A 144,179-nucleotide genomic window follows, 5' to 3' on the forward strand; every position below is an offset into this window, starting at 1 on the left:
GGAGGAATGTTTTTAGTCTCTCTCCATTGAGTTTGATGCTGGCTATTGGTGTTTTCATATATTCCCTTTATCACATTGAGGTAGTTACCTTTGATTCCTATCTTTTGAAGTGCTTTCATTAGAAAAGGATGCTGAATTTTCTCAAATGCTTTTTCATCATCAGTTGAGATGATCATGTGATTTTTCCCTTTCAATGTGTTAATGTGGCATATTACATTAATTTATTTTCTTGGGTAGAACCAACCTTGCATTCTGGGTATAAACCCCACTTGGGTTGTGGTATGTAATTCGTTTAATGTGTTGTTCGATTCAATTTGCTAATATCTGTTGAGAATGTTTGCATCTGCGTTCATTAGGTAGATTGGTCTATAGTTCTCCTTTTTTATACCATTTTTACCCAGTTTTGGTATTAAAATGGTATTAGCTTCATAAAATGAGTTAGGTAAAGTGCCTTTTCCTTTTCGTGTGTGTGTGTGTGTGTGTGTGTGTGTGTGTGTGTGTGTGTGTGGGCAGGTACCAGAAATTGAACCCGGGTCTCTGGCATGGCAGGCAAGAATTCTGTGGGCATTGTTGTCTCCTTCCTTCTCAGAATTTTACTGGAAAAGTTTGAGCAGGATTGGTGTTAGTGTTTTTTGGAATGCTTGATAAAATTCTCCTGTGAAGCCATCTGGCCCTGGGCTTTTCTTTCTAGCAAGATTTTTGATGAGTGATTAAATCTCTTTACTTGTGATTGGTTTGTTGAGATTGGCTATTTCTGCCTGAGTCAGTGTAGCTTGTTTGGTTGCTTCCAGGAATTTGTCCATTTTATCTAGTTTTTTGGCATATCATTGTTCATAGTATCCTCTTGTGATTTCTTTTATTTCTTCAGGGTCTGTGATAACACAACGGTTCTCATTTTTTATTTTTTTTTTGTTTCCTCTCTCTTTTTTTTCTTTGTCTTTTTTCTTTTCTTTGCTGGTGGCCCATCAATTTTATTGATTTTCTCAAAGAACCAGCTTTTGGTTTGATTGATTCTTTCTATTACTCTTTTGTTCTCCCATTCATTTAACTCTTTTAATCTTTGTCGTTTCTCTTCTTCTATTTGCTTTTGGATTTATTTGCTCTTTTTTTTTTTCAAGTTCCTCTAGATGACTAGTTAACTCCTCATTTTTTGCTCTTTCTTGTTTTTTAATATAAGCATTTGGGGCAATAAATTTCCCTCTCAGCACAGCCTTTGCCACATCCCATAAGTTCTGATATGTTGTATTCTCATTTTCATTCATCTCCAGACAGCTAATGATTTCTCTAGCAATTTCTTCTATAACACTGGTTGTTTAAGATTGTGTTATTTAATCTCCATATATTTCTGAATGTTCTCATTCTTTGGTGGTTATTGAGATCCAGCTGCATTCCATTGTGATTAGATAAATTGCTTTGAATAATTTCAGTGTTTTTAAATTTATTAAGACCTATTTTGTGCCCAAGCATGTGATCTATCTTGGAGAATGTTTCATGAGCACTGGAGAAGAATATATATCCTTGTGTTTTTGGGGGTGCAATGAGCTACAGATGTCAGGCTAATTCATTTGTCAAGTTGTTTAACTTCTCTGTTTCTATGTTGATCTTCTGTCTGGTTGTTTTATCAATAGAGGAGAGTGGTGTAATTGAAATCTCCTACTATAATTGTTAAAAGATCTATTGCTCCCCTTCAGTTTTGCCAATGTCTGTCTCACGTACTTTGGAGCTCATTGATAGGGAGGATATGTGTTTATGATTGTCATATCTTCTTGGTAATTGTCCCTTTAATTAATATATAGTGTCCTTCTTTGCCTCTTATGATGTCTTTACATTTAAAGTCTATTTTGCCTGATATTTGTATATCTACTCCTGCTTTCTTTTGGTTACAACTTGCATGGAAAATCTTTTTTCCATCCTTTGACTTTCAATCGATTTGTATTCTTGTGTCTAAGATGAGTCTCTTAGTACCAGCATATACCTGGATTAATTTCTTAATTCATTCTGCCAATCTGTATCTTTTAAGTTGTATGTTAATCTGTTGACATTTAAAGTTATTACTGAAAATGCATTTCTTGAATCGGCCAACTTCTCTTTTTTATTTTATTTGTCAGATCTATATATTCATTTCCCTCTTTCTCTTTTTATCCTTTAAGTTACCCTTACTGGTACTCTTCAGTTCTCTGTCCTCCTTCAGATGTTCTCTCCTGTTTTTTTTTTTTTTTTTTTTTTGCAACTGGCTGAACATCCTTTAGTATTTCTTGTAGGGTCAGTCTCTTGATGACAAATTCTTTCAGGATTTGTTTGTCTGTGAGCATTTTGATCTCTCCCTTAGTTTTGAAGGACAATTGGACTGGATACAGAATTCTTAGCTGGAAGTCTTTCTCTTTCAGGATCTTAAATATATCATAACACTGCCTTCTTGCCTCCATGGTGCCAGTTGAATAGTCTGAACTCAATCTTGTGTGGTTTTCCTTTTATGTAATATGTTGTTTATCTCTTGTGCTTTCAGAATTTTCTGCTTCACTTCAACATTTGACAGACTGATTACTATATGTCTTGGGGAAGGTGTATTTGGATTTATTCTGTTTGGAGTTCATTGGGCTTCTTTGACTTGTATATTTATGTCTTTTATAAGGGTTGGGAAGTTTTCTCCCATTACATCCTCGACTACTCTTCCTAGCTCTTTACTTCTCTTTTCTCCTTCTGGAACACCATTGAATCTTATATTTATGCACTTTGTTTTGTCTATCATTTCCCTGAGATTCAAATCAAATTTTTCCATCTATTTTACCATTTACTATTTTGAGTTTCAAAATCAGTTATTGTGTCCTTTATATCACTTATTCTTGCTTCTGTCTCTTCAAATCTGCTGTTGCGTGCCTTTCATATGTTCTTTATTTGGTCAATAGAGTCTTTATTCTCTGTGATAGCTGCCATTTTTCAATTTATTCTTTCAAATTCTTCTTTATCCTCTTCTACTGTCTCCCTGGTCCCCTTTATGTCATTAGCCATCCCACTTATTTTATTAACTAGGGTTATATGAACATCTTTGATTAGTTGTTCCAGTGTCTGTGTCTCCTTTGGTGTTTCAATTTGGTTGTCAGGCTGAGCTTTATCAGTCTGCATTGTGATATGCTTAGTGATCTGTTGTTTTCATTGCATGTAAACATCTTGATTGATTTACTTTGGGAGTTGATTTCCTTCAGTAGCTTAAAGCCTTGTGTTTTCAGGGTGAATGTGTAGCAGGATGCAGGGTATGGGTCAGGGCACAACAGTGAAGTGATGCATTGCAGCACAGGTATAGGTACAGGTCAGGGATGTTACACTAGTGCTCATGAATGTGGGTGTCCAGTGGCAAGGTAGGATATAGCTGTGTGGGTGCGTGGGTCTGGAGTGCGTAACTCTGCTGTGCACTGGTTTAGGGCACCAGGTCCTTTTAGCACATGCACAGAGGTATGGCAGAGGGTCAGCATTTTGCCTTCATGGGCCAAGGTAAGACCTCTCCTGTATTTCCATGTCTGGGTGCTCCTTCCTCCTCCCTCAGACTGGAGGCACCATTTCTCCAGGATGCTCTGGCTTTCCACAAGCCTAGTGACTGGGGTCTTCTGGCAAAAAAAAAAAGCCCCCACTCACTCCCTTCTTCCTCACTAACCTCTGCCACAAGGCCAAAGAGACCATGTTGTTTTGATTACTGCAGTTCTTTAATAAGTTTTAAGGTGAGCAAGTGAATTTCCAAAGATAACACTATTAATTTTAACCCAATTATGGAGAGAAACTAGCTATTGGAGTTGAGTTTTGGTGATGGTGGTGATGATCTTCTTTATTCAATATTGTGACTTAATCAGGAGCACTAACACACTTTTTATTTGAATTCACAACTCTTCCAAAGAGAAAACAACTTCATGTCATTGGAATAACATTTATAAATAGAATAAAAACATTTCCTGTTTTATCCAAAGCCTCATCATTTAGATGAGTACAAATATATATTATAGGTGTTAGGAGATTATACATGAAAGTATATTTCACAGGATTTTTCTTCTGAAATCAGGGACAAACCGTGGTCATAGGTTTTTATCTATTGATGCGATCTTGTATTAGTATCATCTTAATAATGGAAAGTTCTGTGATATTCTGGTCTCCTTTTTTCTTATCATTATGACTCCAGTGATAATTAAAGTGGCTGACATGGAGTGACCATTCAATGTTTATTTTACAAGTTAATGACCAGAATTCTTGATCACTATTTTGGAATACTGATTCAGTTATGGTAATAATACTCCAAATTTCTACAAAAAAAGGCTTGCGTTTCTCAAAAAAAAGGGCATTTTTATATTTTAAAAATGATTCTTTCTAATTTATTGAGGTTCTACTAGCAGAAAATTCTGCAGCTATTGTGAAAAATGTACACAGTTTTTCAGTTTTTATTAGAAAAAGAAAAGTTTGTAAAGAAATCTTGATTAAACTCATTTATAATTAATGACACAACACTGTATGTCAAAATGTTTCAAATTCGTTTAAAATTGTAGTAGGCGGTTATCCTCTCCTATGATGGTTTTACATATTGAAAATATCAAGTAAAAAGAAGACAAATGCCATGGCCAATGTACTAAGCATGTAGTAAAGAGCAGAGAGCCTGATTTGAATTTTAAGCATTTATTTACTTAACTACATTGTTCAGTTTTATAAGAACCTTTTTAGCTCAAAAACTGAAATAAAGTATAGTGTATTCTGCCAGAGCAAAAATTTGAGGTTGTCTTTTTCTTTCAAACATTTTATTAACAGAACATATTTTAAAACGTTTGGTAAAATAAATAACTTCAGACAAATCTGAAAAAATATTAATTCTATAAACATTTTCTCATTGTACTTTTATTCTAAAAAGAAATTGAAAACTCATAAAAAGGATTATTTGAATTAGCTAAACATACTGAATTAGCAAACACAGGAGATAATTTCCAAGGTTATTTTTACTCCTGCTGCTTGTATGCTCTTATCTAAACGCATACAGCTTTCAGCCTAAACAAGCATTTGAATTCACTCTTCAGATCATGTGTGTACACTTGATTTAGCTCCAGTGCAGTAACGTAACATAAATAAGAAAATCTATACAACAAACTAAATCAGAAAAATCCTTTTTGGTTCCCTATATGTTCTACAAAAGGACATAAAATTAAAACAGTGATATATATTGAAAATCTTGCTTTTTAAAATACATTAAGAGCATTTGTTTCTTCTAAAAAATTTTGCATTTATTACAAATAGATTATATGATTTAAGTAAGCAATGATATCAATAAGACAGAGTCTAGAAACTCAAAATACAAGAACAAAAGTAAAGTCCCCATAACTAAATTTGCTGCAACAGAAGTCAGAGAAATCATTCAATTAGAAATCTATTTATGTGGAGTTATTTTACAGTAACAGGTATTTATGAAATTATTTTGAAATAATTTTCCATAGGAAATCACTAGCGTGATGATTTAATTGGTAAATAATGTATGTAAAGGTCATGAAGATATTGTTGATCATATAATTTCTAAACATCCTTTGACTGCTCATCTGTTCACTCAAATCTGTTAAAGGCATTTCTCCAGATCCAGATTGGCAATACATCTGTTACAGTTCATCAGGTTGAAATAGAACATAAATAAATAGCATATATTTGCCCAAAGCAAGTTATTTTGGGGAGGGGTGGTCATTTTGTGAAGCTCTACAAACAAACAATAATTTGATTTGCTTACTGAAATGTAGTTAATGTTTAGGACCAAATTGTTTCCTAACCAAAAGTAAAAAAAAAAAAAAGCAAGAGGGAAATGAAATATGTAAAAACCACTCTACCATTAATAGTAAAGGCACTCTTACTGTAACAAAAATATCAGTAAAACAATAAAATAACCTTCATCATCATAATGATCTTATTAATAACTTGCTTTACATAGAGTATTTTATTTTTTTCATCAGCAAAATAATAACTGTAAGGAAATGAACATGGTTGGGAAATTGATATGCAGCTAAATGTATATATTTTCACAGAACCTAAACCCACCATAATCTGGGCCATATGCACTTACATTGTAAATGTAAAAAGGTCACAAGCTGTCTTGGAGCTTGCCTTGAAAATGAATGGACTGAGTAGAACTGCATAGGAAACTCACTTTATCTGTGTTTTAAGTTCAAGCTTAGTATAATAAAATTGCAAAGATAGCTAAAGAACATATGAAGAATAATCCTACTTGTGGCAAAACCAGAAATCAGCTCTATTATCAGGCACAGAATATCATATCACTATTTCTCTGCCTTCTTCCTCCATCTGGCCCATCTCAAACCCTACATCACAGGTTGTAGTGGAATCTATTGAGCACTCAAAATGCTCCATTGTGGTGCTAAAAATATGAAAATTCCTATATAAGCTAATTTTTATCTTAAAAATGAAAGCAAAGTCTCTTGCCTTTTTGACCTCTACCTTTACGAGAGTGCCCGCATGTTCTCTCTCATGTGTACCTAATAAATTTTCTGCCTGCTTACTCTTAAAAAAAATGAAACAAATAACCTTGTTTATATTTAGTATACTGATTGACATTGAAACCCTCCAAGCAGTCAGTTACATATGCTGACAATATTAAATTATTTATGGAGAACGAAATTTCCTGAGAAAAAAAGCATGATAGCCCCAGCCCTGGGATAAAGGCTTTTGAGACTAGGAAAAAAACTGATAAAGATAGAACAGGGGTCTGAGGAGACATTTAATTTATAGTCAGAATCAGGATTTCTGAGAGCGAAATGAGGCTCATTTAATAGTGAACTGAGACACGTATAAACTGAGACAGTCATAGAAAATTAAGAAGTGCTTATCAGAAATCTCTCAGTAAAGATGTCTTGAGAAATTAAGAATGTTCAGATTTTATAAAATTGAGGAAAACTGTAAATTAAATGCATCATTATATATTCAACAATACATACACATAATCACAGTGAAATAAATAAAGACCACGAATACCTTCTACAATTCACATCATTTTATCACTAATGGGCTATATTATTTCATTTGCTTCTAGAGCTTTTGAGACTAAGAGTTGTGAGAAAGTTATTGTGGATACGTAATAAATATTGAAAAGATCTTTCTAGGTATGCCTTTGCATAACTGGTTTGCTCCTTTGTTGCCAATTAGATCTTGGCAGAGATTTTGTTTTGCTTCACCACATGATTAAAAATTAATTTTATTTTCCCCTAGTCTAAATAGTTCAGACTGTAAGTTATTTAACACGACTATCACCCTTCTTTCAGATTACCTCTTAACAAAATGGCCTACTTTCTAATAACCATTGTCAATCACAAATAATTTCTAATATAGATTATATATTTATTTCCATCACATAAAATTAGTATCAAATACTGACTTAATCAATAACAAAGATTAAAGTTTGACCCCTACTTTAAGTGCACATAATAGCCACAATGATCAGTATGCTTTTTTCCTTCTATCTACGGTATTATTCAAGACATTTTCCAAACATTTGTTGTCAGTCATGATGTACAGTGTAATTAAATACTCATAAATAGCAATCACATATGCAGATGACTCAGTAGAATGATAGATGACTCTTCTTTTACTCCTTTACTGAAATGGTAAAATTGAATAGTTACTCTAGTCATTATAATGACATACCTTTAGGTAGAAAAATTACTTAAGTGGTTTCAAGTAGAGCTGTATAATGACTTATAATTTCCTACTTGTAGTGAAGACAGAACAAATGGAATTACTTGAAACATAAGGGAAATAGGAAAAATATCAAAATAATTTAATTAGAGGCAGTTAAATCCTAGAATACATGTATAATCATTCAAATCAATCAATGAAAGAATCATGATTTTCTTCTATAAAATATCTTTAAAAGTTTATGGCTTTCATTCTGAATGAGCTGACTTTAAGTGTGTTTTAAAACTTTGAAATATGCTCTAATGTTAAATTTTCTTAATTAATTTTGCAAGGAGAAATAGCCTTCATTAAATTTCTGTACCATATTGCAGAAATTTCCATATTTTAATTACACATTATAATTTTGCATTAACCAATGTGTGATATTTGATATGAGTCTTCAATTTGAACTACAAAGTGGTTAGATCGAGGTATAATAAGAAGTTTATTTACAATGTGACTACTAGCAATATGATAATGATTAAACATAAAGGGCTTTTCTGGTTTAAGATCTTATTGGATTAAGACAATTGCAAATTCTTATAGATTTACACATGAAAACATACTAAAACATGTAATATTATGTTAACAGTAGAAACTATTTATAATAATTAGCCATTTGTTAGACTCGACAAGGATTGTGAAATAAGCATATGGAATGATAGGCAGGATTAAGAAGACATTATGGGATAGTGTGTGCCATAGAACAGCAGGCCCTTGTGTAGTGAGACTTGGGAAGGATCTTCACAATGTAATTACTGAGATGAAATGAAAGAGGGTTACTTTGTAAATAGGAGATATTCCTAAATGCTTATGGCTTGTGTCTTAGGGTCTAGTATTGAAGGAAACATTGAAGTGAGAGGAGAAATAGAAAATATACAATTTATCATGGTCTCAAATGAGAAAAGGAGGAATTGGATAAGGAACACAAATTTAGCCTTAAATGGGGAAGGATTAGTTTTTGTTCTGAAACTGGCTCAGTGGTGACAAGGAAGAATGGTAGTATCATAACGGTCACATCGTTTGAAATATAAAATCAAATATGACTCTTCCCTACAAGCTAATAGAGATTATAAAAAATATATAATATCTATCATTTTCTCATGCTTTTCTCTTCTGAAGTATATGCGGTGCCAATAAATGGAGATGTGAGAAGACTCCATCACTATTGCTTCCCACACAACTTAACTCTCCATCATGAGTTTTTCATGTGTGTGTGTGCACTGAATGGTGATGTCACATTTCATTATTTTTCCATGTGAGTATCCTGTTATTGCAGCACTATTTGTTGAATTTTTGTTTTTGTTTGTTTGTTTTGCTTGTTTGTTTGGGAAGTGCATGCATCAGGAATCGAACTCTGGTCTCCCGCATGGCAGGTGAAAATTCTACCACTGACCTACCCTCTCACCCCAATCACCAGTTTTTGGTCATCTCTTAGGCACTGCTGCTCTAAACAGGCCATCACGATAGCTGGGCACAGTGGTCGGTTACTTGATAGCGGAGAACCTTTACAGCAATTTCCAAGCCAATAGCCCTTGTTCAGCCTCCAAAGGCTTCAAAAATGTTCACACTTGTGAGGTCTTACCACACATGGTGAACATATTCTGTGCCTTTTCCAGAGTACCAAAAGCTATTTATCTTTCATGAATTTTGAGAAAAACAAAACAAAACAAAACTTGCAGTTGTAACTTTTTTCAATCCATTGATATCTCTCTCTATGCTCCCGTTATCTGGGATTACTTAAACTGATAACTTCAAAATCTTGTTAAATATCCCTGAACAGAAGAAGGACATATTAGAAGGACTCTAATGACTGACTAAGCTCTTCATAAATGGATTTAAATACTACTACTAAACTATTCCTTCTTTACTTATAATACCATGGTATCAGTACATACAAACATGACATTCCCCACCCCTACCACAAGGTCATATCTAACTTTATCTACCCATCTATCTATCTGAGAATGGGGTCAAATGGTATATGGGTATCCATTTGGATGTAAAAATCTTCCTGTGATATATTTTGGTTTTGAGACTCAAGTTATTTTCATTAACCTACAACAACATTATTTATTATATTCAAGCTCAAATTAATCTTATGCTTAATGGATTTACCACACATAACCTGAAATTCACTAAATCAAAATGATTATGACAATAAAATAATTATTGTTAATTCGACATCTCTTATTGCAACTTCTGATGCTGTATATTTATAATCTCTAGCATGAATAGATTACTCAGTTGGAATTGAAAATTGTGTAGGACTTCTTAAAATAACAGAAAGTTGAGAAAATGGTAAATTCAGTAAAGCCAATGGTATTCTAAAGCACTAGAAAAATAAAAATTTAATGTAGGTAATTAACCTTATTTTGTGGCTGATCAGAAGATTTAGGAAGAGCTTTTATTTTTCATACTCAGGAGATAAGGAAAAAATAGAGTTAATACATAGCATGAATGACATTTTATAATTCACAGAAAAATATCTGAGTTTACATGACAAACATGCAGTGAGAACTTGATTGGCATGTTTTCCAGGCATTATTGAGAAAGTTCAGTATTATTTCTATGTTCTTAAAATTTAGTGTTAAGGAAATGTCTGTTTTCAATTGCATTACCTTTATGTAAGGAAATTCAATCCAAGGTATTGGCGTAATGCAGTGATAGACCTTATTTCTCTATGAAGTTACATATGATAATAATAATGATTATGTATCATTTGTTCTGATATAAACAGGTAAAAATGTAATGTTCATTTTATGAAATCAAAAAGGCATTAAATATAACAATCCACACTCTTAAAAAGATGCCCAAAGGCAGAAGTGCCATTTTCTGTCAAGCAGGATTCAATTGATAGTTCACCTTCCATTCTGCACAAATGCCTCTTTTAGAATGATTCAATTCGTCTACTACCTCATCTTTTCTGGTCAGGCAGGAGTCATCTGGAAAGGATTGGGCTATTATCTTCCCACTCTGTCAGAAATAGCAGCCTAACAGTCCTGATTCCCTCATAAGCTACCAGTTCAACACACCATAAAACATATAAACTATACCATCTAGACTTAATTATGCCTAGAGTAAAATAAAATGAACTGAGGTGGGTAGTTAAATAACATGTTGCTATATATGTTAATATCTCTCTATGTGCATATGTTAATCCTTTAAAAACTAAATCAAACTATGAATTGGTTGTCTTAGACATTCATATATTTAAAGACTACACTTGCAGTGTGCCTGAATTGTGAGTTAGTTTAGATATTTTTATTATCGACAAGAGCACTTAGAAAATACATTCAGTTCTCTTTGTGAGCCCCCTTATAAATGAAGAAAAGTTTAAGTTCCCAGGTATTATTTGTCTCAGACCAATTAAGTTTTTAACGTATGGACAAAGCCTTGAGGATAATTGAATGCAGTACCCCCCTCCTTTTTTTTTTCTTCCTTTAGCTTCTTGGGATGCGAGTATATGTGTGCATGTGTATGAATACTTATTGGCATGAGTTCAGAATCTAGCTGAAATAGAACATATACCATGAGGCTGTCTACTCCTCATGGCATTTCTGATCTTGCCAGTTAGAGAGTGAAAAAAAATGTGAAAGTTTATTCCTGTCAGATTTCCAGACTGCTAAACAAATCAAACTTTTAGAGAAGTATGGATGAACTACAGAGAAGTTTTTTAAAAATCACATATAAAAATAAGTATTTAGAATTCCAAGGACCTATTAAAACTCTCACTTCTGTGTTTTAACGATTACTAATTTACAATATTAACCCCTTAAAGCAAATTTTGCCAATAACTTGTACTGATCCAAAACTCCAGACATGGATATGAGTATGACTATTAGATGGATATGACTGAGTGTAAGGAGGGGCATATATCTGGTGTAGGGAAGAACCACCAAACACAGCACCAGGGCGATGTCAACCGAAGAGAGCAGAGCGGCAGTGATGAGATGAATAGATGCGCCACTATGCCAGATTGCTTGTTTTCCAATTTTTTTTATTGGTGAATATAATCAGGGGCTGAGGACCTAGGAGAAGAACAGTTCCTGGGAAAATGTTGAGAGCTTCTAGGTCGTGGCAAGTTCAGCAAATGTGGGTGTTAAAGAGTCATCGCGCTGAAGGGGGATTTGGTTTCCTGGAGTAAGTCACCTGAAATCCTCATCCACCAGAGCAGTCACTGGTTAAAGCATCAGCTTCGGTCCTTCCTCCCAGGGCCGTTCAGACTGGAAGTTGCTGAATTTCTTAAGGGAGTATGAATAATAGAGAAATAATTAAATCTGAATGCAGTTAATACCTTCCTAACCAAAAAAAGTGAGTGAAATTTCAAGGAACAGATAATACATTTGAAGATATATGAGAAACATATAATGAAGAAAGTTTGCTCAACTCAATTCTAGAAGCATAATTATGATTATAAAACTCGATCAAGATGGCACAACAAAATGTTATTGAAAAATGGCACCTATGAGCATTCATGTGAAATCCTAAATAAAATATTAGGCAATATCCTTTAATACTACATTAATAGAAATAAATATTTCTATTCTGGAAATATGAAAGACTATTTTCTAGAATACATGGGAGTCAAACTAAAAGTAATGTAGAAATCTGTGTGGAAAAAATAACCATCTTAAATGAGCAGTTTTTGTTCTCAAGAAACTTAGGAATATTACTAAAGGCTGAAAGATAATGGGAGCTAAAATGATAGCATAAACTGTGGTTGCCTTGAGGTCACTGGCTGATGTGTGTGGGAAAAGGCTTGCTGTTAACAACCCCTGCATGGACAGCATCAGGAGAGGTGATAGCGACTGTAGCCCTGGATCTGAGTTCAGGGAAATTCAGATTAGAACAAATGTGCAACCCCCAAACCCCAACACACATACACACACACACACACACACACACACACACACACATATATCTGCCTCCAAACACATACACAGGGGATTTCCATGCTGAATGATGTCTATTTTGGGGCTATGAGTTTAAAAACACAATAAAACAATTAAGTTTCCCTGAAAATGCTACACAAATTGAGATAGGATGCAACATGAATCTGTATTAGCTTTTCGTGTAAACATAAACCAGGAAAAAAATGCCATGAAGTAGCTGGCAGAAGAAATGTCAACAATCTAAAATTTGCTCTTTTAACCACTTTCAAATGAATAATTGTGGAGTTAATTATATTCATAATGTTGTGCTACCATCACCAGCATCCATTACCAGAACTTTTCCATCTTCCAAATAGAAATTATATATATATATATATATATATATATATATATATATATATTGCTAGAATAAAAACTTAAAACAAAATCATAGGACTGTACTACATACACAGCGAGCCCTAAGTAAACCATGAAGTATAGTTAATAGTATAATATTTCATCAACCATAATAAATATAAAATACTAATGGAAGGGATTAATAATAGGGGGATTATGGTAATGTTGGACAGTCAATATGATTTTTCTTTAAACTTGTAACTTCTATCACTTAAAAAAAGAACCTCAAAAGAAAAAAAGAAAGAAATGTAATAAAAGGTGATTCCTGGCAAATCACATCTGAACAAAATATCCAAAATTTAGATTAATACTTATTACAGTTATAAATCAATTTGAAATTACAGTTATAAATCAATTTGAAATAGTTGTAATAACTTCCCCTTGGTCCATTAAAGCAAAAAATATTTTCAGGGTCATATGCCTTCTTGGATGAACTCAATCAGATATTTAAGAAAGAAATATTTTCAATCTTATGCAAACTTTTCCAAAGACTAGAAAGTAAAAAAATATACTCCATCTGATCCCATTACATGAAGTTATTATAACATTTAATAAAATCTTGAGAATGGAGAATTACAAGCTAATCTCACTCACTAAAATAGATGCAAACTCCTAAACAAAATATTAGGAAAAATAAGCATAGCAATATAGAGAAAATAAAACATGACCATGTAAAATTGAATTTGTCTCATAAGTCTATTAAACATTGCTTTGCAAAAGTAGAAACATCAAATGTTTATGTTAAAAAAGTAAATGTAATTCTCTGATTAAAATAAGTGAGAAAATCTTACTATCGTCTCAGTAGATGCAAATTAAAAAGGTTTTTAATACAACTTAAGATTCCATTATGATAAAAACAATTAGTAACACAGGAATAGAATAAAATAATTTAACTGTTGCAACAACAATGTCTTTCTCTGTTTTCTTTTCTCCCTCTCTTCCTTTGTTTCCTTCCTGCTTCTTTTCTTTCTTCCTTCCTTTCTTCCTTCCCTCCTTTGTTTCTAGTTCAGAAGCAAGACAGAAATTCTCACTATCACTATTTCTACTCAACCATGATGATATATATAAACAAGATATTTTTTCAGGAAATAAAATTTCCCTGAATAGTCCAAACAAATTGAAATAGGTTTCAATATATACCCAATATATATATATATATAAAAGATTAGACAAGAAGGGACAGAATACATTACTTGCATATGGCAAACGTTCACATAGAGAAAAGGTATTTTACTCAACATGCCAGCATTGTTTCTTCATGTTTGCCTTGTATAATTGGACAAGCTAATTCAAAAATTATGTGACTCATTGAGAGAAAATATTTGAAATAAAAATCCAAGAAAAGCCAATATCTTGAATATATAAAATAGGTCAAAGCTTAACCTACAACCCAGAATTTAAGCTACTGAATATATCACATAGTTCCTTAAGTGCACACATACAGAGATGTTTATTGAAGCTGTGCTATTTGCAGTGGCAAAGTGCTGGAGGTAATCTGAAATGCCCCACACAAGGAAGCGCATGTTTAAAATGGGCTGGGAATAAATCAAAGTACATTATAGGAGAGTTGGAAGCAATAACCTAGATGTACATATAACAACACTCATTGAGTTTGAAAATGCTGCTGAGTGACCAAAAAATAAGATGCAAAATCTTTTATGAAACAAATAAATACCTTTATCAAAATTAAACACACATACACAGCTACACATTTTATGAGAAATTAAATAATCACAAATATTCACATAACGTATATTAGAATGGCTGCTTGATAGAGCATAGTATGAAAATGGGAAATATGGATAAAATGCAATAAACAAGTAAAATAAGAGAAAGGGAAATTGGATTTAATCAAACATATAAATGCAACATAGTCTTATTTTCATCTTTAACACATTTCAGAATAATAGCAAAACATTTTTGAAATATATCAAGTAATAAATATCCACAAAAGCTAAGCTAATTTTTAAAAGTAAAAATCAATGAAAGGCAAATTTAACTTAGCAGAAATGAATGATACTATGAATTCACAGGAGGGAGAAAGAAAGGATAGAGAGAAGATATTATGGTGCAGTGTAGGATTAAGTAAGAGAGAATGGAACTAAAAAGTGTTCATAAATAAATCCCTGTAAATATAGATATCATATTTATTGATATGTGGCAACTGTGGCAATGCAAATCAACAGAGCTTTAAGGGATTGTTTTAGCAGCTGATGTATGAAAACTGGCTTCTTTCATGGAGAAAAATACTGGATACCTATCTTATGCTATATGATAAGTAGATATCTGCTGCATAAAGTACTAATATAAAACAAAATTATATAACTAGTAGAAGAAAACATCGAAAAGGTTTTTAGTAAGGCGAGATTGTAAATCTTAAGACACAAATGTGATTTTTTTGATTATATATTTTTGTGTTTATTATGTTCAAAAAAAGATGAGATAAAGATTTCACAGAGATGATCAAGATAAAATATAATGTATAAATCTGTCAAACATTAATATCTAGAATATCCAAGGAGCACATTGTATATTTGCATGTGTTGTGGGAATGTAGAGGGTGGCAGATTAAAGAACTAGAGAATATGATTTTATTTTTTACATTGTCCTTGGTATTTGTAATTCTTTCTTGGATATTGAATGTCTTATGCATTATCAGGCAACTAAATAAACACTTGTTCATATTATTTTGTGTTAATCCTATAAACTCACATATACTTCCACCTAGAAGGCATTCCCCTCTAGTGACATCATGGCATGCCTTCCATCTAGTAGCAACTCAGGATTTATCTAACATTAGCACAAACTTCTGAACGCATATGCTTAACTGAATTCCTGATTTTTTTGAGAGGTTCTCCTGGATCTCCTGTTACTAGTATGATAGAATGAATTGTATCCCCCAAAAGACATATTCAAGCCCTCACCCTTACTACTGTAAATGTGAATCTATGAATAAATGGGATCTTTGAAGGTTTTATTAGCTAAAATGAGGCTAAACTGGATAAGGAAATTCTTCATCTAATATGGCCGGTGTCCTTAGAAGGAGAGGGAAGTTGGTCAGTCAGGCAGAGACAGAACTAATGGCTGTCTAGAAGGCAGAGGAGAGGTATGGATGTTTCCCGTTAAATGCAAGCACAGTCCTACTGTCACCTTGATTTCAGACTTATAGTCTCCAGAACTGTGAGATAACAAATTTCTGTTATCTAAACCAAATAGACTGTGGTGTTTTTTTATAGTAGCCATGGGGGATTAAGACACAGCTTGACCTGATGCTGTACCCCATTCTTCTTCGTAAGTAGTGTTTAAGGGGAAAATATCAATAAACAGAACAATTCAGGAAAGGTGATATTTAGCTGCACCTTGATGACCAAGTAGGTACAATATTTGCTTTATGCTTTTTTTAGTTACTTAATTCTGACTTATCTTTTAATTGCAGAATTTTTTATGAAATAATTATCATGAAATAATTTATGATAATGTTAGGTCTAAGATTCTTAATATTGTGTTTAAAAATTGTAATTGGTCTCTATGCCATAATGATTAATATGTGGTTATGCAAGCATATGTAAATAGAATTTTCAAATAGCATTTATCTATTTCTCTAAAATTTTTGCAGCTCTTTTCAATATCTCCCTTTTAATTTCACATTTATAGTTATAGGATTGATAAAGTCATAAAAGTAAACACACAAATATAAGGAAGTGTTGGAGTTTTTTTCATTCAAGCACTTTGGAATATTTTGATTAAAACACAAATTTAGTTTTTGTAAGCTTAATCTTATCTTTGATATTATATCAATGAATTAGCTGTCCAAAGATTATAATGTTATGGTTGCTGATAACCATGTGAATTATCACTTCCACTTTAAAAATTAGATTACAATTTTATTTGTAGTACAAGCCTTCTTTTCAAAAGAATAAGGAGCAATGAAACAAAATGGCATTAAGAAAAGGTCAATATCTTCAAAATAATCAGTATAAGATTACTATCGTTGTTCATGGAAAATGTATTTAATATTAATATAATATTAGCATTCTTAAACAGATAATGCATATGAATTATAATCTGAAATGGGAAGTCATTTCATAAGCTATTATTCAGTCATATGTGTGGAATTCCAGATTTTGTACTTAAACCATTTTTTTAAAGGAATAGAGCAAAAAGAATAGAAATGTTTTTCACTCAACCTACCTTTGAAATTTAAGGAGTGTCATATCAAAGAAAGACAAGAACTTGTTTCACAAAAAGCAAGTGAAATATCTTAAGCAGTAAGTTACAAACAGATAGGCAACATGTTTTTAAGGACTGGCATTGTTCTGTTCCACACCCACAAATTTTTTGATCACTATTGAGATAAAGTTATTAAGACTTTCTATCATCATAGAAAGTGCAAAGATGCACTTCAAAATTTATTACATGCTACATGGTGAAAATCTTGAGAGTGCAAGCGTTCTTTACAAATAATAGAAAAGACTTAAAGGATCTAGTGGCTCATAGATAAATTAAGGGGGATTGAAGTGGGCTTCTCAATAAGATTGAAAAGGTAAGGCAAAATTTCTAGATCTTATTGTGTAAAGTAAGGTAAATGCTTGTACTTAATGGTAGTTGCTACCAGATAGTAATATGGTTTTTGATAAAAGAGAAGTAAATTTAATATTATTGCACATTCTTAGGCATTTTAAAATAAAAATATAAGTATCATAAAATAATGAATCTATTATTAAGTAGCTATTGTTACATAAAGATGACCATTGATGTAAAAAAAGATAAAGAATTAGACTGCATTTGACTGAATAAAAAACTTACACAATTAAGCTTATGTACCCATCATTTCATAGTACTAAAGTATTTAGAGGACAAATTTCACAAAAAAATTATAGCCTTTATAGAATAAGAAGTAATAACCTTTGCAATATTTTGAAACTTTTATTATATGGAGTAGTAAATTGATATGTCTGTCAAATACAATACAAGTATAAAAGTGCACAATTCAACAAATATTGAGTGAACACCACATACAAAACTTAATATTTAAAATGTTGGTACATAACAAAAATAGTATTTGAAATGAATAAATTATTCACCAAATGGTGCTAGAATAATTATACATTAGAAACTTTGTTTTAATTGAGCATAAAATTATAAACAAACTTATTTCTAGATGAATTAATATGCACTTCTAAACAATATTGAGGAAAAAAAAGAAGAAAGTTTAAATTATCAGATATCAGATTTTTTCAAACTTTCCAAACAAGAGAGATAAAAACAATACTAAACTATACTAAAGCTAAAGCTAACTAAACTTTAAAAATATTATAAAGATATATAGGCCAGAAAAGATTATATTGACTACATAAAAACTTAACGTTTCTTCATAGGAAACATATCATTACAAAATCAAAAGGCAAGCAATAGGGCAGGCCACGGTGGCTCAGCAGGCAAGAATGCTTGCCTGCCATGCCAGAGGACCCGGGCTCGATTCCTGATGCCTGCCTATGTTTTTTTAAAAAAAAAAAAAAGGCAAGCAATATTGGCCTCAATCAAGATAGCAGAATGAAAATCTTTAGGGCTCCATTTCCCCAAGAGAAGTTTTGAACAACCAGTGAGAGTTAGCAGAAAAATCTTTCTCAAAGCTCAAAAAAATTATTTCATGGAGTGCAGTAAAAGTAAGCCCTGAATTAAGAAAAAGCTACTTAAAGCAGTAGGATTTGATGGCACCCTGGCTGGCACCTCTTCCACCCACCTGCTGGGGGTGGTGCTTGCCCATGCTACCAGTGTGCATTTCTGGTCCCAGTTCCAGATGGAGAACTGTGGCTCTCATATTCATCCTGGGAGCATGATTGTCTGGCCCAGTATGCCTGGTGGTGACCTGAGAGACACACTTCCCCAGAACTTGCCCTGCATGTAGAAGGCAGCTCATAGAACCCGTCTTCAGAATGTTATGAAACAACAGTTAAGTAGATGCCTGAGGCAAAGGACTTCTGGCTGTAGGACATACAGTGCAGTGCAGAGGATTGTGAGAAAACTGTTTCTTAAAGAAAAGGGGGCATTTAGATGAGGGATATCCTAGGGACAATCATGCATGCCCAAGACAAGACATGCACAGTAAAATCCCTAAACTCGAGACTGGAGGTCTTCTTTATATTTGTTGTATGGGTAAACTTTGAAGGACAGCACTCATACAAGTCAATCTACTGATACTGGGAAAGGTATTTTTGTTCTTTCTTTCTTCCTTCCTAACTTTTCTTTCTTCTTCTTTTGCCCACCCTTCTTTCCTTCCTTCCTTCCTTCCTTCCTTCCTTCCTTCCTTCCTTCCTTCCTTCCTTCCTTCCTTCCTTCCTTCCTCCCTCCCTCCCTCCCTCCCTCCCTCACTCACTCACTCACTCCCTCACTCCCTCCCTCACTCCCTCTCCCCCTTCTCTCCCTTTCGTTTTATCGTTAGCTCCTGGCATTCAAGGAAAGTTTTGTCATAACACCAGTTGGATATCAGCTTAAGGAAGAGATGTCTGAGGCTAACTTCCCATCATAATTCATTATAATATAAAAATGCCCAGGATTCGGCAAAAGATTATAAAACCTACAAAGAAATAAGAAGCAATGGTGCAGCAAAGAAAAAATAAAAGCATTATAACCATCAATGAGGAGGATCAGAACTAGGACATTCCAGACAAGACGTATTACTAGAGTCCTTTATAAGTGGAGTGAAATTCAGACAAGAGTAGAGAAAGCCACAAGAATCAGCCAGAAGCTGAAAACAGTGGAACTCAGAAGAGAAGGGGGAGACTAGGAGATGCTGCCATGTGCCTCACCACGTGGCAAGCTAAGGACCAAGGATCACCGGCAGTAACATGCAAAACACCACAGTCTTGGAGAAAAAAGCATTGCCTTGATGACTCCTTGGTTTTGACTTTCTCTTAATCATAAGCAAGTAAATCCCCATTGTTTAAGCCAACCCATATTATGGTGTTTCTTTAAGCAGGTTAGGAAACAAAACAGACAGGATGGGAAAATTGGGATGTTTAGCCATGCCCAGCTCTGCTTCAGCAGAGTGGGCAATGAAACTTTCTGAGTACTAATTTTTTAAACTTTTTTTAATAATATAACATATATGCAAAGCAAAGAAAAAATACAATAATTTTCAAAGCGCTCTTCAACAAGTAGTTACAGAACAGATCCCAGAGTTTGTCATGGGTTACCATGCCCTCATCTCATATTTTTCCTTCTAGCTGCTCCAGAACACTGGAATCTAGAAGGAATATATATATTTTTTATCACTATTGACTTTATTTTTCCTATTTTGTGAAAAATAACACATGCAAAAAAGGAATAAGTTTCAAAACACAGTGCAACAATTAGTTGTAGAACAGATTTCAGAGTTTGGTATGGGTTATAACTCCACAATTCTAGGTTTTTGCATTGAGCTGCTCTAAGGTACTGGAGACTAAAAGAAATATCAATATAATGCTTGAGCACTCATACTCATTTGCTAAACTCCACCATCTCTGTATGACTCCATCATTACCTTTCGTCATTCTTTCACTCTTTAGGGGTATTTGGGCTATGCCCATTCTAAATTTTTCATGTTGGAAGGGGCTATTGATAATATAAAGTAGGGAAATGGAACGAGTTGATGTTCTGGAAAAGGCTGGCCCCTCGGCATTTCAGGACTTATTTGGTCCAGGGACCCATCTGGAGGTTATAGGTTTTTGAACAGTTACCCTAGTGCGTGGGACTTTGTAGAATCTTATATATCATCCTAGATATTCTTTAGGATTGGCTGGAATGGTTTTGGTTGGGGGTTGGCAAGTTATGATAAGTAGCAATGTCTAACTGAAGCTTGCCTAAGAGTGACCTCCAGAGTAGTCTCTTGACTTTATTTGAACTCTCCCAGCCACTGATACCTTATTTGTTACACTTCTTTCCCCTTTCGGTGTGAATGGCATTATTGATCCCATGGTGCCAAGGCCAGTCTCATCCCCAGGAGTCATCTCCCATGCAACCAGGGAGATTTTCACCCCTGGATGTAAGGTCCCATGTAGCTCGGAGGGCAATCATTTCACTTGCGGGGTTGGGCTTAGAGAGAGTGAGGCCACATCTGACCAACAAAAAAGGTCCTCTGGAAGGAACTCTCAGGCATACCTGTAAGCAAGCTAAGCTTCTCCACTATAGACATACGCTCCACAAGAGAAAGCCTCGAGATCAAGGGCATGGCCTATTGATTTGGGTGTCCCTAATGTTTGACACAGTATCAGGGGGTTCTCCAGTGGTAAATTTTAATAGTTCGATATTTTTTCTCCCATCCCACAAGGGGCTTTACCAATACTTTTTGATTATCTGCTTAATATACTCTGGGATATATATAGGCATTTCATTAAGCTAAACAGTATTAATGGCCTTCATTCTTATTCTGCTCTTCTTTGTTTGGGTTGTTTAAATAATCTATTCACACAGGTTGAGTTAGATAATGTGCTACAGACAGTTCAGCTTCTGGACAAAATAAACCTTTCTTCCTTTGGTCTCAAAGAGTAGATGAGGTTCTGAAATAGAGATAATGTCTTCCTTACTCCTGTTTTCTGAGTTACCTTACTCTCGACCTGTTCATCTTTGTTCTTATCACTAAATATCAGATTATACATATATAAAACAGCCCCTATCCAGAAATAATAATTACCGCTCTGGGCTAAATGTGACTGCTATAAGAGTTTACAATCTAGGCCCTTGTATTCTTTTCTTTATTTTTAAAATATTTTTATTCAAGAAAATAAACAATTCACTTAGAACCACCAAAAGTGGCTATCTTAATTAGCTTATCCATAGACATATTTAAATAAAGTATTTAATAATTGTTGTAAAACCTATGTTTACCCAGTAAGTTCATAAACTAATTTAAAATTAAAGCAACCAGGAAAAAATTTACAAATTCAGATATCAGAGTCTCTTAAATTCTAAATATTAACCTTAACTTAAATACCATTGATCAGGTATCAAAACTGAATGTTCTCAAAATATCAAGTAGAAAGTTATTTCAAATATCAGTGTTGCTATAGTAATGATCTACGTTACTGAACATTTTCCTGATTTCAGGAAGATAGAAAGATACAAATGTTTCTACAATTAACATATGAGAATCTTTTTTTTTCTAACTTTTTAAATTGTATAACGTATCTACACAGCAAAGAAAGAAAAAAGCAATGGTTTTCAAAGCACTCTTCAACAAGTAGTTACAGGACAGATCCCAGAGTTTGTCATGGGCTACATACCATCATCTCAGATTTTTTCTTCTAGCTGCTCAAAAATATAGGAGGTTAAAAGGAATAAATATTTTTTGTCATCAAAATAGACTTTTTTTCTTTTTTATGAAAAATAACATATACACAAAAAAGCAATATAAATTTAAACGCATAGTACAGCAATTAGTTGTAGAACAGATTTCAGAGTTTGGTATGTTACAATTTCACAATTTAGGTTTTTACTTCTAGCTGTTCTAAGATACTGGAGACTAAAAAAAAACATCAATTTAATGATTCAGCAATCATATTCATTTGTTAAACCCTACCTTCTCTGTATAACAGCTTGATCTCTCTATCCCACTCTTTAGGGGAATTTGGACTATGGCATTCTAACTTTTTCACATCAGAAGGGGCTGACAATAATATGGGGTAGGGAGATGGCACTAGCTGATGTCCTGGAGAGGCTGGGCCCTCTACATTTTAGGACTTATCTGGTCCAGGGACCCATCTGTAGGTTGTAGGTTTCTAGGAAAGCTACTGTAGTGCATGGAAAGTTTGTAGAATCTTATATATTGCCCTAGGTGTTCTTTACGATTGGCTGGAATGGCTTTGGTTGGGGTTTGACAAGTTATGATAGATAGCAATATCTAACTGAAGCTTGCTTAAGAGTGACCTTCGGAGTAGCCTCTCGACTCTATTTGAACTCTCTCGGCCACTGATTCTTTATTATGTAAACTTCTTTCCCCCCTTTTGGTCAGGATGGAATTGCTGATCCCATGGTGCCAGGCCTGGACTCATCCCTGGGAGTCATCTCCCACCCCACGAGGGAGACTTTCACCCATGAATGTCAGGTCCCATAGATGGGAAGGCAATGATTTCACTTAACAGATTTGAACTTAGAGAGATTGATGCCACATCTGAGCAACAAAAGAGGTCCTCCAGAAGTAACTCTTAGGCATATCTATAGGTAGGCTAAGCTTCTCTGCTACATTCACAAGCTTCACAAGAGTAAACCTCAAGATCAAGGGCTTGGCCTACTGATTTGGGTGTCCCTAATGCTTGATACAATATCAGGGGATTCCCTGACAGTAAAGTTTAATAGTTCCTATTTTCTCTCCCATCCCTCAAGGGACTTTGCCAATACTTTTTGATTATTTTCTTAATATATTCTGGATGTATCCAGGCATTACATTAAGCTATAGGCCCTTGTATTCTTATAAGTATTTTCTAAATGAGACCATAAAATAATTGCTCTTTGGCTTCTTGCTTATTTTGCCCCACCAAATATCACACAAGTTCATGTGGCATGCCTCACCACTTGTTACTTTTTGTAGCAGCACAGTATTCAATCATACCTAAACACCATCCTTCATCAATCTACTTCTCATTCAGTGCATCCTTCAGCCACCACCATTAATTAGGCATTATGTATTATGTCCAAAGTCAACCATCCATTAATACTCTCAATTTTAGTTAATTTCTTTGTTCTCAAGAGAAAGATAACCAATAAGCACATCCTCACCAAATAGAAAATCTAAACCTCCCCTTAATTCTGGTCCCTCCCCCCATTATTTACCCCTGGTATTGCTGTGGTGCTGTTGATGTTTCCTGTAAAACATTTTCCGTAGCATGCAATAGCAGTTTTCCCCCTATACCCTACACTTATATACTCTTTGTACAAGATTCATGCCTTTGAAGTATTTCATGCAAGAACTTGTTTATATTTGTAGTGTTAATCAGTGGGACATATAGATCACAATGGGACATATGCGAGCTTTGTCAAAAGTCAGTTGACCATAGATTTGGTGCTCTATTTATGTGCTCTTGATTCAATTCCAATGGTCAATACATCTTTCTTTGTGCTAGTACCATGTTGTTTTGACCACTGTGGCTTTATAACAATCAGTGGGACATATGGGTCAATCACGTTCACCTTCAATAAGGTAATTTTACTTACAGACTCACTAGTGAACTGCCTTCACTTCTATCTACTCCCTTACATTTGAGTTCAAAGTCATTAACTAAGCATTCACCCATCTCTAGCTTCCACGGAGCTCTAGGTCCCCTATATTCTGTATTATAAGCCTCTGATTTTACCTTTACCATGGTCATAAAATTGGAATCACACAGTATCTATACTTTTGTGCCTGGCTTATTTCATTCATCATTATAGCCTCAAGGCTCATCCATCTTGTCACGTGCTTCAGGACATCATTTCATCTTATGCTGCATAATATTCCATCGCATGTATATACCATATTTTGTTAATCCATTAATCACTTGATGGACACTTGGATTGTTTCAGTCTTTTGGTGATTGTGAATAATGATGCTATGAACATTGGTGTGCAAATGTCTGTGTCACTGCTTTCAGCTCTTCTGGTTATATACCTATTAGTGCTATTGCTGGGTCATAGGGCAACTCGATATTTAGTTTCCTAAAGAACTGCAAGCAGTCTACCATAGGGGTTGCACCATTATTCATTCTCAACAGCACTGCATAAGCATCCTACTTTCTCCACATCCTCTCTAACATTTGTAGTTTCCTGTTTATTTAATAGCAGCCATTCTATGGCTGTGGGGTGGTGTCTGATTTTAGTTTTGATCTGCATTTCCCTTATAACTAATGAGAATGAACATCTCTTCATGTGTTTTTTAGCCATCTGTATTTGTTTTTCAGAAAAATGCCTATTCATACCTTTAGCCCATTTTATAATTGGGCTGTTTGCTGTTTTGTTCTTGAGATGTATGATTTCTTTATGTATGCAAGATGTCAAACCTTTGTCTGATGTGTGAGTTACAAATATTTTCTCCCATTGAGTTGGCTGCCTCTTCACCTTTTTGAAAAAGTCTTTTGAGGCACAAAGGCACTTGATTTTTAGAAGTTCTCATTATCTATTTTTTCCTTTGTTGCTTGTGCTTTGGTGTGAACTTTAGGAAGCCACCTCTAAAGGTCTTGAAGATGTTTCACTACATTTTCTTCTAGGAGCTTTAAAGTACTAGTCCTTATATTTAGGTGTTTGATCCATTTGAATTAATTTTTTGTATAAGGTGTAAGTTAAGGGTCCTTTTTCATTCTTTTGGCTATTGATAACCAGTTCTCACATGCCCATTTATTGAAAACTCTATTTTGTTCCAGTTCAGTCAGTGGACTTGCGAGCTTTGTTAAAAATCAGTTGACCATAGATTTGGTGCTCTATTTATGTGCTCTTGATTCAATTCCATTGGTCAATACATCTATCTTTGTGCTAGCACCATGCTGTTTTGACCACTGTGGCTTTATAACAAGTTTTAAAATCGGGAAGTGATAATTCCCTCAATTTGTTCTTCTTTTTTAAGATGTTTTTAGCTATTTGGGATCTCTTTCCCTTCCAGATAAATTTGGCAACTAGCTTTTCAAAATTTTAAAGTAGGTTGTTAGAAATTTGATTGGTACTGCAATGAATCTGTATTTCAACTTGGGTAGAATTGACATCTTAACTGTATTAAACCTTCCTATCCATGAGCAAGGAATGTCTTTCCACCTATTTAGATCTTTGATTTCTTTTTCCAATGCTATGTAGTTTTCTGTGTACAAGTCACTTACGTCCCAATTAAGTTCATCCTAGGTTTTTGATTCTTTTAGTTCCTATTTTGATTGGGGTCTTTTCCTTAATTGACTCCTCAGGGCATTGCTTGTGTATAGAAGTTTTACAGATATTTTCACATTACTTTTATATCACACCACCTTACTGAATTTGTTTTTTCAGTTCAAGTAACTTTGTTGTAGATTTCTTAGGATTTTCAAAGTATAGTACATGTCATCCATGATGCCTAGCAAATAGTTAGCACTTAGTCTTATGTGGCTTCCCTTGTATGTGATGAATTGCTTTTCTCTTTCTGTTCTCAGGACCCTCTCCTTCTGTTCAAAATTTGCAGTCTGATTAATATGTCTCAGAATGGGTCTATTTGGATTTATTCTATCTGGAGTTAATTATCTTTTTTGATTCACATATTTATATATTTAATAAAGGTTGGAGAATTTTCCCCAATTATCTCCTCAAACAATCTTCCCAGCCCTTTACTTTTCTCTTCTGGGACATCAATCTAATATTTGCATGCTTCATGTTTTCAATCATTTCCCTGAGATCCAATTCAAAATTTTCCATCTTTTTCACCATTTGTTCTGTGTATTTGAAATCAGTTGCTCTATCCTCTAATTCACTTATTCTTTCATCTGCATCTTCCCATTTGCTGTTGTGTGTCTAGTATTTTTAATTTGATCTAGAACTATCTTTCATTTTCATAAGTTCTGCTATTATTTTGTGTATTCTTTCAGATTCTTCTTTATGTTCTTTCAGTGTCTTCTTGATATCCTTCATGTCTTTAGACAATCCATCAATGTTATTTAAGAGACTTTTATGTACATCTTTGATCAGTTTTTCCAAATTCTGTGTCTCCTCCAGACTTTTAATTTGGTCCTTTGGCTTGGCCATATCTTCCTGCATCTCAATATGCATTGTGATTTTTGGGTTGGGTTCTAGACATTTGAATATCTTCCTAGGATTATCTTAAAATTTGGTTTCCCTCACTTGCCTAAGATTTTATAGTTGCTTAGGTTTGTGCTGAAGTTTAGAAAAGCAGTTTGCCAGAAAGTATTTTCCCTGTCTTCCCAGCATGTAGTGCTCTTGGGCCACCCCTTCTCCATAGTCCTGCCTCTCATCAACTGTGGCAGAGCGCTGGGCCAGGCTCCAATCAGGCAACAACCCAAGGCCACCATTCTTCATGGGCACTGGAAGCCACGACTTGGGGGTTGGGTGTGGGCATTGTGTGCCTTGAGGAATACCCCGCCTCTGAGTACAATGCCTCTGGTGATTCCAAGGCTCCAGTGTGGAAAGACCTTGAACTGCAGAATTCAGAAGTACTATTTCTCCAGCCAGTAGCCAGCCCAGGAATTCTCTGTTTTTCACCTTCCAGAAAGAACTGGGTTTGTATTAGGGCACTGCTTTGAAAGTTAGGTTGTCCATGTTTCTCAGCCAGAATAGGGCGAAGTTCTTGCACAGGGGTTGTAGACCAGGAGCTCCAATGCACCTGGGATAGGGCATACTGAGGCTCTGGAAAAAAACAGCAATTTCCCTGCACTTTCCAGCCTGCCCAACAGATGTCACTGTTTGGTGACCTTCCCACCATCTGACTGATGGGCTGAAACCGTGGAGTTCATGTGTACTCACTTAGCCAGCCAAAATACTGCTCAGTATGGGGCTGTGTCCTCCACTTTACTTCCAAATGAAGATTCCTCCAGCTGCCCCAGTCTACAGCCATCCTCCAGGCAAGGATCAAGCGGCCCACTGTTATTTCCCTAACAGGTAGGGGAGGGGACCAGGACGCAGGACTGGAAACACAGTCTCTGTCCAGGTTTTCTCAGACTTGTCAACCCTCACTGACCTGGGCCTTGAAATATCTTCCACTGTCTCCCCAGTCCCCAAGCAGTTGATTTTCAGTAGTCTCTCTGCCTAGGGAAGATTTTGTGGGACCCTCCCTAATCCTCTGTTTTACAAAATCTTCCTCGCTGACCATTTGCATTCCACCCTCAGCAGCTTAACTGCTGCCATGGGTCCCATTACAGAACCTGGTAATTCTAGTGTATTGCACTGAAATTAATGGGCTTGGTTCTCTGTGTCTGGATATAGGTGGGGATCTGTCCCACTGCTGTGAGAGGTTTTATAGTCTGGGTCCCCAGTGGGAGGTGGGAGGGATCCCCACTGCTGCCTTCTGCCTTCCGGCACTTCGCATGCTGTGTGAGGGGCTGGGGAGAGGACTAGCCAGTCTGGAATGGAGGTTTCCTAACTGATATTTTTCTCCTTCTTTGATTCAGCATTTGCTGGATCCTTTTCCAATACGTACCTTTCTCCAGAGTTCTGTTTTTCCACTGAATCTCTGGGGAGAGGTTTTCAGTAGCTGTTTATGTCACCATGTTGATGACATCACTCCCACATTGTTGTTTTTTGATAAATTTACATGCATATAATTAGTTTTGCAAAAAGTACTCTATTTCCTGTGTCCAAGTTCTGTTATCACTTTTTTATTGTTGTTTCTTACACAATATCCTTGTAATTTCCTCTTTTTTATTTTGCACTTCTCTTGGTATTATCTTTCTAAATGTTATAAATTAACTTTGATTATTGATTTATATTATTCTGTATAGAATTTTTTTTAGTTTTTACCTTATATATTGTGGAGTTATATATTTTTTCATTATCCATCAATTTTACTTTAAAACAGTCCCTAGCTACCAAATGTAATTGAGTTTTTATTTTATTTTACTTTAATTCTTTTTCTTCCACCTGAGTCTCTTTTCATTTTACAAACAGGAAATTTTTCTTTTCCCCTTATGATTTATTTTGACATTCTAATTTTAACTTTGAATACTGTTTTCTTTGGTAATAAAATTAACTAGGCTTTCCTTAGTTTGGATTTTTTATTTTTATTTATATTGTTGGTTTGTTTTATTTTTCATTCTTTTATATTCAACATGATCATATTTTTTAGATCATTACATCTACACTACACTTCACTACATACAATACCTTAATACATCTTTTTTGTTTTGATCCAATCTGAAGGGATCAGTTTTTGGACTGGTGAGTTTAAAGTAGTTATTTTACGACATATATTTAATCAGTATCCCCAGGCCTAGGATTTATTAAATAGTTATTTTAATATTAATTATGTATTCTGTGATATATGTAATGTATTTACTATCCTGGTATTGCCAGGCTCTTCTACATTCTTTACTTCCCTTCTATTTCCACCCCCCCACACACACACAGTTTAAGAAATAATATATTAAACTTCTTATAATTATCAATATTCTTATATTGTCTTGAACAAAAAAAAAATTCTATACTGTATCATCTTCATTTGGGGTCTCCAACATAGTTTCCTAGTCAATATTGTAATTTTGTTTTGTTTTGAATGCACTTTTTATGATATTTATTTTTTACCAAATAGTAAAATTTTAGGTTATTCTTTAACCTACCTTTTCATTTTTCTTGGGATATTTATGACCGCTTTTAATGGACTATTTCTTCAATATATTTTCAATATATCTATGTAATAAAATGTATGAGCCTTGAGAATATCTTTAGAGTGCATTCAATTTAACGAGATGTCAGAATAAATACAAACTTTCAAGTTTGAATTTATTTCTTTCAATCTTAGAAAATATTATTGCATTTTCTTCTTGCTTACTGTACTGCTTTTAAAAAGTCTGAAATCAATGCTATGAAGGGGGATTGTATCAACAGTATAATTTATTGTCTATACTCAGTACTTAGGTATTTAGTCCCTAGAACCAGTCTGTCTGGGTCTTCTAATCTGTATCTGGAAATAATGATAACATCTTAGAATTATTGGAGGTATTACTTAAGTTACGCTAATCACTTAACACTGAACCATTCATAGCACGTTTTAGAACTCAATTATACATTTGTTTTTTTATTATGAAAATATTTAAAATGTACGGAAGTCAGTGCAGAAAGCATACAAATTATTCTCCACTATTGATTTTGATTTAATCAAAGAAAAGCTACAAATTTAGTATATATTCTGAACAAAAGATTTCATTCAATATTTTGAAAACTACTTATCCATCTGGAAGAAAGAGAAGTTGGACTTCTACTTCCTAGCATATAGATAAAATGTTAGAAGACAGGTATAAGTCAAAGTCAGGGAGGTCTCTGTGAAAAACATAAGAATCACAGATTCTGAAAAATAATTACCACCTACCACACACATACCGTATCAAACTATTTAGAACTATATAAAAAATAATCAAACTATATAGAAACTTGTAAATCACTTATGGCAAAAGATACCAAATAGAAAGGAAAAAAGTGTTCACAATGTGATAAGGAGTGATACATGTAATAAAAAATGTAATTAAAACCAATTCAGAAAATTAATTATCAATTAGGAAACTATCCAAAAGATATCCAAAGGTTTTTATGTACATAAACAAATAAATAATGAACATATAAAAGGATCTAAAACTTAACTAATAGTCAAGGAAATGAAAATCAAAGGCCAAATCAATATAACTTTATATCCACCAAATAATAAAAAGTGTAAGAAACCATGATAACTATTGTTAGCAAAATACATAAAACATATATAGCATCATATTATTTTTAATGACCAATGAATGTATAGTTTTTTAGGCAATTTAGAAACTGTCCTGGGAAAGGTTTTCTCCATTTCTCTCTCTTATTCTCTCTCAGCATGCCACTGAGATTATTATGTTGATATGTTCAAAAACATTATTACTGAAGGATCATAGTGATATGTGACACTAAACTATAATGACACATTGTTTTAATATTAATAAATTGAAAAGAAGTGCCGGCATTTCCAGCAAGATAGACCATCTCCTGAGCCATTAAAGCAAGAATCAATACAGTTAAATAAATTGAAGTTATCTTGAATATGCCATTTGACCATATGGTATTGAATTAGGAACCAATAACAGCAAGATGCATGGAAAATAAAAATATTTGAAAATTAAATGACTCACTTTAAAGTACATATGAGTCAAAGAAGAAAATGCAAAGAAAATTAGGAAATATTTTGAAACTGTAGTAATAAAAACATCAAAATTTGTGGAAGACAGTGAAAATAGTGATACAGGTAAATCTTTAACATTCCATGCTTATATTGGGAAAAAAAAAAGAGAAAAATCTAAATTCAGTAATGAAGCTAGAAAATGGAAATTAAACCCAAAGCCAATAGGAGGAATAAAATAATTAGATGAAAGTGGAAGTCAATGAAACATAAAACAGACAAATGATACAGAAAATCAATTATATTATTAAAAGCTGATTTTTTGGAAAATTTGAAAAAAATTTAAATATACAAATAGAGTGATCAAGAAAAACAGATAAATAATGTGAAGTACCAATATCAGAGAAAGAAGATACTACCGATAATAAAAATATTAAAAGAGCATATTATCACAATCTTATTGTCTAGTCAACAAACTAGATAGTGGACAGATCCCTTGAAAGGTACATATTACCAATTTAACCTGGGAGAAATGTAATACCTAAAGATCCTTATTATTATTTTTCTAAAACCTTTTGAAAATAATTTAAAATCTTTCAAAAAGAAAACTCCAGGCCAAGTGAATTCAATATGACATTTAGTGGAAATTTTCAGTAATTCTACAGAAATGCTTTCAGAAAACAAAGCTGTGAAAAAATCCCCACTTATTTTACCAAAGTCAGATAAACAAATGAAATTTATTTTTAACACTCTAAGCAAATAGAAATTTAAAAAAAGAAGAAAGAAGACAACTACACCAAATGTGCTGGTTTGAATCTGTTATGTACCCCAGAAAAGACTGTGTTCTTTTAATCCATTCTGTGGGTGCAGACCATTGTGGGTGGGACATTTTGATTAGATTGTTTCTATCCAGATGTGACACATCTGTTCAAGGTAAGTCTTAATCTGTTATTAGAGTTTTTTTAAGAGAGCTCATGGAGAGAGAAAGCGTAGATAGAAATGCCCCCAAGAGAGACAAACAAGGAAGCCCTGAGACATTCTGGAGAGAAGGACCAGCAGATGTTGCCGTGTTCCTTCCCAAATGACAGAGGAACCCTGGATGCCAGTAACTTTGCCTTCAGAGGGTATCTCCCTTTTGATGTCTTAATTTGGGCATTTTCATGGCCTTAGAATGACAAATTCAGAACTTAATAAATCCCCATTGTTAAAAGCCAACCCAATTCTGGTATATTGCATTTCAGAAACTTAAGTAAACTGAATTACCATAATTCAGTGTAAATTTTGAAAAGATGAATCTTTTTCTCTTAAGATCATAAACAAAAAAAAGTCTGCCCAGTTTAAAACTTCTATTCAACATTTGACTGAAAGTCCTAAGGAGTTCAAAAAGGAAAAAAACATAAAATAAGAAATCTATTAAAAATCTTCCTGAGCTAATAGTTTATGTTTAAGAAGATAATAGGATATAGACATCAATTGTATGTGTATGTTCTAAGAAGTGAAAATTTGAAAAATGAAAATAAAAATCAATGAAATTTATAAGAGCATAAAAAGACATGAAATGCTTTGAGACAACTAAAAGAAATCATGTGAAAAAATACAAAACATGGCTTAAGGTACATGGAAAACACATAAATAGACCAACAGTCTATGTCATGGATTGGAAAACAATACTGTTCAAGTAGTAAGTCTCTTCAAATTGATCTATAACAGGACCTTCACATATTGAAATCACACTGCCTGATATATTCTTTACCAGCTTCATCAGAAAGCTAATTCCTACTACTCCTAGTGCTACTTTCAATGTCATTTTGACTTTCTATTCCCTAAAAGTAGGGTTAGTTTGCCTGACATAAGCTCTGATAATACCTTGTAATTCTTTATATTAGTCTTCAAACATTAATTACTTTCCACATGGCTGTCTTCCTTGAAGAATGAAAGCCCTAGGACCGAGGGATCATACCTCTCATCCATCATGGAATTCCTGATATCACAGCATGGTTCCTGGAATACAGGTGCTTTAAGTATTTTCTGGATAAATCAGTTGTCAGATGGGAAAAAAAGAGGAAAATATCTGAGAAAGTACGCAAGTGACGAAAATGAATTTAACCTACTTCAACATTCTGACAGGCATCAAAACTCTTGAAGTATAGGAAGAAATAAGAGAAACCAATTTGTGCTTTTAATAAAGCTAATAGATTATTTTGCCTGTATGAGTGTGAGATTCTTCCAATTTGCAAGAAATAGACCATCATCAGATTCCTTCATAAGATAGCAGATTCCCTGACTGGATACACAGGTAAGAAAGGTTGAGACACCAGGAAGAAATATATTATCTTTCACTGATTTTCTGGATGTCCCCAAAGCTCTTGAGAGTTATCAGTCTGGCATACACTGCTTAGAGTTTAGCAGAGTTGTAATGCAACTTCACCATGTCTGCTACTTTATCTTCCTTCTCCCAGTTTCCCTTCTAACTTATTAACTCTCCTTTTTCAAGCACACACAAAACATCCTCCCCACACCCCTTCACCTCCCACCCCAAACATTTTGCTTTGTGTCTACCTAAGTCAGCCAATTGCAATTTATTCTCAGACATCTGCTGTTCTAGTTTGCTAGCTGCTGGAATGCAATATACCAGAAACGGAATGGCTTTTAAAAAGGGGAATTTAATGAGTTGCTAGTTTACAGTTCTAAGGCCGAGAAAATGTCCCAATTACAACAAGTCAAAAGAAATGTCCAATCAAAGGCATCTAGGGAAAGATACCTCGGTTCAAGAAGGTCAATGAAGTTCAGGGTTCCTCTCTCATCTGGAAAGGCACATGGTGAACACAGTCACAGTTTCTCTCTTAGCTGGAAGGGCACATGGCAGACACAGCGTCATCTGCTAGCTTGGCCTCCTGGCTTCCTGTTTCATGAAGCTCCCTGGGAGGCGTTTTCCTTCTTCATCTCCGAAGGTCGCTGGCTGGTGGACTCTCTGCTTCATGGTGCTGCAGCATTCTCTGCTCTCTCTGAGTCTCTCTGAATCTCCAAAATGTTTCCTCTTTTATAGGACTTCAGAAACTAATCAGGACCCACTCAAATGGGTGGAGACATGTCATCCCCTAATCCAGTTTAACAACCATTCTTAACTAAATCATGTCAACCACGGAGATGATCTCATTACAGTTTCAAACATACAGTTGAATAGAGACTATTCTACCTTTAAGAAATAGGATTTATATTAAAACACGGCTTTTCTTAGGGGGCATGCTTCCTTTCACACCAGCACATCTGCTTTTGAGTGGATTTTTAGAAGTGGGGTACCTCATGTGCTTCAGGATGACTAAGAGAAAGCTGTGTTTCGTTTCAGTCATGCCCTTGGTCAGACAGTTGTGAAAAGAGTATCATAGTGAAATGAAGTATAAGCTGATTTTTTTTTTTTATTAACGGAAAGAAAAAAAAAGAAATTCACACAACATTTAGAAATCATACCATTCTACATATGCAATCAGTAATTCTTAACATCATCACATAGATGCATGATCATCGTTTCTTAGTACATTTGCATCGGTTTAGAGGAACTAGCAACACAACATAAAAAGATATAAAATGTTAATATAGAGAAAAGAAATAAAAGTAGTAATAATAGTAAAAAAAAAAAGAAAAAAAAACCTATAGCTCAGATGCAGCTTCATTCAGTGTTTTAACATGATTACTTTACAATTAGGTATTATTGTGCTGTCCATTTTTGAGTTTTTGTATCTAGTTCTGTTGTACAGTCTGTATTCCTTCAGCTTCAATTACCCATTGTCTTACCCTGTTTCTAACTCCTGCTGGACTCTGTTACCAATGACATATTTCAAGTTTATTCTCGAATGTCCAGGATCTCATCACCGTTTACTCTTCTACTGTAATTATCTACTCTTTTCCATTTATACCAGATCATTTTTTAAAATTTTTATTGATAAAACAATGTACAAGGACATGTATTCTTAGCAAACATCCCATACATGGTGTACAATAAATGAGTTACGATATCATCACATAGTTGAATATTCATCACCATGATCATATTTACGAACATTTGCATCACTCTAGAAAAAGACATAAAAAGAAAAAAGAAAAAAAGTCACACATGCCATACCCCTTACCCCTCACTCTCATTGATCAATAGTATTTCCATCTACCCAATATATATATATTTTTTATTTTAACATTTGTTCCCCCTATTATTTATTTATTTTTAACCCATATGTTTTACTTATCTGTCCATACCGTAGATAAAAGGAGCATCAGACACAAGGTTTTCACAATCACACAGTCACATTGAGAAAGCTGTATCATTATACAATCATCTTCAAGAAACATGGCTACTGGAACACAGCTCTACAGTTTCAGGCACTTCCCTCTAGCCTCTCTAATATACCTTAAACTAAAAAGGGGATATCTATACAATGCATAAGAATAACCTCCAGGATAACTTCTTGACTCTGTTTGTAATCTCTCAGCTGCTGACACTTTATTTTGTCTCATTTTTGTCTTTAAAAAGCGCCTTAATAACATATCACACTCCAGACACCCCATTCTATAATACTCAATATAGTTGTCTACATGCACTTTGATTCCTCTCTTTCAATTATCTCTTGAACTCACTCATATTTGAGGGTTTTTTCTAATATTTTATGTGAAACCTATCTTACTGAGATCACTAATTATCTACCTAGTGAAATATCTGAGCTTGGGTTTTCAGTTTTCATGTTATCCAATCTAACAGCAGCATTTAACAGTCTGTTCTTTTCCATGACTCGTTTTCTTACCTTGGCTTCAGATATCATATTTACAATACTGTCCATGCCTCCTCATTCTCCTTATTGATTCTTCCTTACCTTTGAAATTTGAAGGTTGGGATGCCCTGGGTACAAATTCTTGAACCTCTTATTTCTACCTTTACTCACTCTGTCCCAATCACTTTTATAACAATACTTTACAGCAATGTATATGTCTGTGGTTCTTAAATTTGCATCCTTACACCCTGAGCAATAGCTGTAGCCAAAACTGGTCAAGTCTTCTATGAGTGTATCTATATATGCATAAATATTAGATATACCATACATTGTATCAAAAATACAATTCTTGGTTCATGCACATATATGTAAATTCCTCAATCGGTTCTAGTCTCTAGTTTCTCCCAATTTAGCAAACAGATTTGCTATTAGTCTACATATATTTAACTATTCAGTTTCTCCTACATCACACAACAAATTCATAGGCTTATCTCTGAAAACTTAGCAGAAATAGTATTACTTTTCTCCATTTCTACCTTCATTGTTGCCATAGTACAATGTAGAGTTTAAAATTCAAATCCCAGGCTAATGCTGACTAATTTGGTTAATTTGGGAATGTGCTTTGACTACAGAGCTACAAACCTCAAATATGGGGAGAACAATGATTTTGTAAACTCAATGTGATCTATCAGTTACTTTTTACAGAAGTAAATTCCTAAATAGTTTCCCTGTTTTCACACTTGCCTTTCGTCCCCATGTGTATTCTCCAAGCTAAAGCCAGAACAATTATTTAAAACCTACACTTGTCATTTCTTTTAATCAAAACTCTCCTATCATTGAAATCACTCATAGAATAAAATCCAAGGTGCATACTGTTGTTAACGGAGCTTTGTATAATCTGATTGCTGGCTCCCTCTCAGAATCTTATCTCTGCCACTCTCTTCTCTCTCTCTCCCCAGACACACTTTTCATATGTCTTGACCACTCCAAGTACAACCTTGACTCAGGACTTATGTTCTTCCAGTTCTTCACTATTGGACAATTTCTGCTCTTTCGTTTCACTCAGGATTGTCTTTGAGTATCATGTACTAAGTCAAGCCTTCCCTGACTTCTGGGACTCTCAACCCACCTTACTTTTATTCTTAGAAGTCTTTTTCACTAAATGGCAAATATCTTCTTTGTTTTTCTGTTTGTTTATAGCCTGTCATATATACTGAAAGCAAAGAAATGTGTTGTTTCTCTTAATGCATTGTTAGTGTAATAGTAACAACAAGTAAGCAATAACTATTCATTAAACAGATTACTGAAGCTTATAGCTAAAGATACTGCCAGAGGGCCATGGGCATGCTTGCCACTCAGTATTCTTAGAATGGAGCAATTAACTGTGTGCCCTGGTTCTTTTGGAGTCAAAGAACTTTGTACACAAACTCCTTTATGTGTGAAGATCTTACTAACAAATCATGCGATTTCATTAAATATATTCCATATATAATATGTGTATATATTGCGTGTATAAGCAAATGTTTATGCTGTGTGTATATATATGTGTGTATATTTATATGCCTATATGAACACACACATTTAAGTGTTGTACAGGTAATCTTCTTCTACTGTTTAATTTTTTTTCCATGTCAACTTTACTGTAACTAACGTGGCTGGCACAGTAGTGTGGATGTTCATCATTTGATTCAAGGTTAATCTAATTAGGAAGAGAAATTCCAGCAGAGTGGTGAGTTTAAAATTCAACACTAAGCTCAAAAGCGATTAAAGCGATATGCATTATTTTATATGCATGAACTTAAGCTATTTTTTCATAGTGAAATCTGAATGTAGATGCAGAAATAGGGGTATTGAATATGACATAGCCTATATTTAAAGAGGTGGTTCATTCCCATGGGAACATTTTGGCAATAGGTTTTGCAAAAGAAAATGACTAAACATTTTATATGTGAGTACTACCCTGTTTAATTATCTTTAAAATGTTCAAGAGTCTTGAGCTATTTAAATGATTGGATTTCAATTGTTTAATTGGAATACCTTACAAATGATATTTCTGCTTGAAAAACAATGCAAAGAAAAAAGACTGTCTGATTCATTCCAGTTTCATTTTTAGCCAGCTTGAAAGAAAGATGATGAAATTTCTCTCTGTGTGGGTTTCTGTAGATTTTCTAATATAATTTATATTTTGCTCAGTTTCTGGGTGTTTGTATTTATGAATGATATATTTTATAATGTTATGATTAGTTTGTCTATTTTAGGTTTTCACAATTTGAAAAAAGAATATTTAAACTTAGTTACTGGATTGATATTATCTGAAATCATTTCTGCCAAAAGACTTTTCAATGAAAAATTTTCAATTTCTCATGTTTCCTTGGAAATGAAATTTTCTATTTTAAATGAAATAACAAAGAATATTAATTTGTGAACAACATGGACAATTTCCTTATTGCTTCTTATATCTTTATTGAAATGCTAAACTTTATAAGTCCTAGAAATGCTTACGAGTGTTGTAATTAAGTTCTAATTTAAAGAAATTCAAGCAACTATTTTGCTCGAAGAGATCAAAGGAAACTGTCTTTGCATTCACAATGATGAATAAGAATTTTATTATACACACACATGTACATCTTGGTCTCCATTTCTCTGCTAGCCTAGTGCCTACATATATCAGAAATAAGTATTTCCTGAAAATCCATAATTTTCTCCTGGAAAGTATCACTATTTCAAGGGAAATAATCCCCCTTGCAATTTTTTTTCTCTTCTTTAATACTCACTCCCCTCACCAGTAATAAATACATACGGACACATACACACCCACTGTTATACACACACACACACACACAACTTCAAATCATTAGTAAATCTGGGAATTACTGTTTATAGATAGGAAAGGATTTACATATTTCTCTTCTTTAATCATTTTCATTCTCACTGCCATCATTTTCGAAACAAATGATTCTTGATTATGCTGGTCGGCACTCTTTGCCTCTCCTCTCCTTTCCCTTCTACATATTTTAAGAGTTCTCCAGAAAAAAAATGTCTGGGATTCATTGATTGTTTATGTGGTTGGGAAGATACCAACAAAAAAGTAGAGGAGACAGCAAAATATTTGGAAGAACCAAAACAAAAGAAACTAAAAAAATAAAAAAAAGATAATATGAAATGGCAATTAGGAATAACTAGCTTCTAAACAAGTGAGCCAAATAAGTGGGAAGCTGCAGAGTTGACAGGGGAGTCAGTCTTTCACACTGTTTCACTGAGGATGTCATTTCTCTTTATAAAGGCAGGATTGTTGGCCCTAATATACCAAGCAGAAACTGTGACAGATGGAAGTTAGAAATCACTGTGTATCTGCCTCTTCTCTGATGTGCAAGAGAGTAAAGCTCCCAATAAGGAGTAGAAGATAAGATTTTGATGTTATTTCCTTTTGATGAAACCTCAAAAAAAAGATCAGATTTTGAAGCTGCTCAGTTCAATAGACTGAGTTAGAAATGAGACACTGTGAAGACTGTGAGAAAATGAACTTTGATAACTTCTCTAAAATGATTTTGAACACAAAGTGGCCTGAAACTCAGGTGGGCATGAAGGTTTTGCATTGCTATTTTATTTTACTTGAAAACTCACTTTTTTGGTGAATTATAAATATATATTACAATAAGAAGTAATGTGTTTAGATCAAGAAATCCATTTTTGGTTAGTGAAGACTAGTTAAGGACTGAAATATAACGATAATCTAGGCACTAATTGTTTTTAATTTAATCCTGGGGTTATAATTTAATTTTTCTAAAATTTTATAAAGCAGTAGAAGAATAAAATACTTTTTCAGTAGTATGAACAGTTGCTCAAAAATATTAAATATTTATTATAGTTAATATTTCAAAACAATTGTTTATCTTTCCACTTTATATATATTATAATTGTGGCTCTGCATTTTGAATTAAAATACAATTCATATTTAATGTTCCCTAGTATTCTTATATTTGCTGAATAGTAGTGAGTGATATCATTTCATTTTCTATCACAAAGAGGTAAAATAAAGAGGTAAAATATTTCTTTTGAAAATTGACTTAATATGTGCCATGTATAAATAAATATGAATTACAGTCATCTCTTAATATACAAAATAAACACGATTGAAGACCATGGCAAAAATACAAATATACACATAGTATTAAGGTACCAATATTTTCCATGATAATTTCTAAGAAAATGTATTCAAGTTATTAAATAATAACTTGAAAAATTCTAAGTTTCAGACTTATAAATAGCTTAAGAATTATCTGAAATGTACTTTAATTCATTCCAAAAAAAGCAAAGAGGAAAGAAAGGCAATATATGAGTAGTATATTAGAAATCAATTCACCAAAAAGAGGATGTTTTTTCTTTAATATTTTTCTCAGTGTGTCTAATCCAGGTATAACTCTAAGGCAAAAAAAACATTGGAACACAAGATCCTTTTATCTTCAACCAATAAATATGTCAAATCATTCTATATTATAATTATACATATCTAAATATGTATAATATTATGTATACATGTCAATATGTATACATGTTAATATGTACTTGGAAATATCTTCTTAATGTTATATTTGCAACGATCAGAAAATGTTTAGAAATAGACTACATTGGAATTTAAGTCAGACCAATTTACACAAAAGCTTACTCTCCATTTCAAAGATAATGGAACAGACTGGAGACATTTTAACATAATTATAATGTTGGCTAAGGTTTAGCATCCCATTTCCACTACTTCCCAGTTGCAAGGCCCAGAACAATTAACTGACACTCTCAAAACTGCAGCTTTCTAACCTGTCAAATGCATGCTACTAGAACCCTCCTCACAGAAATGTTAAGAATACATGAAACAGTACAAAAGAGCTTAGCAACTTTTCCTTGTATACAGTTGTTATTCAATTAATGTAAGCTACTATTTATCAAGAGCTGAGCAGAACTGAGAAAACTGAGTTAAAATGAGTTGAACTGAGAAAGCTGAGTCGAATTAAGCTGCCAAGTGCCAACATTAGCTGATTAAAAAAATAGGCCAAAATTAAAGTAGTCTAAACAAGAGACTTACCTGGAGATGAAACACCAGCTCTCCCTCTTCCATTTCCCCCCATGGAACAGCACCACTGGGGAAGGATCAGATCGATCAGTACAGATGTGGGGTCCTCTCACTGCTGAGGGAGTCCCAAACAAAAGGCGCCTGAAGATTTATGGACCTGGGACCTGGGAGGTTGAGGGTGGGGGGTGGGGGGGTGGGATGGAAAGTGGAAATGGTCGTAGGGCTAGAAGTGGAAATCGACTGGATACGGAGTCAGAGTGGGGAAAAGCACCTTCAGGTTCTCTTCTTCCTCTTTCAGGTAAGGAAATCTCAGCAGAGGCACCTGAGGAAGGCCTAGGCTTAGGAATGTGAATATGTGTAAGAGAATGGCCTGCCAGGAAAGCTGAGTCCTTGACTGCCACTCACTTTAGGGACTGGTGCACTGGCTGTATGGGGGAGGCAGCTTTCTCCTGTAAGGCCGATCAGGTAATTGCCTGTGCAATTGCCCAGGGTTGGGTCTGAAAAACTCAACAGGCTTAGCATGCCTTCCTGGAGAATTACCATAACCACAAGCCCCAACCATTGGGAAGCCAAGCAAAAATGTCCCATACTCCACTCGGTCTAATTTAGAAAGCCAGGAGACTTCCCTCTTAAGATTTTTGTGTGAACCTTTTTATTTATATGGCCTGAGGCACCAATTCAGAGGCAAAGCAGCTCTGGCCAGTAACCTGAAGTAGACCTGCTTGCCTTCCTGGGCTGTGGCAGGGTCATGATAGTCAGAGTATATGCTCAAGCAGTGCTGCTGAAATGGCACAGATGGTCCCCTGGGAAAAAAAAAAATTAAAATATTACAGCATCCCACATAGGACATTTTTAAATTAGGCATCCAAGTGATTAGGGCTCCCAATGTGTCCTCCCACTGTGGAACATGCTGCTTTAGATTTCCAGTCTAGTCTAAATGATTTTGCTCAGTTCTTGGTTTAGGGGGATTGTCTAAGGGAGTCAGTTTTAAACAGTTTTATTTGTCCAGGACATCGGTTCTTCAGCTTCACAAGTGTGGACAGTGTTTGGAGGTGTTCTGCATGGAAGGTGTAGGACTCGAGGTCATCTCCTGCTGTCCCGTAGTCAGCGTTTGCCAGGTGCAGTCATATGTCAGCAGTCAATCTGAGCTCTAAGCAACTTTCAGAAGAAGGGAAGTGTTTTCAGGGAGAGAGCTGAAAAATAAAGAGCGTTGATGCCCTTCTTCCCTTCTCTACACCTCCCCAGGTGCTGCTATTTTGATCAGTTTCGGTATCAGTGTGACCCATTCACTAGCAGCCATCTCTCATTCCTCTCCTCTCCTCACCTCCTTTTCTATTGTGTGCAGATGTTTCAGTGTATTTCCATTCCACAGCAGGGGAAGACATTAGGTCTAATGAAAAGGCCTAACTGTACCTTAACCCCTGAAGGGGAACAAGCAACCCCAGCTGCTTATGGGGAAGGAATTCTATGTGGCAGAGCCCTCTCTCCCTGGGTTGTATTAAAGCATAGGTTCAGGCAGCACAAATTTGTCTCTCTCCGAAGACAACTGAACACCACAAAGTGGTTCCAAAGTGAACACCACAAAGTGGGGTGTGTAGTGCTGCAGTTCACTGCCTCCAGCAATTGGCCTTCTTTGAAGATTGTCCATGATGGAGTTTCTTCCCCTGTTCTTTTGGGCCCTTTGTGTTGTGTAACAAATAAAACATTTGCTGAAAGTTTCTGTTGGGCCTGTGTTCACATGAGACACACTACAGCAACTCACTCTACAGGTGTTATTGACTGTAAAAGAGGAGTGTATAGTATTATTAACCCACAGTCAGGTTAATAAGTCTAAGCCATGAGTCAGTGAAAATATTGCCAAGTAGATACATAGTCTCTATATGCTCTAGTAAAATGCCCTCATGACAACATTTCCCACTGGGACTTAGGCACAAACCAGTAGGTCCACAAATGAAATATCAGTGCTAATAATATGTTAGTATTAGTGGGGACCATAACAATGAAGGTTTATAGGAACTGGAAATGACTAACCTATAGTTTGGTTCAAGGGTACCAGATTTGATGGCTTCACACTCCTAGTCAGAGAGCATTACTTGTTTTCTCCATTTTTTGATTCCAGGAGTTGCAGGAAACATAGTGTGCCAGTTTGAAGCTATTATGTACCCAAGAAAAGCCATGTTCTTTAATCTTCATTCAATATTGCTGGATGGAATATGTCTGATTGTTTACATGGAGATGTGACCCACTTACTTGTGGGCCGTAACTTTTGATTACGTGGTTTCCATGAAGATGTGTCTCCACCCATTCAAGGTGGTGTTGTTTACTGGAGCCCTTTAAGAGGGAACCATTTTGGAAAAGCTTTAGAGCCACCAGAGCCAAAAGAGCCCACACAGCCAGAGACCTCTGGAGATAGAGGCAAATGCCCCCAGGGAAGCTGTTGAAGAAGCCTAGAGAGAAAGCTAGCAGATATCAACATGTGCCTTCCCAGCTGAGAGAGAAACTTTGAACATCATTGGTCATCTTGAACCAAAGTACACTTTCCTGGATGCCTTAATTGGAACATGTTTATAACCTTGTCTTAATCTGGACATTTTCACTGCCTTAGAACTATAAACTTGTGACATAATACATTTCATTTATAAAAAGATTTTGGTATATTGCATTCTGGCAGCTTTTACAAACTAAAACATATACTAACTTGTGTACTGGAATTTTAAATCCAAGAAGTTCATTTTTTTCCCCATCTTCCCATTGAACTCTAGTCTTGGCACAGGGCCTTCAGTCTTAGGAACAGAGGGACCTCAGAGGAATAGTCTGGATAGAAAACCAGCAGGCCTCTGAGCTATTCCAGGGCATGTCAGTCATAGGGGCAGTTACCATGCAGAACCCAGTGGTATCACCCACCAGGATTTGGCCATGGGTTTCCAAGGGAGGGGGAAGAAGTTGAGCAGTAATTGTTGGAGAATGCTCAGTCTGGGTCTCCCTGGAGGAGGGGTGGGTGGCTGCTTGAAAAGCTGTGAGGCATTGACATTCATTCTGCATCAAGGCAATGGCAGCACAGTGACTTGTGGAGTAGGGATTTTGATTGCTACCCTTAAGATGTTCCCCCTGATGTCCAGTCTTGGAGGCAGGAGTCACCTGGTGACTATGGGCACACAAATGCGGGAGGAACCATGTCTCAGCCATCAATTTATGAAGCCACAGAGCCAGAGTATGCAGGTACATGAGACCTCCAGCAACCTGACGATGCTGAGGCTGGCTGCCCCTGCTGCCCCTACCACCGCACAGCTTGGGTGAGTGTGATGTGAGTCAGCTCAGTGGCTGGATGACATGGAATTAGGGACTGGGAGATGGAGGGAAGGATGTTGTTAGGAGTGGAAAAAGTACTAAGTACTGGGTCAGAATAAAGGAAAGTATCTTCAAGTTCTCCCCTTCCTCTCCCTGATAGGAAGGTCTCAGCAGATGCACCCAGGAAGGCCTTGGCTTAGGAATGTGGATACATTTAAGAATATGAGTGGCCAGGGGAGCCTGAGTCCTTCACTGCAACATCCTTTAGGAACTGCACTGGCTGTGCCCCAAGGCTATGTGAAAAAGACAACTTTCCCCCATGTGGCCTATCAGGTGTAATTGGCTATGTTTGGACCTAAAAATTCATGCAAATTTTTTTTCCAGTAGCCAGACTGCTCACTATTTTATTCTTTCAAAAAGCACTGAATGATGTTGCATATTGCTGTTCATCTTTCATCCCAGTGTGCTGCATGGGTCCTGGCAAATACTAGATATCAAATAATTATTTATGAACACATGAAAAATACCTTGAATCATGTAAATCACATTTTATATGTATTTCTGAAAAATGGCATTTCTAAGAAATAATCTGTATCCAGTGGAAAGAAAGAAAATTTTAACCGTGAGTATTTTTTATAATCTCTTACAAAAGATCAACAAATAAAATAAGTGATATTTCATATTAAAGAAGGAAAAGGCATTCTAAATTTAGTAGATTACAAGGTGATATAATTTTGGGGGGCTCTAGAGGTATCATTATCGAATATTTTCTTGAAGTCAAACACCTTTTATATTATTTTTATATTCATTATACCATTCAATGCTCAAACCAGCTCTGTTGGAGAGGTGTTATTATTATCTCTATTTTATAGTGGAGGGACCTTAATGAGGTTTTTTTCTTAAGTTTACCTGTAAATATTTAGCAATTTGAATTTTCAAAGTCTGACAGTTGTGTGCCTATGTATATGAGTGTGTGTGTGCATATAAAAGAAATTCAGTTTTATTGGGTTTATATCAAATTAAATTTATTAACACTACTAATTTGAAATTTTAGATTTTTTAAGGTTATAACTTCATATTTTATTTCACTTGTGACTTAATTACTACTCAATTAAGAACCATAAGCTTGTAAGTTAATAAATCCCCATTGTAAAATAAACAACCCGTTTCTGATATATTATATTCCGTCACCTTTAGCAAACTAAAACACTTGTACTCTTTTACAAAAGAAATGAAATTTCTGAATTTCATCCTGATATATTGCTCCTGGGTGTAAAAACACCTGGTATGCAAAATAAAGTGTCAATTAGAGTTATTGATTTTTTGTGAATGTCCCTTCTTGATTTATTATATCATAAAACATCCCTGCCTTGTTTCATATATATCTTTTTTGAGCTAATGAGGATTAAGAGTAGAATATTATGGAACTTGTTGTGATATTATAGATTCAAGTATATTATAGAGGATTTGGTGGAAGTGAATTTTGCTTTTCCGTCCCTCAAATTCATTGTCAAATAATGCTTGTCTCCTCAGTAAGAGAGTTTTAAAAATAAATTTGAGAAAACACTAAATGCCAAAATGATTGAACAGTATTTACAGGTAATCAATATTTGTAAGCTTTTTTCAGAACACATTATAAGAATGCATTAAGTAACTGGAAAGTTGTGCATCAAAACCTAAATTTGTATATGATGCTGAATCTTTTAACTGCCACTGGAATGCTTTCCAGGACAATCAAATATTATAGGGTACTATAAATGAAAAAAAAAAGATTTCTTTCTCATAAACTGTTCATAATTCAATGAAGTAGCTAAAATATAATGTTGTACAAATGATTTCATCAAATATCTGTTCCCATTACTTATTTTTTCTTAATTCTTTTTTTTTTGGTATGTTCTATTTACTATTCCCATGGTAACTGTTACTTCATTCAATTTTAGCAGTATAAAATATTAACTACAAAGGAAATGTGACAGTGAGAACTAGCAAAATAAATGGATTGATTTATTTTTTATGTTCTTATTTATTTATTACCTATATCTTGACATCAGACTTCTACATAACCATACATACATATATATTGATAATAATTTGTTATTTCCTTTCATATACTCTTTTCATAAATAGCATAATTTCAACTGCATATTAGACTACTTTATCACAACTTAGAAAATGAGAGACAGATTCATCATCTTCCTTCATATTAACATGAACATGGAAAATTAATTACATTACCTATAAATAATGTTGATCATGACTTTACTGCTGTTAGTAATCCATCTTATAAATTGTTTCATAATTTATACCTGCCTTGTTTTGAAAAAAAATTTTAATGCATTTTTATATATTATTTGAATTGAAATATGAAAATGTACATTTTCTAGAGAGTTAAATCTTATTTGGCAGATTGATTAGATAATGAATGCTAATTTTACTAAATTGTCAAATTATGTGAAACTTCAATGACAAAATTAGATATAAAATTCAAATTAGCATGTTGACAAGAAGTATCTAAACACGTGAGAGATAAAAACATTTTATTTAATAAATCATTACAATTTTTACTTTCTCAAACATGTTTCAGTAAATCTGATAAAATAAAGGGCCTCTGTGTGAGAGTAATGGATATAATTACTGGTCATATGACATGACTTGTGGGAGACTTTTTGGTAAAATTCCAAGTCGAAAATCTCTAATTTTCTAATTTCTAAATTTTCAGTATTTAAATTTTTCTAATAACAGAGAAACAACTCCTATTATATATCATATGTTCTTTTTTTTTTTCAATTTCAACAAAATTGAAAAGGTGTTTAACTTAGTGGACAGTTGATAGATCATTATACATATTTTGTGATGTCATATAGTTATTTAAATTTTGGCCTACTAATTGAAAGTTCAAATAATTGAACATTATAGTAATATTAAAACTCTTCCCATTTCCATCTACTATTTTATGTAACCAAATTTTCTCAGATGTTACATCTGTACAAACAAAACACTATAGTTCCAATATAAAGCTGTCATCCTCAGGGATAAAAATTATGTGGAAGCACAGCAAAATAATGCGGCTCTACTTATCTCAATTTTCCAAAAGAACTTTGACTTTTAATTATTAATCACCAGGGTAAAATATTCATGTTGACTTGATTAATTTTATACTAAAAGGGTGTAATAAAAATTTTTCTTTTTGATAATTAGAGCCTTTGGTGCCATATTTTGTTGGTGAGAAGTATGCCATGGTGATTAATAAAATACATGTAATTGTAGATATATAAAATATTAGGATATAATTTTGTCATGAATGGAATGGAAGTACAATTCAGTAAAAATAAAATAGCCATGTAAAATTTCTGACCAATAAAGAGATTTGTTTTGATATATCTTACATCAATGATGTGAATGCCAAATTGATAGGTTGTTTAAATTCCAATAGAAAGTGAACTAGCTATATTTTAAGATGTCAACATTTGAATAAACTGGAAATTACATCTTTGTATTTAGATAACGAAATTTTTTTTTATCAGCCCCACAAAATACAAAGTTGTTCCTAGTTTTTAAAATTAACTTTAGGGGATTTGGAGGCAAAGTTTTTGAAAGCCTCTACTCTAGCAAGTACCATCTCAGCCCCCTCATTTAGAAAACCACGGACTGAAGAGCTGTAGTTCCATTTCTTTAGTAGAGGAAATTCAGAGTCACCGCTAAGAGCAAGTTGAGAAGCGGAGAAATTTTCGGGTAGGTCTTCTGAAATCACAATTGATTGATGGGAGACATATTGCTCTAAAAGTAAATATCCATGATATGTTGATATATATTTATACACAATAGATTTGATATATGCATGAGAAATTGTATTTTTAGAGCTACCATATCCTAAATGGAGAAATAGCAATGAAGATTAATTTTTATGTTTAGGACTTCCATCTGAATAAATTAAAGTGGATTTTTTTTTTTTTTTTGCATGGGGCAGACACTGAGAAATGACAAGTGAAATTTTTTTTTTTTTCCCATGGGCAGGCACCGGAAATCGAACCTGGGTCTTGGCATGGCAGGCAAGAACTCTGCCACGGTGTCAGAATCACCCTCAAGTGGAAGTTTTAAACAAATGTTTATTGAGTCCAATCACCAAACACTAGGGAGACATGAGAAATGCAAGCATATTATAAAAAATTTAAAATGTGAATATATTTGAAAAAAAAGATACTAGTATTTGGGGAGGGAGGTGAGTGATTGTAAATCATGTGAATGTAATGTTGGCCTGACATCAACAGGAATTTGCATTCAAAGAAACATCAATCCATAATCCAGGAATAATTTAACTTGTCATGTCTTCATCATGATTAGCAGCAAAAAAAAAAAAAAATAGTTAAATGGGCTTCTGCCTCTCATATTTCATAAAGAGGTGTGCAGTGATGTATGATGTTAACTCTAAAAACTGGGAATGATATAATAATGATGACACCAGGCAACTAATGGGGAGAGAAGATAAGACTTGCCCTGTACTCCTAGCTAAGTTGCTGTCTAATACTTTGAAGAATTAATGAATTGGTAGGGTGGGAGCTCATAAAAGATTACTTTAATTTGATGACATGAGCTGAGTTCAGAGAATCAATAGATAAAGTAAGGGTGGAGGTTAAGTATTTCCAAGTTAGAAGAGCTGGCCAAGGAAAGGGAGGTAGGGGAGGACATTATGATGTATGCAGTGAAGGAAAAGTAAGGAAATGATAGTAATGATAAAATGGAAGTCAGAGTGTAAAAGGGAAAGCAGCCTAAATGGCATAAGCTCCCTTTTATAAACTGTTGGACTAATGTGGAAGAAAACTTTAAGATTTCTTTTGGGTGTAGACCATAGTAACCATCTACATAGATTTTGAGTCAACTCATTTATCTCCATACTCTCTTTCACAAACATTGTCCATTCCAGAATTAGCTCTTGCTGATATTGCTGTAGTATACTCCCAACTGAATTTCATCTTCTATTTCTCCCACCCTGCTCCTTTCTTCATTCCTCACAAGTAAAATTCCACACAATAGTCCATGTTTTATGTTTGCTTGCTTTGAATCTTGAATCATGCTTTGCCTCTTCAAAATTTCAAAAGTTCTTCGAATTATCATACATGCTATATGTCAAATGTTATAGAGGACGTTCCAAGGGCAGCCTGCCACCTTTCTCTGTGACCTACAAATAAACCCTGGGTTAGGGGTTAGATGTGTTAGCTTGGCTCCTACAACAGAAAATGAAAGCAGGCTGATGCCCTTATCAGGAGTGCCTGGAGATAAAACTCATCTCCAGATAATATCTGGCCTTCTGTCAAGTTCCTTTACCTTTTACCTCATATGTTAACAGTCACTGGAGGTAGTGTGATTGTGTGTGTGTTTTATGACACCCGACCCACCCCCACTTCTCTATCTGTTCCCTATGGGGAGCGAGCAGAGTCCTTCATTTTTGGCACAAGAGGGATGTGTGAAAACTGTCTCCCTGCATGGGTCTCATAGTAAGACCCACTGGTCATGGGAGACTGATGCCCACTAATGAAGCTGTCCGGGATTTGTCTCTTCTCTATGTGAGTAAGCATTTTTCCATCCAGTGCTTGCATAAGTCCTCTTTTTGTTTGGAACCCCAACACTTGCAAACCGTAGAGTAGGTTTGTGCCCTAGGACTGCTGTTCCCGTGGCAGCCATCATTATGCTCTTTGTTACCCTTGATGCAATGAGACATCATCCTTTGATGTGGCAATAGGTGTCTCTCTCTTCTGATATCGACTTTTTTTAAAAAGCTATTTTATTGAGATATATTCATATACCATATAATCCTCCAACATGTACAATCAATGATTCACAGTATCATATACTTGTGCATTCATCATTGCAATCAACTTTTAAACAGTTTCATTACTCCAAAGAATAAAGATTAAAAAAGAACATCCAGAATATCCCATACCCCTTACACCATCCAATTATTTATTTATTGTCCTCTTTTTCTTACACATCTCTTCATATGCTGGGTGAAGGGAGGTCATGAGGTTTTCACATTCACACAGTCACGCTGTGAAAGTGATATAGTGATACAGTCATCTTCAAAAATCAAGGCTGCTGGATTACAAATCAACAGTTTCAGATATTTCTTTCTAGCCACTCTAATGCACTAAAAAATAAAATGGTATATTTATATAATGCATAAGAATAACCTCCAGAAGGACCTAATGACTATATTTGAAATTTCTTAGCCATTGAAACTTCATTTTGTTTCATTTCTCTTTCCCCTTTTAGTCAAGAAGACTTTCTAACTCCCAAGATGCCAAGGCCAGACTCATCCCTGAGATAACATCAACTTTTAGCCTATTCTGTAGGTAGAGATCATATAACCAATCCCGTAAAAGTTTTTGTGGTTAAAAAGGGGCATTATTAATAATTACACCAACTTATTTGGTGCAGGCTGGAATGCATGGTTTCCTTCTCTATAACTTCCCATATGGTCTCATCCTTGCCTCTCCAACTTCACCACATTTCACACTTTCACTTACTTTCTCCACTTCAATTGCAAAGGCCTCTCTTGTTTATTCAGTGTGATGAAGAGTGTTGGCAATTACTATTCCCTTTGTTTGACCTCTTTATTCAAAGTTCCCCTACTTTTCCATTTACTACCTACCATGTCATATTTTCATTTTAAATATTATTTTTTGTATTCTGACTTTTCCTTGTGTATTTGTTTGTTTGTCATATATTTTTTTGGTCACCAGAGTGTTGTTATTTAAAAGCAGGTAGTCTGTCTGGCTTACTCATTACTCTATGAGTAATGTCTGGCACAGTCAAGGCACTTAACATTTGTTGAGCAAATAAACGGATGATACAATTCATAAAATATTTAGTAAAACATTGCAATAGCAAAATAAAGGGGTTTTCAGGTTGACTTGCTATTGTGGCACATTGTTTTAAAAGTAAGATATACTTACTTTTAAGATATATTTGGTATAATGATTCTTTATGTTTGTCCAATGTATTGCAGCGTTTTAGGATTTCTTGCTCCAGTTAATTAAAAACCAGTAATAATGCACGGGACAATTAAAAGCAACCTAAACCTTACACTCCTTAAAGAACTGGTAGAATTTTTAAACAAGTAATTTAAAAAAATCTTAATGACTTTCAGATGTCTGGCCTGGGCAGAGAGGTAAACTCTGGTGGCTACCTAAGTGATGAAAACTGGAAGAGGAGTGATGCATCTTCAGTAAGGTTGTAAATAATCGAAGTTTCCTAAGTTTCTGAAGTGTGCATACAATTTTCTATTCCTTTGTTTTTAATTTAGCAGGCCCTGGCCTGATCTAGAGTTATGCATTTGAATATCAGTGATACTACAATCCACATGAAAAAATGGCCTTCAGTGCGAACACAGAGAAGAAAATGGAAGAGGGGAGGGGATAGCCCGAGAGTCACCATTACTAGGACAGTGGGAGAGAAGTTCACAGACAAAACTGAGAAAGAACAGTGAAACCTGGGGGTGGGGGGGGGGGATGTCTATGAGATTAATTTCTGGGAAAGTATGTCTCTGCATGCCAAGAAGTTATTTCAATATCCTTAGTTTTGAAATAATTTTGAATTATATGGGAAGTAATGAGATATCTGTTTGGAAGCAAGTCTTTTATGTGTTTTGCCTCTTTCTTATATGAATTTTAGCATTTTGAATAATGTTGCTTCATAACATAGCAACAATTTATCACTGCTAAAGAATGAAATAAATAAAAGCATGCCTGAATGGAATTTCAAGTCAGATTACTTAATTTTCTAAATGGAAATTTTGAGTATAATGTTTAGAAAATCCTAAAACCATAACCTAACAGGAATGGGATATATAATGTCTTCAAAATATTGTTATTCTAGAAGTGTGCACTGTAGCATGATATAATTAGTGTAGTATTATTTTAAATCTGTTCAATTACTGATGATTTTAAATATAAAGAAGTTATTTGAAATAATTTATTATTATGAAACTTGTGTGCCCATATTATTATAATCCTTCTAAGATGGAAATGTGACAGGTTGATTTTAGCATTTTATTTTGAACAAAGGAAAAAAGTCTTTAATGTGTTCGATAACATATATTTGTTTGAACTTATAACCCAAGTCATGAATACAGATCTTTAATTTTTGTGTTTCATATTGAAAAGATACTTAGTAGTCCACTTTTTAATTCTGAGTTTTTCAACCCACAAAAGCTTATAGATCAAGTGATGATGAAATTTGAACCAAGTTTCTGAAATTAGAAAGCAGTACAGTCTATAATGTTTTAAAATTCCTCATTTCCTTTGAGATATCTTAATTATATATCCATGCATTTATTTATTCAACAAATATTTATTATGTACAATGATTAGCACTGATATTAAAGAAAAGCCTTGATGATGTAAGTATGAAGCAAACATTTCCTTGCCCTCTGTATTTACTCTCTAAGGAGTCTATCAAGACCAACCAGAAGCTGCATAGACATTTTTTCCTTTTCCAATAGGGTCTAGAAGGTATTCAAGATATATGATATTGCCAATACATGATAAGCAGGTTTATAACCAAGTTCAAGATTCCATTGGCTTTTCTAACCCCTACACAGTCAATCCTTCTGGAAAGAGATGACACAGATAATTGGAACCATGTTTCATATGCAGAAATTTGGCAAGTTAACCTTCCTAAGACACAGTTTATCCATTTACAAAATTAAAATTATAGTAATACCTATATACCATAAAGTTTTATGAATATGTAACACCCAGGACCTAGAATAATTCATTAGTTTAATTCCCAGTACAATCCAGAAGGGAGAGGCTGAATAGCAGAGCAGAGATATGAAGGAGAAGAGAACAAATAAAATGAGAGACTTCATTGATGCTAAAGGGTTACAGCTCCACAGCAGATGCACAGACAAAAAGACATGGAATAGCAAAAGTAAAGGTAAAGTTATATTTAGTGAGGTACACTATTTGACCCTCTCCACAAATTCCCCAAATCTTCACATCACAAATATCTATCATGATTTTCAATGCCTTATGCAAGATTTCATATATGTGGTTCTATGTATATATGTATATATATATTTACATGTAATAATGTGAAAATACATGTATATATAGGTAAGAACTATGGACAAGAAGGAAACTGGTGGCAGAGTTTATCATGATAACATGTCTTTCTTTCTGTCTCCAGAAATCTGCATAACTCTTGGTTGTGGAGAGGAAATTTTTCTTCCATATGGTATGCAATTTGGTGTATAAAGGTAACTCTGTAATAGATGTCCCAACCCATCTTATGTGCATACATTTATACCATTTATAAATTTGAAACATATTAGATGAATATATTTTAATTAGTGATAAGTGTGTAACGTTGATAGATTCATATCACAGTACACATTTGGTAAACAATCAAAAAGTCAATTAAGCTAATTAAAATTACTAAAAGACCTTAAAGACTGTAATTCAAAATGGATACGTATCCATATAATAAAATCTTCCTGAGAAAAGAGAAAAAAAACTCACACCGTAAGTTTATATGTTTTAAATATGAAAAATAATTTGATTTGTTAAAGTACTTTACCTGCTTGTTATAAAGACCAAATTATCAGGAAAACTGAATACTGTTCCTTCAAAATTAAGCGATGTCTCTGGGCATTTATAATCATTAAAAATAAACCTTTGACAGGCGGTGTGGTGGTGGCTCAGTGGCGAGAAATCTCACCTGCCGAGCCGGAGACCTGGGTTCGATTCCTGGAGCCTGCCCACGTGAAAATAATTAAATACATAAAATAAACCTTTGTTATTATCTACTTGCTCATGCAGTTAGTATAATCTATGATCTGATTACTGTGCCCTAAACAATGCGTGTTACTGAAAGACCTCTGTAAGATGAAAGATAAAGAACCATGAAATAAGTCTATAAGAGATATTTTATTTAGACATCAGAATGACACATGGTAACTATTTTATTTTTATTGGTAACTGCATATGTTGGTGAAAAATATAATAGAGGTATGGCGCTACATTTAGAAGTCTGCAAAAAATTGTTGGTGATTCTACATTTGAATGTAAGAAAGAGTGTTTGGGAGGGTTTTTTTTTAGAATTTGCATTCTTTATGTTGTTCAGAATCTGCATCTTTTTTTCACATATTTATGAAACTCTCAATAACTATATGAAATTATAGTTTTCCCAGCTTCCTAGGCAATGTCCTACAACAGGCATGTGAACAAGTCTGTATTTGGTGAATGCTATTTACTGGCTTGCTTTCCTCCATTCCACCTTTATTTTAGGGTGCCTTTGTTTGCAAAGGTTGAAAATGTACAGCTTTATGTTTTTCAGAATCATTCTCAGCTAGCATGCAGGTATAAAAGTGTTTCTATCAACTGTATATACTCTCGGTTTCTTAAAGGTAGAAGTAAAGGGGAGGTCAGAGTTGACTTCCCTTTTTGTTTAGTCTTTTTTTTCTGTTGGACCAAAAGAGGTTTCTGTATTTAATATTGTCCAAGCAGTAGTGAGGGGAAAGGTCAGGGAAGAGTAGATGGATTTCTTTGTAGAAGCACTGAAATGAAAGGAAAACATAGCTTCCTCTCACATCTAATTGGCCAAAATATAGCTATATGTTTTCACCAGTTTTCCAGGGAAGATTCATTTCAAGATAGGCTTGTGTCAACTAGAAGTCAATAGTGACATATTTACAGCAGGGTTCATAGATATCAGTGAAGAATCGTAGCTACATTAGCAGTAATTCTAGTTAATTGTTGCCGTTATCTCTACTTCCCAGCCTAGAAATAATGGTGGTACAAAGTATAGCTTCCAGTGCTTGGCGGGACTGGCTGCAGTTTACACCAGAGCAGTTCCCGTGGTGGTTAGGGTCTTGCTCTCAGTAGATGTGCCTTGAGGCTTTCATCACCTGCCCTCTATAACAACAACACCATGTCCTTCTGAGGAGCTCATTTCCTGGTTTAAAGAAGCCAGAGCCAGTTCCTTTTGTCCCAACTAGGAATTCTTACTGTCACAATAATTATACAGACAGATGGCCACTGACCCAATAACAATTCAGAGAAATACAGCCTTTTTTTTTTCCTAAGAAAAATTTGGTGCTAGGAATAGAATTCCATTCAAACTAACATGAGCTTAGGCTTTAATAATATATTATAAAGAGAATGTCAGGGTCTTCGCTTTCACTACCTCAGCTGCAGACATTTTTGGATTGTTCTGTTATAATTTGAAGGTGTGTCCCATGCAGTTATTCTCTGTTTTGCTAAGCAGCTTAGATTATTAGTGTCCCATTTCCAAATTTCTTGCAGAGAAATCAGATTTGCTCAACACACAATTTTCAGCAAGTGCAGTTCAGACACTTACTCCTCAGTTCTTCGATCAGTTTGACAAAAATTCTGGAACATTTTATGTCTGTATTAGTCAGGAAAGATGAACTGCTATGGCAAGAAACCCCAAAATATTAGTTACTTTATAAAATAAAATGTATTTCCCATTCATACAAAGTCTGATGTGAATATGCATGGTCAGGTGGCTGTCTTTGAAGGCTCTCCTCCATATATTCAACTCAGGGATTCATGGTTTTTTCCACTTTGTGACTCTATTAACTTAATACTTCTAATTTCCTAGAATGCAAACCAGGACAGAGAATGGGAAAGATTATAATCACTTCTCCTTAAATTCCTTTGGCCAGAATGCAGCCACCTGAACCAACATTTATCTTCCTATATGCCAAGAAGGAAAATTGAATATACAGTATTGCCTCTGTCACATTATCCACTGGTTGAGTTTGTTGAGTGGGAGCAGATTCTCTGAGAAAGTCACAAGAGTAGCACACACCCCATGAAGCGTGTCTAATATGATTATATGATTAATGCATTCGTAAATAGAAAGTGGTCATGAAAACTGGGAGACAAATATTTTCAGAAGTTATTCATTTACTAGGAAAATTAATGAAGTGGATATGAATATATAACACCTCTCTCATAAAAATATTAAAATAGAAAAGCAGTATGTTTTTGCTGGCAGAATGGAAGTAGTGTGGTCTAGAAAATGATGAATTAGAACTAATATAAACGAACAAACTAGGGTTAAAAATATTGCTTTTTCCCATTATCCCCAGAGTTACAAATTACCTAGCAAAAGTGGGATATTAATTTGGAAAAAAGAAAAAGAAGCAAAATACCATTCTAACGGCAAAATAAAAAACTCATTCATATATATAAATATATATATACATGTAAAAAATATATATATATGTATATATATATGTATATATATATATATATTTTGACATGGACAGGTTCCAGGACTTGAATCCAGGCTTCCGCTATGACTGGCGAGAATTCTGCCACTGAACCCCCATTGCACTGCCCTCATTCATATATTCTTAATCCCATAAAGGAGAACATTTTAGGCCACAGAGATGAGAAAACTAAGTAAGTCAGAACTAAAAAATATTGAAGATAACACTAATACTATTTAAAAATCACATGATTTTTGTACTAATTAAGCATTGACTACCCATTCCCTACCTACAACCTAACCCCTGGTTACCTGAATTCTAGATTCTAACTGTTATGAGTGCACTTATTCTAATCATTTCACTTCAGTAAGGTCATATAATCTTTGTCCTTTTGTGTCTCACTTATTTTACTCAGCATAATGTCTTCAAGATTCATCAATGTTGTTACAGGTATCAGGACTTCATCCTTTTACTGACATGTATATAACATATTTAGTTTATTTATTCATTGGTTGCTGGAGACTTGGGTTGCTTCTATCTTTTGGCAAATTTAAGTGATGTGTTTATGAACATTGACTTGCAAATATCTGTTCGAGATCCTGCTTTCAATTCTTTGGGGTATATACTTAAAAAATGAATTCCTGGGTCATCTGGTAATGCTACATTTGGCTTTCTGAGGAACTGCCAAACTTTCTTGCACAGTCCCACACCATTTTGCATCCCACTAGCAATGAATGAGTATTCCTATTTCTCCCCCTCCTTTCCAACAAGGAAAAATAAAATCAGTGTGATTTTAGCAGCACTGAATTATAAATGTGAATGTGGTTAAAAAGGGAAGTTTTAGGTCATATATATGTTACAAGAATGACAATTAAAGGGTAAAACATAAAACACAGTGAACACTAGTGTAAATGGACTATAGTTAATAGTACAATTATAAAAACTATTTTTTCATGAATTATAACAAATGCACTAAATTAATGCAAGATGTTACTAATAGGGCAGTATTTGGGGAGAAAACACCCTAATATAAACCATGAACAACAGTTAATAATGCAATTTTAATATTGTTTCATCAATTATAACAAATTACCACACTAATGCAAAGTTTTAACAAAAAGGGCATATATGAGAACACTGCATTTTTTACATGATTTTTCTGTAAACTTACAATTTCTCTAATTAAAAAAATTAAAATGTCACTTAGGATTGTTCTCACCATTCCATAGAAATCATATTGACCCACTACATTAATGGTATTATTCTCATAAGACCTACTAGCAGCTTGACTTAGTTAGTACAAATATTTTAATAAGACATACCATGCTACAGTTTGGAGCAAAACCCCATGTAGCTCTAGGAGCTTATCCCCCTGTGTAATTTTTTGTCAAAACATTTTCTGAAGTGAAATAAAAGTTGTTAACACTTTTGAGCATCTTTGAATTTTGGAAGGTGCATATGTCCTTTTATTTTTGTTTGTAATATATTGGTTATAATATTAGGACCCATTTAAAGAGAAACTCAGAAAACTGTCAGTATTATTTGGGACCCAGATAAGAGACCCTTCTGCTGCAAAAAGGTCTGCAAATTGGTGATTTTAACACAGTTGGGCAAATAATGCTTGAAATGAATGTTTCTGATTGGAATGCATCATGGATACTCGACACTCTCTAATCACAGTAGAGTCCTTAGATTTTGGAACAAATCTCTGTTCTCTGTATCAGGAAAATATTCACCTTTTTAAAATAAGCCCTCAATGTGGTATTGGGCTCCAGAAAATAAGGTTCTAAATAATATGCCTCTGCAAGCAGGAATTGGATGATTTTAATATTACAAACTAACTCAAAGTGACATGAAAGAGGGTAGAGGAAGAGAAAGCATATGGGTGGTCCTCAATCAGCAAGCATTGCTTGTTGCCCACTTCTGCTGGATGGACAGATTCTTTCTACCTGAAAGCAGAGAGCTACTCCAATTTGTGGAAAGTAGTTAGTGGTATTATTTGACCCATTGAATGGTCAGCAACTTAAATAATTTTTCTATACAGAGGTTTAGAGAAAATACTGTGATGGAGCTTTTGAAACAGACATGGAAATGTTTGCCCCAAACCCCTCATGTAAGTGCTCACTCAAACCTCTCAGCAGTAACATTTCTTGATCAGGTGAAAAGACAATTTACTCTACGAGGTCAGAGAGCCTCTTCCTCCAGCCACGCTATTGTTTGCTTAAAGGCTTCTCTGTTGGCAGTGATGGGATTTGAATATTTTCTCAAAGAGTTATATTCATGAAGGCTGATCAGGCTACTACCAGTTCTGAATATTGATTTGACCTGCAGCAGAGATCAATATTTAATTTCTTAAAAAAGCACCATATATCCAAGAAACCAGTCAGTCACCAAACCTTTTGTATCATTAAGGAGATATCAATGCTTTCTTCAGATAATATATTTAATATGGATCTGGAAAGGTTATCTTGACCTAAAATAAAAATATTAACTGATGATAGACAGTTTTGAAAAATAAATTCAATATGGTTTTAGTTTTTCAAGAAAATATTTAATAAAAATCTATTTTAAAAAGCCAAAATGTGCTATTATTTATTCTTACATTTTATCTTTTTTGTTGTTTTTATTGGTACATATTCTGCCTTTGATAAGAAGAAAAAAAAGAATATGACAATACTTACAGTGTGAGCTATAGAAACCTTGTTGAAATATGTTCAATGATTATCAGAAAAGTGTCAATACTAATACTTCATATTTTATTGTTACACAAAATCCATGCACAAAATTAGCAATAATTCCTACCTACTAACATATTCCCATCATCCACAGGAAATTCTACTGATACTTTTCCACATGCCAACATTTAGCAAGTACCTACTCTTTTTGGCACTGTCCTACATGCAGGGGAAGTATTTATTTAAAGTAGTCTCAGAGTTTAATTAGATAAGGCAAACAGATAAACAGACTGTTCCAAAAATAATGCAATGTTTGTATGACAAAAAAGAAATTTTACAAAATTAACACTTACATTGAAAAAGCTTCAGATTATTTATCTGTTCCTTTGCTTTCCCTCTGTAAAAATGGTCTTAAATAACTGCAGCATATTTGTGTAAAATAATAATAATAAATATTACACATCTCAATTGACATGACAACTAGAACATGCAAACTGTGACTGCAGCAGCTAGCAAGAAACTCACAGTAAAAGACAAACATAATCCACTGATAAAACAATCGCTTATCCCTAAGAATAAAGAAAGTAACTGTGGAATCCTGACACATGAGATGAAATAAGAACCCTCATTCTATGCAAAGAAAAGAGGGTTCTTCTGTTTCCTGTGATTCTAAATCTTGAGTGTTTAATCTCGCAGAAATATAGTCAGGTAACTTGAAGCAAATAAAAAAAAGAATTAATTAAACAAATTACATTTATAAAAATTTTATAATTATGCTTATAAAAAACTATTGCAAATGGGAAATTTTGTAAAATACAAAAAAAGGAAGAAAAAAGATCATGGCATGACATACTGCTATAAAGCTTTTTTATATTAACTATATATGAAACCTATCACTTCCACTTTTAACCACATTCAAACATATAATTCAGTGTTATTATGTTCACAATATTGTGCTGCTATCACCACCATCCATTATGCAAACTTTTCTATCATCCCAAATAGAAACTCCGTACATTTTAAGTATTAGCTCCCTATTACTTGTCCCCATCCCATTCCCTGGTAACCAATATTCTAAATTCCACCTGTATTTCATATCATTGAGATAATACAATATTTGTCTTTTTATGTCTCTCTTATTTCACACCATATGATGTCTTCAAAGTTCATCCATGTTGTCATAGCTATCACAATTCATTCCTTTTATATGGCTGAATAATTTTCCACTCTATATGTTTATATACCACATTCTGTTTATTCTTTCATTAGTTAATGAACATCAACTGGGTTTGCTTCTAACTTTTGGCAATCATGAATAATATCACTATGAATATTAGTGTGCAAATATCTGATCAAATGATATGTAATTCCTTTTATCAACCAAAAATAAAGGGTTGTTTCTTATATCACTGTAATAGTTTTTAATTTTATAATCATTCAGTATCCTTTTTACCATCTATAATTATTTTTCCATAAGGTCTATTTTTGTACGTGCTATTAATATTGTGCTTACTTTCTTTATGTATATACCTCTCCAATATTTATTTCACCTATTATTTTCAAAATATTTTTATTTTGTTGTTGAAAGCTGAAAGACTAATTATGCAAATGGCCAAAGACCAAGAAGCTCAGACCCACCATCAGTGGTAAGTAGCCGTAACAGGAAATTCTGGCGCACTGCCTGCAATAAATGGTCTAGGAAGATGGCCATTATCTACAGCACACTTCCCAGGAAGTCAAGGCACAATTGACCCAAAATAGGCATGATTTGATCAACAATTGACTGCTTCCCTGCTTTTTTGCCCCCTTCTCCCTTGATAACTTATTACCAACAGGAGGAAGCCAAATATGCAAATATGTTCCCCTAAGCAATCACATCCAATCACATGAAATAACCCACATCTAGTTAACCCTCTCCAACTAAACAAGGCCAACAGCATTCAGTCAGGGCATCCCTGAATTCTTCCCTATTTTCCACTGTAAACCTTTCCTACTCCTCTACCTGCCTTTGAGTCCCTACCAAATGCAAGTCATAGCAAGCTCTAAAACGATGGCCTTTTTTTCTTCTCATTGGAGGTGATCTTTGTTTATTTTCACAATGCTTATACATGCACTTCTGCTTCTAGTCAATATGAAGTAATAGAGACCAATTTAGACTACATTTGATACAACTGAAAGGCCAGATAATATATAACAGTAATTTTCAGCCCTTGGACAGTGATACTTGCAAGTGAGGAAATAGAGGTGAGCTCTGTGACTGCCAGGGCAAATTGCCAGGAGAAAATATTCGGGCCACAGCACAGGGAGCAGGAATCCAGGTGAAACAAGGCATGTCTCTGAGTTGAAAAGAGGAATATGGGAAAATGAGAAGGACTAAATAGCTGAAGTTTGCAGGGGACAGAGAGAAGATACACTGAACAAGAGCTCTAGACATCTGCAGAGTTTCCCTTGAGCCTTCAGCCTCAGAACAGCGTTTTCAGCATTCAGTCTTCAGAGAGAGTCAGTTTGATGTGCAGAGTTGAACAATACTTTACTTGATGATCTACAAGGAAAACTAATAGTAAGTAATGCCGCATTACTGATTTGTATTGAAATCATTAATACAATGGTTTATGATGATCTATAGTCACCCTTTTGATGGACAGATTACTCTTAAGACTTATGTCAGGACTAACTCCACAAAAAAACTTTGGTTATCACATACCATAATGTAAAGAAGGAAATTATCACAGATAATTAGAGAAATACTTTATATAGATCTATGTTAAAATAAAATCAGTGTGGTTGGTCTCAACAGGAAGCCCACTAATTATTATTGTGCAAAGCAAGCACAATTCCTCTAAGTAGAATATAGTCATTAGAAGGTAACTTTTCCTCAATTAGCTGAATGATTGTTTTAACACATGATCAATAAATTAAAATTTCCTGTCCAAATAAATCAAAATATAATTTGTGCACCAACATTACTATTATTATGGAAACATACTATTCAATAATGATCAATGGAAGGATAAAAACCCTTGTTTTCATGGAAGGAACTGATAAATGTAACATTTAATAAACTCCAAAAGGTAAATAAAAGAGCAAAAAGTTGAGAGAGCATAAAGCTTTCTATATTCAAGAAGTCCATGCCAGTCCCCTGCCCTTCTCCCCAGTTGGATAATAATTCGACAAGACCATTTTGGAAGAATATTTAACTAATTCTAGAATCTCACCAGGAAGCACTTCAAAGAACTGCTTTTTATGTTAAATTTAAGTGCACTTTGATGACCTTCCTTTTATCAAGCCCACTATTAAAACACTTTCCTAATGATTTCTTCCCCCAAAGCCTGGGCTGGTTAATCATATAATCTCTTTTGATAAACTCTGATCCTACAGGAAGATTAAAACCAAATTTGAAAACAATATACAAGATCACAAAGCAAATTTGACCTTGAGAAAATCATAAAGGAAATAAAGATTGTCTTCAGTTTCCCCCATCCTCTTTTCTGAATATCATTTTCTGTTTTAACTCATCAGTCTTTCTATTATTAATTATTTATGCTGACCCTCATACTTTTATACCTTTATGTCTCCAGCCACCTTACTGTAATTGTCTAGGTCGTTTTTCTCTCTCATACTACATGAAACATGTAACAACATGTAACTTTTAGAAAATCCTTATACAAATTCCTACTTCACTACAGATTAATGAGATAAATTTGAGATAAACCTTTTTTGAATTTCAATTTGCTTACATGTGAAATCAGGAGAAAATTTTAAAATATTTGATGACACAAATAATATGTATAACAAATAATAAATCAATGAAATAACATATTGATTGTCCCTTTATATATAATATGCTGTAAAGAGTATACTATATACACACATATATATATATATATATATATATATATATATATATTTTCTGCTCCAAAGCCTGGAGTGGTCCATTTGAAACTTTAAAGAGCCAATTTTTTTGTTTATATTGTGAGCATAACCCAAGTTCAAAAACGCATAGGCTAGTCCAACTTAAAGGTCTTCTAGTTTATGTTAAACTGGGCCTACTATACTCAAAAAGAACTAGTTGGGTAATGCATTTCAAGTAGAAAATGAACAAACAGATTTAAATGAATACCTAAATCTATGATATTTCAAGTATTATTAATGGTTATCCGTGGAGTGAAGGTGTTTTTAATGAACAAAATATAGAAATATTCCTCTTTTCTATTTCTAATGAAAAATTAACTCAATTTCATTGGTTTTCATGTTAGCAGATGACTAAAGCATACCTACTAATAATCAACTGAATAATTAAACTAAAATTTCAACTTCTTAAATAGCATTAGTACATACCTATAACTTCATCTGTTCATGCACAGTCACTAATCTTATAGAGTGTATACACCAGGCAAAGACTGACAAAACTGAAGTTCTTTCTATGCAATGAACAAGTCCCAGATGCAAGATTTGTTATCTGTTCTTCATGGTATTGTGGTTATGACATGGTTATGGTTTTCAATTGTAGATATTATAGTTCATGTTTATTAATTACTATTAGTTTTGTTTAATTATGATTATTGTATTTTGTTTTAAACTGTTTAGCTTTTAAACCATTTGTTTAGCTTTACATGTTATAGTGATATTTGTGTGGTTATTGTTTGACTTGTAATTTCCTAGTAACAGGACTTCAAAACCATGCCTTTAATATGAATAAATAAGTAGAATGCATTCAACAATCTTAATTATTGAGCTATTTTTTTTCAATGGAAACTGTGATTATATACTATAGTTGAGCCAAAGAAAATAATTGAACTGAGCACAATAAAACTGAGCATTTCAACAAAGACATAGTCCTAAAATTTAAAACCCATAAAGGAAGAAATATATCAGATAGGATTTTTGGTGGCAGGAAATGAAAACAACTGGGTAAAATGAAAATAAATTTCATGAAGGATATAGAATGGTTCATAGAACTGAAGCAAATCCTAAGCAGTCTGGACTTGGGAAGGTAAGGGACACGACAGTTTCAAGGGCCCAGGCAGCAGTCACTATTGACAAATTCTTCTGGGTACAAACTAAGAAATGACTTAGGTATATATATTTTTTTCTTTTACTGTTGTTAGGCCTAATACAAGTCTTAGTTAGTTGGAGTTTGTCTTATAGTAAGTATGTAGCAGCTATTTGATAGAAAATATCCATGAGTTCATCACTGAATAACAAGCATGCATGTGCATGCTATTGGTATGCATGTACGTAACAATTTGTCAGTCATTTTATATTTCCAATGAGGCATGACAGCATGCTATTATGTTTTGGGGTAGATATCTATTTCATTACTTAAAATAAGATGTCTAAATATAGTTCAGTGTAATGGCTAAGCTCTAGAGTTCCTAAAATTAGATAAGAATTCAATGTTTTTTTAAAAGCATTACAAAGTTTTAATGTCCCTTAATTTTCAGATTATCCAACTTAATTTTTATTATCTTTTTCTTGACATAGTTCACTTAATGTTGTACTTGAATATGAAGGAGAGGGTTTGGTATATAACTGCAAATTGTAAATCAGTTTTATGAAGGAAGATAAATAATAGTTTATTTTATATGTTTAGAAGAGGATATTAGAAAAAAATGGTGATGGCTGCTTTGGGGAGATGCTGTTTTCTTTTTAGAAAGCACTACAAAGGCCCAAGGCAACTATTTTAATTAACGCTGATTCTGTCTATCATTCATGTTCCCATAAACTCAATTATCCACTTCAGTAGTTCCAAACTTCCAGAATAAGCCTTTGAACAGCATAGTGGAATTATCAAAAGTGAGAAAAACAGATTCCTGGCTTTCCCCCTTCAACATGATCATTTTTCTTATTACGGTTTCGTGCAAGCAATAAAGGCATTTTTCTTTTTATAAGGTGTGTAACACTATGGTCATAAACTCAAAAATGTATTTCACTATACATATTTATATGGATATTTTAAATCTCTGAATATTTCATTTTGAATATTCAAAATATTTATTTTGAATAAATATTAATTTATAAGAAATAACTTGTATTTAAAGTTTTATAAATAAATTTGTAATTGAAAACTAAAGTTTTTTAAAATCATTAGATTTAAAAAAACATTATTTAAAAACTAATGAAAAAAACTAATGATTAGCAAGAATGAAATTAATTTTACTCTTATTTTGCCATGCTATAGTGTAAAATATAAAAACACTGCTGATAGAGATACTGCCCATAAACTTCTAACTTATAGAGGTTAAAAGAAAGACTTATGTGTTAGGGATTCATTTTTATCACATTTTCATTACTTCTAAGCTGGACACCTTCTTAAACTGCCTAAGCTTGGTTTCTTTATTTTGAAAAGCGGCTTGCTGGAAGACTTAAATGGACTTACATCTGTAAGAGGCTTACAATAGCATTTTGTTCATGGTAAATATTAAGAATTTGGCAAGATATTGGGAGATTATGGCTATTAAATTTTTTTCTAACTACATAAACATTATTTCTCACTTTGTCTACCTATAAATATTTTTCTGAAATCCTGATTATTAAATACACACTATTGTTTTATATTAAACTGAATTTCACATTGACGCAATGGGAATAACTTTTTTTATTTTATATGCATTTAAATGCTTGAAAACTGAAAATAATTTGAATATTTTGTACATGTCAAAATTTCTAATTTTGAAATGAAAATAGGATGGGTTTTCACATCCTAGATTATTTTATGGGAAATATAACCAAGATAATTTATTTTTATACTAGAGTAAATCTACATTTAGAAATCATATCAGTTCCTAGAACAAGTCAAATCTACTCCTAGCCAATAGGATGCTCAAATATGATGGACTATTATTGCTTGGAATTCTTAGGGACTTTAAGGGAAATTATTTCTTTTTATCTACTCCAGAAAGATGAGGAGTCAACAAAATTTTCTTGTTTAGTTAATTTCGTTTGTTCCTCCCTCCCTCCTTTCCTTTCTTCCTCCTCCTCCTTTCTTCTTACCTTCCTAGTAACCTATATTCCTGTCTTTCTTTTTTAACATCATCTGGTCAATTTCTGAGAAAGCGCTCAGACACCGCGGTTTCTCCTTTAGTCATAAGTCAGGGTTGTTTGAAGACAACCAAACAAAAAACTACTCCAAGCATATAGAAGGGAAGAAACAACACCAATCAGAACAGCAGGCACGATTTTCAAAACAGAAGCCATCTAAGATTTTAGTAGTACATGCATTTGTTTTCTAAATGTTGAACTACTTGTACATACAGTAGCAATCCTCACTAATTAGTGGGCCATTTCTGACCACTCAATAAATAAATTAATCCGTTATAAAATATGAAATAAAACCAAACATCCACTAACGTACTGCATGGAAAAGGATAAGTGGACAGCCAAGAAATAGGATACCAAAGAGATGGACAGATAAAGACATACCAATGTCCACAACCTGTCAAAGAGTTCCATCAGACCATCTGAGAAGGGGCTAGCTTGTGCAACCTTGGATTATATCATGAGCAATAGTGGATATGTTAGTTTTGCACCTTAAGATACATTCGCTGTATTTTTGGAAATAGTAAGTCAATTTTTTTCTGAAGTATTGCCCTTCTTTCACTCTTGGGGTGATTGATTTCATCCCCATTGCTCAATTCATGACAGCTCAAGCACAGCGTCACAACCCTCTGGCAAGGGATTTATCTTTCCAAAGAAATGTAACTTTTTTTTTACTGTGTAAAAGCACACACATAGATATATTCTCTATTTTCTGCTGAAATTTTTGAGATGATGTGAGACTGGAGTTGCTGGGGAAATGAGACAAAAGGCAATACAGAACAGATCCTGGAGCTGGAAAGAAAGTTAGTTTATATTATATTATTTGAGGCTCAGAATTGGGCCACATCTAGTACAGGACCACTATTCTCTGACCCAATATTTTTCATTTAATTAATTCAATAAGTTCCCTTATATGCTTCAGAAAGTTGTTTAATTGGCATTATATATATATAATGTGTATATTATATATATATAAATAAAAAATTACATATACATTTTATATATACCTATATATTTTTGTAAATGGAACTAGTTTTTCTTTTTCCAAATAAAATTCACTATTAAATTATTTAATAATCTAATGTAAGTTATTAAACAAAAAATTAGTAATATTTACCAACTGTCTAAAGAAAACATCTTATTTAACTTCAGATTACACTAATTTTTAGCTTAAGTGTCTTAAAATGTCATAGAAATAAAAATTCTATGAAATAGAAATTTAAAATAATTCTGACTGGTTGAATACTACTTTTCTCATAATGACAAATAGTAAAGTGACTTATTCATTATACTAGCTGCCCCCAAAAACATTCATTTAAAATTGGATTATAAACCTTCATTCTTTATAAATATCCTTAATTATTGAGAGATAATAAATTATTCTACAACATTTATTTGCTCTGGTTTAATGCTAGCTGTCATTTGATTGAATGTTGGCAGTCATGGATGGTCTCAGCTTATGGCAAATCAACACTAACTAATTGAGAAATTAAATTTTGCCATGTAAAGTCAGCAGCAGGAATAGGAAGCTCTTTTCTGACTATTTCAAAACTAGCATAAACAAACGAAGAGGAATGGCACTTTAAATACTGTCCAGATCTTTTTTTTTTTCCAAACAAGTAGAATTTGACACAGCAAAACACCTCACACTGCATTATTCTTAAGGGAAGAATGTATGAATCATCTTCTTTTCTACTGCTTCCTTTTTCATGAAGATCTCCCAAATCCTCCACTGCTTTCTTTATGAAGGTCCTGCTGGAGATTTTTATATAAAAAGTAGGCAGTTATTCTAATTCCATTTCAAAACTGTAATTTATTTCATCAAATAATATTTTAAAGGAGTTATCCTCACTAAGAAAAACAATATAAAGTTACTACACACATGTGCCTTTTGGCCATTTGTATTTCCTCTTCTGGTAGGTGTCTGTTCAAGTATTTTTCCCATTTTGTAATTGGGCTGGCTGTCTTTTTGTTGTTGAGTTGAGCAATCTCTTTATAAATTCTGGATACTAGACCTTTATCTGATATGTCATTTCCAAATATTATCTCCCATTGTGTAGGCTGTCTTTCTACTTTCTTGATGAAGTTCTTTGATGCACAAAAGTGTTTAATTTTGAGGAGTTCCCATTTATTTATTTCCTTCTTCAGTGCTCTTGCTTTAGGTTTAAGGTCCATAAAACCGCCTCCAATTGTAAGTTTCATAAGATATCTCCCAACATTTTCCTCTAACTGTTTTATGGTGTTAGACCTAATGTTTAGATCTTTGATCCATTTTGAGTTAACTTTTGTATAGGGTGTGAGAGATGGGTCTTCTTTCATTCTTTTGCATATGGATATCCAGTTCTCTAGGCACCATTTATTGAAGAGACTGTTCTGTCCCAGGTGAGTTGGCTTGACTGCCTTATCAAAGATCAAATGTCCATAGATGAGAGGGTCTATATCTGAGCACTCTATTCGATTCCATTGGTCGATATATCTATCTTTATGACAATACCATGCTGTTTTGACCACTGTGGCTTCATAATATGCCTTAAAGTCAGGCAGCGCGAGACCTCCAGCTTCGTTTTTTTTCCTCAAGATGTTTTTAGCAATTCGGGGCACCCTGCCCTTCCAGATAAATTTGCTTATTGGTTTTTCTATTTCTGAAAAATAAGTTGTTGGGATTTTGATTGGTATTGCATTGAATCTGTAAATCAATTTAGGTAGGATTGACATCTTAACTATATTTAGTCTTCCAATCCATGAACACGGTATGCCCTTCCATCTATTTAGGTCTTCTGTGATTTCTTTTAGCAGTTTTTTTGTAGTTTTCTTTATATAGGTTTTTTGTCTCTTTAGTTAAATTTATTCCTAGGTATTTTATTCTTTTAGTTGCAATTGTAAATGGGATTCGTTTCTTGATTTCCCCCTCAGCTTGTTCATTACTAGTGTATAGAAATGCTACAGATTTTCGAATGTTGATCTTGTAACCTGCTACTTTGCTGTACTCATTTATTAGCTCTAGTAGTTTTGTTGTGGATTTTTCCGGGTTTTCGATGTATAGTATCATATCGTCTGCAAACAGTGATAGTTTTACTTCTTCCTTTCCAATTTTGATGCCTTGTATTTCTTTTTCTTGTCTAATTGCTCTGGCTAGAACCTCCAACACGATGTTGAATAATACTTGTGATAATGGACATTATTTTACAATATGCAATATTTACAATTGCAAAGAGATGGAAACAGCCAAAATGTCCATCAACAGAAGAATGGCTAAACAAACTGTTGTATATACATACAATGGAATATTATGCAGCTTTAAGACAGGATAAACTTATGAAGCATGTAATAACATGGATGGATCTAGAGAACATTATGCTGAGTGAGTCCAGCCAAAAACTAAAGGGCAAATACTGTATGGTCCCACTGTTCGCATCACAATGATGTGAACGAACATTTGAGAATAAACTTGGAATATGTCATTGGTAACAGAGTCCAGCAGTAGTTAGAAACATGGTAAGATAATGGGTAATTGGAGCTGAAGGGATACAGACTGTGCAACAGGACTAGATACAAAAACTCAAAAATGGACAGCACAATAATACCTAAGTGTAAAATAAGCATGTTAAAACACTGAATGAAGCTGCATCTGAGCTATAGGGTTTTTTTTTTACTATTATTATTACTTTTATCTCTTTTCTCTATATTAACATTCTATATCTTTTTCTGTTGTGTTGCTAGTTCTTCTAAACCGATGCAAATGTACTAAGAAACGATGATCATGCATCTATGTGATGATGTTAAGAATTACTGATTGCATATGTAGAATGGTATGATTTCTAAAAAGAAAAAAAAAGTTACTACACACATATTTAATGGACAGAAACAACTTTACAAATGCAATCATGTATTATTCTGCAATATGATGTATTGTCATAAAGTCTTGAACAGCTAGATGATATTCAGAAAATTATGTCCATATGGCAATAATATTAGTGACTCATGGCCCATAATATCAGTCATTTTGCATGGCTAAGCAGCTAGCCAAATGTACAAATATAATTAGCCACAAAACTCATCTCTGAAAGGATGTCTTTAAAATGAAACCGGTCATACACAATATCAGGTTCATTAACTTCTTGAGGGCATTTATAGAGCCATTTTCTCTCTCTGACATGATTTTCCAGATTGTACTATAGTGGCTGCTCTTGGGAATTCATTTACTTGCATATTTCTTCTAATGGAGATAGAGAAAGAGCAAGAAAGAACAAGAGAGAGGGAGAGGGGGAGGGGTGAAGCAGGAATAATAGGCCTTAACTCTCATAGTATGCCTCTTTCCACAATGAAACCTCTCAGTTTGCTATTCCAAGTTTTATAGAATAAATTAATTTCTGTTTAGAAATATCTGCACATTATTTTAAAAGCTGCTAATAAATTACTGTAAAACATTTTTGGAATATTTTTGTGCCACCACAATTAGTCTTTTGACAGTAGAGATATTGGGCATGTATGAAAAATCATTTCCCATCTACATATTCATTCACTGAATGAGCAAGTAAGAAACAAATCCATTTCATTAACATCTTTGAATTTTTTTTTAATTAGCTAAAACTGAGACATCAAGCCAAATTTATATTTTAAGGGGAAGATTTGTATCCCAAAGATATAGAGAAATTCTGTTGGAATTAAAATTCTCTTTTCGAAGAACTTCTGAAATTTTATATATTTAAATGTTAAGTAAGGTAATTTTAAGAAATTTATATCCACTTATTAACATTAATTTTGATTATAAAAACAAAGGAAACATTTTTCAAAAATTTCTATCTATATACATTAAAATGCAAATGTGTATTATATTCTGAAACAATGTACATTGTTTAATCCTTTCCATATATGCAAATAAGAATTTTATTAGTTTTCCTTGCTTACTTATAAAATGAAGACATTAATGAGTTAATACATATGTTTAAAATATTTTTTCACTTTTCCAATTCAGTTTTAATTTTGCGATTTCTGACCTTTTTGTGCTTTAAGTTTTTCAATTTAATATTCATTTATCTGATACCTAATGATATTTTCTCTGATTTATTTTATTATTTATTATTATTATTTTAAAATTGTGTCTTAATCACATATCAGTTCTTCTTCTCCCTCCCAGCCCACACTCTTCCCAATGGTCACCTCCCTTATCCATAAACAATACATAAACACATGAAGTCTAATCAAGGTCTCTTTGGCCTATACTGTGTCAAAACGATCAAGGTCTCTTTGGCCTATACTGCGACCGAGGGTAACAGAGTTAATGTCCTGTCCTGGGACAGGACAGTGAATATAAACTGCTGACCCTTGCACATAAAGATGAAATATTTTGATCATTTTCTCTGATAGACATAGGGAAAAATGTATTTGCCATATCATTAGCAACAGTGTTGATTCATTCTTTCAATAGTAGATCAATATCCCAATGGCCGTGCTTGTAATGCAAACTCTCTCCCCTGACTTGAATTGATTGATTAGAGGAAAACCTCTGACCCAGCTGGGCAATCAGATTCTTTTAAAAGTAATACTGTGTTTAGACCACAGAGAAACAGAAACTAGATGTCTGGAGATTAGCCTTGTTAAAAGGCTTAGAGAGAATAACAGTAAACTCTTGACAGTAACATCCCTGGAGGGCTGCTTTTGTTGCTTTTCTTTCTGAGTCCTTCCTTCAATTTTGTGTAATTTCCAAACCCCTCTAAAATGTTTCCCATTTTCTTTTAAGTAGACAGTGTCATTTTTTCTTATTTACAACCAATTGATCTACTAAAATAAAAATAAAAATATTAACTACTATTTAAAAGAATTAGCAGAATATATTTGTCTTAGTTTCCTGGGCCTGCCATCACAAGTTGCTACAAACTTAGTGGCTTAAAATAATAAGTTTTCTCTCACAGTTCTAGAGGCCAGAGGTCTGAAATCAAATTACTGGCAGGGGCATGCTTCCTCTAGAAACTCTAAGGAGGAATATTTCTTACCCTTTTATTCTGAGACAAGGGAGCCAAGTCTCCTGCCACTGTAGCAAGTAGTTTAATATTTATTTAGCAAAAATATCTGGCAATCACAGTATAAGCCCAAGATGCTGATTTAGTTCTCCCAGTCAATGGAAGAAGAAATCATTCAAGAGTCTAAGTTGGAAAAAGAGCAGAAATAAATAAAAAAGAATACTAGGAAGGGATTCTATTTATCAAATTATATTTGTATATATAATTCTATGTTATTAGGTATACATGCAAAAAGTTTCCTTCAATAATTATACCAGACAAATGTTGAGTTAAAGTTCACAGATCACTTTAATGCTTGTCTTCTCAAAACCTCTAATATTAAATGAGTGCTTTGAATCCCCAATAGAGGGTTTTCTACAGAAGGCTTCCCAAATTCTTTTGACCATGAAATGCTTTTCCTTTAAAGGTTTGGAAATGATTACTGTTCTAAAGTACATATGTGAGGAATGCTAACAACAAAAAAAAGAATTTATTATAACTTTTTCCATGGATTCTTGTAGGTAATTAAGATGCTTTGGTGCATAACAAAATTTCTTTCCATGCCTCTTCATACCTTTTCAAAGTCTGGTTCATTGTGAGTATCCCTTCTTCAGAATCCCTTTCTTAATTCTTTCCCCACTTTTTCCTTTTAAAAATTCATTTTTTCACTCCACCCCATGCACTGATTTTATACCTACACCCACATATACCTCTGTTAACCTCTTTTGACATTTTTTCTTTGTATACATAATCAACATAACAAAAACACCAGAAGTCAAGAGGCAAATACAATAATGTCTTTGGTTTAGGATTTGAAACAAGCTTTAAGTATTGATATATTGCCATATATGCTTCCAAATATTGACATATTGGAAATGAGGAGTGTGTGCTTGTTTCTGTGCCCTGAATGTCTACTTTCTAACCTAAATGATTATCAGAAAGACAGTATAGAAATTTCTAGTAATAAAATAAATAACATTGTTAATAATATAACAATATTAACAATATTATTAATGATAATAACAACTGTTCTAGTTTGCTAGCTGCTGGAATGCAATATACCAAAAACGGAATGGCTTTTAACAAAGGGAATTTAATAAGTTGCAAGTTTACAGTTCTAAGGCTGAGAAAATGTCCCAATTACAACAAGTCTAAAGAAATGTCCAATCTAAGACATCTAGGGAAAGATACCTTGGTTCAAGAAGGCTGATAAAGTTAAGGGTTTCTCTCTCAAGTGAGAAGGCACATGGCGAACACAGTCAGGGCTTCTCTCTCAGCTGGAAGGGAAAATGGCGACCACGGCGTCATCTGCTAGCTCTCTCTCCTGGCTTCATATTTCATGAATCTCCCCAGGAGGCATTTTTCTTCTTCATCTCCAAAGATCGCTGGCTGGTGGACTCTCTGCTTCGTAGTGTCACTCTCTCTGAGTCTCTCTGAATCTCCAAAATATTTCCTCTTTTATAGGACTCCAGTAAACCAATCAAGACCCACTCAAATGGGTGGAGACATGTCATCCCCTAATCCAGTTTAACAACCATTCTTGACTAAATCACATCAACCACGGAGATGATCTCATTACAGTTTCAAACATACAATATTGAATAGAGACTATTTACCTTTAAGAAATGGGATTTATATTAAAACATGGCTTTTCTTAGGGGGCATACTTCCTTTCAAACCAACACAACAACAATAATGATATACCTTATATACCTGGCCATCTGCATTAGTTTATTATAAGTATCTAATTACTCTACAGATATAGAAACTGAAGCTCAAGCAAGTTCAGTTACTTGTCCAACAACACGTAACCAACGAGTTGTAATTACCACCATTCCACTGATTTTACTCTTACACTCTTCTAGATATATGCTGTATTTCTGGACTTGCTACAAAGGACGTTACTTTAACAATCAGTATGTATGTCTATTCCAATTTGCACAGAGAAGGATTACTCAGTCCAGAGATATTTATTATAAAGTTTTACAGGGAAATAAAATAAACAGGTTAGAGTTTGACCAGCTAAAGTAATGATCTTTGTGTGGAATAACAGGTGCAGCAAAAATGAGCAATACCAGAGATGCATGAAAGAAAAGTTTATTAGTATTCACAGTCCCTAGAACAGAGAGAATGGTGTGCCTTGAAGCAAGCATAGGGATTGGAGAAATGGTATTTGAATTTCACAGGGGTGATATAGGGAGGAGAGAGAGACGCTATTTATCTTGCTTAAGAAAGTGTCAGGTGTGGTCCCTGAAGCACCAAATGACAGGGTACTATGATGCTGAGATATTATGAGAGTACAAAGCCTTTATGTTACTAACAACAGGGTCTGAAATGATGAGGCAGCATGACAATGTGAAAAACCTTGCTGTATTTTAATTTACCACATCAACCCTATTATGCCCCTGCATCAGGAATCTTAGGAATGGATTATGTTGGCTATTAGTATTGTGGAGCTGTTCAAAGAGATGGGTGTTTGCATGTTAACTGAAGGTGATGGCTAACAGATGTCACTGTATAGATTTGTAGGAGAACATATAGGACGAATGAGGAGGCATCCTGTGATGATAATCTGCTGTGTGATGTGGTTTTGTAAGCATTGCTTAGTCTCCCATAATGTTTATGCATGCCTCAGGGCAGCCTCACAGTTGCGGGGGTTATCATTCACAACATGGCAGCATGGTCTTATCTGCTGGGGGCTTCCCTGAAAGCAGGCAGCAATCTCAAAAATGTGAAAGTAGAAAGGAAATGTGTGTGGTATTAGTGAAGACAATTCTGAGGCTGATGTTAGATATCTGTGTTAGAAGTAAGAACTAGATTAGCACAATGTGTTTTGTGAGCTGCAGGAATGCAATGTACCAAAAATGGAACAGCTTTTAAAAAGGGGATTTATTAAGTTCAAAGTTGACAATTCTAAGGATGTGAAAATATCCAAATTAAGGTATCCAGATAAAGTAACCTTAACTCCAAAGAACGGGATGGTGAAGTTCAGAGTTTCTCTCTGGGCTGGAAGGCTACATGACGATGTCCACTAGCTTTCTATCCTCATTTCATAATTCCCCAGGGGCATTGTCCTTTTGCTTCTCAAAAGTTCTCTGGTTGTGTGGGCTCTGTCCACATTGTGAGCTCTGTTGGCTCTAAAGCTTTATCCAAATGGTTCCTCTTGAAAGATTCTAAGAAGCAATCCCACTTTGAATAGGTGGAGATAATTCTCCATGGAAATTAACCTAGTCAAAAGGTACCACCAACAACTGGGTGGGTCACATCTCCATGGAAACAATACAAAAGATCCCAGCCAGCACTGTTGAATGAGGATGAAAGAACATGGCTTTTCTGGGGTACACAATAGTTTCAAACCAGCACACAGTGGAAGCAAGCATGGTCTATTTAACAGCAAGGGGCATCATCGTCTCCGGTGATGAACTCTTAGAACGGGGTGATGTCTGAGGGAAAATCATGTCCATCATTGTGCTGGTTTGAAGTTATTACATACCTCAGAAAAAAACAAGTTCTTTTATTCCATTCCTATGGGGGCAGACTTATTGTTGGTTGGGAACTTTTATTAGCTTGTTTCTATGGAGTTGTGACCTAGCCAATTCAAGGGTTCTTAATCCGTTACTGGAATCCTTTACGATGCTCAGCAAGACAGAGAGAGCTTAGAAAGGAAAAGCCCCAGGAGAATCTAAGAGAAAGAAAACCCCTGAATGAAGCTAAGAAAGAAAGAAAGAAAGAAATCCCAGAGATATTTTGAAGACAGCCATTGAGATATTTTGGGGAGTAGGAACAGAAGACACAATCACGTGAGTGCCCATGTAACAGAGGGACCCAAGATGTCAGCAGCTTTTCCTTGGCGGCCATCTTCCTCTTGGAGACTTAATTTGGTCATTTTCATGACATTAGGGCTGTTAGTTTTTAATCTAATAAATTCCATTGAAGAAGACAACCCATTTCTGGTATATTGTATTCTGGCAACTTTAGTAAGCCAAAACAGATTTTGGTACTGGAGAAGTGGGTACTGTGATTTGCAAATACCAAAAATGCTTTATAAATGGATAAGAGGAAGATTCTGGAACAATTATGAGGAGGTGAATAGCAAAGGCCTGAATTACTTTGAACAGAATATTTGTAGAAATGTGGACTCTAAAAATACTTTTTTTTTTTTGCACTGGGAATCGAACCCAGGTCTCCAGCATGGCAGGCAAGAACTCTACCTGCTGAGCCACTATGGCCCACCCTCTAAAGGTACTGTTGATGAGAACTTAGAAATGATAAATGTGTCATTTCAAACTAGAAGAAAGGTGATCATTGCCCTATAGCAGCAGAGAATTTGGCAAAATTGATTCCTGGTGTTAAATGGAAGATAGAATTTGAAAGTACTTGGATATCAAGCTGAAGAAATTTCCAAGTTAAATACAGAAAATGCAGCCTAGCTTCTCCTCACAGCTTATAGTAAAATGTGAGAGGAAAGGAATAAGCTGAGAGTGGAACTCTTGGGTACAAGAAACCAGAATTTGATGGTGTTGAAAATTCTGGGTTTCCAGAAAGTGAGACCCCAGAAGCTAATTCCCCATGTGAATATTTATCCAAACATGGAAGAACCATTCAGCCATGTCAGTGGATGTCAGGATTGGAAATGCAGTTATCCAGAAAGGATTTGTAGAAAGTCCTATTATCTGATGGCTGAGACCCTGGTTTGGTGCATGGAAAACTGACAAGTTTGTTGTGGAATCTGTATAAATGGAATCACTGGCACTGTGGACCAAAAGGGCCATAAAAGGAACAGATTGAAGGAAAAATAGCTTCAAAGGCAAAACCATGGAAACTGAGGTCTGGAGCAAGGAAACTTCACACCAGGAGAATGGACCTACCCATTACACATGGAGAGGGTGAGATTATCCTGGTGTTTGCAGAGGATGGACCTTCTTCCCTGTTGTTCAGGATGAGTGCTGCCCCCTAGGGCTCAAAGAGGGTGAAGTATATTCCCAAGGAATTGGGGACAGCATGGCCACCACCCCACTGTTTTAGAAGGGTGGAGCATGTGCCCCAGAGAAGACAGAGAGTCTGGGTACCACCCAGATGCTTGAGGAGGGTGGGGCCTAAATAAGTGGTCTACTCAATGTTTGGAGAATTCTAAGCCCAGTGTTTGAAGAAAGCAAGGCCACTGCATAAGCCCTTGGAGTGGGTGGTACTGCCACCCTCTCAGACCCCCGTGATAAAACCTTTCTGTAGATGACTATTAGACTTTAAAATCTAGTGACATTTGTCCTGCAGGGAAAGCCTAAATCCAGGAAAACTATTCCATATTTCTCAAAGACTTTTCATTTTGCCTATAGAAATTTGGTAGTTAGGTTTTATTCAGTTACTCCTATCCCAAGGCTATTAATATTTTAATAATGATTTGATTAATATGGTTACCATTACAAAGGTATTATTGAAGAAAAAATAATTTTAAAAAACATGGTCTATTCTGGAGTATTTTCTATGCTTACTGTTTCTAATCTCCAGGATCAGTAAAAAAAAAAAAAATTCTAAACCACACCTCCCCATCTTTCTGCACTTAGCCCTTCCTCAATAACTGCTTTATCTGGCTAAGCTTATAGGCAGGGATAGGTGAGTAACAGAATGAAGCTTGGCGTGTTAGACTTAGGTGAAGCATGGGAATTGAATTCTTGTCCCCTCATGTTGTCTCCACTGAGGCAGCATTGATGTTGTAGGTGTGTCTTACTACCTGCAAATGGAGCTAAAAGTACAGCTCCATACTTTGAATATGGGGAACCTTTTCTGACAACACAGCAGCAGACTGGGAGGTATCTATGAAGAGGGGTTGAGGGGATTGGGACATGTTATTAAAGTCCAGAAATTTAGAAGTCTAAGCTCCCCACTCAGCCTTTGCTGATGGAGGTAGGGTTGGGCCACATATCTTTCTCTGGTTTTGGCTGGAGCAGAGCAATTACTGTCTAAAACTTTTCTGTCTTGTTATTTTGATACTTTCCTGGTGCTTTGGCTCAAGAAAGCAGATTTTTGAGACTTTTTTTTGTCTGTACAAGTTGGTGTTTCTGGGTTGCTGACTTCTTCAGCTTCAAGTCTGGGGTATATGAAGCAAAAGGAAAACTAGGGGATGCACCACCATTTCATTCCTCTGGGCCCAAGGACCCTAGCTGGTCTGTCTGCTTTTCTCTGCCTTTCAGCTTCTTTTGTGTTTGTTTATATTTAATGTCTGGGATTTTTAATTCTACTTATTGGGAGGACTAGAGAAAAGTACATCTACTTCATCTTCCTCCATCTTATTTTAAATAAACAGAAATACCTCCTCCACAAAATAAAGTTTCAGGTGAAGGAAGGATGGGATTTGAGAGTTCCTATGCCCTTCTTTAAATTATTTCCAATTATTAGATTGATTTCACTGAAAACTGTGACTGAGACAATTGGAAAAGGTCCTTACCTTTCCCAAAGGCAAACTGTTGGCAGTCTTTTGCAGCTGTAGGGTATTTTCTTTCTAACGTTCAGTTTTGTTTACAGTAATTACAAAACTACAGTAATTACAAAACTACGGCTTCTAACTGTTGATGCTCAGAGGGGTTTTCTCTCTCTCTTTTTTTACTTCAGAAATATTAATTTATGTATTTATATAAAGGTGCCTATTTTTAAAGCAATTCCAATAAAGCTTTTAAGGAATTTTTTTGCTAATTTGGTATTACCATCCAGAGGTATGAGAATATCCATTGAACAGGCAGACAGATACAATAGAAAGTTTGTTACACAAAAACACAGAAGTAGTTATGAGAGGGATGAATAAAGGATAGGATATACATTATCTTATCTCATTTCTATCATCTTATCCCATTTCTATCCTCTTGCAGATCAATTTTAACTGTATTTTTTTTTTTTACTTTAACTGAAATGGTCATATCTTTCCATATAGCCATTCTCAGGTCATTTCTCTCATGATTCTAAATCATATTGTGCCAGATCATGTTGCAGAAATAAACCTTTTTATCTTAGACTCATAACTAAACTCTTTTGAATTTTCATAGAGCCCAAAGGTTTCCTTTTTAGAGACTTTCCATAATCAGTAACCAGTTAGGAACATTTAAGCAGTGCAAATGCAGGGACATACCAGCTAACAAATTTAAACAGACACTGAACACTTAATGTATTTAAGTAACACACCAATTAATAATGAGAGCAAACACACCAACCAACAATTAAATAGGCATTAAATGCTTAACCTACCAATTAACAATTAAACAAGCACTAAACACTTATGCTAGGTAACACACCAACTAACAGTTAAACCGGCTTATTTAATTTCACTGAACACCAATTAATTGTTGGATTACTTATTTTCTAGGAGTACACTCAACAGACAAACTCAAATCAGGCCCTCAAATCCAATTTAGACTGGTACTCAGAAAACATAAGGTGCAGAGGTCAGAGCAAAGGAGAATCATTCTGGAAGTGAGTGCCAGGCTTAGGTCTAGGGGGCTCAAACTGCCAAACTAACTTCCCAGTCCATATTTACCTTGATGATCCACTCATCCAGTCAGATGTTTGACTTGGAACTGAAAATGGTTTTTCTTTGAAACTTTACAAGACACCAAAAGGGTTTGGAGTGCCAGCAGAACAAAGAAACCCAGTTGACAAACCTCTAAACTGAAGAATATCTAGCAACCACAAAAGGCTCAGTTACCATGCTTACTTGTATGCTGGGTCCCCAAATCCTTGGGCAGTTGCCCCCCTTACTTCTTAGGACCTTTACATCATGCCAGAGTCACCAAATTGTTACCGGGCAAAGGCAGTGGATTCTTTTGCCCATATGCTCAAATGGCCAATTCTTGAAACACTGGGGTTTCAAAGAGAGAAAAAGTTTATTGCTAGGCTCAAAGCAGGAGATTAGATGGCCTATTGGCTCAAAATCTGTCTCCCCAAGGTTAAAAAGTTCAAGGTTCTTATATAGTCTAACAAGAGGAGATGAAGTCATTACAATTCAAATAATCAAGCCTAAGCAGAAACGGAGACAGAGTTATCATTTCAGAAGTGCACGCTGAAAGGAAAGGAGGCAGAATTATAATTTCAATAGTAAAAATGTAAGCAGAAAAGAGGGATGGCAGAGTTATCATTTCAAGGGCAGAGTCTAACTGTTACAATTTATAAATTTGAAGAGGCTGTTGCTAGTTAGCAGCTGAGTCAAATTCTTCATTAGCATTAGGGCCTTTGTCCTTGCAAGCTACTTTAAGAAAAAGGCTGGATAAAGGGAGTAATAGCTCTTACAATCAGAGAGGCAAAAGATAAGGGCTTTTACAATCATTATCAGAGATTCATGCAGCTGGATTATGGTTCAAAAATTTAATAGAACAGAAAGTAAAAAGGAATATCTACGTAATGACTCTGCAATCATAATTATTCCTTAAATCCTAACTTCTCAGTTATAGGGGAAGACCTATTGCTGTGTGGGACCTTTTCATTAGGTTATTTCTTTGGAGTTGTGACCCATCCCATTTCAGGTGGGTTTTAATCCTTTGCTGGAGTCTTTTAAGAGAACTCTGGGAGAGAGAGTTTAGAAAGAAAGTGCCTCAGGAGATTCCAAAAGAAAGAAAGCCACCAGGAGAAGTTAAGAGAGAAATAAATGCCCAGAGATATTTTGTAGACAGCCATTGAGACAATTTGGAGAGAAGGACCAGTAGTCACCTCACGTGCCTGCCCTTGTGACAATCTTGAAATCTTAATTTGGACATTTAAATGGCTTTAGGACTGTTCATCTGTAGCCAAATTAATTTCCATTGAAAAAGCCTACCCATTTATGTTATTTTGCATATGGCAGCTTTGGCAAAGTGAAACAATTGTCAAGCCCTTGAATAGGGCAGTGTCTTCCATAGTACCCAGTCTGCTAAGGGGTGACCTTTCCTGTTGCCTATTCACCAGAGAAAGGTGAGGTCCAAAGACCTTTTCCTCATAGCATGCTTTTGGGCAATAAAAATAGGGATGTCTGTGAGTGATCCTGTGACTTCTGGATGCATTGGTATCATCAATGACACTATTACTGAGTCTCTGGGATGTTTCTCAGTGGGTAATTATGGTCCAGGTTGTCCAGAAAAGATGTATTTTCTTGGCACATTTTAAAGCTACATTTATGGTGAGCTGGTTTATTAAGGAAAAATAATTCAAGGTTGCACTTGCCAGCATTACAGGCTAAAACATCGGTTTTGTAACATCAAAATTTTGAGTAAGGGCAAAGTATGTGTCCAGTCTATGGGCACTTTACCAGACATTATTTAGACAATTGTAGATCTGTGGGCATGATTTTTATGTATTGATGCCAATGTATTGATTTTTTTTTTAAATTTCCCTTATGGTTGGTGATTTATTCATGACCAATAGTATGCTTATCTAAGATAATACATAGATTTTCAGCATGTCTGGTAGGTACAATTTTAGGAACAGTATTGGGTACCTTGTATTTGCTCTCTGAAGGCTTCCCCTGTTATAGTTAGGCTTAGCAACTTGATGAATTTGCTATGCATAAGAAGAATATAAGCCATCATAAGGGTGAGCATTTGCATTTTATTTATTTTAGCTATGTGTCTCTGATGGTTTGAGGTATCTGCCCCCCACCAGGGAGAAGTATTGGGTCTTGTTTTAGTTTGCTAATGCTGATGAAATGCAGTATACCAGAAATGGATTGGCTTTTATAATGGCGGTTTATTAAGTTATAAGTTTACAGTCCTAAGACCATAAAAATGTCCAAACTAAGGCATCCAGAAAAATATATCTTGACTTGAGAAAGGTCAATGGTATCAAGAATACCTCTGTCAGCTGGGAAGGAACGTGGCTAGTGTTTGCTGGTTGCTAGAAACCTTTGGCTTCTGGTTTCAAACAATTTCCCCATGGGCATTCTCCTTCTACATCTCTGAATACCTCTCCCTGTATTAGCTCTGCGATTTTTCCAAAATGGTTCCCCCTTAAAGGACTCCAGTAAATGAATTAAGACCCACCTTGAATGGGTATCTCCAAGGAAACCACTCAATCAAAAGATTCCACTTACAGTTATGTGAGTAACATCTCCATAGAAACCACCTAATGTTTTCTCTATGGAAAACAGCTGATAGCAGTAATGAGTTATACAATTCATCACCTAATATGCAAACAATAACTTTCGGCCTACATTTCTTTGAAGGAAGAAAGAGGAAACGGTGGACATGACATCAATATGACTACATAGAGTTTTGTTCATACATCTAGGAAAAATATAAAATGATTAAAATAATTAGTTGTACCAGATAAAAATTCTAGCAATGAGAGTCCATGTAGTTTAATTCCTTCAGATTAATTGAGCATATCTTACTAAGTAATGTGTCTCTACCATCAAGCAGAATTCATAGGGCTGAATTAGTTTCTGTTCTAATGAATATGGAGTTGAAGGAAATGAATGCAGAGAAAAATTTATAAGATATGTCATCTCATGGCAAATGGGAAAAAAAAAAAAGGAACTCAAATTGGAAACTTAAAAGTTGCTGGTATAGGAGATTTATTTCCAAGAAAATGGAAAACCAGTAAGCGGGAACACCTGGAAGTATCAAGGTATTGGGAATATGCTTAAGTTTGATTCTCCTTCCTTGTGCCGATCAAGATCAAAACCTTTCTGAAATATTAACATTTATTTCTTCTAACCCCAATTTGTCACATCATATGTTAGATTTTAAATTATTATATTAAATAGTTTTGTATTTGCCTTATCTTTTCAGTATGTTTCTAAGTTCAAGTCTACCTATTGTGATTCCATTGCCAATTAAATAAGGTCTTTAGATAGGAAGTATGGAAAAACATTTTAAATAAAATTTTCTTGCATGCTTTTTTTGGGGTGTTAATTATTTTCATGATTGTTCTTATTTCAGTCATTGTGTCACCTGATGCATACATATGTCAGACTATGTGGCATCAATTTCATTTCAAATATTAATAATCTCATTTTGATTGAATTTTATTGTGATCATTTTATGGCAACAGTGAAAATTCCTTATTAAAAAGTCTTTTTTTCGGTCACTTCCTTGAACAATGTTTAAACAATGCTTTCTTATAGTATGTTATCTTGTAGTAATACTAAATATTCAGGTTTAATTTTTTTTTGTCTTTCATGTTTCTACTTTGATTACTTTCTTTGGACTGTAAAAACAAAGTAAAATATAATAAATGCAACGACATTCTATTAGATTAACATCATCCTAATGGCAAAGCCAGATAAAGATACCATTAGGAAAAGAAAGTTGAAGAAATATTACTTAATAATATAGATGAAAAAATCCTAAACAAAATATTATCAATTTGAAAACAACAGAATATTAAAAGAATCATACACCACAATCAAAAGGGATTTAACACAGGTGTGCACAAGTGGTTCAACATAAGAAAACCAATTAATGCAATATACCACATTTATAGAACCAAGAAAAAACTCATGATCATCTCCATTGACAAAGAAAAAAGCATTTAAAAAATATAGCAGATAGCTACATCCTCACTGGACACTGGGTGCCCACGTTTACAAGGTACCAGCATAATATTCCAACCTGCACCTATACCTGCTCTGCAATGCATCACTGCACTGTTGTGCCCCACCATATACCCTGTGTCCAGCTACACACCCACCCTGAAAACACAAGGATTTGGACTACTGAAGGAAATCAACTCCTTAATTAAAGCAATCAAGATATTTACATGTGATGAAAATAATAGAAGATCACTAAGCATATTACAATGCAGAGAGATAAAGCCCAGCCTCATGACCAAAATAAAATACCAGAAGATACACAGAAGAACTAATCAAAGATGTTCATATAATTCTACTTCATAAAATAAGTGGGAAGGCCAATGACATAAAGGATATCAAGAGGACAGTAGAAGGGCATAAAGAGGAATTTTGAAGAATAAAAAGAAAAATAGCAGGTATCACAGAGATTAGAGATGTTGTTTGCCAAATAAAAAGCATACTAGAGGCACACAACACCTGATTTGAAGAGACAGATGGGAGAATAAGTGCTATAGAGGACAGAATAACTGATTTTGAACACTCAAAACAGCAATGGCAATGAAGATGGAAAAACCTGAATTGGATCTCAGGGAAATTATAGACAAGACAAAGCATGCAAATATAAGAATCATTTCTGTCCCAGAAGGAGAAGAGAGGAGTAAAGGGCTAGGAAGAGTAGTTGAGGATATAATGGGGGAAAACTTCTCAATCCTTATAAAGGACATAAATATACAAGTCAAAGAAGTTCAATGAACTCCATACAGAATAAATAAAAACAGGCCTTCCCCAAGGCATGTACTAAATCAGTCTGTCAAATGTTGAAGAGAAGCAGAAAGTTCTGAAAGCAGCAAGAGAAAAAGTCTACTACATAAAATGGAAGCCACATAAGACTGAGTTATGGACTACTCAGCTCACACCATGGAGGTAAGAAAGCAGTGGTATGACATATTTAAGATCCAGAAAGAGAAAGACTTCCAGCCAAAAAATTGTCCTTCAAAACTGAGGGAGACATTAACATTTCCACAGACAAATAAATCCTGAAAGAATATGTTAACAAAAGACTGACCCTACAAAAAATACTAAAGGGAGTTCTGCCAGTTGAAAAAAAAAGACAGGAGAGGAAGATCTGGAGGCACAGAATTGAAGAGTGCCAGTAAGGGCAAAAAGAGGAAGAGGGAAAGAATATATATATCTGACAAAAAAAAAGATAAGGTGGTGGATTGAAGAAATGCATTTTCAATGGTAACTTTGAATGTTAACAGACTAAACATACCAATTAAAAGACAGATTGGCAGAATGGATTAAGAAATATAATCCACCTGTATGCTGCTTACAAGAGACTCATCTTAGACACAAGAATACAAATAGATTGAAAGTCAAAGGATGGAAAAAGATTTTCCACCCAAGTTGTAACCAAAAAAAAAAAAAAAAGCAGGAGTAGTTACACTAATATCGGACAAAATTGGCTTTAAATATAATGACATCTTAAGAGACAAAGAAAGAGACTATATGTTAACAAAGGGGACAATTCACCAAGAAGATATAACAATAATAGATGTATGTGCTCCCAATCAAGGAGCTCCAAAGTACATGAGACAGACACTGGCAAAACTGAAGGGATCAATAGATCTTTCAACAATAATAGTAGAAGACTTCAATGCACCACTCTCCTCTATAGATAGAGTACTCTGACAGAAGATCAACAAGGAAACAGAGAAGATAAACAACTTGACAAATGAATTAGCCTGACAATATAACTCATGGCACCCCAAAACACAAGGATATACATCCTTCCATAGTGCTCATGGAACATTTTCCAGGACAGATTATATGCTTGGGCACAAAATAGGTCCCTGGATCAGTTAAGTCCTGAAACCTAGAGGGTCCAGCCTCTCCAGAACATCAGATAATTCCATCTCCATACCCCATATTAGTGACAGACACTTTCAACATGAAAAAGTTAGAATGGCCATAGCCCACTGAAGAGAGGGATAGAAATATCAAAGGTGATGGTGGAGTTATATAGAGAAGATAGTATTTAACAAATGAATATGATTGCTGAATCATTAAATTGATATCTCTTTTAGTCTCCAGTATCTTAGAGCAGCTAGAAGTAAAAACCTAAAATTGTGGAACTATAACCCATGTCAAAATCTGATATGTCCTACACTAATTGTTGTGCTGTGCTTTGAAATTTATTGCTTTTTTTTTGTACATATGTTATTTTTCACAAAAAAAAGAAAGAAAAAACCAATTGTGGTGATAAAAAAAATTATTTAAGCCTTCTAGCCGCCAATATTCTGGAGCAGCTAGAAGGAAAAATCTAAGAGGATCATATGGTAACCCATGACAAACTCTGGAATCTGTCCTGTAACTATTTGTTGAAGAGTGCTTTGTAAACTATTGGTGTTTTACTTCTTTGCTTTGTATATATGTTATACTTTACAATGAAAAAGTTCAAAAGGGGAAAAATATAGCAGCCCTTATTAATTGAAAAAAAAAAGCCTAGTAAACTAGAAATAGCAGGAATCTTCCTCAACATGATAAAAGGCATATATGAAAAACCCACAGCCAACATCAATGGTGAAAAATGAAAATAAGACCAGATGAGCCACTAGAATCATGTTATCCAATGTTGTATTGGAAGTTCTATTCAGAGCAGTGAGGCAAGAAAAAGAAATGAAAGGCATCAAGTTTGGAAAAGAAGAGGTAAAACTTTCCTTATGTACAGACAACAGGTTCCTATATAGGGAGAAAATCCTGAAAATTCCACAACAAAACTGCTAGAACTAATACATGACTTCATCAAAGTGGTGGGTACAAGATCAGCACACAAAAATCAGTAGTGTTTCTATACATTAGTAATAGATTATGTGAAGAATAAAAATCAAGAAAAATTCATTTACAATAGCAACTAGAAGAATCAAATATCTAGGAATAAAGTTGAATAGAAGTATAAAGTGATTATACATGGAAAACATAATTAAAAGAAATTAAAGATCTAAATAAATGGAAAGTTATTCTATATTCATGGATTGGAAGATTAAATATTGTTAAGATACCAAGTCTACCAAAAATGATTTACAGATCCAATGTAATCCCAATCAAAATTCCAATAGTCATCTTTGCAGAAATGGAGAAGTTGATCATCAGATTTATATGGAAGTGTAAGGTGCCCTAAATAGTCCAACTCATCTTGGAAAAGAAGGGTGAAGTTGGAGGACTTTCCAATTTTAAATTTTATTACAAAGCTACAAAAATCAAAACATCATGATACTGGCACAAGAACTGATAAATAGACCAATGGAACTAATTTGAGAGTTCCTAAGTAAACTCCCACATCTATTGCCACTTGATTTTTCATATGGGTGCCATTTTATACAATGGAGAAAGAAAACCCCCTTCAAGGAATACTGTTGGTAAAGTTGGATATCAATATGCCAAAAAAAAAAAAAAGTAGAGCCTTATCACACACTATATCAAAATTAACTCAAAATGGATCAAAGACCTAAATATGGGAACTAAATCTATAATATTCCTTGAAAAAATATAGAGAATCATCTTCAGGACCTTGTGTTAGGCAATGATTTCTTAGACTCTTCTACAAAAGCAAGAGAAACCAAAGAAAAAATAAATGGAACTTTTTCAAAATTAAAACTTTTGTTCATCAAAGACTTCATTTTGAAAGGAAAAGACAACCTACAGAATGGGGGTAAATATTTGGAATCCACATACTGATAAGTGTTTAATATTCACAATATATTAATATTTTCTACAGATCAATGACAAAAAGACAGCTCAATTTAAAAATAGGCAAAAGATTTAAATAAACTTCTCCAAAGAAGATATGCAAATAGCTCAATAATCACAAGAAAAGATGCTCAACAGCATTAGCTATTAGGGAAATGGAAATCAAAACCATAATGATATAAAATTTTACATCCACTATAATGGCCATAATAAAAAGGGAAAATAGCAAGTGTTGTAGAGGTTGTGGAGAAATAGAAATGCTTCTTCATTGTTCCTGGGGATGATAAATGGTGTAGTCACTGTGGAAAATGTTTTGTGTGTTCCTCAGAAAATTAAGTATAGAATTACCACTTGACCCAGAAATCCCAATTGTAGGTATATAACCTATAGAATTAAAAGTAGGGACTTGAACAGGTATTTGCACATTGATATTCATAGTAGTATTATTAACAATTGCCAAAAGATGGAAGTAACTCAATGTTCTTCAACAGATAAATGGATAAACAAAATACGATAAGTACATATAATGGAATATTATTCAGCCACAAAAAGGAATGAAGTTCTGATCCATGTGACAAAAATGGATGAATTTCAAGGATATCATTGTGAGTGAAATAAGCACACATGAAAGGACAAACATTATGTGATCACACTGATATGAAATAGATAGAACCATCAAATTCTGACTCAGAAACTAGAACACAGTTCCCAGAAGTTGGGGTAGGAGCAGGTAATGGGGAGTTAATGCTTATTTGGTACTGAATTTCTCCTTAAGATGATGAAAAACTATTGGTGATGAATGGCTATGATGGCAGCACAACATTGTGACTGTAATTAACACCACAAAATATATATTTGAATGTAGTTAAAGGGGAAATTCTAAGTTGTATATATGATGTTAAATACTTAAAAAAAAAAAAAAAGTAGAGAGGGACGCACCTGAAACTGTTGAGCTGTGTTCCAGTAGCCAGATTCTTCAAGGTGATTATATGAAGATATAACATTTACATTGTGACTGTGTGATTGTAAAAATATTGTGTCTGATGCTCCTTATGTCTAGGGTATGGACAGATGAGTAAAAGATATGAATAAAATAATAAATAAATAATGGGGGGACAAAGGGTAAAATAAATTGGGTAGATGGAAAACACTAGTGGCCAATGAAGGGGTGGGTAAAGTGTATGGCATGTATGAGGTTTTTCTTTTTTCATTTTATTTCTTTTTCTGGAGTGATTCAAATGTTCTAAAAAATGATCATGGTGATGAATACACAACTATGTGATGATACCGTGAACCTCTGATTGTAACTATGTATGTGTGTGTGAAGATTTCTCAATAGAAAAAAAAATTGTAGAACCAGGAATCTGAGGGGAGAGGAGAGTAGGGGAATGCTGGAGTTTTCTGCATAGGTTTGTATTTGTGTAACTGTCCTATAAGCTTGAAAGTATTTAAAAATAAAATTAAAAAAATAGGGCTGTATAACACAGTGAAATGCAGTATTAAGTATGAACTAAACTTAATAGTGTAAATATAATAATATTCTTCCATCAATTTTAATATAGTTGACATGCTAATGCAAGGTGTTGATGGTAGGAGATGCAAGGAAACCCTGTATTTTCTGTGTGATTTGTCTCTAAACCTGCAACTTCTTTAATATAAAAATTAAAAAATAAACTTATTTGTTGTGCTGATTCTAGTTTTTATGAACAGATAAAGAGTTTTTACATAGTCATATGTTCAAGATGAAGTTTTTGTTTTAATTCAAATGAACATCTACAAGATATCTCAAAGAGTATGCTAGTCTAGATATATAATGAAGAAAGAAGTCCTATATTAATAGAAAATTAAGGTTTGTTTTCTCATATAAAAGTTATTGTGACATGTAAAATAAATTATTCTCTTTAGATCAATTTTAAATGAACATTGTTAACATTTTATATGCAATCAGTTCTCTATGTGGTTATTACTTTATTTTAAAATTTTATTATTTTTTTTCTACATGGTCATTGCATTTTAAGGTATTAAGCAATGTATGCCAGATGAGGTTATCGCTTTTTCTATGTGGCAGATATGATCAAAATCAGCCCTAGGCTGATTTCAGGCTTAAATTAACCAGCTAAATCAAGAGAGTTAACTGATTGTAGGCATTTTTAATAACATGAAATCTGATAAACTTTGAATAATCCATTATAGCTGGATTTTATGTGTTTCTTTTTCATTTACTTCTTGTAGCATCAAGGTAAATAAATAAGCTCTTTCCTTCTCTTTCTTTCTTTCTTTCTTTCTTTCTTTCTTTCTTTCTTCCTTTCTTTCTTCCTTTCCTTCCTTCCTTCCTTCCTTCCTTCCTTCCTTCCTTCCTTCCTTCCTTCCTTCCTTCCTTCCTTCCTTCCTTCCTTCCTTCCTTCCTTCCTTCCTTCCTTCTTTCTTTCATAGTAGTTTTTTAATATATCCCCTTATTTTTTATGATCACAGTAATGTTTTAGAAGATTTCGACTGTGTGCTCAGCTTCCATTGATTTTAGCATTAAAGAATGTTAAAATTTAAGTGAATTTAGAAATTATTTTACCATAATCCCATTTTTTTTATTATGGAAAATCTCAAGGTGTTATCTGAACCTTCTAGCTAGTGACAGTATAATGGCTAGGTCTCTGATACCTTATTTATTTTATTTATTTAAACAAATTTACCTCATGCCATGGAATATCATTCTTTATTTTCTTGCAAATTTAAACTACTACTTTTGTCAATGTGCATGGATTAGTACAAATTATATTGCCTACTCAAATAGTAATAAAATATTAAAATGAAAAAGACATAAGTGATACAGGAATGATTTGAAAACACCATTATGAAATAGTCTTTAAGCAATTGGCTTATAAGAAATCGTATAAACTTTATTAACAACTATATGAAAATGTTCCTCAGTGTTTGCTCTAGATGATTTTCTGCTTTTGGACTAACTGACTTGAGTCCTGGCAAGATATTAATGTAGAATGAACATTACTACCTTGTGTACATACATCTATATGCATATAAGTATTCTTATAAATACAAACATGCATATATACATACATACATATATATACACACACAATATGTTTGCATGTATAAACAGAGATGAAGTTGGATACAAACACAGAGAGACAGATGGCTGTCTATATTATACCAGTTCATCCATTAAAGGCAACTTGCCTCAGTGAACAAAATCAGGAATAACTCCCCATTTCTGAAAGTCAGCAAATTAGTAAAGAACTCACACCAATAAACATTACTGTGTGGCAATCAATCAACTATGCTTTTGTAAATGATGTCAACCAATTTATGCCTCTAAAAGTCTACTACTCACTGATCTCCAAATAAATAAATGATTTTATTCTTACAAACAAACCTATTAAAATAATGTATGCTCTGTTTAAAAATAATATGATTGCATCAAATATGTGCAGTTAGTGTTTGACTTCCTCTCAAAAATCTTAAATTCATCTTTGATTTTTATTTTAGATATAGTTCTGCAGTCTCATCATTTTTGCCTGTTCTAGGGGTTGAAATAAGATTGCTCACATTCCCAGATTTAGTTATTTTGAAAGGACTCACCATACAGAGTACATTCTCATGGAAGGCTTGATTTAAAGGCAAGGATTTTATGCTATAAGGTAAAGAGAGCTCATGAAGCATTCCAAGAAGAAGCTCCCAGGGGCCCTTATTAGCATATGGAGTTCTTGGTTTCCAGATTGGAGTGCCAAGAACTGTTTGTAAGATCTTGGATGCTCGGTCATATCATAGAAGAATTTCCTAGTGGAGTCTTTATGCCCCTCTGTTCATGTAATCAAGCCACATTGTCTAAAGAGTGGAATCAGTTGAAAAACATAATAAACTGACTCTGGAAGCAACTGGAGATTTCAACTCTCTCTCTCTCTCTCTCTCTCTCTCCTCTCTCTCTCTCTCTCTCTCTCTCTCTCTCTCTCTCTGTCTCTCTGTCTCTCTCTCTCTGTCTCTGTCTCTGTCTCTGTCTCTCTCTCTCTCTCTCTCTCTCTCTCTCTCTCTCTCTCTCTCTCTCTCTCTGTCTTTCTCTCTATTCCCTTCATAAAGGAGTGCAGTAAAAAGATTAAGACCTACCTGGGTCATACCTTGACCAAAGCAACCTCATTCAAAAGTCCTGCTCACAAAAAGTTTACAACCACAGGGATGGACTATCATTAAGAATATGATTTTCTGGGGATATGTACAGTTCTAAGCCAATACACTTCTTCCTCTATACCACAAAAGACATGTTTTTTCTATATGCAAAATGCATTATTTTCATCACAATATCCCAAGATAATAAATTAATTCACTAACAATATTAAGTTCAAAGTCCGATCAAAATCTGTGAAAGGTGGGGTCTGTGCTGGGGCACAATTTGTATCTGGATGTGGACCTGTAAAACCTACAGAACAAGTTATCTGCTCCCAAAATACAAAGGAGGGACAGGCATTGGATAAATATTCTCCTTCTCATAGGGAGTAATTGGAAGGAAAATAGGGTGTCATGAGTGCCCAAAATTCTAAAGCCCTGCAGGGCATGTACCATTAGATTTCAAGGTCTGAGAGTCATCTATAGATCAATGTATTGTCATCCAGACCTAATGTGGTGTCAGCCCCATCCTTTCCCAGTGCTTGTTCAGAGACCACATTCTCCTCAAACACTAAGTTGAAGGCTCCAACTTCAGAGAATACTGGGGTGATGGCAAGACTATCCACAATCTCCAGGGCACAGGCTCAATCTTTTCAGAACAGTGGGGATGGTGGTCAGACTGTTCCCAACCCCAATCAAGGAATATGTTACACCCTTTCTGAAGACCGGGGTGGCAACAATTTTCCTGAACAATAGGGCAGAAGGCCCACTCTCTTCAAGTTCTGTGGTAGTGTGCCAAGTTGAAGCTATTATGCATCCCCAGAAAAGCCATGTTTTAAATCCTGATCCAATCTTGTGGGGGCAGGCATTTTTTAATCTTGATTCAATACTGTAGGGTGGAAACTTTTGATTAAATTATCTCCTTGGCAATGCGACACACCCAATTGTGGGTGTGACCTTTTGGATTGAAGGGAGATGTGACTTTGCCCACTCAATGTGGTTCTTGACTAGTTTACTGGAGTCCTTTAAATGGAGAAACATTTTAAACAGAAACCTCTGAGCAAATGTGGATGCTTGGAGAACAGTTGCTTCAGAGCCCACACAGCCAGAGACCTTTGGAGATACAGAAGGAAAATACTCCTGGGGAAGAAAAATGTCCCAGGAAAGCCTTATGGTATGAGAAGCTGGGAGAGAAAACTAGCAAATGTTGCCATGTGCATTCTCAAGTGACAGAGGTGTCCTGAAGCCAAAGGCCCCAACAGATGCCAGCCATGTGCTTTCCCAGTTGACAGAGATGTTCTGGACAGCATCAACATTTTTGAATAAAGGAAAACTCTTATTGGTGCTTTAACTTGGACATTTTCATGGTCTTAAAGCTGTAAACTAGCAACTTATTTAATTCCCTTTTTAAAAATCATTCCATTTCTGCTATATTGCTTGCCTGCAGCTTAACAAATGAATACAGGCAAACTCACTCTTTCCATATACATGGGTGGGTTTCCTCTCTTGGCCCAAGATGATGTCTTTGGCCCAGACCTCAGCTTGCATAATTCTACTTTTGAAGTGATTTTTCCATCAATCTCCTATTTTTGTCCCTTTAAGTCCAGGGTTGAAGTATTTCTAATCATACAGATCTTGCAAAAATCTTACCCATTTTGCATGTAGCCTACAGAGGTCCAAATCATTAGACAGAAGAACTTTCCACAAATCCTGTCTAGGTACTGCATTTCCACTCCTGCCTAGCACTGAAATGGCTGACTACTTCTATGTTCATTTAAATGCTCACATGAAGCACTGTTCTCTGGGAACTTACTTTCTAGAAACTCAGAATTTTCCAAGCCATCAATTGCTTTTTCCTGTGTGGCCAGCATTTAGTTCTAAGTTTATCCTTTTATCTTGCATTTTACTATAAGCTGCAAGGAAAAACGAGGCTGTACTTTTCATATTGTGTTTGGAAATTGTGTTAGTTTGCAAGCTGCCAAATTGTAATATACCAGAAATGGAATGCTTTTTAAGAGGGAATTTAATAAATTACCAGTTTACAGTTCTAAAAAAGTGAAAGTGTCCACATTAAGGCACCAAGAAAAGGTTACATTCACTCAAGAAAGGCTGATGGATCAGGAACACATCTGTCGGCTGGGCAGTCACATGACTGTCATCTGCTGGTCCCTTGGCTCCTGGGTTCCACTGTTTTCAGTCTCTGTTCCTGTGGGGGTTCCTCACTTTACTTCTCCAGGACTGGCTTTCATTTCTTGGCTTCCTTTGGTTCTCTCCAGGTTCTGACTTGCTTAATATCTAGTGGCAACTTCTCTGGGCTCCAAACCTCTCCAAACATCTGTGTCTCTGTTCTCCATGTGTCTGCATCTGTGTCAGCTCTGCTTTGAAATTTTTGTTAGCTTCTGTCATTTCTGTCAGTCCTGAAGTTTTTCTCCAAATGTTTCCTTTTTTATAGGAGTCCAGTAAACTAGTCAAGACACACCTGGAGTCACATCTCCATCTAATCAAAGGTCACACTCAAAATTGGGCATGTACATCTCCACTCAACTTTTCTGGAGTCCTTTAAAAGGAGATACATTTTAGAGGAAGCTTAGTTGCTTGCAGTGCTGACAGAGAAAGCAGATGTACAAGAGACCCAGATGTTTAGAGATGCACAAAGAAAATGCTCCTAAGAGGCTGGTTGAAACCAGAAGCCAGACCCCAGCAGACACCAGTCACATCCCTTCCCAGATGACAGAGGTGCTCTGGACCCATAGGCCTCTCTAGAGTCAAGGAATCTTTCTCTGGATGCTTTAGTTTGGACATCTTATGGCCTTAGAATCATAAACTTACAACTTAATAAGTTTCTTTTATAAAAACCACAGTATTTCTGGTATATTGCATTTCAGCAACTTTAACAAACCAATACAATGTGGAACAAGTTGCTGGGTTGTACATTGTAGGAGCATATGTTCACACACAACAGAAACTTTCAATAGATGACAGCTCTATTGCATGTATGCAGGATAAAGTGCACAAAAGACCAGGAAAGCAGATCCCATCATGACAGGTATTCTGGACATGCCAACTGCTTGAGTCAATTTAGTTGGATGGCAGCTCCACATATTCCACTTCATAACGGAGAGGAGACATAAATCTGTGCTTCCAGGGCAGGATATTTATGGCGTGAGGGCGAGGGGGCACTATCATTGGAAGTTCCCATCCTGATAAGCAGCTGGAACTACTTGTTCTTAGTTATGGATTTCAAGTACATTAGACCTCCCTCTGGAATGTGGAATAGGAACATATTGAAATATTTGCATACAGTTGAAAAGGATGTGGTGTAGGCAAGGACTCAGAGATGGCTGCTAATTATGTTCTGGCTTCCCAGCATGTTATTGTCTTTGTTTTGGAAGTATAAATTGAGTAAATCTTTTCACATTAACCTGCTTATTCTCCTGGTACTTATTTTGCTATTATTGTTGTCAGCAAATTTTACTGAAAAGGGCTAGATAAGAAATATCTTAGCCTTTTTTGTCAACACACAGTCTCTGTATTCCATATTTTCCATTGTGATTTTTTTTTGCAAGCAAATAGATATGTAGAAATATCTTAAGCTTGAGAATCACATAAAATGAGTCATGTGCTAAATTTGGTCCATGGGACACAATTTTCTAACTATTATACATACAAAGACTTTTTACGTGTGTTTCTTTCTCTTTTTCAGATTGTTTTGTTTCAGTTGAATTTATGAGATACTGTTTCATAGGGAACTGGAGGAGGCATAGGACCAATAAGTCTCCAAAGTCCCTAAAAGCAAATGATTGAAGGTCTGTTAGACTGATAACCAATTGGAAAAAAAAACAAAATTGTCCAAATATTAGGTAACCTAAAATGTTCATGTGCATACTTCCTGTATCTTTAATTTGCAAAAGCAGAAAATATTCAGAACAAGCAGATAACCATATGAGGTACTCAACTTCTGCCCAAAACCATTAGAAAAGATCCATCTGTATATATTTGTTTATTATCTTTTTGGTCATAATTTTGATTTTAAATGACTTGAGTTCATGCAATTCTTATTTAGTGCTTATGTTTATCTCAATAATAATTTGTCCGAGTTTAGGGTATAGTAGAGATAATCCCCACCCTAACTATGCCATCCACTTCTCCCAAATCCTGTTAGTGCAAATAGTTTGAAAGGTGAGACAAAGCTATGATACTCTAACCTTGCCAAAAATGATGCACTCTGTAGGTAAGGGATAAATTCAACTTAATAACTGGACTTTAGGAAACTCATAGTTAGATTTAATAACAAAAAGAAGTTTATGCATATCACTTTTTGTGCCATTCTAAATATTTTTGGTCTTCTCTCCTCATTTCTTCCTTACCCCTTTTAAAGGGAAAGCTGTCTTTTCTCTGACCTTTCCCAATGATATGGATTGATTCTGATTGGCCATTTCCACCAGGAATCAGAGATAACTGTTGCCAGGTTTCCCAAGAATAAACAATGCTCTTTCCAGTGCATCAGGCCTTTCAGTTACCCAAAGAGGCCTTACTGAGCAACCGCCCACAATTTAGGCTCTCTCAGGAGGAGGTGGGTCAGAGCTACCCTTTTGCCTTTTCTGTCTAGGCAAAAACCACAAATGCCTGCCAGGTTCACTCCAAACAGTGTAATTAGGAAAAGTAGTAAGGGGACTATGCTCTCGATTGGCCAGAGAAGGGAAATTGTAATTGGTGAGAAAGAGAGAACTCGAAACATTTGAGAATCTGCCTCTACTCCCAAAATGTGCCTAAGATTTGACACTCAAATCAGGGTTTCAGTCTCCTGCTTGGCACCATAACTTAACCTGCAGTTTCTTCAAAATGCCCAAAGCCTTGTTTCCTACAACCTTAGACTGCAAACCAGAGAAGTCTATGGAAGGTAGCATTTAGTTAAAGGGGAAAAACAAGAGAGATTTCTCTGTTTCAATATTGGGAGTTTTTTTTCTCTTCCCTCTTCCCTGAATCCTGTTCTTATCCTGAACTAAATTTATAGCAGTATAATTAGTGTTATTCTAAGGCATTACCCATCGAAAAATTGCTGCAGTCAGTCTTTATAGTTGAATAAATAAAAACACTACATAAATATTCCCCCCCCCAAAAAAAAAAGTTCATTACAGGAGTTACTATGATGTAACAATATGCTTGCCACAAAAACACCCAGAGACAGGATACCTATAGCTCCTCCAAAGTTGATTACACATTTTGTGTGATTCATGTATTATTTTTGCTTAGGTATGAATTGATTCTTCAATGCAAATTGAGGGCAAAGTCTAATTGTTCTGCAGGGGTATTAGACAATTCAAAGACATAACTTCCTGAAAAGCACAGTGGAATGGTGGAAGACTACCATAGACACTTATCCTGCCAATAAAAATTGGAATATTTGAGACAGCTATCAAAAATTTGTACCTTACTTGGATTGAAATATTAAGTAATAAATTCCAAATCCTGGGTCTAAAATGTTCCAGTATAATAAGTTGGGATTTTTTTTTTTGCTTGTTTGTTTGCCTATATATGATATATCTAAAACTGACTTCAGAAATCATTGGTACAAGTTTTTCTTTTAAGAAAGCTATGGCACATGTACAAATTGTTATAATTCCATTTTTTCAAAGATGGTGATTTGTTTGTACAACAATAACATCCTATCAATAAAGAGTATGAGTATGAATTTCAAAATATGGGTAAACATACTTACCTAAATTTCTTTTTCAGGGTTACCATTTTACAACATAAGTACTTTTATTATTTTATGTGGGTTTTAGAATTTTATAATCATTTAGTACATTAAGAGTTGTTTATTCTACATATTATCTTTTAATCAGTGTGCTGATAGGCATTATGTTATTAGTCCTTAAAACAGGAATTAGGTTATGATTATTATTAGATTCATGATTAGATTAGAGCATTCAAAATTATTATGAATGGAAGCTCATGCCTAAAGGATATACCATTAAGTGTTTTATGCTCTAGAGGAAGTAAATGCATATATTTATTGTATCCTAATAGCAAGAAAACTAAAATATTCACAAACACAAATAGAAACATTAGCATGGATATTTATATTCATGAAGAAATATGTATATTGTTCTGAAAAAAATAATACTGAAAAAGTACATTGATATATTCTGAAATGTCTTATTTATTATGTGAAATGACTTTACCTTTAAAAATGGTTATAAGACAGAATTTCCAAAATGACAATGTGAAGAGTTCATCCTATCTCAATGAAACAGACATTTAATTGAATAATTTTTAAAAACAAACATTTAAGTTCCCTGAAAACATCCCTTAGGGTATATTCAAGAAAATAAATAAAATCCTCATACAAACAGCAAGAACCTGTGGAATTGAACCATGATCTGTTATCAGCTTATCCCCAATTCATTGTAATGAAAACTCTCTTCTGGATTGGTGTGGCCAATAAGATATTCTTTCTTTTCCCTTAGTTTCAAGGCTAGGGCTAGGTTTCATCGCAGAAATAACAGACCATCAGCATTTCTCAACCTCCTCCATCAGTGCGTACAGAGGCCTTATTCCTTCCTTACAGCTATGGCCAAGGGGCAAGGATTTTCTTTTCTTAACTCAGTCCTGACTCCTCTTTCAAGAGAGTAGTTATACCCTAAGAATGACAATTAAAGTAAACAAGATACTAATTGCCCTGCCCAGCTAGTTTATAGGATTGTGTTTCTCCTCCAAGAAGAGCAAAGTGAGAAGCCCATGAGCTAGCATCCTATGGCATGCTCTGCTTAAGGGGCATGTGTGTCACTCTGTGAGAAGCAAGCCATTGTTCTTACCTCTGCTTTGGAGCAGTGGAACAGAACTTTGGAATAGAGTGAGAGGGAGGCTATAAGAGCAAAGTGTTTTACAGCTCCTCCTTAGGAAACAGACTTTATCCAGAAGAGCTCATGGGAAAATTCAGGCCTAAGAAATTTTGGAAAACAATGGAAATCTCCATAGTGGGCAATTAGGAGATAATTGAAAGCTCCATGACACTATTAGCAGAAAGCAAAATGGTAGAGCAGCTGGAAATTTAACAGAAAGAACTGAGGAAAGAGGCAACTAAAAATAGCTCTCCTAAGTCAGAACAAAACTCAAGCATTGGCAATGTTCTGCTCCTGAATAGGTGCCTGATATTAATTAAACTAGAATGTAGGAATTTTCAGTCTAGCAAATAGCTTAGAATTTGTGGAAACTAACAATCTGCTGTACAATCAATAGAGAAAGACTAAAGAGAAGTTGAACGGGGAAATCAGGGGAAAAGACAACCAGAGAGTGCCCAATTAAATCTACAGTCGTTGCTGGTGGTCAGGGACACTGCCTGCATGCCCAAAGCTGTAACTTCTGAGTTGTTCTCTCAGAAGCTGCACGCAGCAGAGGAAAAAAAAATCTTCTCTGAAAAAATCCAGCCAAGTCACTAAGCAAATAAATAAATAAAAAGCAACCAAAACAATATACAATCCTTGAGTCCAGACAGAGGGGGAAGACTTGATATATGCAGATTTGCTATATTATGTTATCAGACTGTCAGTTTCAGCAAAAACAATATGAAATGTGCAAGGAAATGGGAAATTTAGACTCCCATGAAAAATATAAGGGTATAAAAACTGCTTTTGAGTAGGTCAACATTTTGAACCTATAAGAAAAAAAACATCAAACAACTATTATAAATATATTCAAAGTGTTAAATCAAGTCATGTTTAATTAAATTAAGTATGCTAACAATGTCTACTCACGTAGAGACATTGATAAAGAGATAGAAATAATAAGAAACATTTAGAAATTTTGGAGTAGAAAAGCACAGCTGATAAAGTAAAAAACTCACTAGAGGGTTTGGCATTAAATTTAAACTAGCAGAAGGAAGAATCAATGTACTTGAAAATGGATGAATTGAAATCATGCAATCTGAAGTGCAGAAAGAAAAAGAATGTGTAAAGCTTTTAATAGAGGTGAGACACCATTAATCACACCAACATATATTAAACAGCAATACCAGAAGGAAAATGGAAATAGAAGAGATAGAATAAATATTTGAAGAAATAAAATTGGCTCAAAGTTACCAAATACAATGACTAAGATATTCAATGAACTCCACCTCAGATAAACGTAAGGGATCCACACACAGACACATTATAATCAAAATTTTGAAAGCCAAACTGCAAGAAGAAAATCTTGAAAGCCTCAAGAGTAAAACAGCTCATCATGGGCAGTGGGACACCAGTAAGAATAACAACTGAGTAGTCAGAAACAATGAATGACTGAAGGCACCAGTATGACTATTCAAAGTGGTAAAAATAAATGGAGAGGCAATGCCGTAGCTCTGTGGTAAAATTCTTGCCTGACATACAGGAAACCTGGGTTCAATTCCCAGAGCCTGCACATGCCAAAAAATTAAAAATAAATAAATATAAAACCCTAAGCCAAGAATCCTATACCATGCAAACAATAACTTTCATAAATGAAGGTAAAATAAGGACATCCTTAGATAAACAAAAAAAGAGAGAATTCATTGCCAGTAGACTCACCTTATAAGGAATACTAAAGGACATTCTTCAGCTGAAAGTAATTTATGTGAAAAAACAGCAACAGTAAAAAAAAAAAAAAGATTATGAAGGTAATCCTAAGAGTAAAATAATTACATATATATTCCCCTTTCTCTCCCTAAATGATTTGAAAAGTGATTGCATAAAAAATATGCATATATATACATATATATATATATAGTTTTTATGGTTCAAATATATATCTCTGTGTTATAGGCTATATTATTGTTTTAGGACTCCCATAACAAATTAATATAAACTGGGTGGCTTAAAACAACGGAAAATTATTCTTTCACATTTCTGGAGGCTAGATATCTAAAATCAACATAGCAGCAGCATTATGCTCAATCCTGTAGACTCCAAAGAAAATTCTGCCTTTGCCCCTTCTGGCTTCTTATAGTCCTGGCATTCCTTTTCTTATGGCAGCATAAGAAAATCTCTGACTACTTCCATTCATGGGTTAAACTTCCCTCTGTGCCTGTGTCTGCACCTCCTTTTACTTATTAGGTCATTATTTAATTCAGTGTGACCTCCTCTGAGCTTGATTATTTCTATGAAGACCATGGATGAAGAACAAGGGCAGGATAACAAAAATATCAAAAAGTGTTCAAAAAATAAAACTACCTTTCAAACAAGATGTGGAAGTTGACTTCTTTTATCTGGCAAGCTATGGAAAATTATTGAAAACCAAATAATTACCAATAAAGTGTCTCCATTGATGAAGAATAAGATATTGATTCTGATTGCCACTCATATATATCAATATTTTCCTGGAATTATCTGTTCATATAAATATTCAAAAACAGATAGATCAAGATAATTGGGGAAAAATAAACAGGTCATTATTTGTGCAAAATATATATAATTGAAAAATAATCTAAAGAGTTAATAATAAGTGAATTTAGCAAGGCCATTGGATAAAATGCCAATAGTTAAAATCAGTTATACATAGAAAAACAGAAAGAAAAAAATGATGGCAATTATAGTAGAAACAAAATCCCGTAAATAATTAGGATAAAATATGTACAATTTTAATCTAAGAACTATAAAATATTATTGGAATATAGCAAAAAGTATATAAATAAATGAATGCTCAGTCTGAAGGCTCAGTATTTTAAAGATGCAATTCTCCTCATATTGATCAAAACAATCCCAAACAAATCTAACAGAGTTTGATGTGTTTTTGGTGTGTGTGTTTAAAGGCTAATTTATATGAAAATGCAAAGTGTTAAGAATTCCAAAGGGATTTTTAAGAAAGAGAAAAGAGCTGTAGTATGTACGCTATCATTTGCCAAGATTATTAAAAAGCTATAGCAAGAATATTTACATAGACTAGTCAGACACCCATATATCATCACTGGATTTATAAAACCGTGGATACCACATTGAAAAAACATGATCTTTCAAATTAATTGTTCTAAGGCAATGTTACATGCATGTAGAAAAGTTGGATCCTGACTTTCTACCTGTTAGTATACACTAACATCTATTCCAGATAGATTATGGATACATATGCAAGAGGTAAAATAGCTATGTTTTTAGAAGAAACTACACGAATATAATTTTATAAACTTGGTAGGCAAGTATTTTTAAAAGAGCACCCAAAAAACATTAACTGTAAAAGCAAATATTTATAAATTAGACCGCATCATAATTAAGAACTTTTGATTATCAAAATACATCTTTAAGATAGTGAAAATATAAGCCACAGAATTCAAGTAGATACATATAGCTAACTAGGTAGTCCTATCCAAGTTATACAGAATCCCTAGAAATCAATAATTGAGTAAACACAATAGAAAATGGATAAAAGATGAGAACAGGCACTTCACAAACGAGCATACCCAAAATGTATCTACGTGTATATGTACATAATCTTAGTTTCCCATCTGTTAAACAAATACCTTAAAATGGTTTGGCTTAACAACAGGAATTCACTGGCTCATGAATCAGAGGTTAGAAGGCCTGTTGTTTCCTTCCAGGATCAACATCTTCTTGCTGCCAGCAATGTTTGGTGTTCCTTGGCTTTTCCATTACAGGGCAATGCACATGGTAGGATCTTTGTTCTCTGCCAGGTTCCATTGATTTCCAGCTTCTGGCTGCTCCCTGTGGCTTCTCCTTCTATATCCAATTTCCTTTATTTATAAGGACTTCAGTCACATTGGATTAAAGCCCACCCTCATTCAGTTTGGGCAAACCTCAATTACTAACATCTTCCTAAGTCCTATTTAAAAATGGGTTCCCATCCATATGAACAGGGGTTAGAACCTGAATATGTCTTTTTTTTTAGATATTATTCAGTTCCCAACATATATGTGTGTGTGTGTGTCTGTTTTCATGTATATTTATATATATTCATCTACATTAATCTACATCCACACATATGTGGAAAGCTTTTAAATTTTATTAGTCATCAGAAAAATGTAACTTAAGATACTCAATCATCACAAGGGCTACATAAAAACCATGTGTTGAAATACTGATGAGGTGATTGAGCAAAGAGACCTCTTGGACTGTGCTACAGGGCATTAAATTGGTGATAACCATATGGGCAAGTAGTCATCAAGTAAATTTGAATAAACTCACACCTTGTGACTAAGCAATTAAATATATAGATACATTTCTAACAGTGTTGCACGTGTGTTTCTTGCTTAGAAATATTTAAGTAGAGTATGCATATATATTCAACAAAAGACATTTTCAAAACTATTCACAGCAGCACTAGCCGTAATAGCCCAAAACACCAAAAATATATATCCTCATCAATAGGTAATGGAATAAATAAGTTGTGATCATTATACAACACATATAATTGAAAAACAGTAATATACAACTACATGTAATAGTATAGATGGAGCTAAGAAATACTATACAGCCAAAGAAGTCAGACACATGAGGCATGAAAACTTCCAAAATTATTACCTCATTTATTATAAACTGCAGATGTAGCCCAAGCTAATTTTTTTATTAATTAAAAAAAATTAACTAACACAACATTTAGAAATCATTCCATTCTACATATGCAATCAGTAATTCTTAATATCATCACATAGATGTATGATCATCGTTTCTTAGTACATATGCATCGATTTAGAAAAAGAAATAGCAAGACAACAGAAAAAGAAATAAAATGATAATATAGAGAAGAAATAAAAATAAAAAATATATAAGAAAAAAAATTTTAAAAAAACTATAGCTAAGATGCAGCTTCATTCAGTGTTTTAACATAATTACATTACAATTAGGTAGTATTGTGTTGTCCATTTTTTTTTTTTTTTTTAGAAATCATACCATTCTACATATGCAATCAGTAATTCTTAACATCATCACATAGATGCATGATCATCGTTTCTTAGTACATTTGCATCGGTTTAGAAGAACTAGCAATATAACCGAAAAAGATATAGAATGTTAATATAGAGAAAAAAAATAAAAGTAATAATAGTAAGAACAAAACAAAACTAAACAAAACAAGACAAAAACCTATAGCTCTGATGCAGCTTCATTCAGTGTTTTAACATGATTAGTTTACAATTAGGTATTATTGTGCTGTCCATTTTTGAGTTTTTGTATCTAGTCCTATTGCACAGTCTGTATCCCATCAGCTCCAATTACCCATTATCTTACCCTTTTTCTAACTCCTGCTGAACTCTGTTACCAGTGACGTATTCCAAGTTTATTCTCGAGTGTCAATTCACATCATTGGGACCATACAGTATTTGTCTTTTAGTTTTTGGCTAGACTCACTCAGCATAATGTTCTCTAGGTCCATCCATGTTATTACATACTTCATAAGTTTTACCTGCCTTAAAGCTGCATAATATTCCATCGTATGTATATACCACAGTTTGTTTAGCCACTCGTCTGTTGATGGACATTTTGGCTGTTTCCATCTCTTTGCAATTGTAAATAACGCTGCTATAAACATTGGTGTGCAAATATCCGTTTGAGTTTCTGCCCTTAATTCCTTTGAGTAGATTCCCAGCAATGGTATTGCTGGGTCGTATGGCAATTCTATATTCAGCTTTTTGAGGAACCGCCAAACTGCCTTCCACAGTGGTTGCACCATTTGACATTCCCACCAACAGTGGATAAGTGTGTGTCTTTCACCGCATCCTCTCCAGCACTTGTCATTTTCTGTTTTGTTAATAATGGCCATTCTGGTGGGTGTGAGATGATATTTCATTGTGGTTTTGATTTGCATTTCTCTAATGGCCAGGGATATTGAGCATCTCTTCATGTCTCTTTTGGTCATTTGTATTTCTTCCTCTGAGAGGTGTCTATTCAAGTCTTTTTCCCATTTTGTAATTCGGTTGGCTGTCTTTTTGTTGTTGAGTTGAACAATCTCATTATAAATTCTGGATACTAGACCTTTATCTGATATGTCGTTTCCAAATATTGATTCCCATTGTGTAGGCTGTCTTTCTACTTTCTTGATGAAGTTTTTTGATGCACAAAAGTGTTTAATTTTGAGGAGTTCCCATTTATTTATTTCCTTCTTGAGTGCTCTTGCTTTAGGTGTAAGGTCCATAAAACCGCCTCCAATTGTAAGTTTCATAAGATATCTCCCTACATTTTCCTCTAACTGTTTTATGGTCTTCGACCTAATGTTTAGGTCTTTGATCCATTTTGAGTTAACTTTTGTGTAGGGTGTGAGATATGGGTCTTCTTTCATTCTTTTGCATATGGATATCCAGTTCTCTAGGCACCATTTATTGAAGAGACTGCTCTGTCCCAGGTGAGTTGGCTTGACTGCCTTATCAAAGATCAAATGTCCATAGATGAGAGGGTCTATATCTGAGCACTCTATTCGATTCCATAGGTCGATATATCTATCTTTATGCCAATACCATGCTGTTTTGACCACTGTGGCTTCATAATATGCCTTAAAGTCAGGCAAGTGCAAGACCTCCAGCTTCGTTTTTTTCCCTCAAGATGTTTTTAGCAATTCGGGGCACCCTGCCCTTCCAGATAAATTTGCTTATTGGTTTTTCTATTTCTGAAAAATAAGTTGTTGGGATTTTGATTGGTATTGCATAGAATCTGTAAATCAATTTAGGTAGGATTGACATCTTAACTATATTTAGTCTTCCAATCCATGAACACGGTATGCCCTTCCATCTATTTAGGTCTTCTGTGATTTCTTTTAGCAGTTTTTTGTAGTTTTCTTTATATAGGTTTTTTGTCTCTTTAGTTAAATTTATTCCTAGGTATTTTATTCTTTTAGTTGCAATTGTAAATGGGATTCGTTTCTTGATTTCCCCCTCAGCTTGTTCATTACTAGTGTATAGAAATGCTACAGATTTTTGAATGTTGATCTTGTAACCTGCTACTTTGCTGTACTCATTTATTAGCTCTAGTAATTTTGTTGTGGATTTTTCCAGGTTTTCGACGTATAGTATCATATCGTCTGCAAACAGTGATAGTTTTACTTCTTCCTTTCCAATTTTGATGCCTTGTATTTCTTTTTCTTGTCTAATTGCTCTGGCTAGAACCTCCAACACGATGTTGAATAATAGTGGTGATAGTGGACATCCTTGTCTTGTTCCTGATCTTAGGGGGAAAGTTTTCAATTTTTCCCCATTGAGGATGATATTAGCTGTGGGTTTTTCATATATTCCCTCTATCATTTTAAGGAAGTTCCCTTGTATTCCTATCCTTTGAAGTGTTTTCAACAGGAAAGGATGTTGAATCTTGTCAAATGCCTTCTCTGCATCAATTGAGATGATCATGTGATTTTTCTGCTTTGATTTGTTGATATGGTGTATTACATTAATTGATTTTCTTATGTTGAACCATCCTTGCATGCCTGGGGTGAATCCTACTTGGTCATGATGAATAATTCTTTTAATGTATTGTTGGATACGATTTACTAGAATTTTATTGAGGATTTTTGCATCTATATTCATTAGAGAGATCGGCCTCTAGTTTTCTTTTCTTGTAATATCTTTGCCTGGTTTTGGTATGAGGGTAATGTTGGCTTCATAGAATGAATTAGGTAGTTTTCCCTCCACTTTGATTTTTTTTGAAGAGTTTGAGGAGAGATGGTACTAATTCTTTCTGGAATGTTTGATAGAATTCACATGTGAAGCCGTCTGGTCCTGGACTTTTCTTTTTAGGAAGCTTTTGAATGACTGATTCTATTTCTTTACTTGTGATTGGTTTGTTGAGGTCGTCTATGTCTTCTTGAGTCAAAGTTGGTTGTTCATGTCTTTCCAGGAACCCGTCCATTTCCTCTAAATTGTTGTATTTATTAGCGTAAAGTTGTTCATAGTATCCTGTTATTACCTCCTTTATTTCTGTGAGGTCAGTAGTTATGTCTCCTCTTCCATTTCTGATCTTATTTATTTGCATCCTCTCTCTTCTTCTTTTTGTCAATCTTGCTAAGGGCCCATCAATCTTATTGATTTTCTCATAGAACCAACTTCTGGTCTTATTGATTTTCTCTATTGTTTTCATATTTTCAATTTCATTTATTTCTGCTCTAATCTTTGTTATTTCTTTCCTTTTGCTTGCTTTGGGGTTAGCTTGCTGTTCTTTCTCCAGTTCTTCCAAATGGATAGTTAATTCCTGAATTTTTGCCTTTTCTTCTTTTCTGATATAGGCATTTAGAGCAATAAATTTCCCTCTTAGCACTGCCTTTGCTGCGTCCCATAATTTTCGATATGTTGTGTTTTCATTTTCATTCGCCTCGAGGTATTTGCTAATTTCTCTAGCAATTTCTTCTTTGACCCACTCGTTGTTTAAGAGTGTGTTGTTGAGCCTCCACGTATTTGTGAGTTTTCTGGCACTCTGCCTATTATTGATTTCCAATTTCATTCCTTTATGATCCGAGAAAGTGTTGTGTATGATTTCAATCTTTTTAAATTTGCTAAGACTTGCTTTGTGACCCAGCATATGGTCTATCTTTGAGAATGATCCATGAGCACTTGAGAAAAAGGTGTATCCTGCTGTTGTGGGATGTAATGTCCTATAGATGTCTGTTAAGTCTAGCTCATTTATAGTAATATTCAGATTCTCTATTTCTTTATTGATCCTCTGTCTAGATGTTCTGTCCATTGATGAGAGTGGTGAATTGAAGTCTCCAACTATTATGGTATATGAGTCTATTTCCCTTTTCAGTGTTTGCAGTGTATTCCTCACGTATTTTGGGGCATTCTGGTTCGGTGCATAAATATTTATGATTGTTATGTCTTCTTGTTTAATTGTTCCTTTTATTAGTATGTAGTGTCCTTCTTTATCTCTTTTAACTGTTTTACATTTGAAGTCTAATTTGTTGGATATTAATATAGCCACTCCTGCTCTTTTCTGGTTGTTATTTGCATGAAATATCTTTTCCCAACCTTTCACTTTCAACCTATGTTTATCTTTGGGTCTAAGATGTGTTTCCTGTAGACAGCATATAGAAGGATCCTGTTTTTAATCCATTCTGCCAATCTATGTTTTGATTGGGGAATTCAGTCCATTGACATTTAGTGTTATTACTGTTTGGATAATATTTTCCTCTACCATTTTGCCTTTTGTATTATATATATCATATCTGATTTTCCTTCTTTCTACACTCTTCTCCATACCTCTCTCTTCTGTCTTTTCATATCTGACTCTAGTGCTCCCTTTAGTATTTCTTGCAGAGCTGGTCTCTTGGTCACAAATTCTCTCAGTGACTTTTTGTCTGAGAATGTTTTAATTTCTCCCTCATTTTTGAAGGATAATTTTGCTGGATATAGGAGTCTTGGTTGGCAGTTTTTCTCTTTTAGTATTTTAAATATATCATCCCACTGTCTTCTAGCTTCCATGGTTTCTGCTGAGAAATCTACACATAGTCTTATTGGGTTTCCCTTGTATGTGACAGATTGTTTTTCTCTTGCTGCTTTCAAGATCCTCTCTTTCTCTTTGACCTCTGACATTCTAACTAGTAAGTGTCTTGGAGAACGCCTATTTGGGTCTAATCTTTTGGGGTGCGCTGCACTTCTTGGATCTGTAATTTTAGGTCTTTCATAAGAGTTGGGAAATTTTCAGTGATAATTTCTTCCATTAGTTTTTCTCCTCCTTTTCCCTTCTCTTCTCCTTCTGGGACATCCACAACACGTATATTTGTGCGGTTCATATTGTCCTTGAGTTCCCTGATACCCTGTTCAAATTTTTCCATTCTTTTCCCGATAGTTTCTGTTTCTTTTTGGAATTCAGATGTTCCATCCTCCAAATCACTAATTCTATCTTCTGTCTCTTTAAATCTATCATTGTAGGTATCCATTATTTTTTCCATCTTTGCTACTTTATCTTTCACTTCCATAAGTTCTGCGATTTGTTTTTTCAGTTTTTCTATTTCTTCTTTATGTTCAGCCCATGTCCTCTTCATGTCCTCCCTCAATTTATCGATTTCATTTTTGAAGAGGTTTTCCATTTCTGTTCGTATGTTCAGCATTAGTTGTCTCAGCTCTTGTATCTCATTTGAGCTATTGGTTTGTTCCTTTGACTGGGCCATATTCTCAAGCTTTTGAGTATGGACAGTTATCTTCTGCTGCTGGTGTCTGCGCATTTATTCAGCTTCTTCTGGGTGTCAGACCCAGCAAGGTTGTAAGATATTTCTGTGAAATCTCTGGGATCTGTTTTTCTTATCTTGCCCAGTAGGTGGCGCACGTGGCACATGTTTGTCTCAAGTGTTTGGAATGGGTCTCCCCCGGTCACCGATCTCCGCGGCCTGGGGGTTTCCGTTCCAATTCTCTCCGTTGGTTCAGGGGCCGCGCGTGTTGGGGGCATCAGCTGCCGCGGCTTGAGCGGACCCTGTGGCTGGTTGCGGGCCACAGTGGGCCTGGGGGATTCCCCACCAGACCAGGAAGCATCCCGCGGGGGGGGGGGGGCACCGCGGCTTGGATAGCCCTCTGATCTGAGACTCGTAGCCGCGGACTCGAAGTCAAGACTTGAAGCTGCCCGCAAAAGAGGGGCGCCGGCCGCCTGGCTTGGGTAACTTGCCTCTCCGAGTCTCTCAGCCGGCCTGGGAAGGAGGGAGGAAGTAGCTCCCACTGCCACCGCTGCCACTGCTCGGGAAATCTCGCGCCGCTCGGGGGTCTCACTGCAGCCGAGTCTCGCAGTCAGACTAGCCCGTCCAGACTGGGTTACGCTGTGTGTCCATTCCCTGCTGTAGCCCTGGGAGCTGTTCTGTACTATTTCTGTTCACCTATTAGTTGATTTGGGTTCGGAGGAACTAAGGCGCATGTACCTTACTAAGCCGCCATCTTGGATCCCCCCAAGCTAAATTTTTATGATAGAATTCAGGATGGTGTATTTCTTCTAGGGCATAGTGACAAAATACAGGAAGGAAGGTGCTTCTGAGGTAAATGTGGAGTACTATCTGTGAGTAATTAAATGGGCATTATACTTTTGTGAAAATTCGTCAACCCCTATACTCACACTTTCACAAATTTCTGTATGCCTGTTGCATTTCAATCATAATGGCTTCGTAAACATAAAATTTATAAAGAGTTTATAATATTGGTGTATAGGGAGAAAATTACTATTGCATGCTATGTGCTATGTTTAACAGGAAGACATCAACCCACAGTACCACTAAGGGTAAATAATTGGAGAAAAAGGACAAGAGTTTAGGGGGGTTTTTGATTTTTCATTTGGTGAGGGTGTTTCTATCAGTTATTTTTCTCTTGGGACCAACAACAATTGTATAAAATTGAGAGTGGTTACGATTATACCACTGAAAGGATAATGTGGACATGGACTGATGACTGTGGACATTATACATCTACCCAATGGATGGAGGTGGCTGAAGGATGCATTGACTGAGAAGTAGAACGGTGAACAGTTGTGTATACATATGATCAAATACAGTGCAGTTACATAAAGGAACAAAGATGTCAGGAATGAAATGAAGTGAATGAAACTGGGGATGTTATATGATACAAAATAAGTCAGAAAAAAAAGAACAAACATTATATGGTCTACTTTATAAAATATTTATAAGAAAACTGGGGTCTGGATTGTAAGCTCTTACAGCAACCAAATTTGGTCCAGAACTGCAATTATTTCTAGATTTTGAGAGACTGTGTTACATATGTATAACCTTGTATTTCCCTGGAACTTTGGGTACTTGTGTGACATTTAAGACCCAGAATAGGAGTTCTTCTGGTCTGAATGTCATTGCTATATACAACAGCTGTTCAAGAAATTGAAAAAGAGATCAGGCTTCCATAGAGATACAAATAAAGTCTATCAAGTTGGGACTAAGGTAAATTCAAATACAGATTAGGGGGGACATTTCTGTGTTTTAGAACTTCACTTACTCTATGAGACCAAAGGAAAAGAGGTTTATTTTGTTCAAAGCATAAATGTTCATTAGCATGTAATCTAACTCAACCTGTCTGGATAGATCATTTAAATAATCTAAACATAGGGAGCACATAATGGGAATGAGAGCCTGTAATTCTGCATAGCTTAATGTAATGCCTGGAAACATCCCAGACTGTAGTAAGCAGAAAATTAAAAGGTATTGATAAAGTCCCTTTAGGGATGGGAGAAAAGCTATGGAACTATTAAACTTTAACACTCAGGAAGACTCTGGTGCTGTCTCAAGCATTAGGGACTCTCAAGTCAATAGGACAACCCCTTGATCTTGTGACTTACTCTTGTGAAGCTTATTTATGTAATGGAGAATCTAAGACTACCTATATTATTCCTAAGAGTTACCTCCAAGGGCCTCCTCTGTTGCACAGATGTGGCCGCTCTCTCTATCTCTCTCTCTAAGCCAAACTCTGCAAGTAAAATCATTATCTTCCACCTAATGTGGGACATGACATCCAGAGTGAAAGTCTCCTAGGTAATGTGGGACAAAACTAAAAGGGATGAGAGTGGCCCTGGCACCATGGGATAACCAATGCCTTCCTGACTAAAAGGGGAAACAATTGTAACAAATAAGGTATCAGTGGCTGAGAGAGTTCAAATAGATTTGAGATGCTTTTCTGGAGCAAGCTGCATCTAGATATTTCTCATGCAAGCTTTAGCTAGATATTGCTATTTATCAGGGTTTGCCAAACCCCAAACAAAACCATTCCTGCCAATCCTAAAGAACACCTAGGGATATATCTGAGATTTATAAAGTTTCCATGAACTATGATTACTTTCCAGAAACTTAACAACCTCCAGATGGGTTCCTAAGCCAGATAAGTTCTGAAACCCAGATGGGCCAGACTCTCCAAAACATCAACTAGTTCCATTCCCCCATCCCATATCATCAATAACCCTTACCAACATGATAAAGTTAGACTGGTCATAGCCCAAATACCCTTAAAAATTGGGAGAAAGATCAAAGGAGAAGGTGGGGTTATAACAGACAAGATTGGATTTAACAAATGAGTGTGACTGCTGAATCATCATACTGATATATCCTTTAGTCTCCAGTTTCTTAGAGCATCTAGAAAGAAAAACCTAAAGTTGTGGAACTAACCCATACCAAACTCTGAAATCTATTTCATAATTATTTGTTGCAGTGTGGTTTGAAATTTATTGCATTTTGTATATATGCTATTTTTCAAAATGAAAAATACAGATGTATATTTAACACATATATACACAGAAAACAAATATTCATTTCAACTTTTTAAATTTTTTTCAGTGACTACAATGGCTTTAGGAATCTAAACCAAAATACAAGTGAAAATTAAGTAGCCAGAATCTAAAGGATTAGACCCTGGACTAATATATCAAATGGGAATTAAAATGGACATGAGATGAAACTTTTTAGCTAATAATAGTACCATAGTTACTCCTGCCTTAGTCAAGAAAGTTAGGAAAAAATAAAGCCTCTCATGACTAGTTTTTAAAAATCAAAATCACTCAAATTGTATTACAGTTCTGTTTTTTAAAAAAAATTATCAGTTTATAATGATGCAGTTTTCATTGAATATCATTTGTACATACTACAAATTATTTCTTTAATGGGCAAAACATGAGGCAAGCAATATGGTAGTGACCAGGATTATGTTGGCTATAAATATTCTAAAAGTAATTTTTTCATGATTCTTAGCTTCTACATTATATGAAACTGCATGTAGAAGTCTATTGAACATTTCGTGGTTTTAAAATACCTTATTTCTTGATATTAGTTTCCATTTTTTCTATGGAGTATACTGTTACAATTGCTACAGGTATTGTGTAACTTTCGGGAAAATATTTAACATTACTAAATAGTTTATTAGTTCTTAACTTTATGAACACTTTCGATTTATTAAATTGTTTGTATTTGATTTTATTTAGGATTCTGCTATAATGTTAGGTTTGAAAATAATGTAGAAACCGAGCTTAAAGGAAAAAAATTAGCAAATTGACCAACAAATGTATGCATAAATATAATTTATCTTGTTATGTAATCATTATCCAAATCGCAATATAAATACACATGCTTGTAGACTCCTGGTCCAATGCCCTTAGATTTTTAACATCAATTTGAAATTCAATCTCTTTGTAGTACTAAGTTTGGGAGACTTGTAAGCTAGTAGCCTCCAGCCAATTCCAGACAAGTATCAATCAGTATTAATTTGCTTCTTTATCTAACATAAAACCCAGAAGACAGTCTCCTAAGGATGTAGGAAAAGTATGTTTTTTGAAATTTAAAATCACTCCTTCCTTGGTGTTTTGAAGAAAGACTAACAATGGTCTTTATTGACACATCAGTTTGATCTTGGTAATATTTAATGTAGAGCTGTGCTTAGGTGATACAATAACTGCAATTTGTAGATTCTGATTTATCATTTATGTTATACTTCATTTAAATCTGAGTATAAAAATTACTTAATACTAGAAATAAAAGTGTACATTCAGATAGCATTAAAAATTACTTATGTAGGGCTTCTGGGAAGATGACAGAATCTTATCAGCCAGTTCATCCCTGCCCCAAGCAAGAGCAAGAAAAGTGACAGAAAAATACCAGGACAGCCGTTCCAAGGTATAAATGACCTGAGAGGGTCTTCTATGATACATAGGGAAGTCCTGGGTGAAAAAAACAGAGGAGTTAGAATGTAGAGAACTGGAGACCATCCAGCTAGTGCGAAAAGTCTAACTTGCCCCTTTCCAAATAGAGGTCTGGAGCCCTTAGGATTGCAGGGACTAAGAAGTAAGCCAAGTCATATCCCTTGAACACACTACACCCATGTGCACCCTGCCCCACTGTGACTTGCACATACCTCTACGCCTCACACACCCAAGCCCTGTACCCTGCCTTACATAATGCATGCACACACGTACCACACACCTGAGTACCACCCCTCTGCACCCCAAACACTGCCCTCCATGACCCCTAGGAGCCACACATCCTCACCCCACTGCCCTTGCACAGGTACACACCTATGTCCCACCTTCCCCACACTCCCATGCACCCAGGTCCCAGGCCCTCAGCCCCTGCACACCACTCTGCCCACCCTGTACACACAAGCATCCATGTCCTGCCCCACACAAAGAGCCCCTCCCCTGTCCCCACCATACCTCATAGATGCACACACCCCATCCCCTCCCTCCACCTCGTCATACCTGAACCCCCCTTCCTGCACACATGTACAGGTGTCCTTTACCCCTACACCCTGAATTCTACACCCTGAATTCTGCATCCTGAATCATGACCCACATACTCCATATGTGCAGAAAAGTCCAAAAGACAAAAGTGATGGAAAACTGTGATTTGGATTTCAGGGAAATGATGAACAACACGAAGCTTACAGTTATAAGAATATTTGATGTCCCTGAAGGAGGAGAGAAAAGGATATGAAGATTAGTTGAGGAGATAATTTGGGAGAACTTCCCAACCTTTATAAAACACATAGATATGCAAATCAAAGAAGTTTAGCCAACTCTGAATAAAAGAATTGAAAGTAGGCCTGCTCCATGACACATGCTAATCAGTCTGTCAAAAGCTGAAGAGCAGCAGAAAATCCTAAAAGTGGTAAGATAAAAGTGATCTACTGAAAATAAGGGAAACCACATATGACTGAATTCAGACTGTGCAACAGGCACCATGTTAGCGAGAAGGCAGTGGTTTGATATATTTAACGTCCTGAAAGAAAAAGACTTCCAACCAAGAATTCTGTTCCCAGCCAAGCTGTCCTTTAAAAGCGAGGAAGAAATTAGAATTTTCACAGGCAAACAAGTGCTGAGAGAATTTGTCAGCAAGAGACTGGCCCTATAAGAAATACTAAAAGGAGTTCCGTTGCCTGAAAAATAAAAACAAGAGAGGGAGGCCTGGAGGAGGGCATGGAATTGAAGAGCACCAGTAAGGTAATTTAAAGAATAAAAGAGAAAGAGGGAAAAGAATATATATATATATATGATAAATAAAATCCAGAAGATAAGATGGTACATTCAAGAAATGCCTTTACAGTAATAACTTTGAATTTTAAAGGACTATATCCAACAATTAAAAAATACAGTTTGGCAGAAGAGATTTTAAAAATGTATGATCCATGTATATGCTTCTTACAAGAAACTGATTTAAAACCCAAGGATACAAATAGATTGAAAGTGATGGATAGAAAAAAGATGTTACATACAATCTATAACCAAAAGAAAGCAGGGTAGCTATTTTGTCAGCAAAATAAATGTTAACTGTAAAAGAAGTCATAAAAGACAAAGAAGGACACTACATATAAATAAAAGGGACAATTCACCAAGAAAAAATAATAATCATAAATATATGCCAATCAAGGAACTCCAAAGTACATGAAGCAAACGTTGGCAGAACTAATAAACATTTCAACCATAATAGAAAACCAATCCTGCTCAAACTCTTCCAAAAAATTGAGGAAAAAGAAATACTACCTAACTCATTTTATGAAACTAACATCACTCTAATGCCAAAGCTAGTTAAAGATGCTATAAGAAAGGAAAACTACAGAACTACCTCCTTACTAAATATAGATGCAAAAATTCTTAGCAAAACTAGCAAATTGAAACCAATGACACACTAAAAGAATTATACGCCATGATCAAGTGGAGTTTATACCAGGAGTGTAAGGATGGTTCAACACAAGAAAGCCAATCAACTTAATACAGCACAATAACAAACAGAAAAGGAAAAATCACATAATCATATTGACTGTGGAAAAGCATTAAACAAATATGGCATCCTCTCCTGATAAAAACACTTCAAAGGATAGGAATTGATGGACACATTCTCAATATCATAAAGGGTATGTTATATAAAATCCATAGCCAGCATCCTCCTTAGTGGTGAGAGACTGAAAGTCTCCCCCTAAGATTGGGAACGAGACGACGATGCCATTTATCACAACTATTATTCAATATTGCATTAGAAGTTCTCACTAGAGAAATCAAGCAGAAAAAAGAAATAAAATCATCCAAATTGGAAAAGAAGTAGAAATTTTTTTTTATTATTTGCAGATACTATACTTGGAGAATCTTGAGAAATCTGTGATAAAGCTTCTTGAACTAACAAGTGGCAAATTGGAGGGATAGATGATTAATGTCAAAAAAACAGTAATGTTTCTATGCACAAGTAATAGCCTAACTGAGGAGATGATTAAGGAAAAAAATCCAATAGAAATTGCAACAAAAATAATCAAGTATCTAGGAATAAACTTAACCAAGTATGTAAAGGACCTGTACACAGAAAACTACAAAACATTACTGAAATAAATCAAAGAAGATCTAAATAGGTGAAAAGATATTCTCTGCTTATGGAGAAGAAGATTTAATATAGTAAGAAGTCAATTCTACCCAAATTTATCTACAGATTCAATGCAATACCCATCAAAATTCCAAGAATCTACTTTGAAAATTTGGAAAAGCTAGTTATCAAATTCACTTGGAAGGGAAAGAGAACTCAAATAGCTAAAAATATCCTTAAAAATAAGGATGATGTGGGAGAATTTATGTTTCCTGATTTTAAAATTTATTACAAAGCCACAGTGGTCAAAACAGCATGGTACTGGCACAAAGATAGAAGTATTGACCAATGGAATTGAATCAAAAGTGTAGAAATAGACCACCAAATCTTTGACCAACTGATCTTCAACAAAGACACCAAATCCATGGAACTGGCACAAAATAGTCTTTTCAATAATTGGGCAGGGTAGAACTGGACATCAACAGCCAAAAGAATGAGAGAGGACCCTAACCTTACAGTGTATACCAAAATTAACTCAAAGTATATCAAATACCTAAAAATAAGGACCAGTAATCTAAAACTCCTAGAAGGTAAAGAAAAGGGAAACATCTTTGAAGCTTAGTAGTAGGAGGTAGCTTCCTAAACTTTATCTAAAGCACAAGGAATGAAAGAAAAAAAATGAAGCAGAACTCTTCAAAATCAAACGATTTTGGATTCAAAAGACTGTCAAAAAGGTGAAGAGGCAGCTAACAATGGGAGAAAATATTTGGAAATCATGTATCAGATAAAGGTTTATATGCTGTATACATAAAGAAATCATACAACTCAACAACAGCAGAACAAACAACACAATTATAAAACAAGCTAAAGATAGGAATAGACATTTTTCCAAAGAGCTAATACAGATAGCTGAAAAAGCACATAAAGAGATGCTCATTTTCATTAGCTAGAAGGGAAGTGCATATCAAGACTGCAATGAAATACGACCTCAGAGATATATGAATGGCTGCTACTAAACAGGAAACTACAAAAGCTGGAGAGGCTATAGAGAAATTGGGACATGTATGCATTGCTGATGGTAATGTATAATGGTACAGCTGCTATAGAAGACAGTTTGGCAGTTATTTAGAAAACCAAATATCAAGTTGCCCTATGACCCAGCAATATTACTATTCAGTATATACAGAGAACTGAAAGCTCTTTGTATAGCAGAGAAGCTAAGGCTACCTATAGTTATGCCTAAGAGGTACTTCCAAAGGACCTCCTCTGTTGCACAGATGTGGACTTTCTCTCTCTAAGCATGTAAAATCATTACTCCACCTAAAGGTGAAAAGATATCCAGGTGTGAAAGTCTCCTTGGCAGTGTGGAGTATGACTAAGAGAAATGAGCTTGGCCCTGGCACCATGGAATCAATAATGCTTTCCTGATAAAAGAAAGGGATAAAATGTAATAAATAAGGTATCAATGGCTGAGAGAGTTCAAATAGATTTGAGATGCTTTTCTGAGGCTACTCTTACGTAAGCTTCAGCTAGGTATTGCTGTTTATCAGGGTTCGTCAAACCTCAACCAGAACCATTCCTGCCAACCCTAAAGAACACCTAGGAATATATCTGAGATTCTTTAAAATTTTCATGAACTGTGATTACTTTCCAGAAACCTACAATTCCAGATGGGTTCCTAAGCCAGATAAGTCCTAAAACCCAGAGGGCCAGACTCTCCAGAACATCAACTAGTTCTATCCTCCATCCCATATTATCAACAGTCCTTACCAACATGAAAATATTAGAATGATCACAGCCCAAATACCCCTAAACATTGGGAGAGAGATCAAAGGAGAAGGTGAGATTACAACAGAGAAAAGGTTTAACAAATGAGCATGACTGCTGAATCATTATATTGATATTTCCTTTAGTCTCCAGACTCTTGGAGTAGTTAGAAGAAAAAAGCTAAGATTGTGGAACTGTAACCCATATCAAACTGTGAAATCTGTTCTGTAACAAATTGTTGCAGTGTGGTTTGAAATTTATTGTTTTCCTGTTTGTATGCAATTTTTCACAATAAAGAAAATTATCTAGAACTCCACATTGTTCTAAGTCTATACCAACTTTTTTTGACCTTTTTCAAAAGTGCATTTTATACATTATGCTATAGGTTGATTATTAGCTTCATCCAACAACGACAAAAAACAGACACGTGTTTCAAAGTGAAATAGTGGACTATATCAGTTATTGAGGCTAGATGACTTTATCCATGTTTATGGCTCTCTATGAGGACTTCTCATTCAAATGGCTTCTACTTCATACTTGTTGCAGCAATAGTTGTTAGAGTTCCACTAATAGTTTATGGAATGCAAAGAAAATTCAAAATAATTTTTTTTTAGATTTTACAGGATTTTTAGAATCGGTGGGGAAAAAATTGGATTCAATAGGAGTTCAAGGGAATAAGTGGAGTAGGGGAAGAGAAATTACCAGAGACCTGCCCACACTTAAATTTTTTAAAGACCACACTCTCATTAAAATAAGTGAGATAAAATCTCTGCTTTTGGCTCAGAGTATATTAAATCAGAACATAATGTTCACATTCCAGCACTGCATAGTTTCAAATTATATTGTATTTGCCCCTATTTTCTACCCCTAATTCTACATCTGTATAATCCCATTCATTCTAAAAAAACAACAAAAGGGTCAATAGCATTGAAAAAACTGATGGTGAAAGTTATATTCTAGTGGGTGTAGTCATCACATACAAAGTCAATATATATATATATATTTATTTATTTATTTATGAAAAGTGTACCTCAATATATACTGCACTAAGTCCTGTTCACTTGAGATACTGATCTCCACTGGCCTTGATCCCATCCTTGAGATGTCAAATGAAATGAAGTAGCATGTTACTTCTGGCTGGAGCCAATCAATCAGGTGAAACAAACTGGAAATTAGCCTTCAATTTGAGTTATTGAGAAAATTCCTATTAAACTATTTCCACAGTTCTGTAGGTGTTTGTGGAAGGTAATGTGGCAATAGAGTATAATTGACTTCTGGTACCTAATATTTGTGACTTTAGAACATATAGTCCTTCCTCATTTATGCCACTTCCACTTGTTAAAGGAGTTGCTGCACAAGTTGTAGTCCATGGATTGAGGAATGTATGGCCAATTGTGGCTTTTGATCTGGTACTCAGTCGGTACCAGGAGTCTGAAGAAATATCAGACTACTTTACGTGAGAAGAATGGTTATTTACATTAACTTTGACCTATAAATTTGTGTTCGATGACATAATTCTCTAATTAAGGATTTCCACCAGCTCCAATCAGAATCTGATCCAACAGAGAAATATCAAGTCTCCTTTGCATCTGTTGGCTCAGCAGCACCCACTGAATAGAGTGAACAGTAGCCCGACCCACCCCTTAACTTTCTTATTCTCGGTTGCTTAGTTCATGGGGTAGGGTGAAATTCTTAGTCAAATATCATATGTTACTTCTGAAATCTAAAAAATTCCTTCAAGCACATTCCTTTTATTAGCTAAGGAAAACAGGGTACTCTAATAAATAAACCCAAAATCTCAGTGTGAAAAAAATATCAGAGCTCAAAAAGAAGCAACAAAAACTGTCAATGTTCAATATAAAGTAATAGAATGAACAAGACATTATCAAGGCTGCTGTATATGCTTATATAAAAATTGTACTTCAAAATAAAAACGAATTTTTATTTCTTGATTTAAAAAACTATGGAAATGCAATAGTTAGATCATGGTTAAATGATATTGAAGAAAAAGAACATAAAAAAAATATTCTGCCAGTTATCAAGACTTGCAGAAAGAAGGAGAATATATTATTGTAGGAATTGACAATATGACTAACGGAACAGAATAATAAGCCCACAATTACACACACACACACACACACACACACACACACACACACACATATATAAGCTTGACATATACAGATGTGACCTATCAGGTAGTGAAGAGAGAATAAACTTTTCAATAATTGGTGCTAGGATATATAACTATTCATATAAGGAAAAAAATGGAATTGTCCTCTACATTACACAATTCAAAGGCAATCAATGCTGGAGGGATTGAAGAACTACATGTGAAGGTCAAATCAATAAAGGCTTTTAGACGATAATATAGAAGATTATCTTCACAAACTTGAGGAACAGAAGGGTTTATAAGACTAGACATAGAAACACTTTCATTGACATTTTATATATTGCCATATTTTATATACATTAAAATTAGGAACTCATAAAGTTGTGGAAAGATAAGCTGAAGAGATCAGAATGGTGAGTATAAAAAAATATACACAGAACTTCTACAAATAAATGAGGAATAAAAAAGACAAGTGAATGAACACTTCACAAAAAAAACGAAATCCAAAGAGCCAAAAAACATATTTAAAAGCACTCAACCTACTAGTAACTAGGCAAATGCAAATTAAAGCTACACTGTGATGCTATTTCATTGCAGATTGATTGGCCATCATTGAAGTCTGCCAATACCAGAGTTGGCATGGATGCAGGACCTCTAAGAATTCTCATATATGCAAATCAGATGAAAATTTTGGAAAACAACAAGAGTCACTAGATACATACATTAAAACCTAGCAATTCTACTTCCAGGTGTAGACCCCAGAAAAAATTTTTTGTACATAATCCAGGAAGTATGTATAGGAATATTCATAACATCATCATTCATAATTTCCTGGAATTATATATAATCCAAATGTTCATCATTAGAGTATATGAATAAATTATGGTGTAATAACACAATGGAATATATAAAGCAGTGCAATTCTATGATCCAAAGCTATAGAATAATGGGCTGAATCTTTCACATATAAAGCAAGAAAAAGAAAGCAATATATATCTCAACATTTCATATTTATATAACATATTTTTAATAATTTTTTAAAGGCACAAGTATACTATGTTTTTGGTTTTGCAAGGAAGAGATGATAAATTTATAAAGATAAAATTATAAACATGAAGATAGAGATTGACTCAGAAAAGATGAAATGTATGTTCAGCAAGAAAGACATTATAATCCTATGAATATGATGTTCTGGATGAGGTTGATGGTTACAGGGGTTTTCACTTTATTAAAATATATAGAGAGCTGTAGATGTAGATTATATGTAGATTAGATATATAGTTATAATTATATATACACACACACACACATATATGCATTTTTGGTGTGTATGCTTTATTTTTCAATTAAAATTTAAAGAACAAATGGTTTATAGTTAGTAGCAATAGCAATTTTATATGATGCTGAGAAAGCAATTAAGTACATATGAAAAATCAGTATGCACTATGTAATTTCATCTTTGTAAAATTTTGCGTAAAGACTAGTTATTTCCAGATATTTTGTTGCCTATTATGCTGTTTTCCATTATTGTTTTTCATTACTTTTGCCTACTCAATTAGTTTACCCAATTTTCTACCCAATTAAATAATCACCTGCCACAAAAAATGGTAGTGCCTCATAACTTCTTTATTGCTTATGCTGCCTAGAATCAATCTCTCTTGCTACTTGCCTCTCAGATATAGAATATAAACTGTACTCAATTGTCAAATTCACCTTTCTACCTCCAAAAAAGATCATTTTATGTTCTTCCATTAGAGAGCAAAATGTCTCATGATTTTGTGTATTTTAAATATTTTAGAGCTAGCTTCTTTCTGTGTCCAAAGGTCTAAGTCCTTGTAGGCATGTAGAAAAATATTGTTCATTCAAGTTAAGCATAAACAAGTTCACATAGATTAGTTTTAAAGGTGTATGTTTTTCTAAAAAATATAGCAGTATTGAGCTGTAATTTTATTTAGTTTGCTGACATATACAAGGCAGAATAGAAGGCTCAGAGATGTTGAGAGATAAACATAAACCTCCTGTGAGCTCCTAAGGAACTTTTCTCCTTCACCATTCCTTGCTTGGTACTGAGAATAAGTCCATGGGCTGAATCATTGTAATCTGAGAATAAGCCTAGAAGAATTTTTAATCCATTGTGAAATTTAATGAACAGATATATTTATGCTGTATTTAATTTTAACAGCAGTGACAGTATTAAATGTTTTGTCAAGCTGTGCATAAGTTTTTTTTATTAAGTTTATAAGAAAAAGTAGGAAAAATGAGGCCAGAATGTCATGTCATAATGAAAGGATGCCTACTTTTGCCTTTTCTCCTAAAGAGAACCTGATTGAAAGTAAATGCTTTTGCCCTTTTTTTTTGTTCTCATACTTATTTTACCTCAATAATTAAAAGAGGTTTATGATCATATACATTACCAAGATAAACTACTAAATGTATAATGCTTTGTGTTGTTCTCAGAAATGCTATCATAATGTCCTCTCTGCCTTCAGCCCACTTTTTATGGTAATAAAGCTGCATGAAACAGATGCTTGGAGAACAGTTGCTTCAGAGGTGGCACAGACATGGATGTTTGGAGGTGCTTTGAGTGCAAACAAAGAGGGAAGATGCCTAGAACTGCTCAGAGCCCAGTTCTAAGGCTTCCCAGAAGACCTTGCCATGTACCTTCCCATGAGATGTGAAGGAAACCAGAACCCAGAGTTGTGTCCTGAAGGAGCTCAGTGAAGACCCACAGACACTTGGAAAGGGAATCACTGACATAAGAAGTTGGAAGCAGTGGAACCAGAAACAAAGCCCAGCAGATACCTGCCACGTACCTTCCCAGGTGAAAGACATTGGCCTCTCTTGAGTCAAGCTATATTTTTCTGGACAGCCTAGTTTGGAAATTTTTCTGGCCTTAAAATGTAAACTTGTAACAAAATAAATTCCCTTTGTAGAAACCATTCCATTTTTGGTATTCTGCTTTCTAGCAGCTTTAGCAAACTAATACACTATTCATTAATAATTTATTCTCAGATTCAACTGTCTACACATGAAGTCTAGCATTCAGTGAACTTGAAATTAGTAAATAAAATGTATCCAAATGGAAAAACAAATATAGCCTTTTTTAGAAGAAGGAAACATTAAAGCTCTTCAGTAAAATATTTATCAGTCTAACATAAATGCAATTGCAGTCCAAAAGGAATGAGAAAGAACAAGATAAAAGAAATATTTGTATAGATAATGACAGTTTTCCAAAAATAATGGAAGACATCAAATGACAAACCTAAGAAGTTTAAAAACCTCAAGCAGTCTAGCTGCTAATGTCTTTATAAACCACGCAGAAAATATCATACCTATTAGTGAAATAGTGAAAAATGTCTCCCAATAAATGAGAACAGAGCAAGGGTTATGCAATCACCACATTTAAACATTTTAGACATGTTCATTTGCTTAGAAAATTCCGAAGAAGCCATATAATAAGGCTAGAATTAGTAAGTGAGCCAAGAAATTTCTCAGGATATATGGTCAAGATACATCTATTATCTTTCTATTAATTAGAAAAGAACCATTTGCCATTTAAATTTTTTAAAGTGACATTTACAATAGCACCACCACAAATCTAATAAAATATATTCAAAACTTCACAGTGAAACCTAAAATAATCATATGTATGCATACTTTATACATTTTTGTGCCTATTGAGAAAATGAGCTCTGTTTATATTTTCCTCTATTCTGTTAGTGTGGTGAGTTATATTGTTTGTAGAATGTTGAAAGAACAACAACCTACTTTGTGTTCTTGGAATAAACTTAGTCATAGTGCATTGTGCTTTTAACATTTAGAAATCAATGTAAGTCATCACATTAAGAGAACAGTTTTTTTTTTAATATTATTCTCTCTTTAGGTACAAAAAGCATTTGATAAAATTCATCACCATACTTGAATAAACAAACTTTAAAAAAAAAAACTGTTAACAAATAGTGGCAGAAGATAACTTCTTTAATGTTTTTGTTTGTTTGTTTGAGTAAGCAGATACAAAGTTTATTACTAACATATGTGAAAGGACATGTGGGCACTCTCACAAGAAAAGAGGTGAGAAGCAAGAGGCCTTGTTAATATAAGGCAATCTCCTTTTGTAGATAAGCTTTACTTACTCCTTCCTTGTTCAGGGCTCTTTCTCTTGCCCTTCCTTCTCTCCAGGGTGGCACTTGGAGGTAGATAGTACATTTCAAGGAGTGAGCTGCTGCCTAGTTTAGCCTATGTGGGTAGCCCCCAGGCAGGGTATCTGTGCAGGACAGGCCCTCCAGATCTTCATTAATCATCCTTGCTTAAAGGATCCTTTATGATATTTTCTCTACCCTTCTCCCTGTTTTAGCCTCCTCAACTACCCCCTCAGAGAGTTCTAGCCCCTTGATCTTGAGGGTTGCTAAGTGATGATGGTGTCTTCTGTAGCTGCTTCCTGCTAGTCAGGGGGTATAGACATAGAACTTTCTGGCTATCTAATTTACATTAAAAGGAAATTAGAACAGCTGAAAATACAACAGCACTAGCTTGGCATAAAAGACTTCTAGTCTGGAAGAAATAAATTTAGTGGGAAGCTTAAATATGCAGGGGCTAATCAATAACAAGAGGAAGAGAATGCCTAGAACAGTCATTAGCCAAGTGAGATTAGGGAATAGGGAAGGGAACAACTATCCTTTAGGTTTAACAATGAATCCTAGCTGGAAAAATCATTTCCTGCTCAATTGGGGAATAAGAGGGTGCATATGGCAAGTTAAGGGGTGCAGGAATAAGGCTTAGAAGCCACTGAAACCAGAGCCTGATCAATTGAGTGCCTTAATTTTTCAAGGGATAACTGCAAAAAATCTAGAGAAGGTATCATATTAACTGTGAAATAACTAAAACAAAACAAAGGCATGGTCATTAACATTATTCTAGAGAAATATAAAAACAGAAAAAAGAAGTAAGCAGAATATGAATTGGAAAACAAAAATATCATTTTAATTTGTAGTTGCTGCTTATGTAGAAAATAAAAGTACTGAAAACAGATTTGATTCATAAGTGAATTTAGCAAAGATGCTGAATAAAAAGTCATTGTAAAAACATTACATGCATTTCCATGTAGCAGCAACAAACACAAAATTATACAATTAAAAATTTCTAATGAAAGAATTATATATATATTTATATACATAAATATAAAGACACACAATGACAGTGAATATGTATATATATTAATGACAAATTCTGTCATTATATATACATTATATATATATGTCATGCATATATACACAATGAAAGACATCACATTACACTGGATTAAATATAACAAGAAATTTGCAAACCTCTGAAAGAAAATTAAAAACATTAAGGGAAAATGAAGAAGATATAAAGCAGATAAACAAAACATGTTGAAAGATGAGAATAGTCAATATTTGAAAATGTTTATTTATACCCAGATTGATCTATGTATTCAGATAAATTCCAAAAAAAAACCCAGCATATAATTTGTGAAAATAATCCAGAACATCTGTAAAATTATATAGAAGATAAAAAGGCCAAAACAGCCAAAACCAATATTGAGCAATAACGTAGAAGGACTCATAATATTATAAAAATCATTAAGACCTATTATAAAGATTGAATAATCATAACCGTGATTTTAGTGTAAGGATAGATATAAAAAAGAGTAGGAAAAACAGAAACAGATTCTCACGTATATGACCAACTGATTTTCAGCCAAAGTGACATTTATCAAAGTGGAGAAAGATAGTATTTTCTATAAATAATGCTGGCTCAGTTAGATATCCATATGGAAAAAAATATATATCTTAACCTCTATTTCTTCTTATGCAAAAATTAACCTATATGTGGAAAGTAATAGAACATATTTTGCAGGTAAAACAAGGTATTATCTTCTTGTAATTGGTAAAAGCAAAGATTACTTCAATTGAGTACAAAAAGCACAAATCATAAAGAAAAAAATTGTTAAATTAACTTCATTAAGATGAAGTGTTTCAGCTCTCTGACTCTTCCCTCTGAATTTGAAAGACTGATATCTTATATTCTGGAAGAACTCAGGAGCTCATAGGTTTCCCACCTAGAGTCTTCAATGCCTGGAAATCTGAGGCCTCTCTCTTAGATCTTCTGGCCTGTGCTAGCATACTTCACACCCTCCTACACTTGGGAAAAGTCTGTTGAATATGGAGGTTGTTTGAGCGCAGTCTAGAGTCGTGACACGGACTCCTCACAATTCTGACTATGAAGCCAGCCCAGTGGTAGTTAAAAGTTTATTAAAAATTTGGCTGCTTTCTCCACACACCTGAGAAATATCATATTCTCTCCTTAAACTGCTGTTTTGCCAGAATTGAAAGCAACTGAAGGTGCCATCTCCCTTAAATGGCGATACCAGTCATGTTCTCCTTTGCTATTGCAATTGTGACATGGATAACTTCTGTATGTACGTAGACTACTCACAGATCATCCTCTGGAGGGCCCATGATTCCTTCAACTTAATGATATTCATCTCCCCCTTCGTTAATTAAGTTCCATAACTATGCTCGGATCTTATCATATACTGAAACAGCTCCTCCTCTGAATTTTTGGCTATGGTTTTTCCAGTTCTTCCTAATTTCCACAGTTCTTTACCCCAATGAGTTTGTCACTTCCCTGTTCTCCCTTGTTTATTCTTAATTAAATGTTTTCTGCCTTTATCCTTCCTCTTTATAAGCTATAGGGTCCAAAAATAAATCTCTACTAATTTTCTCAGGACTCCCTTCTATTCAAAATTTTTACTCCTTGTTTTTTCATTTCCTGACAATTCTTGTATGAAAAACCTTAACAGAAACTGCATGAATCTTACTTTATCAAGCTTCTGCCAGAAACCGATAATAAATGTCACACTGCAGAAAGTTGCTTATAAATGTCATTTTTGTTATCAAATTTGCGCTTGACTGTAATGCGGCTTTGAATTCAATATATTCATTATAACTTGATTAAGTCTTATACATATTTATTTTAATTGTAGTTTATAGTACTTAATATAGTAAAATAAAATGTAAAAATGCAGCTAGAAATTTTATTTGATCAATTTTCTTTTTAATGTACCTATCTTATTAATGTATCTAATTATGTGCAATACAAAGAATATATGAGGAAATATTGTATTAAACTATTTTTGCCTTGTCACAGGTGTACCAAAAAAAATGAAATGCTTTCCAGTCATTATTTTTATCTTGATATTATGCCTTTCACTTTCAAGAGGAAGTAGTTATAAAGATTGAGAAGGTTTAGTCTTGAAATAATGAAGAGCAAATATCCTTAAGTTTGCCATATGAATTGCAAGCAGGAATGTTAAAAGAAATAAAAATGACTGAATTTTAACTTTCTGAGCTTATCTTACAAAGCTAATTTCTAAAGGACAACATTACTAAATACCTATGGTACATCAGGAGTCAAATACCGTCAACAAGCTAAATTTGGCATCATTCTATGGAATGAATTCTAATTAATTATTGATCTGCATTCTTGAAATGCTTGTACTTTTATATTTGAGGAAAGTTGTAAATCACATAATGTGTGTGATTTAAGAAATATTTATTCAATTTGAAATGACAAATCCTGACCATAGCAGGTATCGTAGAATTGATGAAGATCTGTTCCGTCAGAATTTATTTCTAAAGAAAATGGTAGTGTACAGTAACTGTGTTCTTCAATTAATCTTTGAAAAATAGGTTAAATGTTTATAAGCAGAATGTTCTATATTTCCAAGGCAGCTAGATATGTAATGAATGGAACAAACAACTGTGCTTCTAGGACATTATTTTTCATGGTGTCTAATGATTTTAGTCTTTTTTGATTTAGGGTCACAGTTCAGGAAGTGTGCTACACATTTGGGGGAGTCCCAAGTAATTTTCGGAGGCTTTGTGGACATTCACAATGCATGTGTGACATGCACATAGATGCTGAATAGAAAAAGGTAGAACACTGAATTTAAATTTTTGTTTCTATTGTCCCTACCAGATCTCTTCACTCCTATCCTGTTTTCCAACCAACGGCTGCTTAAAGCAAATAAATTTGCGCAAAAGAGATCATACATGTATTTTTTTTGTATGCTGTATGGAGGGGTCACGTTTCATTATTTTTCCATATACATGTATTTTTAAAATAAGGATAAAACCTGCATAGAAGGCAGAATGACTAAGTGCTAAAAATGAGCAGGAAAATCCTTTTCCAAGGTGCCATACCACTTTGAGCACAGGGAAATCTCTAGGATTTCTTCCAGTCTTCAACATACTTACACCATATTTTATAGAAATGGTAATAATTACACAGCAGTAGAAATTCAAAAATAAGTTTCCTTTTTTTGATTGCTAGAGTAGGCAAGTGCCTTCACTATGGGTTAATAATAATATATTATTTGCCTTTCATTTTCCATGACTATCACTGTATTAGCTACTTATTGTAGCCTCAAAAATTATGCTAAGATGTAGTCACTTAAAACAATGAGCATTTATTATCACACAGTTTCTGTGAGTTGGGAGTCCAGGTACAGTTTACTTGTTGGAACCTCTGGCTCAGGGTGTCTCAAAGTGGCAGTCAAGGTATCTGCTAGCACTGCAGTCACCTTAGGTTTGCTTCCAAGCTCACTTAGGTGATTGTTAACAGGGTTAATTTCCTTCTGGTTGTTGGATTGAGGGTCTCTGCTCCTTGCTGCTATTGGGTAGGGTTGTTCTCTGTTCCTTGCCATGTGGACCTTATAAGACAGAGTACAAGGACATAAATGCCAGGAAGAGTGAATCACTGAATCATATCTGAAACTATATCCCACAATTATCTTACTTAGGAATAGAATAGAGTATGCTAGCTTGAAACTTTTATGTACTCAGAAAAGGCCATGTTCTTTTAATTCATTCTTGTGGGAGTAGACCTATTTTAGGTGGAACTTTTATTTCAATTGAGATGTGACCCATCCCATTCAAGTTTGGTCTTAATCCCTTTACTGAAGTATTTTATAGGAGAATAAAACACACACAATAAAGACCCAGAGAGCTCAGGGAAGTCCCAAAGAAACTGAGAGGGTACACAGAAGATCAGCAAGAAAGCTGCTGGAGCCAGATGCTCAAAGCAAATAATCCCAGGAGAGAAGGATCACCAGACATTGCCATGTGCCTTCGCATGGACAGAGGTGTCCAGGATGCCAGCAACCTGCCAGCATCAAAAACCTGCCAGGTATTTGACCTTGATCTGTTGATGTCTTAAGTGGGACAATTTCAGGGCCTAAGGACTGTAAATTGTAAGTTAATAAATCCCCATTGTAAAAACCAACCCACTTCTGGTATATTGCATTCCAGCAGCATTAACAAACCAAAACATGGAGAAAGAAGAAAGCAAAAAGCATTGACTTTGCCACAATTTTCTTCATGGAATGAAGGAACAAAGTTATTCAAGCAAAAACATCAGTAAATAAATAACAAATGCTTAAAACAGTCAAAATTTATCATTTAAACTTCATATCAGTGTATCTCTAAAATGATACTCTGAGGACTTTTGCTAAGTCACTCATTACAAATGCTAACCCATGGCCTTACTACCTGAGGTGGAAAAGTGGGAATTTTAAATGACATATTTTACCTAAGAAATTTATATCAAGTTTTGAAATGAGTTAATCAATTGTTTTCCATTCAGGAGTGCATCACATACTGTCTGCATTCCTCACTGTACCTTATGTCTTATAGATGCTCAATAAACATTCATTGTAAGAGGGGCACTAAACATTTGTAGTTGAATTGTCAACTTTGGGACATTCAAAGTTGATGGAATATGTGACTCCTGTACTCAGAAGCTTACTGAGTTATTGAGAAGATAAGAAGTATGCAAATAAAGAAAAATATTAAGATAACATAAAAGCTGTGTCAATATGTAATGAGTTAAATGTCTAAAAATGTAAAATAGAGCTTAGCTTTGGGATTGTGTCAGACTAGGTTCAAGGAAAATAATAGTTTAGGTGGACAGTTGATATAATCTATTTATTTACTTTCGGGCCTCAAATCAAGACAATCGTTTGACATAATTTACTTTAAAATTCAACCAAAATAATGTGTCATACTGCTTTGAATTGCTAAACAGGGCTAAAAATGTTCAGTAAGGAATTATAGCAAATAAACATGCAAGTAAATGTATAGACACAGCTATTGAATTAAGGAGACCATAAAAATAATATTCTCTGTAGCATTCTCATTTAGATAAAGAAGGTAAAAATAAAATGAATAAAAATAAAGTGATTAAAAGAAAAAAGAAAAGTATCTAAAAATAGTATACGAACAAATGTTCTTAATTTTCTCTACTCATTTCTTTATCTCCTAATCAAATATTACATATGCCTGACTTTTATATGTAGAGAAGTAATATTTTTAAATGTAATAAAAATATTTAGTCATGATTAAGGGATGCCAATACCAGTTTTCATGAGCTGCTTGAAAGAACTTCCCAGGCAATGTATGGTTCTCATGTTATAAAGTGAAAGATGGATTGGCATACAATGTAAAGAAAGTTTTTAATAATGTATTCTTTCACTCAGAATTTTTCTTTCATGGGCATATGTGTTTTAAACATACACTTAAACTAGACTGTTTTCTACTTATACATTAAACTTAATTTTACACAATCTTTACTTTTTATATGTGAGGTTAGATGGTGAAAGCAAAATTCTGGTTGCAGATAACTTTTTATGCTGTGGAAAAGGTTAAGATATTCTGTATATTCTTATTTATTCTTTTATTTTCAAGCCTGTTAGCTATTCACAATGATTCTTATGTCAGCCACAAAGGGCAAACTTCATCTCTGAATCACTAGCATCCGATTTTTGACAGGCTTTGTTTATCCACAAAAGGACTGAATTTTACATATTCAGCACGCACACACAGACTGTCTTACTCTATCTCATGAAATGTTAACCTCATCAATGAGAGGTTTACTTTTCATCTCTCTTTCAAGATAAGTACTTTTTATTGCTCCTTTTGGTCCTGATCTTGCTCTTGCTTTTCCAAATTTTGAACATGTCTTTCCTTTTCTATTACAGAAGTTTTACTTACCATAATATAATTTTAATACTTGAAGTCCAATATTGAGACAGATATAAAGCAAAGAATAATAGACTGGGCTTTAGAATGTTCCTGAATCTGGATTCCATCACTCACTAATAGCATAACTTTGAAAACTGTTTTTTGTAATGGTCAATTTAGCTCAAGAATTTGATCATATTGAAGAATTGATGCCAAACAAATAACCCATCAAAATGACAGGAGAACTAGCATTTTCTCATACCATATAATCAACCAATGTAAGAACTAAACGTAATCTTATGAGTGTGTTAATGAAATATAAATGTAAGAGGAACAAAGCAAAATCCCAACCAGCTTTTGGCAATAATGATAATGTACTGATGACACATTACCATTCACCAAAATTATTGGAATTCAATGTATTTTCTTATGAACAAAAATATTGAAATTCTGTGCCCTTTTCAAACATTCCTTTGCTTATGGACTACTCTGTTGAAGAACTTTCAGTTTATTTCAACTATGAAGTAAATTTAATGTATGTCAAACAACTTTAGAGGTCTTATAACCCATAGCCTTCACTTATATATAGAATTCAAAACCTGTGATATTTTTGCATAACTTGCCCATTAAAAAAAAAGAGAACTTGTATTTTTGCATTAGCTTCTTTTTCTTGTATGCTATGTAGCAGTGTACACATTTCATTATCTTTCCATGTGAATGTCCCTTATTGCAGCACCACTTATTGAATTTTGTTTGTCCGTTTTTTGTTGGTTGGTTTTTTGGGGAAGTGCATGGAGCAGGACTCAAACCCAGGTCTCCTGCATGGCAGGTGAAAATTCTACCACTGAACTACCTTGCACATACCCCCCGCATTAGTTTTTAATTAGGTACAAAGTTCCCTTTTGCTTGCATAGGTACTGTAGGGCGTATGTTGGGAAATGTGGCTTTAAAAAGTTGTTATATTTATATTTACAAGTGAAATTTCTTTATCTACAATAAATCCAACATAAGTCAAGTTGAAGTCAATTTATTTGACTCATACTCAGCAAAATGAAATGTTTCTTAAATCCTCTATAATATTCCTTCAAAGTGAGTTCCATGGGATGCTAATTTTGTCTGGATTCAGAGTTATTCTACAAGAAGTAAAGATAAATACCTGCTGTGCTGATTTGAAAGGAAGCATGCCCCCTAAAAAAAGCCATGTTTTAATATAAATCCCATTTCATAAAGGTAGAATAATCTCTATTCAATACTGTATGTTTGAAACTGTAATGAGATCATTTCCCTGGATAATGTGATACAGTCAAGAGTGGTTGTTAAACGGGATTAGGTGATGACATGTCTCCACCCATTTGGGTGGGTCTTGATTGGTTTATTGGAGTCCTATAAAAGGGGAATAAGAGACTCAAAGATAGTAGAGAAAGCTGCAGCACAACGAAGCAGAGAGTCTACCAGTCAGTGACCTTTAGAGATGAAGAAAGAAAACCCCTCCCGGGGAACTTCATGAAACAGAAGCCAGGAGATGAAGCTAGCGGATGACACCGTGTACACCATGTGCCCTTTCAGATGTGAGAGGAACCCTGACTGTGTTCACCATGTGCCTTCTGACTAGGGAAAGAAACTCTGAACTTCATTGACCTTCTTGAACTAAGGTATCTTTCTCTGGATGCTGTAGATTGGACATTTCTCGGCCTTAGAACTGTAAACTAGCAACTCATTAAATTCTCGTTGTTAAAAGCCGTTCCGTTTCTGGTATATTGCATTCCAGCAGCTAGCAAACTAGAACACCTGCTAATTTAATCTGGAAGCACTGGGTTGAATATAATTACAACATTTTATTTTTAATTATATGTTTGTTTTGTATTATATGCTACAAATCTCAAACAATATAGAGAAATGCACAGCATTTTAAAAATATGTTTGGTTATATGACCTTGTTTCCAAAGAGACTATGACTGTAGAGGAACACTACCTAATAGAAATTTCTGCACCGATGGAAATGTTCCACATCCGTGCTGTCCAAAACTCAAATGGGTAGCTACTAGCCACAAGTGATTATTGAGTTCTTGAAAGGTGACTAATACAACCAAGGAACTGAATGTTTATTTTAATGAATTTCACTTTAAACAGCAACTTCTGGCTTGCAGTTAAATTATTGCAACACAAGTCTGAATTCTCAAAGCACACTTAAGATGTGCTCATCTATTACATTTTATGAGTAATTTTGTCAGGTGGCCTGTACTTTGATGGCACATCACCCAGGAATGTGATGATCCTATATATCCCCGAGGGCCATTACTAGAGAACAGCACCAAGGGAAATACTTACTGCGAAACGGGGGGAAATGTCTCTAGAAATGGAAAAGTTGTAAGCTTCAGCGATGAAAATTGGACAAGGCCAAGGGCAACTATGAACTTTGAATTGTGTTATGTATTTCTACTCTCTAGTAAGCACTCCTCATTTATTTATCCCTCTAGTGTTGAAAGAATAGGAAAGTAAGAAGGAATAAGCTGTGAAGAATTGTTATATTGATGTTAAAGAGTTGTTTTTCTGAGACAAGTAAAAAACTATGCAGTAACCAACATAGAATTAAAATGTATTTTATTCTAATATTAAATTATCACTCTATTTATGATGTTATATATAAACTTTTAAATAATTATTTGAACTGGTTATCTTGGTGAAAATTTTATTATTTCACTAACTCCAATTGAAAGCTAAATGACATTACAAATGTTTCAACAATGCAAATATTAGTACTTGCTCAACAATCATCAAAACAATGCTCAGAGTTCAGACCTGTTGGACAGGACACAATTTGACTTACATTAATGAACTCTGGCAGCTACTCTAAGAGAAAGAGAAAACAGAAAGTTGAGATGAAAGAAAGCTCAGGATATGGAAACTTCAAGTTACAGAAGCACAATAGTTTACACGTTTAAAGCATTTTACAGTAATTTAAAAGTTTAATATAACAGGATTATCTCATCCTATCTTGAAAAACTCCTAGCAGTTATGCATGGAAAGGCAGCTATAATGATGATGGTGATGTTTGCCTTATTTACCAAAGACTTATAAATTTATTAATAATTTTAATTTCCTTTCAAATTCCTGAAGGGCAGAACTTATAATTTTAATACAATTTTATTGAGATATATATTTACATACCATATAATCATCCAAAGAGTACGAGCAGTAATTCACAGTATCATCATATAGCTGTGGTGATGTGCAATCATCACCACAGTCAATTTTAAACACTTTTATTATTCAAAAAAATGAGAATAGTAGTAAAAACAAAAGTAATAAAGAACACCTAAAACATCCATAACTCCCATACACCCCTACTGTTTATTTTTTTTCTTACTCATCTCTCCATATATTGGATAAAGGGAGTATCAGAAACAAGGTTCCCATAATCACACAGTTACACTGTGAAAGCTCTATGGTTATTCAATCATCTTCAAGAATCAAAGCTATTGGATTACAGTTCAATAGTTTCAGATAGTCCCCTCTAGCTGAGAAGGTGTAGCTATATAATGCATAAGAATAACCTCCAGAATGACCTCTGGACTCTGTTTGAAATCTCTCAGCCTCTGAAATTTTATTTTGTCTCATTTCTCTCTTCCCCCTTCTGGTCAAGAAGGCTTTACCACTTCTACAATGTCAGGGTCAGGCTCATCACCTGGAGTCATGTTCCACATTGCCACAGAGATTTACAACCCTGGAAGTCATGTCTCATGTAAGGGGGACGGTAATAAGTTCAACTATGGAATTGGCTCTTATCAGAGCTAGTCCCTACGCCCAAATTTCCCCTGTCAAGAGCTAGAGTTACCTGGCTCTGTGTCCCTTGGGGCACTTTTCTACTATTCTGAGCTTGGCCAACTACTAAAGTCTTGGCTTTTCAATTTTTTTTTTTTTGTCAGCCATGTCTCCTATCTGTCAGGACAAACCTTAGGATTCCTTTCCTGCTTGCTCTCTGTTTATCTGTGCTTGGAGCTTGTATCTAGCAGTCCAAATTTATTAATTGAAACCACAACTGAAGCATGACTGGGCTTCCCTCCCTTGCTCCCATCAGAGACCTCTTTTTTACCCATGGGGAAGTATTTCCAACTGAGCCTGCTGGGCCAGTGGAGGAGGAGCACCAGCCCCCAGCTTTGGGGAGATTTATTTATAGTTTTGTGTGTGATCTTGGCCCTTCCACCCATTCCAGAGTGTGTACAATTTGTGTCTGGTCACAGATCCCCCAAAAGTGTTGCTCCAGGCAGTTCCTGGCTATTTATAGCTCTAGAGGACTAGCTAAATTCCACGCCTCCCTGTGCTTTCATCTTGCCCTGACCTCTCATTTTTTAATTATTATTCTCTACATTTGTACTCACATAATTTATTACTTCCCCTCCCACCCCCTCTCCTATGATAAAAGAATGTAGCTTGCATTATGTGTATTTTGGAATTCATCAATGTTTTCTTTATAGCCTATTGTATGCTCATTTTCATAAGTACCATACATTCCCCTGAAATAAGATTCATGCTCTATTTTAGGAGATACAAAATTGAATATATGTCTCTGTGTGAGCTACTATATTTCTTCTTATTATTTGTTTAGTAATCAGCTTCACTATATTGTATTGCAGAGATAGAGCATCCAAATGGTCTATATAAATGTGACAGAGGTTTTCTAAAATTTTTCCATTACCAGAATCTTTACATATGCCTTTCTCTTTTTACATTTTATAAACTGAGTTTTACAAAAGTAGCTGCTTTATTTGGTATATTTATATTAAAACACTCTGAATTTTATATCCATACCTATTATTTAGTTGTCGTAACTAATATTTAATATTATGAATTTGTTGTTCTTTATCCTAATGCTTTTTGTTCTGATGTTGATCTTTTATATCAAGAATATAAAACCTGGATTTTTAAATACTTGTATTTGCACACTTTAAATTTAGGCATCCTTTTATATCATCTTTCTTAAATCAATTTGATCCTGGAGTAGTTTTTGGTAGAATATGGAATTATATTTATGGTTGTTAGAAAAATTCTTTTTAAAATTAATGTGTAAGGTAAGTCCATATTAATTGATGAGTAAGCTATGATATCTTGATTTGGACATTGTCATGGCTTAAAACCATGTTAATAAATTCAAGTAGTAAGCTAATAAATTCCCATTGTTTAAAGCCAACCCATTTCATAGTATCTGCTTTGAGCAGCCTAGGAAGCTAAAACAGGTAACATATGATCCTCTTGGGTTCAATTACATTTTTTGCACCCACAGTCAAATTGGAAGCTTGGAAGAGTTCTCCCAATTTCCCTCATTTAGTTCAAATTTGTTCAGTCAGGGTTTCACTAAAAATGAGTGTCCAGGCTTTTTATCTATGTGCATTTGCTGGCAATTTTTGTTCTCTGTAGTTTGCATCAGTTGTCACCTTTCATTCCTCACCTCTCCACTTAAGGTAAGCCTGTGTTTGATATGATCGGTGATTAGTATAATGACCTCATTTTCTGGTGCTTCCTTAAAGATATCAAGTTTTATGTTTGTTACATGTGGGGGACTGAAAAATGGCCTCCCAAATATTTCTTCTCCCTAATTCCAAAAAAAAAAAAAAAAAAAAAACTTGAATATGTTACCATATATAGCAGATGTGGTTAAATTAAGGATCTTGAGAGGGATACACTGTCATAGATTATCTGGGTGGGTCCCATGTAATCCTAAAGAGAAGGCAACGTGAGGGTGAAGGGGAGACTGTAGTGATGTGGTCACAAGAAGCTGGAAGAGGTAAGGGATGGAGTCTTCCTCAGAACTCCAGAAGGAAGTGACCCTGATGACCTGTTTACTTTAGTCCAGGGAAGTTGATTTAGGACTTCTGGCCTCCAGAACTGTAAGAAAACAAACCTGTGCAGTTTAAGCTACCAAGACTGTGGTGATTTGTTATAGCACAAAAACTAATTACATATTATTCTATATACTTGGAGAGATGGGGAGAGGTGTTTTGGTATATTCAAAAATTAGGAATCAATAAAAAAGATACAAGCAAAAGCTGATGTATTTTGGAAATTAAAATAAATACTTTCATTAGTTTTTTCAATTGTTTTATTCTTCTACATTTATTTATTTTCTCCTGTTCTAACTCTCTTATCTATATTTTTGCACTTTATTCCTGATAAATCTTAAGCTTTTATTTATACCACACCTTTATATTCCCTTGCTGGATTCTGTTTCTTGGATTATGAAATATCTTTATCCAGGATAGCATTCCTGACAAGAAAAATTGGGGGTGTGAGGGACACAGATAAACTAAAAGAAAAAAAAAAAAAACATTTGAAGATTTCAGAGAACTGTGACCCCAACTGTATTTGAAGAACCAAGATCTTAAAGAGAAGGGAACCACTTTAGACAGGATTCCATCTTAAAATCATAGGGACAGGCAGGATTTTAAAAGGTGGCTTTTCTAATTTGATTATGCTAGAACCTTCTCACTTGGAGGAAGGTAGGTAGAAGAGAAAATGCCTTCTGACCGCTAGTGGTATTCACTGGTATTCATATGCACTCATTTTGGCATAAACACTGAAACAGAAATTGGAACTGTTGCTGCTGCCTCTTCTAAAAGAGCAGGATAGCAAAAGCGGGTGGATAGTTGAAAACATTAGAAGGATTTTTTCCAATCCGTCATTAGCCAACATCTCCCCCCACAGCTTGCCCTGGGCTGCCTGCACCCATCTACTGCAGATAGGATTTGGGTTGGGCTTCAGGCTGTGGAGAGGAATTTCAGTTATTATGGCTGTGTTCATGCTCATGGTTCTTGTTTGGAAAACACATTTCCATTTCCTGTCTTTTCATCCTGCGTAGTAAGATGTGCAGGATTGCAAGAAGATTATCACATATTTTTGAGAATGTAAGTGAGAAATTGCATTAATGTTTGAGTTAACTCAAACATTTTTTTAATTCTGTTCAAAGAAAGACATCCAAATGATCTAATTTCCTATTGTTCCCAGGTTGAAAGCTAAAATTATTCTATTTTGTAAGATATTACTGCCATAAAGATTGATGAAAGTTATAAATGGAGAACGCAGGGAAAAGGATCAAGAGTTGACAAAACGGAAGGATTTATTAGACATTGTGTTGGGAGTTCTCCTAGACTTCTTTCCTTACTTTCAGTGAGAAAATATATTGTTAAGAAACTGACTGTGCAACACTTTTAATAATGAAAAAAGAAAAGAAAATGTCTCTCTTGTCTTAAGCATGCATTTACTTTATTCTAATGTAGCATCTGATGTGTTAAAATATTAGGTTTTATTTTAGTGCACAGCCTTAGAAACATTTATTACTTGTGGTGATGCATTTTAATTCTTATGTGCCACTTTATAACTATTTCAGCGTCTACTGTGTGTAAACAGTATGATCAGCATCAGGTAAGTGTGTAGCTGTTTATTTTTCTCTGGGGCAAAATGAAGGCTGTACGCAGTTGCATAGAAAAAGTGTTTGACTTTTCAAATTGAAAATTACATCGGCGATCCCAAACTGCAGTATGCACACAACTAAAGTGTGCATGCCTGCAAAGCAAAATATGTCATGCCAAGAAAAAATGAGATTAGCTAATAATCTAGTGTTTCTTAGAATAAAACAGCATGAAAAGAATATGGATAGAGGATGTGTATATTTACAAGGCTAATTTTTTCTATAGCTTTGGCTGCCTGTAATATATTTATTTTCTTATGCCTAAAGGACCTGAAGGGATTTCTTAGGGTCATCATTCATTTTTCTGACTTACAGAAGGTCTGCAACAACTAAAGAAAGCAATTAATCACACAGCTTGTTCCTCATCTCACCATGTGGGAGAACAAGCCTTGGAAATAACTGCTAAGAAGCCTCTCAAGAACAGGTCCATATATGATAGAACATCAAAAAGCCATCAGTATTTATTTACAGACTCTCAGTTGCTGAGCTTGTTCTGGCATTCTACATATTCAATATTTTGTGTGAATATTTCATTTATATAGTGGCCTTCTAAAGCCACACACCTTTTATCAGGATCATTAGCCCTTGAAATAAAAATAACCAAGGGAAAACTATTAAGTACGAAAGACGATTTAAAGATCAGTGTGTGGATTAATGTTAGGCGATCATTAACCTCTGATCGATGAACATGGCACCTCTCTCTAGTGCTGGTGACAGAAATGAAATGGGATGAGAGTAGATAACAGAGTGGTGGAACAAAAGGCGTGCTGGAATGAGAATCTGGTAGCCACAGCCCTCTCTGCATCCACTCCACACCTGCTTCTCTGCCTCAACTTCTTTCCATCTCTCTCAGACACACAAGATGTGTTTTATAATAAAGGGCTAAGAAAAATTCAATCTTACACTTTGCTGCAATTAAGTCAAATTACATGTGGATTCACCCCCAAAAGTTAAAGGTTGAAGAGTGACAGATTTTTAAAAGCGCACACTATCTAGAGTCCTTTCCTTAAGAATTTGCAGCAGAAACTTATTGACCATGCATTTATCTCCTGATGAGAAGAGACTGCATAAACATTCCAAGTTTCTAAACTCTGTCACACTAGGTTCAAGTCTTCCCCATGGTTTAATGTTTAAGAAATCCAAATAAGAAGGAGAAGAGAGTATTGGGAAAAACTTCTGATTGTCATAAGCTTTTCCCTACCTTGTCAGTTAGTACCTGGGGCAAGCCTGGAGATAAAATAGCCTGGGTTTAACTTCATCCTAGAGCTTTGTTTCTTTGCCTTTTCTTGAGTGAGCTTTTTCTCATCTTTCTTCAACTTTCTTATAATAATTATTTGTCTTATTTTAGCTTAAAGCTAAACAGGATATGTAGAAATGTGGATATTTCTGAAACAACTTTATAAGTTTTTTGACAATATAACTGAGATCAGGTCGGTAAAATAAACCAAAGATTTTTTTAAAAAATAATGTGTTTCTTTGGGATAACATAATTTTGATTTGATCTTTACAAAAGCAAAAGTCAAATAAAGGTGTTGGCAAAATGATTCTCAAAAGAAGAGAGTACGAGATAATTTTGTGTAGGGATCTGTGACTAAAAGGATTTGTCACTAAGATAGGTGACTAAAATTGACCTCTGTCTTGAGCAGTCCTAGTCCCATTTCTCTTGCCTGAGATAATGATTTCCTTTTACATTTCTTTTGGAGATTTAAGAAGATAATAGGTTTTCTAGGGAGAGAGAAATGAACGTAGAAGTAAAAGACAATTTAAAAGAAATCATGTTTGGCTTCTTCTTGGCATGGTGGGACACAATTGTCTCCACTTCTATAAAAAATATATTCCACACATCCCCATCTACACTACTGGGAAAGAAAGAATACCTGAAGAACACACTGCTTCTGGGAACACAAAAATACTTAGCCATCATTCCATGAAAGAGGAATATTTTCCTTTAAATTCTTTACTTACTGTAAGAGGTTATAAACACATGTACAGATGTTTATATACGTATATATGCATACACATGCACAGCACATGCAACCACCATGGGTTAAAAAAAGTGGATGACACAAAATCATTATGTTTCCATTCTGTTAATTGTTTAGAGTTTGATAGGTGAAATATCAATACAATTATATAAGAATTCATTTAAGAGTTATTGAAGTTCACATTATTGTATAATTTGGAAATGTTTTCTAAAGTTGAAGATATGTCTTGATTTTTGCAGAATGAAAAGAAATACCATGGAAATCAGATAAAACAAATGAAAAGAGACTGGCACTTGCCCATTTAAATGAAGAGCACTTTCACTGTTTACATTCACGGATAAAGGATGTAATTTAAAAAAAAAATGTTCAAGTAAGAATACTATTAAGAATACAAACATTAGACTGCACGCAGACTTCCCTTTTTTGACTTCTCCTCTTTTATGGAATTTTGAAAGGAATTTCATTACACCCATACCGTTTCCACTGCCACTAGGCTCAGATGATGAGTCAAATGTGTGGTCCTTTCTAAATATGTCTAAATTAATATTTCTTAACAGTTCAGATGAAGTAAACTTATTTTAACTTCTTTCCTTTCTAAAAGTTCCTCTATATTTCACAAAATTTACATTTAACTTAGGAGATGATTCATTATGGGAAATTATTTCATTTTCTGTGTGGTTCTTCAAGTCCTCAGTGACTTGATATTTAAGGGTGATGAAGGAGAGATGCTTCATCACATCACATTGTAGACCATTTCTACAACGATATGCTGAAATTATGTTCATTTGTGCATCATTCCGCATTTACCGTGGGGGCAAGGAAGAGCTGTAAGGACCGTAATCTTTGCTTTTGGCTTGAGGTTCCACAACTTTCTAAGTGTGCATGCTTTTTGCATTTACTGTTGCTTTTGCCTGGTTTATTCTTCCCCATGAAAGCACAGCTCACCGCTTCATGCCTGCGCAGTACTGCCAGGAGGCCTCTCATCACAGCTTTTCCTGACATTTCATCTGAAAACCATCCATGTGGCAGTCTATCCCTTTATCCTGCTTCATTTTTCTCTATATGAAGAAGTCTCTTAAGAAAAATTTGCCACCTCCTGACTCATATGCATATTTACTTAGTTATTTTTACTGCTAACTGTTGCCCAACACACACATTTCAGGAAAGGGAACTTTTAAAATTCATTTTATTCATATCTGTATCCTCAAGACCTAAAACAGTCCTTGGAATGTAGCTAGTATATTAGACTATCTAATATAGGCTTATTTTATTTTATCTGTTGGATTGAGAGGGAAGGTGTCCATACTTGCATCTCCTTAGCTATCTTCCCTTGGGTGTAGCCAAGTCAAGAGTTATTTAGTCCTTAGTAAACAAGAAAAGCTATTTATGTATGTAACTGGAAGAAATAAAAGTTAAAAAAAAAAAATCCTGAACCCAGAAAAGTAAAATAAACATCATTACATTTGACTAAAATTAAAAAGGAAAACATAATTGAAAATAAATTCAGCTAAGTTATTGTTCCATTCTCTAGTGTTAATAAGTTTTTCAGGCTATACAGAGAACTCCCTCTAAAAAAATACATATGTGCCTGTGCACTTTCCTGCTTAAAATAACTCAGTGTAATCATTGCTTTTTGTAAGTCCACATTCAAAAAATTCCTTGCAGGGATCTCTCTTGTCCTTGCTTACTTAAAAATCCACATCCCATTCATACGAAAAGCCTTCAATTTCGATCTCGCCTTGAGCCTGTGAAGTTGTTTTTCCCCTATTAGGAATTTCCAAAATGGTTTGAAGAGGTTGTACAGTTCCACACTTCAATTAATGAAGACTTCTAAATCAGAGGCTGTGGGAGTGAAAAGAAGGGAATACATCTGAATTTCTCATAATACCCATGAGCTGTTTTTCAGCCTGAGTATCAGCAGAATAAATACACATCAGCACAGCCCTGCCCTGGCCTATCCCTTCCCCAGCATTTTTTAGTGAGAGGGTCCAGGTAATTCAAAGATACCTAATACTTCTAAAGTAGAGGCAAAAAATGCGTGCAATTGTTCTATAGCCAATCGTGCACAGCAGTGTAAAAGCCGGGGAATCAAATGAGAAAACATAGCCTTAAAGCAATTTCCTCAGTCTTCTGGTCACCATGACAGCAGTATATTCCTGAACCCAATGCGTGCTCCTGCATGATCTGGGGACCTCTGCATACTTAGTTGAATTGTGGTTATCATATTAGAGGTCAGCTGTTAGCTCAGCCACCAAAGATGGAAGCAGCACTCTCTAAAGAGAGACCTATGAACCACCAAAATAGTGATAACTACAATAAGACAAATAGAATTTATTTTGCTGAATTCTATTCAGCATATTTTGCATAAAAATGTTCATGTACAGTATTGCATATTTTACATAAAAATGTGGCTATCTACTGAATTGTTTTTAAGTGCTTGTGTGTATGAATAGTCGTAAAAATATGTTGTATTTATAATTTTATTTCTGGTTTCATGGTTAAAGGGGAGTACTTGGAGAAAGATATGATGCCAGATTGCAGGAGTTTAGATGGTTTCCAGACGTTCTGTAAACGATTAGGAGTCTGGTGTTTGCAACATTTTATTCATAGATGAAAACAACGCTGGATGCAGCACACTCCAAAAGTAAGATCTCCCAGGCATCCTTTACCTTGCTTTCTTGCCAAATCAAGGTGGTTATGCTCCAAATATTCCAAATGTGCAGAGATTTTTGAAGTGCATGGTTTTCAGCACTGCAGTGAAAGAGCCTGATGCAGCAAAATTCAGTACAGTTCTGTTTTCACAGTGCTCAGATCTCACCATGAAATAAACAATTTAACCAGTACGATTTATTGAAAAGCCTGTACACATCTGCATTTTACTAAATGCACACTTCTAATTTAACTTGCTTTGTTTAAAAGAGAAGAAAATCTACCCGTATTAACACTAGAAAATAGAGGTTAGTTCCACAATGTATGGGGATATCTCAGGATTAAAGAGCAAAAGTCTTACAGTTGGCCTCCTGGGAATGGGGAAGTCATTGTTTCTGCCTCTCTCCTCCCTTGGGGCCACATAGACTCCATGTCCTACTCTGTGTACTGTTTCATTTTATTTTCTACAAAGATGGTATTCTCTCCTCACTGATCTGCTTCCATATGACTAGTCATTTCTATCTCTAGATGGCAGTCTCAACTCCTCTAGTTCCTCAGGGTTAGAGGACTACATTTATACATTCCTATTCCAAATTGCCATTTCAGGCAATTTTCTGCTCTGGGTAGACTCCAGGGTCATCCAAAGCCAGGTCTCTCTATTCCACACCTTGCAAGATAAGGACTAAGGTTGGAAGCAGATATAAAATACATAATGGAGATCTCTAGCATATTTTCCATGAAAATTTGAATTTATCTTAATTGATTGAATATAAACTTCATGACTGAAGCATTCTTTGAAGCATATGTTATATCATAACTATTTGTTGCTCATTTGATATTAATAACATAGATTTGGAGAATCTTGATGCAGCTTGATTACTTGTAAAGAGAACTAGTTCAATTCATTTATTCACTCAATACACAATTATCGATCATTTCCTATCACATGATGAGTGATGCAGTGAAAATAAACTGTGATTAGACAAATGAGCAGAAATAAATGGATGCATATATCAGAGTTTTGGTGAAAATTTAAATAAACAAGAAATAATACTAAAATATCAACTTGAGAATTACAAAATGAACCAGGTACAATTGGATGGGCTATTCTCTGTATATTAGCTTCTTATTTTCATAATGCTATGGCCAGTATTAGTTTAAAATACTGCTCTCATAATATATGTTCATATCCATTATGACATGTTTCTTTTTTTGTCAAAACTCATTTATGGATTTTCCAAAGAAGATCTAAACAAGTATGTGATTCTGTTCTATTTTAGCTTGGTTTCAACAATTTTTAAAAATAGAATATCTGTTTAGTAAACATCAGAATAAAAACAGTCATTTATATTTATTTAAATCCTATCATCTCCTATTTAGCCGGGTAACCACAAATAAGTCACTGTAACACATTAGTTTTCATTATTCAATATCAAAACATATAGATAATAATTTTTGCTCTAATTGAAAAATTGTGACACGTTTAGTACATTAGCTGAAGTTAATTGATGTGCATAGTTGAATTTAAAATCGCCTCTGACAGAGTCACAACTGCTTATTAATAATAATATCCTAGATTACACACTCTTCGGGTTATTGCTCAAATTTTCATCAGGCTTACACTGAGGTTTATATTTTGCCCTTATTTTGACAAGCACGTTGACTAATACATGTTCTTTTAAAATAGCATACTTTTTTAAAGCATGAAATATTGAAGAATTCACAATTTTCCAAATTGCTATTCTGCCTTAGATAATTAAAATTTTATGATG

At 34.6% G+C, this 144,179-nt stretch overlaps 1 long non-coding RNA gene across 1 annotated transcript; it reads right to left on the minus strand.

Moving 5' to 3' along the window:
- Nucleotides 1-12,422: 12,422 nt before the first annotated feature.
- On the minus strand, nucleotides 12,423-81,760 carry LOC143678950 (uncharacterized). The gene is made up of 3 exons (XR_013173495.1): nucleotides 81,621-81,760; nucleotides 79,516-79,659; nucleotides 12,423-12,520 (listed from the first exon to the last, which is right to left on the minus strand). It is a non-coding gene; the product is annotated as an uncharacterized LOC143678950 (long non-coding RNA).
- Between the last annotated feature and the right edge of the window lie 62,419 nt (nucleotides 81,761-144,179).

This window comes from Tamandua tetradactyla, chromosome 4 (genome assembly GCF_023851605.1).
Source record: "Tamandua tetradactyla isolate mTamTet1 chromosome 4, mTamTet1.pri, whole genome shotgun sequence".
NCBI lineage: Eukaryota > Metazoa > Chordata > Mammalia > Pilosa > Myrmecophagidae > Tamandua > Tamandua tetradactyla.